Here is a 113387-nt window from a genome sequence, read left to right on the forward strand (position 1 = left end):
TGTTCTGCATAGAAAAACTGTCTGTGTTAACATAATTGAGCATGTGTCATCACAGATGAAAAAGGAACTTCTAAAAAAGATAATAGAGACCAAGAGCAAAATCACAGTATTGGCTGATGAGTCAACCAGTGTTGGGCACAAATCAACACTAATTGTGTTCCTGAAGGCTCGTGTTGATGGAGACATGGAGCCCATTGCCTTTCCATTGGACCTGGTTGAGCTGGATGTCTGCTGCTCATATCAAGGAACAGATTATGGGTTGCTTGCTTAAAAATGGCTTCACTGTTGAGTTGCTGAGAGAAATCCTCATTGGATGTTGCAGTGATGGGGCCAGTGTCATGCTGGGAGTGAAGTCAGGTGTTGGGAAGTTGCTCCAGGATGACTTGCAGGCATCATACTATGGCACTGCCTTAATCACAGACTGGAGCTTGCTGTTGACCAGGCACTGGATGTGACAGGGGGAACAAAGGACTTCCAGGCATTCATGGACAGCCTATATTCATTATATAGCCAGTCACCAAAAAACATGAGGCAGCTGAGGGAATGTGCTCACAACCTGGACATCGCCCTCAGGAGGATTGGAAAAGTGTTCAGTGTTCGCTGGGTAGCTTCTTCGTGGAGGGCAGTCTCTGCAGTTTGGCAGTCTTATCCAGCCTTGGCACAACATTTCCGTGAGGCATCAGAGGATGATACAAGGGACAGCAGAGAGAGGGCCAAATTCAAAGGTCTGCTTTCTAAGTTGTGCTCCATCAACTTCCTGAAAAGTCTCGCACTGATGGCAGATGTTCTGACTGAACTTAAGAACTTGTCAGAAATTCTTCAGAACAGGAAGACCACACTCCCAAAGGCCCATGACATCATGACGACGTATGTCAAACGTATAGAAAGTTTCAATCGCTACCCAGGACAACATGCAGTTGATGCCAGTCAGGCAGAGGAAGTGATGGAATTCAAGGGAGAGGAGTTAAGAGTTGGCAGGTCTCCCATCATTGACTCTGCTCAGTTCATCCGAGCAGTGGCAGACAATATGAAAGAAAGACTCTTCACAACCACAGCAAACAGAGCACAGGCCAGTGTTGCAGCCAACCGAAAAGAGGCTTATAACAGCCTTATCAATCAAATGGCAGTCCTCAACCCTGACAACTGGGACCATGACAATCCTCGATTTGGAGATAATGAGGTGAGGGCTTTGTGTGATGTCCTACATGTGAACCAACAAGAGGCCCATCTTGGATTCACAGAATACAAGGCCAGTGGAGGAAGAAACATTCCCAACAAAATGAAGAAGTTGCTCATGGCAGTGGACACACTGTCTCCAAGCAATGCTGACTGTGAACGGGGGTTCAGCACAATGAACAACATCATAACTGAGTATAGGAGCAAACTTACAACAAAAAATGCAGCAAATCTCCTCTTCATCAGCTCTGTGGGACCACCATGCAGACAGTGGGATCCACTGCCTTACGTGAAGACCTGGCTGGGCAAAGGAAGAAGAGCAGCCCACTCAACAAGCTGCATGGCTCGCCGGTACACAGAAGAGGAGAGCTACTTCAGCCCTCTGTGGAAAATGTGGAAAAGTGTGTAGTTTACCTCCCTCAACATGCCTTGCTAATGGTCTGTTAAGTTTTGACACAAGTTGTATGCACAATTGAAAATAAATAATTTACTATAATGTCAAGTGTTTCTAATTTCTACCCCATAAAGGAATTACAAATGTGAAGTTTGTGTTCAGGGATGCATGAAGCTGGGGGCGGGAGGAGAACAATATGAACCAATGAAGGTCGGGGTAGCATTATAGTACCTGCAAGAAATTCAAACCACTTTCACCCCTGATGTATGTTAGTTATTACAGTACTTCACCGTGATGCCACTAAAACACAACCTAACATATCACGAATTGCTAATACTCAGTCTTTGGAGAAATACTCAAATCCTTTACTTAAGTAAAATAACACATAGGTTACTACTGTCTTAAAATGTGTTAAATGACTTAAATTGTCTTGTAAAAGTATGAAAGTATTAGCATATAATGTACTCCTACTGCAAAATGGCCCATTTCAGAATAATTTAAAGCAAAATTAAGGAAGAATTATCAGCTAAATGTACTTCAAGCATCAACAGTAAAAGTACCTGTTATGCAGGATGGATAATTTCATTATGGTATATTATTATAGTTATTATAATATCCTTTTTGTAAAATGTAAGAGCATTTTAGAATTGTACTTCGTCAATGAGGAGTACATTTAGATACTTAAAATACTGTGTAGATTAGTAATACAGTACTGCATTTTAGTAGGCTATAAGTATGTAGTTTTAAATGTATCAAACAATGTAACTGTGACTATTAAATAAATCTTGTGGAGTAAAAAGCAAAATATGTGTCTATGATATGTAGATGAGTTGAAGTATAAAGTAGCAATATATAAGTAAAGTACAAATATATCCCAAAAAAGTACTTAAGTATCATACTGGAGTTAATCTACACACATCATTCACCTCCATACACTGCCTGACTTTTAGAAATTAGATGAAACAATCAGTTTCCTTACGATATTTTCCAAAAACTACCTGTTCTTCAAATCTGCATGAAAATCTTTCCAAATATAACACAGAAAGTTTTCACCGAAGCCAGTTAGATAACTGTGGGACAAAATCAGCAATGTACATAATACAATTAATGATGGCTTAATTTAATTTGGCTGCTATTGGTTCAGGTATTGTTCAGGTATTGTACTGTCATGGCAATGATATACAAATTAAATTAAATGAACGGAAAAATGTCCCGTATTGGTAATATATTGTCTTCATGGACAGCAGTACTATGACCTCCTCCAGGCTGACTCTGAATTCAACAATTGGTAAGGATCATTTTGAAGTGCAGACTTGTATTATTTTACTTGATGTTAAACATCTATGTGTCTTTCATGACATGTTGAGCCTAGCATGGCAACCAACATATTGGGAGTGGAGCTAGCCTACAGCGAAACACAAATAAAAACACCTTCAATAAACTCAAATAATATAATCTTTCCGTGTTATGTATGTTATGTATTTATTACTTTAGCAAGCTATAGCCACAATGCTATACGGTGTCTAGCTAGTGGTAGCTTCAACTCTTAGTAATGAAAAGTTATTTGTTTGTATTTATACATAAGAACGAAAATCAAGATGGAATCAGCTTTAAAAGAGTTGGAAAGTGTAGTTTTCAAATTGTATTGGAGCTAAGCTAGTTACTAGCTTCATATGTGAGCTAAGCTAGGCTAAACAAACATAGCCTAAGATGACAAACAATATGAAAGTGTTTATTTTAATAACATTTTAAAGGACGCATTGGAGTGTATTTCTATATATAGGTAATTTAGATTTCTTTAGGCAGATAATTGGGGATTTACAGTATCACATTACATTTCTATTCACACACCATGTATATGTAATTACATGCTTGTAGAGCATTCAGTTTGGGCTATACATATACATCTATTCTTGTATTGTTGAGATATCTTCTTTTTTTGCTGTAATATGGAATTTGACATTTTTTGTGAATTTTTGTATGGGTGAGACCGAGCATTCTATTGTGTTTGTTGTGTTCTAGAATATTTAAATGACGGAATGTGTCTTGATCTATGGCCTTGATACATCATCATCATTCTTACATTCTAGAACTATATTTCCCCTGTGTCCAGGTAACATAGTGAAAATTCAGTTCAGAAACCGATCGGTAACAGACAGTTGAGTCCAACTTCTGGTTAAAAAAAAAAGAATTGGAAAAATAACCAAGATGTTTAGCGTAGATTGGTTCCGTGGTTCTTTTTCTTTCCTTTGTTCGAACAAGGGAAAGCAAAAACATGCCACAGATGATGTGGCTGTTGACAGCACAACCTGTCTCAGCTCATGTTGGAGGTAAGAACATTGTTAAAAGTTCATTTAATTGTGTCCTAACTAATCATGTATACACTCAGTTTAATTAGCTAACATTTTTAGTGTTTTGATGGATTACATTTGTTGTATTTAATCATTTAACTTTCATAAAAATAATACTTGCATATGGATAATGCTTTATAACTGGCTAAACATTTCCATCTGTGTTTCTCAGTAGAAAAAGTGCTGCTGCTTCTCCAGTCTCAGCAAATACAGTGAAGGCTAGTAAGAAGAAGTCAAAGGAGAGTAGGTGTAGCGAGGTATGTTTGACAGAAAGTGTCAGAGCTTCATGTCCTTTAAGTCGACTCTACCATTATTATTTAGATTAGTTTATATGTAAGTAACCACAATAACCAATATGTCTGACATTGTTTACTTATTATTGTTGGTCTTTTCCCTCTACAGAAGAAAGGAAATGTTGGAAGAAACGAAAGGTACGAATTTTCATCCTGTATATTTTTTGTTCAGTTTTTAAATCATATTTTGTCTTAACTCATTTATTTTAGTAAATGATTTTACTCAGAAATCCCTGAGAGAAATGGTTATAACATCTGGGCATCAGGAATCCTCACATGTTTCTCCATCCTATTTTGTGACTATTGTGAACAAGTATTTCGTTTTACAATGACATAACCAATACTTTTTCTCTCTAGATCTGTGACCACCTTAACGGCCTCATCTACCGACACAAATGGGACAGCCAAGAAGACACGTTGGTGGAATAAGCTTTTTAAACGGGGCAAGGTATGTTTCACAAACACAGCCAGAACTCAACACTAACCAGATAGTTACTAGTCACGACTAAATGAGTAAAATCTGATACTGAAGTTTGTTTTTCCTCCAACAGGGAAAATGTCAGGTCTCACCGGCTACAGATACCAGCGCAGAACAGAGGAAGTAAGTACAATTATTTTATACAGCTTTCACTGTCTGTCAGGAACAAAGAAAGCCAGTCTTCAGCTCCCACACATAAAGTAGTGCTGAAAAGATGTGTCGTAAAATCCAGCAATTAGTCAGCACTTTTTGATCTTCCTGTTCTCTAATCGTGAAGTTAATTCGTGTTTTTGTTAATGGATATTTAGTTTGATGGCTGAAAAAAGGTCTGCATTTTACACAAGCTTAAAAGATATTCAAGTTTTGTTTTGAGACGTGAAATACGTACACTTGTGAATCTGTAATCTTTCTCACTTGGACATATGATCAATTGTACAGTACTTGGGTACACATGACGTCCATCTCACCTGGTTTAGATTTATTCTGGAAGGGATTCAATGTAACAAAGGACATTTCGAATGTTGTCACTGATTGTGCCAATAACGAATAAAACCTAACATTCTTCTTCCAGCAGCAGTCCAAAAGCACCAAAAGAGTCCAGCTCGTTTTCTCACCAGGATGAGGTGATGCCGTTTGTTCTGGATGAGGAGTTTTATGATGAACTATTTGATAGGGGCCTGTTGCCTGAGCCGCCATCCAAAAGCAAGACCAGCAGCAGACCTGCAACCCCTCAAGAGACAGACAAACAGGAGTCAATCTTAGAGTCTCACCAGGATGATGTGGTGCAGTTTGAAGACGACCCTTCTGAGCTTTCCGACAACCTTTCGGAGCTTCCCCACAACTCCCAGACAGACCTTTCCTGTGGCAGTCCTGGAAAACCAAAAGAGACCAAACAGCAGCAGAAGTCTCACCAGGATGAAGTGGTGCCGGACATCCCAGAGCCGGAGGAAGACTTGTATGAAGACGACTGGAATGAGCATTCTGACGACTCCCAGGAAGAGCTTCCCATCAAAGAGGACGCCATCAAGACAGAATTTATCAGGTAGGTTAAAAATACCTCCACATTTACTGATGACACTTTTACTCAATATCTTAGATTGCAAAACGTCCACAATTTAGCGATTTTTTTTAGCAAATAAGCTGTCTGACTATAATGATATCATAATATGTGAGGGCCTATTTGTCATCTTTATCACATACTTTAAATGTCAATCTGTTTTTTTTCCTTCAGCAGTCCTGGTACTCCAAAAAAGACGAACAAGCAGAATGGAGTGGTTCCGATCGCCCCAGCTCTCTCCCTCTATGGTGGACAACCAGAATTCACGGATGATACGTTTTTGCTGGAGACGTGCATTATGGAAGAGTTTAACAAGTGAGCTAAGAACTGATACACTCCAAATTAAGATATTAGATTCCTAAAGCTTTACGTTATAGGACCATTGACTAATCGTTCCTTCTTTAAAGGTCCCATGTCATGCTTTTCTGGTTATTACCCGTCCCCTTGTGTGTTATGAAGCTTTTTATGCATGTAAACGGTCTGCCCCAGAACACCTCGTTGGAGATGTATCTTTGTCCATTGTTTTCTTCCTGGGTACAGTGACGTGCCCATACCCAAATGGACCAATCCGTGGAGCCGTTATATTTTTCTCAGCTGCAGCTCCGCCGATTTCTCCGCCAGAGATGGCGGGACGCGGCGAGGCTGTGAGTCTGTGAATCTGTGAGTCACACAAACTCCCAGCCAGGCTGCGGATGTGTGTGTGTGCTCGGGCTGGTTTCGAGCTGGTTTCGGGCTGGGTTTTGCTGTGTCTCGCTGTCTCGCAGACGGCCACTGGGCTCACAGGGAGGGGGGACAGGAGCTCCAACAAGCCGTTTAGGACAGAGAGTGAATACACATACTATACAGAGATGCTGTATGAGAAACCAATGGGATTTTGGAATATTGCACAATATACATTTATTTTAGTAGACCTCAACAATGGAATTATGATCAGTAGAAATGGCCATGACATGGGACCTTTAAGAGGCAAGATGTTTTTACTTATTCTTCTCCCTGATGGTTGATTTGCTTCAACATTATTCAGTGTGTGTTGTGTTGATAAAGACACTTTTCAAAGCGCCTTGTCATATTTATTGACCGTGTGGTTGTCTTTTTCCCTTCCAAGAACCCCAAGAACTCCAGATGGCATCGGTGATGCTGTGAAGGCTAAACCCACCAACATCAAGTGCTTGGGGTAAGTAACAATTCCGTCAAAAATGGGCTTTAGTTTATGATTTTTCAGAGAATAAGAGATGATATTGACTGCTCATGTTGCGTTTTCAGACTTCCAAACCTCTCAAACACGTGCTATATGAACTCCAGCCTTCAGGGCCTCCTGACACTGGAGAACTTCGTCCAGGACTTACAGCGCCAGAAGGAGGTCTGGGATCCATTATCTGATGCCCAACTGTTAAGGTACAACACACACACACACACACACGCACGCACGCACGCACGCACGCACGCACACACCTGTCCCCTTCAGGTTTACCCAAATCCTGTGGAAGAAAATGGAATACCAGATCCAACCCTTCTATTTTTCCTACTGCAGAGAATTCCTAGCGATCAAAGACGCCCACACCTCCAGCGACATCAACAGTAAAAGGGGCCTCCTGTACTCATTCAAGAACGTGGTCTCTGTTCAGGCTCCAGAATTCCGCGACTACGAGCAAAAGGTGAGTCAGCTGGTTTCATGTTTGATTATATCACCTCCTCCTGATAGTTTCTTCTCTGTGTATTAACCCCTCTGTGTGTGTTCCGTGTTTTTACAGGACGCTCACGAGTTCATCATATCAGTCCTGAACCAGATGAGGAATCTGTCCCCACTTCTGCAGGACATGGCAACCTGCATGGGACAAACATACACCTGCCCTGTGGAACGCAACATGGTGTTCCAGATGGAGAACATCAGGACATGCAAGAGGTAAAACCATACAGACAAATATCACAAAGACGTTTTCCCCCTAAGACACGCCCTGGTCCGGTTAAGCAGGTGGTTGTGTCTTGACCTCTGTGGCTGTATTTTTACACAAGTTGTTCCTTTAATATGCAGATGCGGAAATCAGTCGAGAAGAGACGAAGTGTTCACAAACCTGTCCCTGGATCTGTTTCCTGGAGTCTCGGTGGAAGAGATGCTTCAGGAATACCAAAAGGTAAGACTCGCCTGTCAAATCCTCACAGCCTGAACACACACGTTGCGTTATTTTGTAATGTGTAACACTGTTGTGTTGTGCCTATCCTGTAGGAGACCAAGTTGGAATACAAGTGCGAGTGCGGAGGAAGAACATCTGGCCAGAGATCAACTTTTAAGACCATGCCAAAGTGAGTGACAACTGCGCCACACTAACCCAAAGAAATGATTTAAGTTCATGATAGAAAACCGATTAAAAAACATAGTGATCGATCCTTAACCATCTTTTTTTTTCTTCTGCAGAGTGCTCATCTTGCACCTGAAGCGTTTCTGGTTCACTTCCGACTACAGGATGGAGAAGTTACACTACGCCATCAAGCTGCAGAATAACCTGCAGGTGTCTGGCAACGAGGTAAAAAAACAAAAGTCACCTGAACACAAACAGAAGCATCAGGCCAACTGGGAAGTGAATACATGTGTTTTGCTGCTGTTATGTGTGTGTGAAACTAACGCTGTGTTTCTTTCCCAGGTTGACACTTGCTACAGTCTGGTCAGCACCGTCAGTCATCTAGGCGACAGTGGAGAAGGAGGTAAAATAATCAAACACTGTAGGCTGAATGGGACCTTCAGTTTAGTCATTAGAAACAAGAATTTCTGTACAACTTGGGAAATACAAAAGCAAATACTGTATTTAATGTCTGGTATCACTTAAAGCGGCAACTCAATGTTTGAACAAAGATCTCTCTCTTTCTCTCTATCTCTTTAGGACACTACATCTGTGACAGCGTTCATCCCGACGACAGTCCAGACAAGCCAACCGACAGGTGGCTCACCTTCAACGACTTGGAAGTCTTTAAAACAACAGGAGTATCTGTGTGTAAGCAGCAGAAGGAGTCGGCCTACATCCTGTTTTACAAAAAACAGGTAAGAAGACAGCACTGATCACAACCTACACTAAGGTCCAGGAGATAGAACCCACCAGTGTATTTACTCTGAGTGTTTCTGTATTCTCAGGAATAGGAGGTGGTCCAGCAGGAGTGCCAGCGCCCACAGATCTAACGTGGGGCGGCAGAACAGGTGCAGACAGATCGGCGTCTTATGGATGTCCACCGAAGGGGGTTTGCAGTACCTCGTGGATTGGGAGGGATATGGTCCTGAGGAGCGTTCAGCCTGCCCCGTCGTCAGATTCTGGAATAAATTAAAAAATATATAAAATATATTTTAAGATCATGTTTAATCATCTGATTCGTCTGTACATTGCTGTTTTAGTATGTGTTCTTCTAATTAGTGTCTACAGTGTGCCTATTGAGCTGTTTAGAGCCATGTGGGACAAAACCTGATCCTGCCCTCCCTCTGACTGTCTAAAGTGAACGGTGACTGCAAAAACTACACTACTTTAATGTGTGTGGCAAAAAATAATGACCATAGGGGCAAAGTGCTGTCATCCCCACCATACGTCATCTCACATAATTCAGAGCTGATTGGCTGTAAGTACGTGTGCCGCAAAAAGTGTGGTGTGTGAAGAGGAGGAGAGAGAGCTGCAGTGAGGCGTCCTAAAACCAGGAAGTAAGCTGCGCATGGCTTCCCTCCACAAAAAAGCAACGAGATTTCTCCATAGGATTTTAGAAAATAGCTCAAAAATAAGATCTGTGGGAAACGTAGCTGTTAGATAGATGTACGTTTTGTTCAGCCGGATAATATCCACATGTCTACCCTACTTTTATAATTTTCGAATCAAAAATCTATTGATTAGATTAGATTTATGATAGACTTTTGAAACTACAAGAAGATAAGGAGGACTTTTACAAAAAAGTAATAGAGATTTTTGTCCAGAAGGATAGGCAAATGGACATAATCTTCAAGTCAAGGTAAGACTGCAATTTTATTGAAAATGGGATCTTACTAAGAGAGAACAATTCAATATTTAAATGATAAAATTAATTTTTTTTGGGTATCCTTCTGTTGAACTGTCTGTTTAAAAGTAATTGAAGCATCAGACAAAAAAAGCTTTTGAAAATAATATTATATTTTGATTTAATATATTTGTAAACCTGAAGAGTCAGTGCCAGTGCCTCACCAGCCATGAACCTCTCTGCAGAAGCTTATATATAGACATCTGAGTCCACTCTCAGGACAGTTCCGGTGCAGACCTCCACTCTCAGGACAGTTCCGATGCAGACCTCCACTCTCAGGACACCTCCACCATAGATATATATAAACACTAGATGACTCACCCGCGCTGCTGGCCAATTGAGACCGACGTTGCCACTTGGCCGCCATCTTGCTACAGGCAGTTCTCTCATTCATAACATTATGGTTTACTATTTAAATAACCATAGCTTGCTCAATTTTTAACCAATTTTCAAACGGTTTGGTTTTTTATAAACATCAAATATGTAGTTATGATACTGCATACTTATAATCATGGACTTTCATATGAAAATAACATTAATCAGATAAAGCAATAGCTATACACACACACACACACAAGGTATTTATATTAAATATTTGCCGGTGTATATATTTCCATTTATTTTATTATATTGTTAATATTTCAAATAAATTATAAAATTAAAATACATTTATATTTTATATATAAAAATCGGTCTCATGTTACCACTCTGTAAGCCAAGAGTTGTTAATTTAGCAATGCCTTAGCTTTAAGAACAGGGACACAACTAATGACAATAGCATATGTTGGTATATTATTTAGATATTCACACCTTTATCAGAAGAACCAAACCAACATAAAATGTGCTCACAGACAGGCCAGTTCTGTCTAATTTATCACAATTATTTTTGACATGAGATCTTCATATCATCCTAGTTTTGTATTTAGTTTCTAGATTTGTAAACAAATCCAGAACCTTTGAAATATGTTATTGAAAAAAGACCAAGAATAATATAAACTGTACCATGTGTCCTTTTGTGTCCTTCTGTAGTCCATTTGTGGTTTGTCTTGTCTCACCCCGGCTGATATATCACAAAATCCACTGTTTAAATTGTTCCCTATATTGCCCCTATGCAATATAGGGAACAATTTAAACATAAACTATCCTATGTGTCCTTGGGTGTTATGAAAGGCGGCCCCCCAAAATAAATGTATTATTATTATTAAGAAGAACACATGGCACACCAACAATCAATCACCGTCCAGCCTCAGCTTTGGTATTCTTTCACAACCATGTTATGGGTTTATTAGACTGAGCAAACATAAACATATGTGGGGAACATAGTGCTGCGTCTCCTGCCAACTCCTCACTCCTGAAGTGCTCACTGCAGAGCAGTGTCCTGTCACAGGAAACAAAACCGTCCCTTCTTTGGGCGAGTTTCCACTGCCTCCTCCTCTCTTTGGTTTTGGGAAACCTTAAAAACATGAGAAAGGTAGCCAGATATATAAATTATTGTCAACATGTTCCTCCCTTCTTTCCTTTAACATTAAGGGTAGGACAAAAATACACACCGAAATTATCATATTTTTGGTATGTATGCATGTATGTATAGCCTACTTTAAGAATAAGACAACCACACTAAGAGTAATACAAAAGGTGTCCAATAGAAACATTAAATAATTGTGTAAAGAAATGGTAACAACATATTCTAAAGAGGCTGGGTCAACAACAATCTTGCAATACTATTATCTCACATAGCCCCACTGATCCTGTGTAGCAGGACTTGTAATGTACATACATCCACTAAGTAATTAACGATTATCCTAATTGTAGTCATAATATTGTCATATCTTACACGTGAAAGGTGATCCCACGGGTTCTTGTTTCCAGACTGTGGTGATTAGAGCATCCGTAGGCTGCACAAAAGTCCGGCATAGTCAGGTACTTCTGTAAACACAAAGCCAGCAAATTCCTGTATCATAATGCAAGATGTTTTTAACAAGCCAAACCACTTGGAAGAAATCATGTGTAACTTAAGTTGTGTTGAAAGAAAGAGCAGTTCTGCCTCTCCCACTGGTGGAGTTGTGGGTCAACTTTGTAATACTAGGTCTCACTGACAGCCTCTTGTTATTAGCCAGCTAATAAATACAACCACATACACAAAGAAAAGCTGCAATTTCAACATGTCCAAGCATCCTGTATCATAGCCATGCTAATCATGTTTATAATAAACCAAACCGTTTGTAAATCAGTCAAGATTTCAGTGAGTTAAGAGTATTTTCGTGCAGATCACTCACCTGACAACAGCTACCATAACGCGAATCAGAGTAACTGTTGACTGTAGCAAGATGGCGGCCGGTCAGCTACGCTGGAAAATCTCCCATGAGCCATCTAGTGTTTATATATATCTATGACCTCCACTGTCAGTACAGGAAGTGCACGCTAAGAATTCCAAAATAAAATCACCACTATCAGTACAGTGCCACTTTCCAAACAGGAAATGCACGCAAATATAAAATAAAATCGGATCGTGACACTTAATATAATACATATGTATATATGTATATATAGATATATATATCTATATATATAGATATAACAGGAAATGCACGCTAATACAACATAAAATAGCACTGACACTTATTATCTATATATATAGATATATATATATATATATATATAGATAGATATATTTATTTATATATATAAATACGACATCTTGTATTTTAGTTACACCCGCTAGACAACAGTGGAAGGTTCGAGAAACAACCGTGTTTGCCGGGTGCACCGCGGCGGAGGTGGAGAGGTTCCAGCTCTCCTCCACCCCGCTGCTGGACCCGTGGGACCCGTGGGACCCGTGGGACCCCTGGACGGTGCGTCTTGGTCACGCTTCATATCGGCCGGCGCGGAGGCCCTCCGACAGTGGGTCGCGTTTGCCATTCGATCAGTGAGAGGAGAAAAATGCAACAACAATTGTCAAAATCCGTTAATATATGGATGAGTGTGAGGGGGGGGGCTGGACACAGGCCGTGGGGGGACACCCGAGACCGGGCAATGTCCCCGGTAGAAACCGGGTGAAATAACCTAAAAAATTATAAAACCGGGGGAAAGTGGAAAAAAGTGCCCGAAAATAGGCACTCGTGAGGCGGACAGAGTCCCCTGTCAACTCCCGTTACATATCTCCGTGGTGTCATTTGAGCGAAAAACTTTTACGAGAACCAGGCTGGGGGGGTCAAAAGGGCTTGACCAAGGCCGACCCAAAGTGCACGGTGGTCGGACTCATCACCTCCGTGATGAGTCTCCATTGTGATTTGAAAACTTCCATCAAACGAGTCCTTCGGTGGGCGGGAAAAAAACGCGTCAGAATCGTCACTTCCTGTACTGACAGTGGAGGTGTCCTGAGAGTGGAGGTCTGCACCGGAACTGTCCTGAGAGTGGAGGTCTGCAGGCAGGCTCCCATGTTAACTCCTGCCTATGTCAGGCTGATCAGGTCCGAGCTCTTTTACTCTCAGCTTTCCCTCCAGTGTCCTCCTCTCAAAGGGTGTTTCTTTAAGTGATTAAACATAATTTTCCTTCTCCATATTCACTATCTAGTTTTGTTTACTCCGTCTCCGTCTAACTCTCTCTCATTCAAACGTCAATCACTCACTCTGGGCTCCTGCTGCCCCCTAGTTGTTGGCGGTGTCAACAGCTGCTTTGGGCGCAGCCTTCGTGCACTCCTTTAATGTGATAACAGAGGTGTAACGTTTTGCCTGTCAATCAATCAATCAATCAATCAATCAATCAATGTTTATTTATACAGCCCAATATCACAAATGTTACATTTGTCTCAGTAGTCTTCACAGTTTGTACGACACCCTCTGTCCTTAGACCCTCACATCGTACAAGGAAAAACTTCCGGAGAAAACCCACAGTTTAAAGAAAAAAAAAAAACATTCCAAGGATGTGTTTTGGACGTTGTTGGGGTGGTAACACATTAAAGATTTTCTTTATAAAACGTTCCCTCAATGTTACATGATAACAACATTTGGAACATTCTCCAAGAAACATTCTGAAAATGTTTTCAGGATGTTATTCTTTTTTTATAAAACGTTCCTGTGATTAACACGGTCATGGTCAATGTCAGATTTATTTCTAGAGTGCTTTAAAAACAAACGTGTTGCTTTTGTTTGAAAAGGATGCTTAAAAAAAATCACCATATTTTGCTTTTGAAAAAAAGAAACAAGCACGTAATTCATGATAAGCTGTAAGCAGATATTGCATGTTTGCGGTGTCATGAGTTCCCAGCTAGACATTTTTGTTACCATTCATTGTTCTAGGAATGTTTTCAGCGGGACGTTTTATTTTGGTTCCCGGAATGTTCTTCTGAAAGGTAGGATAACGTTCGTTAAAAACATTCTTGACATTTTTGGTTATAACTTTCTTAAGATGTATGAGCACATTGAGACAATGAATAGGACGTATAAAAACGAATTTGCATGGCAATATTCACTCACACAGACGTGGATTCTAAAAGTACAATATACACTTCTCGCTAGAAATGTAATCAAAAAGCATTTTAATGGCAAACTATCCTGCAATTTAGGACTTTACAGAGGGTTATTTGTGAATATATGACCCGGCCACCGGAGCATTTGCAATCAACGGGAGCATCAGCCCATATGCCGCAAATTGTTGTTTCTTACACGACCACTAGAGGTGCTAAACGTTAAAACGGGACTATAGGTCGTAATAAGCTGCTGAACAATCGACCAATTTGGTAGTTTTTTGGAGGACAAGCTGTTATTTTTGCATCAGTGGTAAAATCAATTTAGGAAAGGCTTTGGTTGTCTTGCTGACATGACTAAATGCAATCAAAGGTTTATTTTGTAACATAAATAAATTCAGTTTTTTTCAAGCAGAACACTTCCATTTAAAAATGAACATATATCAGAGCCTGAGTTTTATCAGAAACATAACGGATTCTGTGATTAATTTCTGATAACAATTAACTGTTGCATTGTTTGTCCTTTTGCTCAACTGTGAGCGAACGCACATCTATAGAGATCTTTTTGTCTCTGCTCTCTATTTTCCTTCCTTTAGTTTCTTCCTGCTAGTGTAGCAGACTTTGGCTGGTATCTTGTATTTGTGAATCAACACAAAAGAGCTGCATTTAGAACATTGAACAGCTGAGTGTAACAGAGCAGAGAAGAACAGAGCGAAAAACAGAACACCACATGATGCAACACAAGGTTATGTAAGAATCCTTATCTAATACTACAACACATACACACACCCGGGGTATTGTCTCATAACATACGTAACAGAGTGCAGCACAAGGACAATGCCATAGAGAAAAAGGGAGCAAAAGGGGAGAGGAGATTCCAGGGTGCACTGGCCCAGAATCAAACGTCTCTCTGGCCAGCTCACAGGACATCACTGCCGACTGAACTCCGACTGTGTGCTCTCTCAATCTCCCATATGTGCATATGAGAGAATATACAATTGCACATAAACGTTTGTGAGTGAACAGCTGAGATTGTCCTGCTGCATGACTGGGGATGAAATGTCGGAAGTGGGAATGGTAATAAAAAAAGCTCTTAATCAACACAGGCCATATAAGTTTGTCTTATTTTACAACCAAAGCTTCTAATAAAGTTTGTGAATGAAGCTTTGAATGTCTGTCATCATATTATGATGTTGTCATCACTCCATGTAAATAAAACACAAAATCTTCTATTTGAATGTGACATTTTATTTATTTTTAGTTTTTTAAAGGCTAAACTCCAACAACGTCTGATGTCTGATTTGTTAGATACAAACATTATTTGCATTTTGGAAATTATTACTTCTATCTCTTTTCAATAAATAGTATATGTGGAGGAAACTTGTGTGTAGCAATGCAGTGGGAGTCACCGACTCATGAAGGAGACACGGGCCGAGCAGGAGTTCTGATGTCAAACACTGAGATTTAATACAAGCATCGGCCGGAGAAATTCACATCACAAGTCACAGTCAAAGGTTCTGACTGCACGGGTGGGTTGCCATGTCAAATCCGATCAGCCTCGCTTCTTGGTAGACCTTTTAACTAGTTTACAGAGAGTCAAGTCCACATATTGGGGATGGGCGTAAACCATGGCGTAAACACATCTGCAGGCACAGGAGATGTCTCTCCCATCTCTGGAGCTTAGAAACTAGCGTTCTCACACTCGCAAACCCTCCCTATGCCCTGTAGGTCAAGCTGTCAAACCTAGTATCAACATACGACTGCATCAACACATTCCTTACGGGAGATTAGGAGCAGGGATGGTCGTACATGTCAACACACAAAATAAAGTTAAATGTCTAAGGACAAAATTAATCCCTAACAGTATATACATTTTGGATTTCAGAACTCTTTGGAGTTTTTGGAAATGCTGCAACTACTGGAATCTAGACCTATAAATAGGAGGATAATATTCGTTTAGCCTAATATTCATCTGCAATTGTGAAGAAATTCAGGGTTCAAACCGAATAATCAGACATGCACAATTGAATGCATTTAAATGTTAAATGATGTCAACGAAATAAGCTTTGAAGCTTCAAAATATTTGTCGCAGCCCTATAGAAAAGACATTTGCTTACTCATCTTGATTTATTATTTTCGTTCCTCTGCAATTATTAACAAAATGATTAGCCATAGGCTACAGCTCTAGAAATGGGCAATCAAACATTCGGGTCCATACGGAAATAATTCAACATATTATTATCAATATATCAACTCTTGTCATGTATTGTCATACCATTTATGCCAGATATTCATGGTCCCCAGAGAATGACTTTGTTGATCCCTTGACTTTAGCTTTAGTGCCACCAGTGATCATAGTGTCAATGTACAAACTGTAGAGCTCCATATCCACTAATCCACGAATAGGCACTACATTTATAACAGATGTATCGCACCCCAATGATGACTGTTTTTTGCCATTTTTGTTTGAGTCTGAATAGATTGCCATTAAATTGGCACGCACATTAAGGAACCCCTCAGGATCAAGTTTAACAACTTCCTGCAAAGCAGAACCCACCAGCTTATCAGCACTCTGTGATTTAATTGAATGTTAGCATGCCAAGACTCTTAACCACTGAAGTATGTGAAGAAATGGACGCAGCGTTTCAGGCAGAGATCCATTTATTCCTATTCAAGTTTCTCCGTGGTGCATGAAGCCAAGAAGGTTTTACTGCCGAGTATCTTCTCCATCCATATGGGGCCAGGGAAATAAGTTCTCTGAATCAGAGCTATTTTAGTGTTCATAGTGCCAAGTTAATTCATCTATAAAAACATGTGCTGCTGGCATCATAAGCATCTCTTTCTGACGTTAAGCATATAGTACATAACGTAATTGACACTAAAGTTGAAATTCTAATGTCTTCCCACCCTTTAATGCACCTCATTGCTTGCGGGTACACATTGAACCCGCTAAACAAGTGTGGTAGAATTGTCATTGTAAGAATATTAGTACGATAACATTTGGCTAAAAACAATAAGAAGTGGATCTACATGGTAACAGTACGGGCTGGAATCCAATCCGCCTATACCCTGTACTTAAAGTGCCAGTGAAGTGCATGTTTTTGCGCCAAAATGAAATGGCAGTTTCATTCCTTACATATCATTGTGCCTGTTCATGGCTAAAATAATTTTAATTATTGATTAATTAATTATGAAAAATAATTTTTAATAATAACGGCCTTCTGAGCCTACCGGAAGTTGCAGACGATAGCGGCGGTGACGTCACAAGATGGGCCCAGTTGTGATTGTAAACATGGCGGAGACTTTGGAAAGTGATACAAGTGTAAGAGAAATGATTGATTTTGACAGTTTTTCTCGATTTAATTCAATTTCCTGCCTTTCTACAAATATATTAGGGACTATAGTGTTAACAAATCCAAGAAAAATGTGTAATGTACATAATGAGTGTGCACACTTATCTAGTATCCTATCCATGTGAACCTGTTTTATTTGTGATGACCTCACACCCTCACCCGGGAAGATGTTTTTCTTTAAATTGAAGTTAAAGGCATCAATCTGGTGCACTTTGAGGGCAACATTAAGAGATTTATGGATACAGCTCTCAACACTCATATCAAACATATATTTCAATAATCAAAAAACATTGGAAGGATTTCTTAACCTATTTTATACAACTAACATAGATGGAAATATTTGTTTACATAGATGACCAAACCAACTGAGATAACTTAGGCTACAGTTTACAATCTAATCACTCAGAGTCCTTTACCTCCCTGAGCTGACATTATCTCTCTCAGTCCAACAGGAGAGGACTCTCCCTCTTGAAACAGCTAATCTCTGTTAACTCCGAGCTAGCACTAGATGCTAACAACAACCCTGTAACTCTCTCAGTCTCTCTTTCTCTCTCTCTCGAATCGACCAGTGGCCTTTATTTGTCATGAACAATCAACGAATCTACGAAACAATGACACCAGCCAGACTCACCTTCATTTTTTGGGAACAGAAACATCGCCACTTCGGCAGACTTGACATTACTACAGCCAGCGGCAATGCATCGCTTCCCATGTGTTTTTCCTCCCTTTTTCTTCACCGTCGCCTCCATTGTCAGGTTTTCTCGATTGGCAATCACTTCCAGTCGACTCCGACACACTTTCCAGTAAAATACTCGCTCAAAAACTTTGATAAATTCGACTTTGAAACAGAGAAACAATACACTGTGATGAATGTAAACACTTCGGAGGCGACCATCTTGTGACGTCACGCAGTAGCTCGCAAGCCACGCCCACGAAGGCGGAGGTCAACTGCGGATTTCACGGCAGCAAATTCAAAACTCATCAAATTAGTTGCTATTCCAACATCTTTTGATATGGGTTTCAATGGACAATTTTGGTCATTACTATATGTATTAGCATAACAGATCATGCACAGGCGCACACTTCACGGGGTCTTTAAGAAGTATGCTCTGTGTTTTGTTTGCTAAACAATATATATATATATATATATATATGGTTCTGAGGAGCGTTGGACGTGGGCGCCATGAGGCTAATAATAACTGGCTTGATGTATAGACCGACGAGCAGGTTCTACGATATGGGGGTAGGAGGCTGGTAGGAGGCTGCTCTGACTCCAGCACATCTGCAGAGAACCAAAGATAGGGAGAACCACTCAAGGAGTGGCATTGATAACCCAGGGTAGTGAGTCAAAAGTAGGTCAACAGAGTGGATGTAACAGTTTCCCCCCGCTCTATAATAATAATAATAATAATAATACATTATATTTCTATAGCGCTTTTCTTGAACCCAAAGACGCTTTACATTTGGGAGGGAGGGAGACAAACAAAACAAAAACAAAACAAAAAAGAAACAAAGAAATAAAACAAAACAGAAAAGCAGTCAGGAGGAAGTTGGTTGAGAGGGGGGGGGGCTTATGGATATACAGAGTTGAAGAGATGGGTTTTGAGGCGGGACTGGAACAGGGTGAGGGACTCAGACTCACGGAGGTCTTGGGGAGGGGAGTTCCAGAGCTTCGGGGCTGCCACAGAGAAGGCTCTATCCCCGAAGCTCCGGAGTTTGGCCTTGGGGATGGAAAGCAAACCGGCTGAGGTGGATCTGAGGGACCGGGGTGGTTGGTAGAGGATGAGGAGGTCAGTGAGGTAGGGGGGCCAGATGGTGGAGGGCTTTGTAAGTGAGGACCAGGACTTTGTAATGGATGCGGTGTGAAACGGGGAGCCAGTGGAGTTCTTTGAGGCCCGGGGTGATGTGATGCCATGATTTGGTGTGGGTGAGGAGTCTGGCGGCTGCGTTCTGGACATGCTGGAGTCGCTTGAGGGATAGTGCTGATGCCGTAGAGGAGTGAGTTGCAATAATCAAGGTGGGAGGAGATGAAGGCGTGAATGAGTCACTCAGCTGTAGGGCGGGTGAGAGAGGGACGGAGTTTGGCAATATTGCGGAGGTGGAAAAATTAGATGTTTACAACTTGACGGATGTGGGGCTCAAGGGAGAGGGTGGGGTCAAATATAACGCCAAGGTTGCGTGCCTGGGTGGAGGGGGAAACAGGGGTGCCATCAATGGTGACTGTCAGGTTGGCGGTTTTACTGAGGGTGGATTTGGAGCCGATGAGGAGGAGTTCAGTTTTATTGCTGTTGAGTTTGAGGAATTTGTGTTGCATCCAGGATTTTATTGCAATCAGACAGGATTCGATGTGGGTGAGGGGGAGGGGGGGTTTGTGGGGGGATTTCGTGCTGAGGTAAATCTGTGTGTCGTCAGCGTAACAGTGAAAGTCCAGGTTGTATTGGCGGAGAATCTGACCAAGGGGGAGGATGTAGATGATGAAGAGGAGGGGGCCGAGTACTGAACATTGGGGAACACCTTGGGTGACTGAAGCTGTGGCAGAGGTGTGGTTGTTGAGGGAGATGAAGTGGGATCTGTCAGAGAGGTAGGACTGGAGCCACCTGAGTGCAGTACCTTCAATACCAATATCCTGGAGTCGGGATTTGATTTGATGTGTTTGTGAATGTTAGTACCCACCATCTGTGTCGGATAGGAGTGTGTTTGTGAGTATTAGTTACCGCCACCTGTGAAGATCTTCCTCTGAATACCTGCGGGAGATAGGTATGTGTTTGTGAATGGTACCCGCCATCTGTGTCGGAAAAAGGTTTGGAATTTATGTGAATTGATTTGGTGAATGAAAGGTTGAATGTGCTTTTTATTATCACCGGTCTTTTATGAGGAAATACCTCTAAATTATATCGGGAGATTTTAAATGTCACAACTGAATTGGGCAGTTGAAGTTACAAATTATGGTAATAAATGTAAAACTGTGGATTAAAGTTTCATATTAGAACATGATCACAGCATGATTGATGATGGTTTAGTATGATTATAATGTTGTAAAGAGAGAGAAGGTAAAAACCCTGTATTAGTTTGGACCTATTTTTCTTCAAATAAACTGATCCCACCTTTTGGATTGGGACAACTTAAAAGACATCTGCGCTCTCCTCTCCTGCTTCAAAGGTAAGATTGCACCCTGCCACACTCACACTTAGGTAGGGCCACACCTCATTTACTGATATCAAAATCCTTCGGGATCGCTTAAACAGATTTAAGAGAGTTGTCTGAATTGAAACAGCAGTTCATTGAACCTGGTTCTTCGGGGAGTTAATAGAGGTGAGTGTAGTAATAAGGATACCGCTTAATTTACATTATTATGCATACAAAGTGGCAGGTGGTTCCGCCCCCAATTATGCTAATGAGCTATGTCCCGCCTCCCTTCATTCGAGGTGTTATCACATGTAAGTGTGATATCACAGGTAGGTGTGATATCCTTTGATGTGAGGGGTGAGGTGTTAGTAGTCCCCCTGTAGTAGCGCCTTTGTTGTCTAATCTAATTAGCCTTAGATGTCTGTCTTTTGCCCCTTGTAGTAGCACCTTTGATGTTAATCTATGTGTTAATTAAGGCAGTCTCTTTGAAGTTGTGTGTGAGACTGTCTAAAAAAAAAAAGGGCGGATCCAGTGGGGTTGATCAGAGCAGACATCAAATGCATAGAATTAACACTAGAACCGCCAGAGGTCGCTGTATACCTATATCCGCCAACGGGTAAAGTTTACCAGCTATTGATTTCCAAGGTACAATGCAGAACGGTGAGTTTTGATCGCACAGGGATGACATGTATACCAATATAATCTGTGGACTCTCAGCTTTTCATATTATGTGACCCGCTCTATCAAAATCAGTCGGAAGTCGCAACGGCTCATTTCAGAGTAAACGTGGATTTACGTAAACAACTATTTTTTTCAGGGTTCGGGTGTTTTGTTTGATTTTAAACAAACAAAGTCTTGGCTTTCAGAATATGAAACTTTTATTTCCAAAATCACACGATAAATACATTTTTGAAGCTTGTAAAGGGACGAAGACAGGCACCTCTCACTCGCAATCTGCTCTTCCAGCAGCGCCGCCCCCCTCCCTCCGGCTGAAATTATGAACGTAAGAGTAAAGTAATCATAGATAACACGGCAGGGTCCGTTACAGTTTGTTTTCATCTGATTTAAATTAAACAAAGTCTTGGCTTTCAGAATATTAAACTTGTTTCGGCAAATTCAGATGATAAATATAACTTTGAAGCTTCGGCATAATTACAAGCGGAGAACGGAGTAACTTGACAGCAGGCAGCAGCAGGCACAACAACAGCCGGTGTTTCTCGTGAGGGTTTTCTCTGGGAAACAAACACAATAGGCCTACACACAAACGCAAAAATACACAAACACACACACGTATACACACACACACACACTCGCGAGCTTCCCCTCCAAATGAAAATATCTTCCCTCCGTAGTATTTTGATGATTTTGATCGCAAAATCAATAGCGCGAGGAGCGCGAGGAGTGAGGTAAATATTACCCGCTGGCGGAAATAGGTATAAATATCCATTCATATTGACCATTTTTAACAACACAGGGTGTTACATAACACACTTTCAGGAAAAGTCACGGACTGGGAGACGTTAATATTTTATTGAAAAAAAGTTACATACAATAAAAAAACAGCTGCGGGTAAAATTTACCCGTTGGCGGTTCTAGTGTTAAGAGTGTGGGAGGAAATGAAATTATTCATTTCTATAGGCATACAAGGCTTCGTCTACTGAAGATCAATGCAAGGGCTGAGTTTCACTCTGTGGGGGGACAAAAGAAGCATCCTAACGACTCCTAATGCAAGGGCTGAGTATCACCTGGACATGGACAAAAGGACTCTTTAAAGCAGAGATACCACATGCTGACATACACCTGAACATCATCAGGAGAGGACTCTTTAAAGTAAATACACCATAAGGTTAAAATAAGATATATATGTTTAGTTGTTTATGATGAACAGGGTTCAAGGACTTTTGGTGCACAGCCCCACCTAGTGTCAGCAGAAAGTATTAAAAATAATGATTACAAAAAAATGCAAACAATTAATTAAAAAATATATTAAATATATTTTAAGATCATAATCATCTGATTCGTCTGTACATTGCTGTTTTAGTCTGTGTTCTTCGAATTAGTGTCTACAGTGTGTGCCTATTGAGCTGTTGAGAGCCATGTGGGACGCCCTGTCTAAGTCAATGGTGACTGGAAAAACTACACTGCGCATGCTCAGAGTATCCCTATTTAAAGTGTGTGGCAAAAAAATAATGACCCTAGGGGCATAGTGCTGTCATCCCCACCATACGTCATCTCACATCATTCAGAGCTGATTGGCTGTAAGTACGTGTGCCGCGAAAAGTGTGGTGTGTGAAGAGGAGACGAGAGAGCTGCAGTGAGCGTCCTAAAACCAGGAAGTAAACTGCGCATGGCTTCCCTCGACAAAAAAGCAATGATATTTCTCCATAGTATTTTAGAAAATAGCTCCAAATAAGGTCTGTGGGAAACAAACCTGTTAGATAAATGAACGTTTTGTTCAGCCGGATAATATCCACATGTCTACCCTACTTTTATAATTTTCGAATCATAAATCTATTGATTAGATTAGATTTATGATAGACTTTTGAAACTACAAGAACATAAGGAGGACTTTTACAAAAAAGTAATAGCGATTTTTGTCCAGAAGGATAGGCAAATTGACTTAATCTTCAAGTCAAGGTAAGACCGCAATTTTATTGAAAATGGGATCTTACTAAGAGAGAACAATTCAATATTTAAATGATAAAATTACATTTTTTGGGTATCCTTCTGTTGAACTGTCTGTTTAAAATTAATTGAAGCATCAGACAAAAAAAGCTTTTGAAAATAATATTATATTATGATTTAGGTCAAAATATAATATGTGTAAACCTGAAGAGTCAGTGCCAGTGTGTCACTAGCCATGAACCTCACTGCAGAAGCTTATATATAGACATCTAAGTTTTTTGTGCCCCACCACTTTTGTACATATAGAAACGCCACTGCGTATGCACATATGTATAAAGTGTATACATGCTACTAGTACCCTCAGTAAACCATCCCAACGACAGATCTGTACATTCGCAACACATCCTCACTCCCAGGTCGGCCTATGTTGACGTTATGTCAAGTCCCCTGTGTCGGCTTTTTCCAAGAGTCCATTTTCAACGCAAAGGGGAGGCCCTTAGCGTCCATTTTCAGCTTTCCGGGATGTCCATATGCTTCTATGGACGCTCATGGAAGCACGGCATTCGTTTGTGTCGACTGCCCTTAAAGGCAATGTGAGCGTCCATTCTCATTGGATAACGGAGAATTGTACACCCGGAAGTAAGTATTCCCCTTACTGTCGATTGATTTTACAGTGATATCTGCACTACTCATCGACTAAAAAACACCAGATTATCCTTGTTAATTACACAACATTGATTGGTTTAAATTGTGTACAATGCTTTTGTGTTTTTCCCCTTCGATTCGGAGAAACAAATATTTTTTCGGAGTAAAGGATGGCAGAAGACACTACACTACCCAGAATACCCAGCTATCGTTTGGACTACACCATGTGCTCTGTTTGACAAACCCCGTGATAGTCCGCAAGCTCTGTGATTGGATAGTGTGCTCCGAGGGTTACCCCGAGCCTCGAACAGCACTTGAAATGGGATGGAACCTCGGCAGACTGTCCAAAAGTGGATTTGAACGGGTCCACCGCATCCCGGAAAGCTGAAAATGGACGCTAAGGGCACCCCCTTGCGTTGAAAATGGACGCTAAGGCCCCCCCCCTTGCGTTGGAAAAAGCCGACACAGGGGACTTGACATAACGTCAACATAGGCCGACCTGGGAGTGAGGATGTGTTGACCTTCGCCACTCTATGGAGAGTTTCACACAAACAAATGTGTTAGGCCTACTTCACAGTTTTACGACACATTTAAAAAAATTTGATTTGCAAAATTATCTTTTATATTGACTAACATCGTAATTCGTGGCACAATTCAAACGGGATCGAAAGATAATCTTTCTCTCTCCATTGACTTCAATACATAATTTTTCCGAAATAAGGTCCCATGGAGGTCTACCGGAAGGGGAGGGACTTCGCCACTCTATAAAGGTGATTTAACAAAATACACCTGTAGAGCCTCAAGAGCCTTTCTTGTGCTGGCAGACACATAGAAACATATTGGCGGGGCACACTTCACACGCGCACACACAAAAACATTCCACGCGCTCCATGCGCACATTTAGCTGGGCCTTACGGACCGTCCACACAGCGGCGTGCGTTGAAGCTTCCAACGCTTCTGCCCATTCACTTTGAATGGGGTGACGTCACTTTTAGCTGAACTGCATTTTGGGAAGTGACGTGGAGCGTTGCTGGCGTAGCCGGCGTCAAAAGTTGAGCAATGTTCAACTTTTGACGCCTCGACGGAGGCGTCAGCCAATGAAATCCCGTTTATACAAATCTGCCAGTACAAGCGCTAGCCAATCAAACCGCGTGTATGCTGGGAGAGACTACGCAGGTCTTTTCCTCATATTCAAAAAAATGGAGGAGAAATTAATTATTGCGGTAGTGAATCACCCGGTGCTGTATGATCAGTCTCTGTTCATTTACCAGGATACAAACCGGAGGAGCCAGGCATGGAGGGAGGTGGCAGAGACAGTGGGTGGAACTGGTAGGTTTTCGCCAGTTTGGGGAGTTTATATTATATATGATATTCTGAACAAACTGTGCTGTTGTATTAGCTGTAACGTGTCTCTACTGTAGGCTAGTTTTATTATATGTACAGCACTTTGGCTCGACCAAAAATAGTTTATAAATGTTTATAAATGTGCTATATAAATAAAACTTGATTTGTACTTAATTTTAACATTGAATGGACAGCTTGCAGGCATAGACAGTATATTTAGCCAGCATGGAATGTAGCATAAAATAGCACCATAGACATTAATGTCATAAATGTTCATCATATAAAGTGTGAATGTAAAACCTTTTATGCAAATGACAGTGATAAAGGGATTTGCTTTTCATTAATGTAGGAATAATTTAGTCAATTCTTCAAGTAGTTCAACAAATTAACTTTATTATTTCATTTCATTAGAGGAATTGTGCAGGACAAGGTGGAAGTCTCTGAGGGACAGGTTCCGGAAGGAGAAAGCTAGGGAGAAGGAGGCAAAAAGAAGCGGGGCACCCCCCTGTACTACTCCTGACCCCAGCCAGGTGCCAGAGGATGAGAGCCAAAGCCAGCTAGATGAAAGCCTTGGTGAGACTCAGCCAGCCAGCCAGCCAGCAGCCAGCAAGCTGAGGCAGGGCAGACAGGAGAGGAGGAGGATAATGTTGAGGGCCGGGGAAAAAGGAGAAGGGGAAGGGAGATGTCCGCCTTTGAGAAAGGGTTGCTGTCAGCCATCGCTCCTGTTCTCTCCATGCCACTACCTCAACCTCGTCCAGTGGTGGAGGAGGACGAGGACGAGTTGTTTCTCCGGGGCCTCTTGCCTTCATTGTGAAGGATGTCCATGGCAAAGAAGATAAGGCTGCAATTTGCCATTCATAAGGCATTTTTTGAAGCAGAGCAGGAGAAAGACTGAGTAATCCCTTTTTTTTTGTTATTTACAGCCATACTGATCCACACTACATGTTTTACACTCATCACTGCACACACTTCACTCACAATATTACATATACATTATTAAAAGTTATTTAAAGTATGTTATGGCTATACTGTGTCTTCACTTGTTCATGTCGTGTGTCAGTTACAACATACGGAAGATATCAGTGTTGGGAAAGTTCACTTTCTACATGAACTAGTTCAGTTCACAGTTCACACATTTTAAAATGAACTAGTTCAGTTCATAGTTCATAATTCAAAATGTTGAACTAAAGTTCATGGTTTCAAAAATGAACTAATTTATAGTTCATAGTTCTTTTTTCAATACGTTGCTGCGAGCTATTATTTGTCTCCTGTACGATGTTAATGGGCCATTTCAATTTTTACAATATCCTCAGAGGGCCGTACAAGTTATTGACCTCTGCTTAAAAAAACTAAAATCACAGCCCATTCATTTCATTCTGTGCAAAGAAAAAGCAACCTCCTAATCCAGATATCTCACCATGACTCGCGTATGCATGCACGTGCACGGTGTGGCGTGACCACCAAAACAAAAAGATATGGACACAAGATGTGTGCAAATGTATTTAGTTTCCCATGTGAACATGATTTAAGTGGGGGGGGGACCTAACCTCCTCTAGAGGGGTCCGGGGGGCATGCTCCCCTGGGAAGATTTGTTGCACTTTGAGAGCAACATTAGGAGATCTATGGACACATCTCTCAACACCCAAACACAGCTGTAAGCAGATTTTCTTTTAATTTATAGATATTTGACAAATCACTACCCTTTCAAACTGTATTCTTCTTTATTAATAACTGTCATATAGTATTTTATACCTGTTTACTTTATTCTCTTATTTTTTTTATAACTATAATGATCATATAAAGATGTGCCTTTACCTCACTGGTTGTAGACAAAGCTTCTTATATTCGTTAGCATAGCTAGCTAACCAGATGCTAATGATAACAACACAGTTATTGACTGTCTGATCAGTGTGACAGATGAGCAGATCGCCACTGGGCTTTCAACTAAAGACACAGACACGCAGAAACTGCGGCATGTGTATGGACTTATCGGTACTGCAATTTCTGAAGTGCTGGAGTGGCGTTCTGGGGCTCTCCGTCAGAACTGCACCCCTGTCAGTCGAGACATATACCACGTGATGACACGTTTAGGCTCGTGTTGTGTTCAAGGACCCTGACCTTGGCCAGGAAAAACAGGCACTCGCTTGTTTAATTTTTTTGCGGTCTAGATTTCTTTCATTTTTTTAATTTTTTGCGTGTGTTTATAAATTACCTCGAAGGCCGTACCAAATTGTCTCGCGGGCTGTATACGGCCGCAGGCCGGAGGTTCCCCACCCCTGCCGTCTCACTCTGAGCGAGTGCTGCTGCAGAGCTCTGCTCTCGGCTTCGTCCATACTAATTCATTCATTCATTCAATGCTCGCCGGTTCCGCGGTTCCACATTGTTTGTTGTGAGGAGTCTGATATATTTAGTATATTTATATTTTAGTGCGACAGCCAGGGGTGACAGGCGCGTACGCGTCACAGGCAGCTTGCTGTTGCCAGATTGGGTGGTTTTCCGCATTATTTTGAAGCCTGTTTACGGTGTGTTTTAACTGGGTTTTCGGCTGAAAGGCATATGAAATCTGGCACACTTTTGAACGCCGTTATAATACAGTGCTAAGAATGAACGCACTTTTGAACGCCGTTATACAGCGCTGAGAATGAACGCGTTCTCAATTACGTTCATCTAGCGGAAATACAGTACGTTCAGTTCACGTTCGCCCAAAATATGAACGCGTTCATGAACGATCGTTCATTGAACGCGTTCAGGTACATCACTGGAAGATATAGAAGCTTCATGTATGTCGATGTATAATGTGCTGTCTTCTGTATAATTGTTCATGTGAAAACCTGTTGAAATCACGAGTGGTTTATCAGTAAAAACAGGGCTGAAGGAAAAAGGTTGTTAGCAATGCATAATATCAATTTAAGAAACATGTTTATTAGAAAAGTTTGTTTTTAAAATGGCTCATATGGAATATTTGCTTTTTAAAGAAAATATGGGTAGCTCTTAAAAGAGCTTTTGGTTTGGAGGCTCTTAAAAGAGCCATGGTGACCCTACACCACGTTATACTGCCATGGCAATGCACCCTCCTCTTTGAAATAGCTGCAGAAGGTGTCCCGCAGTTGGATGGATCTGTGTGTGGCATTGTTGGAGCCCATCCTCGGTGCATCACGCAGGGTTGGAGTAGCTGGAGCTTCATCCGTGGACAGGTTCACACACAACTCTGCTACCTCCGGGCTGGTGGTGACGACACATCGGAACATTCTCCACTGGAATGAGAGGATGCCAAACGCACATTCAACCACCAACCTGGCCCGGCTGAGGCGGTAGTTGAACATCCTCTTTTCGCGTGTGAGGTGACGTCCAGGGAACGGACGCAGCAGGTTGTCCATCAGCGGAAAAGCCTCATCTCCAACAAACACATGGGGAAGAAGGCCGAGCCGCTCTGCTCCTGGGATGACGGTGTCAGGTGGGAGCTGCAGACTGCCATCTCTGAGGCTCTCTCCAAATGCAGAATTCCGCAGGCTCCCACCGTCGCTGCTTCTTCCAAAGCCTCCGACATCCACTACCCTGAAGAGGTACTGGGCATCCACGACAGCCAGCAGTACCAAGGAGTGGGTGGACTTATAGTTGAAGTACAGGGACCCAGAATTAGCCGGAGCCTGGATCACCACGTGCTTCCCATCAATGGCACCAACGCAATTCGGAAAGTTCCAGCGCTCCTGGAACCCAGCAGCGATGGCTCTCCAGTCCTCGGTCTGTGGTACCGGCATGGTCTCCTCAACTAGGGCGGTCCAGATGGCATCCGCAACCTCCTTCACAATGACAGCCACGGTTGCATGCCCGACCCGATAGCTGAATGCTATGGTCCTGTCTGAGTCACTGGTTGCCAGGTACAGGTACAAATGTACATGATTAAAAAAAAGTATATGTCCCCACACACAGCCCACACACACACACCCACCCACACCCACACACACACACACACACACACACACACACACACACACACACACACACACACACACACACACACACACACACACACACACACACACACACACACACACACACACACACACACACACAGACCCCCCCAGACCACCCCCCAACACACACAGACCCACACACACATGCCATGTACACAGGGGAGCAATACTGTATTTACCTAGCTATCTTAATTAATGTCATCCATCTGAACTAAATCACAGACTTCATTCATCATTCATCCATGGCATGCATTGTCTCTCTTTATATACAGAGTCAGGTTACAGAAGTAGAAATACACAAAACGTACCGTAGGCAGATGGCGAGTCGCTCGGCGGGTCCGATTGACAAACGGATATGGGTGTCTGCCTTTGAAATCAGTGGACCCACTTTTCCGAGCAACTCGTCGAACACGTCTTTGCTCATCCTGAAGTACTGCTGAAACAGTACATCATCCAGGCGGAGCTCTTGGACCAGAACGTGGTATTCCCCCCATTGCAGACGTTTTCTGAGTATCGGATGTACACAACAGCGACGCACACTACATAACCTCCTGCGAGACATTGCATACACTAAAGCCACCCTTGCTACTACACTTGCCCGTGCTACCCTTGCTGCAAAACCGGCATCCATTTTGGCAATAGTGGAGAAGAACCAGGCTTTTCCTTTTTTGCTATGTCGGGTGCGGGAGATTCATGTGATTGGTTGTTGGTCACGTTGACTCCCCAAGCTTCAGACACGCCCACCGCCAAGTGTCAACGCACACCGCTGTGTGGACGGTCCGAAAGCATTCAATACATTCAATCTATCACATTATGTTCCCACCTTTACATTCATTCAATAGTGATGTTGTGCTAAAAAGGGATTTTAAGGACAGATAACATATTTTGGAAACAGAGATAATTAGTCGATCAACTAAATTGCAAGTTGGCTCCCCCTAGTGGTGTGATTTAGCTGTGGACTTGTTGAATGATTGCATTGGAAGATTGCCAAATATTAATTGTACTTCTCCAAATAATGAAAACACATTATTTGGAGATGGGACAGTCCTCAGTCGCTGAAATAATGACTGAGGACTATACTAATGAAATAAATACAAGAAGATTCTTTTGACTAGTTGGGACATTTCTTTCCTGAACAATAAAGGATTTACCTTTTTTAATCAAATATGTATAGCACAAATGTGGCATATATAGTAAGGATTAATATTGAATATATTTCACATTCACTCAAGAAGGCAATTAAAGCTTTAGTGTTCATACATAATACATTAGGGAGGATATATTTCTTAAGGGCCAGTGATACATTATTTGGAATTTGTTTTACTTTTCTCAATATTATTGTAAATATTATTTACTATATACCCTTGGTATGGACAGTTTATGTTACATACTATTAATGTCCATGTTTTCTTGAATAAATACATTACAAATTAAAAACGGCTGTTACTAATATAAATTCACTATGCACTATAGTACACCAACATTGTGCACCGATTTTTTGATTATTTAATTAGATAAACATTTGTGGTATTAATATCTCTGATAACGTCGAGTTAAAATCAATGTATATCTCCTATCTGATGTTGCGTTCAGGAGCTTTAATCTGCTTCTGTAAAATTGATATATGATACATTTTAGCTGGGACTAGCCTGGTCAAACTATTGATCTGCACTATCAGGATCAGAGTCATACTTTCATTTGTCAGGACCTCTGGCTTGGGGAAATAAATGTTATTTTTTGTTAGCTAAGGGTTCTAAGTGTACGGTTTACTGTGTGAGTTATTACATTTCCTATTTAATTTGGTGATGGTGAGACGGGAACAACAATGACACATCCGGGTCAAGGATGAAGATAGGGGGAAAAAACGTTGGGCGTTGTCAGCACGTGCATGGTGTTAAGCTAAGCTGGCAGTTGCTAACATCGGTTTGCTGTGGAGTCAGTTTAATTTGAGGTTCCGCTTTAACAAATCCTAAACGTCTGAACGGCTCGTCAGTCACAACAGTGTACATCAGTAGAAAAACACCGGGACTGGACAAATGTTGGCTCGCTAGCTTGATTTTATAAAGTGAAGGCGGTGGGAATAGGTTAGCGCCAACGTGGCTGTGTGGATCTGCGAGGTCAACGTGGTAAACCTGTGCTACCACCATCGTCGTGAGACTAGACAGGCTCTTCTGAAATACATCGGGTAAGTAATGTTTTGCTTACTGCTAGCTATTTACCGCCAATTAACTGTATATCCGTAATCTTGTTTATCTGCTAACAGTTTTATACTCTAATAAACCTACAGTGCCGAATTATGCTAACGGGAGATGCTAATTTAGAGAACGTTATCTTTTTACATTTGAACATGAAGGTAGCTAGCAGAGGTGGAAGAAGTACTCTTATACTTACGTAAAAGTAGTAATATCAACATGTAGGAATACTCTTTTACAAGTAAAAGTCCGTTATTCAAAGTGTCACTCAAGTCAAAGTACAAAAGTATTGAAGTTTTAATATACTTAAAGTACAAACGGTAACATACTCATTATTCAGAATAATATATATTATAATAATTATTGATGCATTCATGTGTTATCAAAGCTGGTAAATGTGAAGCTAGTTTTAATGACTTTGTATGCTGCAGGGTAGCTTGTGAATTTTACTCCAGGTTTAAATAAAGTCTTATTAGGGATGATCCGATCGAAATCGGCCGATACTCACTCTCTACCGATCGATCGGTGCTCTCTAAACATGCCGATCGCATGACGTAAAATATGACACTTTTCTCTGTGTGCGGCAAAACAAGCTCGCCAAAATGGCTTCACCGGTCTGGCATTTTTTAAGGTGTCCGAAAAAGACCGTAAAATGGTGGTATGCAACGTGTGTGAAGCAGAAATCCTGCACCTCCGCCCGCCGGACCGGTAAGCGCAGCGAAACACACACAGGGAGAACCAGACCGCAGTTAATTTCCTCGTATTCCAAACGAGAAATTACGGTAGCAAATCACCCGGTTCTTTACGACCAGAACTATTAACGGGATACAAACCGGAGGGAGGTGGCAGAGACAGTGGGTGAAACTGGTAGGTTTTCGCCTGTTTGGGGAGTTTATATAATATATATTGCTCGCATAAAATTCCTGTTTTTTTTTGCTTTGTATGTCGGAGGCGGGAGATTCATGTGATTGGTTGTTGGTCGCGTTGCTCGCAAAAAATCAAGATGGGTCTGGCTCAAGCCCCCAGGAAGTACGCCGGACTCAGATAAAAAATAAATAAATAAAAAAGTTTTAACAACATGTTTATTTATTGACTTTTCATTCCTGTATAATCATTTTGCGCAAAGATGGCACTGTTTGTCAGAGCACTTCATCCTTCTGGGATTTCATGAAGAACAGCTCCAACGCCTGTGTGTATGGGAACACCTCTGGTGCTGGTCCATTAACTGCCAGTGTTTCCCACAGATCTGTTTCCCACATATCTGAAATAGGTAGTGGTGGTAGGGGGGGGGGGGGGTCACGTGAGGTGACGTGCAACAACATTAACCTTTCTGTTGGTCGCTTGTTAGCAGACCCTTCACGCAATGGCAGAGCGAACAGGTACAGGCAGGGCCCATAATAACTGTAAATGAAGAAATGTGCTTTGAGGGAGGAAAGTTGCTCAGAGAGACACAGCATGTGATGTTGTTCTCCGAGGTTAATTAGATCGTGTGTGTGTGTGTGTGTGAGAAGCCTTTGCAGCCCTCAGCAGAGCACTGCCATGACCCCCACTTCTTCAGGGTCACTTCCTGAAGTGACCGCTATTGTGAGGTGAGGAATCGTGTCTGCAGCATACAGAGCTTGTTGTGTGGTTTTGAGCCTCAGGGGCAATGCGCACCCCTGGGGTCCTAAAAATAGAAACTGTTCACATTCCAACTGATCTGAGCTGTTGCAAAAACCTCTTACTGATAGTGCATAGTCATCTGATGGGTTAAAAGCAGCTGTGCAGTGACAATTCAATACAGGCCGCATAAGGGACATTAAAGAAGCACACACAGGGGAAATGCTAGCAATTTTCGGAATTCCTGTTGTTGAGAAAACAGAAATCATGTTGAAATCTGGAAATGACCAACAATAAAGGTTGTCCTGAGATGATTGAATGAATTGGACAGCTTGATAGACTTTGCTGTCAGGAATAGTCAAAAACAATCCGTCCGGAGTGCAATGTATTGTTGCTTGTAATTTACAAAGCAAATCTCTTCCCATTAGATTAATAGGACTTCCATCTGAAATAATGAAAGAGTGTTGGACATGTGATCCTTCAATTGAAATATTAGTTCTCTCTGATAACTACCCACACATGAACATATGGAAATGGGTTACTATTTAAAAAAATAAATGTATTTATAAATGTATTTAGGAACCTGTCCATGTGATTTTTAGTGGGGGTCGACCTCAAATCCTCTATGGGGGTCCAGGGGCATGCCCCCCCGGTAAGATTTTATTTTTTTATTTTGGAGTTAAATGCATCAATCTGGTGCATTTTGAGGGGAAAATATAGAGACTAGATCTATGGAAACACCTATATTAAACAGAACTGTATACATTTCAATAATCATAAAATCATGGCCATAACAAATAACATACCATTTCCAATATGAAAAAAACACTGAAACTTGTTTATTAATTTATTTTTGGTTCATTTATAGTTGTGAGTGTGTCTGTGCTCCTGAACCAGCCTCTCCTGTCTCCCTCCTCTCCCCCTGCTCCTCTTTGAGGCAGCAGCAAAGACTAGTTTTCTCTCAACAAGTTTTAAAAGTGTATCTTACCTTTTTTCACCATAATATGTGTTTACATAAATGGTGACCACACCGTTTGAGACCCACTGAGAACTTAGACTAAGTTAACTATCTAAACACTCAGAGAGTCCTTTACCTCACCTGAGCTGAGCTTATCCCGAGCTTGAATGACACACAGAGACCAATCAAGGGCTTTGATTTATGATCTGTATGACAGTGGCCATGTCGGCAGGCCACATCATGTGGACAGCCAGTCACCCTGTGTGAGGCAAGCCACTTAACAGGCCAGAAGGAGGCGAGATCAGTGCAAGGGAGCGAGGGATCATTGTCCACAAGTTAATCGATCGCAGATGGCGTCGTGGTCACTAGTGCTGGAGCGACGCGTGGACTTCAAAATATCGTCGACGACATATTTCCGCCTCGACGCGTCGCTACACACACGTGGGTGTGTAAACAAAGCAACAAGCAGTTCGCAATCGCACTTCAAACACAATGGAGACTGAAACGGCTACCACCTCCTCACAGGATTGCGCACGAAGCCCTCAAACGAAAACATCTCGCCCTAGGTCTTCAAAAGCATGGGAATATTTTAAAGTTAGTCCAAAACGCAAAGATATTGTCATTTGCAGTCTTTGCCAAATGGAGTTGGCATATCACACAAGCACAACGGCTATGTTGGAACATTTAAAGCGGCAGCTAGCTGTGGTGGCTACCATTAGCAGCTAGCATTTGCTCTCCGATTTTTACATAAAAATGGAATTATGGATTATAAATTCAATCATTTTTTATACATAGACGTTAAAAACCTATGGATTAACCGATTCAGCCGCGTTTTTCTCATTTTAATGCCATTGAACACGTATTTTGATCAAATTGACAGCTACGGTGGTGAGACGATCTCCCTAGAAGCTCTGTAAAGGTACGTGTTGTGATGACTGTATTTGCTTCCCCTGTCGCGAGTCCGGATCACTCAGTGATGATACTATATACCTACATAATCTGTGGAGTCTCAGCTTTAATCGGATATCTTGTATGTGCAGCTACGATGAGTAATAAGGGTACTTTTATCTTGAGTTCTGTGCCAATGTCCGTTAGCATTTTTCGCTCATGGGTCATTTAGATGCTTCTTATGAGACTTGTGTTTTGTTTTGGTAAACATGGTTTGTATCGGCAGTTAGCTGAGATTATTACCGTTAATCTGGTATAACACATTAATAGTTTGTTAAATATTAAAATCCCCTGAGACACAGTATTGTGAATTTTTTTTTTTTTACATTACGTTTTTTATGAATTGAACAACAGACAAATAATCGTTAGATTAGTCGACTAATCGATCAAAAAATCGCCCGATTAATCGTTTTCGAAATAATCGTTTCCCCCCCAGCACTAGTGGTCACGGACGAATAACAAAAAAAATTATTAAAAAAAAAATTATTACATTTAAAAAAAACAAAACCTAAATGGGTCGCGAAATATACTTGGGCGGCCGTTAATATACCTGGGCGGCCCGCCCAAGTATAGTCTGTGTGGGAAACCCTGTATATTATATATATATATATATATATATATATATATATATATATATATATATATATATATATATATATATATACTAGGGTAGCCAGAAACTGACCATGAACAAAATCGATTATTCGGCAGCCCTGGCGAATAATCCCCCCCCCCCCCCGCGCGGGACAAAAAGAAAAAGGAATTCCGTTGTTTTCTTTACTGTAACATGTTTAACAGTACAAACAACAAACAAGCATGTCATCACAACGACGTGGCCTTGAAGTGAACCTCTGTAACCTCTTTGGCGTGCTTCGCACTCAAATGCGAACGCATTGTTGAGGTTGAGCTGTGATAGACCAACGTCTTTTCGCAGAGCTTGCATTTAACTTCCTTTGGACTTGTAAGTTCGAAGTAGTTCCACGAGGAACTCTTTTTACCTGCCGCTTTTTTCATCTTTAGGCGCACGGGAGAGGGGGAGTGGGGTCGGTGTGTAGCGTGCTGCAGCAGCAGTCTGCTCTGCACGCAGGCTTCCTCCAAGTTTACAGTAAAACAAACTGGTGGTGTGACCAATGACCATTTACAATTATTATTACTATTATTAGCATATATATATTTATATATATTTTGGTTGAAACTAAGCCAGAAAAAAAAAAAAACATAAAAAATAAATAAATAAAATAAAATCGATTTTTAAAAATAATATTTGATTATGGAGACTGTAGCGAATATTCGAATAATCGCTGGCATTCCTAATATATACACATATATATATATATATATATATATATATACAGTGCAATCATTCTTTCATGCTAAATGAAGCTCTGTTGCTTGGATATCACTAGATCCTGTTACAGCGTAATATAAGTACATAACGATTTATGTTGCATTAGCATAATTACTAGCTAGCTGCTAACTGCCGCCTCGTTAATATCAAACCATTATAATAACAAATCATTATCATGCTGTCATGAACGTGCGGTGCTGTTACGTGTACGCAAATTGACGTGCTTGATGTGAACGAGCATTATGGTTAAAGATGCGCTATGAGCGCACATACGGGTACTTCTCAGGCATGCCGGGTAATCTGTGACGTTTCGCTCTCTCAAAAGTTGGGCCATTTTATCATGCGCTAATGAGCAACTCTCATAGGAATGAATGAGGCCCCGCCTCCCGCACTGTATCCAGTTCTTATTATACATCCATGGTCTGGCTGCAGACCGCAGCAAAGAGGCGTATCGTATAGGGGCGGATCGTATAGGGGCGTTTCCTAACTTTTTTTTATCCAATAGAATAATGACACTCAGCAGAAATACATACTGTAGGTGGCAGTAATGCAACTTAAAGGGATAGTGGAAATTGAACCCCAAATAGTTTCGTTTTAACTTATATACAAGCATAATTATGTACCAAAACAATCACACCTGATTAAAAAAATATAATAATTGCCTTACGCATGTTAGAAGCACTTTATTGCAGCTTCCCCGAACTTGTTTAGAAACGATATTATCGATTCAGCCAAACCGGAAGTGAGGAAAACTCAGGAAGACGAAACGATAACAAACAATGGCGTCTATGCAGAATGAACGTGGAAGGGCAAATATACCAGACAAAAAAGAAGGATTGTACGAGGTATCCAGTGATGATGGCGAGTCAGAAACATCCTCTCGGCTTTCCTACGAAAATGTAGTTTTAGGAACTGAATCTGAATCCGGTTCAGTAAGCGACGATGGTGAGAATATTGAGCCAGACGATGGACCATTACGTCCTTATTTGTTCGAGCCCGAGGTGATGGAGTTAGTTCACGGCATGGGCAATGGCGAGGATGACCAGGACCAGGCGCCAGATGATGCACCCCTACGCACAAATAATCTTGACTGGTAGGTCCCTAAGCATAGCTCACGCTAGGCGCTATATTATATATTGCAAAAGTTGGCATGCATGTACTGTAGGCCTATGGCTATGCCCGAGGATGACTGCATGTAGGATACATTTCATAACATACCAGGGTCAGGTTCACATAAATTATCTTTATTATTGTATATGTAACAGCCTTATGGGCATTAATTACATGAATACATTGAAATGAATTGTATACTAGCATGATATACAGCTAGAGCCAATCGGTCTTTTGACGTAGTAGGGTCCTAATCCTAGGCTAGCCAGGCTGCCTGTCAAGTGTAGGCTGTACTCACAGTACTGTTAGTCTATCATGTCTATATGATGACTGTAGTGTACACATTCGACACTGTACCGGATTATCGGATGACGAGGCCTCCGGTCGCCTAATCGACAGGCAATAAATGGCGTTGTACACAATGGTACAGGCTAATGATGCATTAAATCAGCCAGAAAACATAATAAAATACTCACTTCTTATGTATTCCACTTAGGGCTGGGCGATTTGGCCTAAAAATAAAATCTGGATTTTTTTTTTTCTAACTAATGGACAATTTTCGATTTAAACCTCGATTTTTTTTTCCTGTTTTTTTCTAAACAAACCAGACCAAGGCAACATTTCAATACATATTTTCTTTAATAACACAATAAAAATAAATGAGATTACCAAGTAGTCTAGGCCTATGTGAACAAATCAGTTGTTGAAGAATAAAAAAAATAAAATAAAAACAGCACCACGGCACTTGGCTGTCATTAATGTGCAAAGATTTTTTTTAAATCAAACTGGAAAAAAAATCTCTTGTAGGCCATCCCTGAAAAAACTTGTAAAATGAAATACAACAAATAATAAATAATGATAATGAAATTAATAATACAAAAATACCCTCAAACAAAATAACATCCCTTTAACTTTGTAGGAAGTTGTCTTTCCACAGACCTTACACAGAACAGTTGTTTGTTCTATGTATGACAGCTTGTACCCGAACCACTTCCATACAACTGAAGTAGCACCTTTTTTAGGAATGAGTTCTTCATCTGTGTTCGTGGACATTTTTATGGTACGTCTGGCGGTGAATGTGATTGTAGTAGGCTATGTGACTACCCAATCTGCAGCTCTGCACATGCGCACAGTGTTATCAATTAAAATCAATGTTTTTGATGGCATAAAATACCTTAAACATACCGTCAGTTTAAATGCTGTTTTATACTGAAAAACCAGAAGTTCTCGTACGCAGTTGTTAAGCTTTTATTCTGAAAATCCTTCATCTCCGGTTAGCATTTAACATGTGGCTAATATACCATTTACTATAGAGGTGAATTTAATAGCGATATGACACGGAGTGTTGCACACCGAAACCTACTGGTTTCAACACTACAACTACTGTATAGACGTCGAGATATTATTATTGCTGAATATTAAATGAAGGTACAGTTTATTTGAATACGTTTGTTTACAGACGTGGGTAGCATGAGACAACATCCGGAACTACCAGAAATGAAACCAGCCGTGAAGTTTTTCCTGTCTTGAGTATTGATTACAGCGTTCAAAACCATATTAAATGAAAAGTCATGAAAGAGATAAGGAGGAGAAAAGGCGTGTTTAGTTATATATGTAATGTACAAAGTATGAGTCCTCTGTTATGCTCAACAACGAACACAGCATAACAACAGCAGATCGGGCAGCGCTGCAGATCGGGTAGTCACAGGCAATGTGGCTGAGTTTTGTGCGCGTTCTGGAAAGTGAGAGAGTAAGCTACTACGGAGTCCCTTAAAGCAAAACAAATCTGCGGAGTCTAGAAATGTTTTAAAATCGCGATTTTTCGATTCAGCCATTTCACAAACCGTAGGAAAGTAAAAATGCAAATTAATCGTGAAAACTGAAAAAAATCGCCCAGCCCTAATTCCACTTTCAATTTGAGCTAGAGACAGAGGAATCTCGAAACAATCGTCAGTAAAATGACGGGAGCACACGACTGCCGAAGTACTCGTCAGCTTCGGCTCCGTGAAGTTTGCCCGTGTTATCTGAACAAATTTCACCCACTCACCCCGCATGCGTCGAAACGCCATTCTCTGCATTTGCTGTCGCACTACAGCCATACAAAACACATCTATTCACCATAATAAAGGTCGGCTATTCACATGAACATTCTATTGAATGTCCGCCATTGTCCTTTGTTTTCGTTATCACCCGAAGATTCCCGACGATTCCCGAAGTATTTCGTTTCATTGAGAGGGCGTGGTCGGGAGCAGTAAAATTGAAAATAAAATGAAACTAGGCGCATGAAATTAAAAAAAATTGTTTATTATGCTTATTTTGAATAAAAATACATAAGTTAAACCCAAAATTCGCGGATTTCCACTATCCCTTTAAGGCAGGGGTGGGGAACCTTTTTCTTCTCAAGGGCCATTTCAATTTTTACAACATCCTCCGAGGGCCGTACACATTATTGAACTCAACCTCTGCTTAAAAAACTAAAATCACAGCCCATTCATTTCGCCTTTCTTTCATGCTGTGCAAAGAAAAAGCAACCTCTTAATCCAGATATTTGACCATGACCCGCGCATGCATGCACCGTGGCATAAGAACCAAAACAGAAGTATATGGACATGATTTAAGTGGGGGAGATCTAACCTCATCGAGGGGGGTCCGGGAGGGGCATGCTCCGGGAAGTTAAAAGCATCAATCTGGTGCACTTTGAGAGTAAAATTAATAGATCTATGGACACATCTCTCAACACCCACATGAAACGGAACTGGAAGCAGATTTTTTTCTTTATGGATATTTTACAAATCACTCCCTTTTTAAACTGTATTCTTGTTTATTAATAATAACTTTTTTTTACTATCATATAGTATTTTATTCCTGTTTACTTTATTCTCTTATTTTTGTATAACTATAATGATCATATAAAGATGTGCCTTTACCTCACTGGTTGGAGAAAAAGCTTCTTATACTCGTTAGCATAGCTAGCTAACCAGATGCTAATAACAACAAAGTTATTGACTGTATGATCAGTGTGACAGATTAACAGATTGGCCACTGGGCTCTCAGCTAAAGACACAGCCACGCAGAAACTGCGGCATGTGTACGGCTCCTTGTCGGTATTGCAATTTGTGAAGTCCCGGCCTGGAGCTGTGTTCTGGTGCTCTCCGTCAGAACTGCACCCCTGTCAGACGAGACATATACCACATGATGACACGTTAGGCTCGTGTTGTGTTCAAGGACCCTGACCGTGGCCAGGAAAAACAGGCACTCGCTTGTTTAATTATTTTGCGGTCTAGATAATTTGAATTTTTTTCTTTTTTGCATGTGTTTATAAATGACCTCGAGGGCCGTACCAAATGGTCTCGCGGGCCGTATACGGCCCGAGGGCCGGAGGTTCCCCACCCCTGCTTTAAGGGATTCCAGCTGCTTTTATAAATCCTCGCAGAAGAAGTAATTCGTTCTAGTGATGGGAATTCCCGGATCATTTGGCTCGGCTCACCAAGAAGAGCCGGCTCTTTCGGCTCCCAAAGGGCTCTTCAGTTTACCACATATTATACATTTTAATTAAATCAAATGTAGCCCTGTTTTGACTAATGATTTATATGTGTACACATATATCACTTAAATTATTCAATACATCCTTTGTACTGAAGTATTCAAAAGTAAAAATTACATGTTTAATATAAATTATTTGCTGTGGCCAATTGTTTTCATTGCATTTACAGACCCGTGTAACTCTCTGATACCACCCAATGAATGCATTGACTTGCTTGTAGAACCACGCTACACAAAACAGATAGCAACACCTATAAAAACTATTTAAAAAAAAAAAGGGGCTACTGTAATATAAATATAGCTTTTCTCCCTGCAGGAGAGGGGAGCGTGCTTTGAGATCAGCTGCTAGGCTGCAGCGGGGAGAAGAGGGGGACAAAAAGAGATCTCCGTCCTCTGTGTTTTATTCTTATAGAAGTAAGAAGAGAAGTAATGGGTCAGAAACCCTCCTTTTTACGCAGCGGTCCAGACATAGACATCAAACGGCGACACATATTCAGTTGCCAGTTACTTTGGCATTAGGGCAGGGATATCTAGCTTTTAGCTTGAGGTTGTTTTAGGCAAGCAGAAACTAACAATGAAGACACTAAAGATGAATACTTGATTCAAAAATACATATATTATTAAATTAACTAAACGCATTTTGAACAAAATTAACATTGCTTTTTATTTAAATTAAATAGGCTACATAATATTTCACATCAAAAGAAACAACCGTGTTTTAACAAATCGTATTAAATAATGTGATGACAGAACTTTAAACAGAATAGCTACAAAATAAATAACCCAGTTACCTCTAATCATTAACCCATGTTTGTATAATTGAGTTAACTCCGTGTGTTGCTGCTAGCATACATAACACCTGACGTGGAAACGTTTCTCGTGGATGGGGCTACAGCGCTACTAGAAAGACAGTGGAACCCGGTGCATTCTTCCGTCTGAATGTGGTGCACTTTTGCTAAATATTTAGACAAATTGCTCGTGTTACCGCCCTTACATGCTAAACTGTGCTCCGAGCGGTCGCCCACTGGCTCGCTGCTTCGAGGAGCTGACAGTGTGAGCTGGCTTACTGGTGTAGTTTCCTGCTTGCTGCAAGACATCGCGAATGGACGCGGGAAGGGTGGGGGGGGTGCTGCAGCCTCATCTGCAGCAGCCCCATCTGCGAGGCTCCACTATCACGAAAAAGTCATGGAAATGTAACTAAAGTTGCGTCATATATAATTTACTGTTTATCTAATCGCCGAAATAATCTGCGGTCGCGAGTTGTTCTGTGCCATCATGACGCGCATGGTGTTGTTTTTTAATATATGAAGCGCGAGCTGTGTGCTTGAGTCTTCCTGCCTGTCGGCTGAACTCTGCTGCTCCGGGATGAGGGTCAGCTACATTATCTACGGTGCGTTCGTTAACTGTGCGGAGTCACTGTGGCACAGACTGAGCCGCTGGTGAACAGCTGTTAGAACGGGCCGTTCAGGTGTTCAGAGCAGAGCGGCAGAGCGTGATGTGAACTGAAAAGTCTTTCTGTCGCAATATTATTTAAGCAATCGTTGAGCTAGCTAGCTAGCATACATTGTCACTATCTGCTAACGTTAGCTTTAGCCTTCGTTTTCTAATAGTTTTTTTCATAGGCTATAAAGAGAGGTGGCATAAGTATAGATATTGTTCTAGAGTAAAAGTAGAAGTACTTAATAAAAGTATAGTACTCAGATCTTCTACTTGAGTAAAAGTAGAAGTACTCAGGTCTTGTACTTTAGTAGATATACTCAGATCTTGTACTTAATAAAAGTAGAAGTACTAGAGTGTAGGAATACTCTATCACAGTAAAAGTCCTGCATTCAAAATGTTCCTCAAGTAAAAGTAGAAAAGTATTCTCATCAAAATATAGTGAAAGTAGCGACAGTAAAAGTAGTCGTGCAGATTGGTCCATTTCAGAATAATATATATGATATTTTTTATAATGATTGATCATGAAAGTGTTCTCAAAGCTGGTGAAGGTGCAGCTAGTTTGAATGACTTTGTATTCTGCAGGGTAGCTTGTGGATTTACTCCAGGTGGAACTAAAGTCTGATCTAACACTTGATTATATTTCACATCATTCATCCACATCTGTAAAGTAACTAAAGGTATTAAATGCATGTAGTGGAGAAAAAGTACACCATGTACCTCTGAACTGTAGAGGAGTAGAAGTACAAAGTAGCAAAACATTGAAATACTTAAATAAAGTACAAGTATCTCAAAATTGTACCCAGGTATAGTACTTGAGTTTATGAACTTAGTTACTTTACACCAGTGGCTATAAAGATAAAAAGACTAAGCCTTGCACAGAGGCATGAAAATACATTTTCAAAATGCTCAACAGTGCTGCCAGAATTATAAACTGACTGCTACACAATTCAAATAAATGCTTTTATATATTTCTATTAGATGTGACTCTTTGGCGTTTCTGTTATTATTACCTGCTGCTTTAGTTGTTCTGACGGCTAACATCCTGTTATTCCTCATTTTAAAGCCGATATTCCGGGGGGTCGGGGGGCTCGGATCCTTGTCATCTTTTTCATACCTGATGAGTTTGCATCCCTGACTACAGTTGCTTCAGCGTGTAGAAGCTAGTAAGCCTACTATTTGATTTGTTTTAGATAGGCACAACATGTTTCATATGCAGACCTTATTTTCCTGTTCCATGTTAAAATAAACCATTTTTAGTGGTAATTTTTTTTGGTCATGGAAAATGAGGTAAAGGTCATTGAGAAGTCATGGAAAAGTCATTGAAAATCATTGGTGAAAAAGTGTATGAACCCTGAAGTATAGATCTTGTATTTGAGTAAAAGTAGAAGCACTCAGATATTATACTAGAGTAAAAGTAGAAGTACTAAGATCTTGTACTTGATTAAAAGCAGAAATACTCAGATCTTGTACTTGAGTAAAAGTAGAAGTACTCAGATCTTGTACTTGATTAAAAGTAGAAGTACTCAGATCTTGTACTTGATTAAAAGCAGAAATACTCAGATCTTGTACTTGAGTAAAAGTAGAAGAACTCAGGTCTTGTACCTGAGTAAAAGTAGAAGTACCAGAGTGTAGGAATAGGAATACTCTGTTAGTAAAAGTACTGCATTCAAAATGTTCCTCAAGTAAAAGTAGAAAAGTATTCTCATCAAAATATAGTGAAAGTAGCGACAGTAAAAGTAGTCGTTGTGCAGATTGGTCCATTTCAGAATAATATATATGATATGTTTTATAATGATTGATCATGAAAGTGTTCTCAATGCTGGTGAAGGTGCAGCTAGTTTGAATGAATTTGTATACTGCAGGGTAGCTTGTGGATTTACTCCAGGTGGAACTAAAGTCTGATTCAACACTTAATTAGATTTCACATCATTCATCCAGATCTGTGAAGTAACTAAAGGTATTAAATACATGTAGTGGAGTAAAAGTCCACCATTTACCTATGAACTGTAGAGGAGAAGAAGAACAAAGTAGCAAAACATTGAAATACTTAAATAAAGTACAAGGGCGGTGGTGGCGAAGTCCATAGGGACTTGGCTTGGCAACTGGAAGGTCACCAGTTCAAGTCCGGGAAAGACCAAGTGCTACCGAGGTGTCCCTGAGCAAGGCACCGCTCCCTACACGGCTCCCCGGGCGCCGTACATACAGTAATGGCAGCCCACTGCTCCTAACACTAGGATGGGTCAAATGCAGAGAAACCATTTCGTTACATAGAACCTGTACTACGTAATGACAATATGTTGAATCTTCTTCTTCTTCAAGTATCTCAAAATTGTACCCAAGTATAGTACTTGAGTTTATGAATTTAGTTACTTTACACCAGATGCTATAAAGATAGAAAGACGCAGCCTTGCACAGAGGCATGACAATAGATTTTCAAAATGCTCAACAGTGCTGCCAAAATCATAAACTGACTGCTACACAATTAAAATAAATGCTTTTATATATTTCTATTAGATGTGACTCTTTACCATTTATGTTATTATTAACACTGCTGCTTTAGTTGTTCTGACTGCTAAAATCCTCTGTTATTCCTCATTTTAAAGCCGATATTCCGTGGGGTCGGGGGGCTCGGGTCCTTGTCACCTTTTCCATATCTGATGAGTTTGCATCCCTGATAATACTTACTAAGGAGGTCATAATATTTTTGACTCATGGCTGAAGTTAAGTTTCTCCAGCTCTCCCCAGGTTGGCAAAACATGCATCTCAAAATGCATCAGATTGATGCTTTAAAATATGGAATATTCAAAATGTTCTTCCGGATGAGCATGCCCCCGGACCCCCCTAGAGGGATAATATCCTTCTCACCTTTTTCACCCCTGACCCGTTTTTATGCCTGGTTTGTACACTAGGGCTGTACCCGAATATTCGTTCGTTGGAGTACTATTCGGGTTTCAATTTAGTTATTCGGATATTATTTTTTATTTATTGAAATCTCCAATATCAACGTAAGAGCTTGTGTCTCTTCGGGGGGTGCTAACACTTAACCATAAACGTTATCGTTTACTTTCTCCGTCTTTATATGTAGATATTACTTTTTCTTCATTAATCTCCGTCACGTTGTTTCCATAGCAACAACAACTTCCTGTCAACTGCGCTAACTCCTTCAAAAATAAAAGCATGTCCATACAAAATAGAAAGCCAAGCCAAATTACACCAAGCCTGTTTTTCAGGTTTCAGGCTCGAAAATGACATTCCCTGAACAAATGACCATATCTTCCCTTCTAAAAGGGTTAAATTAATAATCTTTTTTCTCAAAGTAATGATAAACCGGTGAGTTGGATGTAGGAAAGTCAGAATCCATATTAATATTTTTATTTTAAAGAATATTCAAATTGAACATGGTAAAAAAACTGTAAATTAGTGTCCTTCCAAAAATCATTTTGTACTTATAGTGAAAACTAACCTTGGATGATGGGTTAGTAGACTAAAAGCTTTAGGAATCCAAAGTACAACATATAATAAGTACCCTGTATCAAGATTGATGCAAAACAAGTGATATTTGACCTTTTTAGACAGATTTAGCAAAACAAACCTCTTCTGGGACCATTTGGGTGGGTTTTCCATATCTCTGGCCCCCCTTGTTCGATTTTGACATGTGACATCTCTTTCTGACCGTTAGAGCCAATAGAATCCAAGGGAAATCGTCCCGCACACACTCATGCTAAAAAAAAAAGGTAGCCTCTCTGCGCATGTTAGCTTGCAGCAGAGGGGAGAAATATATAAATATATAATATCAAGCAACGGAAAAGCTGTTTTATTGCTTATGGATTATCAGAACATTTCAAAGGGGACGCAGTCACATTGGATTAACCTATGGATTAACTACACCATCGTTTTTATCGTTTTAATGTCATTGAAGACCAGTTTAGACCAGACAAAGACGAAGGTAAGCCATGTTAGCGTTGTGGGCTACCTAGCGCCACGTGTTTTGATGTGCGTTTTTGTTGATAACGTCGCGAGTTTGTGTCTTTCAGTGTTGAGGTGGGCACCGTTAGATTCTGTGTCTCCTTGCGATCATAAACAATGTGTTGGATGTGCACCTAGGATAAGTAATAAGGGAGCTACGAGTGATTATCGGTGCAGTAATAGGTTAGCATTTTTCGCTCGGGGCTAATTCAGAGGCTCACTGTTAGCATTGTGTGGTTTTGTTTTTGAAAAAGAAAATGAAAAAGTGTGTTATCAACGGGGGAGTAGGCTACTTCAGGAAAGTCGACAGAGGGGGAGGGCTAGTGGAGTACTTCGTGACCACAGAGTGTGAACGTTGTGATCAGCTGTTTTAGCGCAGTTCCCCAGTGAAGGGGGGGGGGAAAGAGTCTCCTTCCGCAGCCGGTTGGCGTAGTCTCCCTCCGCAGCCGGTTGGCGTAGTTTTGGCACAATTCCGTTGTACAGACAAACGTTAACAGCAGCCCTGTCTGTGCACACGGAGACCGACTCTGTCGTCCGGTGATCTAACCACCTTCTGGAAAAGCTTCACAAGTACGTCGGTACGCAAATGTGCTTTGTGACACAAGTGACGGTACGCATTTCAGATTACATAACCTGTGTACCAGTTATGTGCACCCCTGTACTACAGCAAAAGTATTCTCCGTCGGGACTTCCTGCAAAAACACCACGCCGTTATCAAAGATGTTCTATTGAGAAGACGATCACTACGTGACAAGTTTTCAAAACCGTGGCTGCTGAAATCAATCTGTGTGTAGCATGCTGCAGCAGCAGTCTGTTCTGCACGCAGGCTTCCTCCAAGTTTACAGTAAAACAAACTGGTGGTGTGACCATTTACAATTATTAATACTATTACTATTATTAGCATATATATATTTATATATATTTTTGGTTGAAACTAAGCCATAAAAAAAAATATATATATATAAATAAAATCGACTGTAGCGAATAATCGAATAATCGCTGGCATCCCGAATATGTACTAAGTAAATACATTGGTTCCTGCTCAAGATTAGATTCAACTTTATTGTTATTGCACATATTACAGGTACTGAGACAACGAAATGCAATTTAGCTTCCAACCAGGAGTGCAAAGTAATGTGCACAATCTACAAAATAAAATATAGAATGAATTGAATGATGAATAAACAGTGAGGAGTATGAATCCACTAGATATACACAGCAGCCTGTGAGCAGTATGAACAGTGTGTATACAATATGCTACGATATATAACGTATGAAAACAGTAAGCAGTATAGTATACAAATATATAGATATTAATTTCATGATGATAAACATTGTGGAACAATGATGAAAAATATGAATGGAAGTGGCGACGTAAAACTGACAAAAACAAAAACAAACTTTTGCCGAGCCAATGGAGAATTTCATCACCAGCACGGGGTAAAAACCACCAATGAGCGCTCAGCTCGAGATACCAGCGAGTCGTTTCCCTATCAAGCATTTCGCTTCCACAGCCCGCGGAGAGAAACTGCGCCGCTCCCGCGAGATTTCAACGTCTCATGTAGGTGAGCCTCCAGAGCAAGTCGGACAAAATGACTAACCATCATGCAACGCACTAGCAAGAGGGTGATCGCAATTGCGCAGGTCTGCGGCGGTCTCGCTCGTCTCAAATTGCGTCGGTCTCGTTCGTCTCAAACAATTTGGAGCCAATATACAGATCTGTTTTGGAAAAAAACAATGTTCTTAAGATTTGTTCACTTACATTGTCAAAAACGAGAATGTTTTGCGTCTATCCCATACGTAATTGTATACAGTGATATAATACCGTCAGCACAAAAAAGGATACCTTGTTGTGGTAAGACTTGAAAAATAGTCCAGTTATAGACTAGAAGATTAACAGAAAAATATTGGCAAGTGTTATACCAAGTATAACAATTTGTTTTCCTTCTTACACTTCCATTTTAAGGATTGCTGCTTGTATTTTCTTTTGTGAAATAACTAAATATCTTTAGTGTTGATTGGGTAAAACTCACTCGTTGCTATTATTTAGTGTTTTAGAATGTATTATTTAGAATTATTCATTGATAATTGTTAGTTGCTTTCCCGAATCTGATCTCTATTTCAAAATACAGGGGAACAATAATTATAGGATTGAGTTTCAATGTTGTGTTTAATGTGTTCTTTTGTTTTCTGTTTGTATGTTTCCCAGATAACATCCAGTGCTTACGCGGCTGTGTTAATGAGAAGTGACAAATCATGGGCAGCTGGGATTCATGAAAATGCCAACATGTCTTCAATCCTTGGACTCCCTGCACGAGGGTCTGATGTAACTGTTCTCATAACCAAGGTTCACTTGAATCCCTTTTGTGCTCTTGTGGAATTATGGGGAACATTTGACCAAGAGAAGACAGCAGATTACGAGTGCCTTTTCAAAGAAATCCAATGCCCTGGTAACTCATTTCAAGAGTTTGAAGGAAATCCTAGTGACCAGTGCTTGGTTCAGATAGATGCTACTTGGTACAGATCCCGCATTGTCTCAAGGAATGGGTCAATCTACAGTGTGTTTCTCATTGACGAAGGGATGACATTTAACACCACCAGAAACAAGCTGGCATGGGGTAGGAAGAAGCACTACCAGCTGCCACCCAAAGTGGCATTTTGTGTACTAGCTAATGTGTTACCACTCTCACTTCAGAACAGATGGTCTCCTGTGGCTCTGGAATTTCTGGAATCTCTTTCCGGTAAGTCACTGAAAGCGCATGTGCAAGATGTACTTGTGCCACACAGAACATTACTCCTGCACATTCCATGCATCTCCAAACAAATGTATGAGATGGGGATTGCCAGGAAGCTGTCTCCAGATGTCTTTCAGGACTTTGTTCTCACGTCACTGCAGTCCCAAAATGCAGATGAAGTGTCTCCGGTGACTCAAATACCGATTGAAGCAGGTGAGCGACTGCATAAGAAAGAGGTCTTCCTGTATCCAGAGTTGCCGAATGGAACTGTGGAGACCGTCATAGTCACAGAAGTCACAAATCCGCAGAGGATATTTTGCCAGTTAAAGGTTTTCTCACAAGAGTTAAAGAAACTCTCAGGGCAGATCACACAGTGCTGTGAGGGCAGAACAACCAATTGCATTGTAGGTCCAGAAATGATTGGGTTTCCATGTGCTGCACGAGGAAATGATGGCAGGTGGTACCGCTCTGTTTTACAACAGGTCTTCCCGTCCAACCAAATGGTAGAAGTGTTGAATGTTGACTATGGAACAAAACAGTTTGTTAAAGTGGAGAATGTTAGACCTCTGGGTGCAGAGTTCTTCAGGATGCCCGTTGTGACTTACATCTGTTCCCTCCATGGAATCATTGACGAAGGGGGTGGATGGACAACCAGCCAGATTGACTATCTCAGGACCCTTCTTTTGCACAAAACAGTGATTGCCAAATTTGAGTACCAAAGCATCTCCGAGGGCGTTCACTATGTCACACTGTATGGGGATGAAAACACAAACATTAACAACTTGTTTGGTTCCAATAAGAGCTGTTTTCTGGAGAGTGAGAAAACACTTGGAGATTATGCCATCAGCACTGCACACAGCCGCAAGCATACAGCTCAGCAAGAAACAAATCAAAGAAAGATGCTAACTCCTGGACAGGATGTAGAGCACAAAGATGGGAAAGGAATCATACAAAAGTTGCCAGCTGAAGACCTTTCTCTCAACTCCTCCCATGTGGCTTTTGTTCAGCACGTATCTGACCCATCAGAGTTTTGGATCCAAACACAGAACTATGCAATTGAGTTGGATGAATTGATGGATGGTATCTACCATCTGTACAAAGATTCAGTGAATAAAAATGTGGTGACAAATCCAACTGTTGGGCTGTTCTGTGCTGCCAAGTCAGAAGATGGTGACTTCTATAGAGCAACTGTGGCTGAAGTTGGCGAAATACAGGTCAAGGTGTTCTTTGTTGATTATGGAAACACTGAAATGGTTGACAGGAGGAACATCAGGACCCTTCCTGATGATTTCAAAAAGCTGCCATGTCTTTCTCTGAAATGCACTCTGGATGGTGTCAGGCCAAAAGATGGAAGATGGAGTCAAAGTGCTTGTGAGCTTTTCATAAAAGCAGTCACAGATATAGAGCTGACTGTACATGTGACATCAAGGTACGATGATGGCTATGTTGTTCAACTAACAAATCCTGACGCACAGGGAGAAAGAGATCTGAGCGCACTGATGTGTTGTTCTGGCCATGCTGAAAAGGCTGAAACACAGACACAGCCCAAAGCCCAAATGACCTCGCAACCTGCCATCCTACCACAACTTACAGATGCTAGCCTCTCGGGTGTAGGGTCCAGGAGCAAAGAAATGCTTTTTCAGTCCGAAAACACAGTTCTCCCTGCTGTGTATGAAAGAAGAATTTCTAAATTTAAGGAGCACATGTTTGCCATTGGAAGTGTCCTTGATGTCAGTGTGCTCTACATTGAAAGCCCAAACGACTTCTGGTGCCAACTGGTTCAAAATGCAGGGCATTTGAAAGTGCTCATGCGTGACCTACAGGCTCATTATGCAGACACTGAGTTTCAGCCCCTTGTGGAAGCAGCTTGTGTAGCTCGCCATCCTAAAAATGGAATGTGGTACAGGGCCCTTGTAATTCACAAACATAAAACGTCTAATGTGGATGTGTTGTTTGTTGACTTTGGCCCAAGAGAGACAGTCCCCCTCCATGACCTAAGGAGGATTAGCCCACAATTTCTTGTTCTGAAAGGCCAAGCTTTCCGATGCAGTCTGTTAAACCCTGTTGACCCTACGTCTGCCATAAATGACTGGAACGAAGAAGCAGTAGCAAGGTTCCACAGCTTTGTGGAAACTTCAGCATCCGACTTTGTGACTTTGAAGTGCACAATATATGCTGTCATGTACAGTGAGCAGAAGGTTCTTTTCAACATTGTGGATCTAGAAACTCCCTTTGAGAGCATCTGCACAAGTATGGTAAATCTTGTCAAAAGTGCCCCTCCAAAAAAAGTAGCTTCGCCCTCTTTCCGTCTGGACACATACTACTACTCGACGCACAATGTCAAAACTGGAACAGAGGAACAGGTCACAGTGACATCTGTAAACAATGTCAGTCAGTTCTACTGCCAGCTCGAGAGAAACGCTGATGTGATGAAAGATCTCAAGATCAAAGTGAACAATCTCTGTTTTCAGCTTGAGAAGGTAAAGCTACCAACAGTCTTTGGAACATTGTGCTTTGCAAGGTACACTGATGGACAATGGTACAGGGGACAGATCAAGGCCACTCAGCCGGCAATTCTGGTTCAGTTTGTGGACTATGGTGACACTATTGAGGTGGACCAATCAGACTTGCTTCCTGTTCCCAGAGAAGCTATTGACATCATGTCTGTTCCTGTGCAAGCAGTTGTGTGTAGTCTCTCCGATGTCCCTGCCGATGTTCCCAGTGAGGCAAACAGCTGGTTTGAAACAAGTTCGACAGAATGCACATTTCGAGCATTAGTGGTGGCCCGAGAACCAGATGGAAAACTGCTGATTGAGCTGTATCAAGGAAACACTCAAGTTAATTCAAAGATAAAGAAGATGTTTCAGATTGAGATGCAAACAGAAGGGGTGGTTGTCTGCCAGGGTTGGAGAGCACCTGAGGCTTCAGCAAATTATAACCAAAAGACTGCAAATATTTTCCCAAAACAAGAAAAAATGGAAGATCACACTCCAACCATCAAAAATATGTCTGCCCCAAAACCAGCCCGCCAAATCAGGGATGCTGACATAAATCTTCAGTCTTTACCAAAAACTGGTCAAAAGATCAAAGGTCTCTACATACTTCCACACCTAAGACAAACTAGACAGGTCATCAAGTCCAAATCCCCTGACCCTGAGAAGAAAAGCAAAACTGAAACATTCCCTAAACTTGCAGACCTGCCGACAAAATCTATCACATCAGGTATGGAAGCGGATGTTTATGTCTCACACTGCAACAGCCCTTTGAGTTTCTATGTCCAACTTGTCAGTGAGGAGGATGACATATTCTCCATTGTGGAAAAGCTAAATGATCCCAAATCCAACCCCCAAACTGACAACCTCAAAGACATGAGTCCAGGTGACCTTGTGCAAGCGGAATTTGCAGATGATTCCTCATGGTATCGAGCAGTTGTGAGGGAGATCCATGGCAATACAATGGCTCTTGTCGAGTTTGTTGACTTTGGAAATACAGCAATGGTTCCACTTTCAAAAATGGGCAGACTCCATAAGTCCTTCTTGCAGCTTCCCATGTACAGCACACAATGTTTGCTGAGAGAGACTACAGGTCTTGGAAAAGAGGATGTGCTTGCCCCAGAAGTGGTGTCAGCTTTCAAAGAAGACATCGGTGCTAATGGAGAAAAGACGCTCAAGTGCCAGTTCTTCAGGCAGTCAGGGTCTGTTTGGGAAGTCGGTCTTGAAGACAGTGGCGTAAATGTAATTTGTAAAGTACCTACAAAAGGTTCAGCGGAAATCCCCTCAGAGAAACTTGAAGTCAAGGAAAAACCTTCCAAGGATTCCGACCTTCGGAACATGCCAGAAAACTCTGAGAAATTGCTGAACTCCTGCTCTCTAAGCTACCACCAACAAGATTTTTCAAAAGGACAAAAGTTAGAGGTCTACGTCACCGCTATAGATGATGTTCAAACCTTTTGGTGTCAGCCTGCAGACTCAGAAGAGCTTGATCAGATAACATCAAGAGTCTCTGAAGTGGGGGATGCGGCCGATCACAAACCTATTGACACAAGCTCTCTTTCCCCTGGCAACCCATGTATTGCTCTATTTTCAGACGATGGTTTTTGGTACCGTGCACAGGTCATTGACAAAGATGGGGATGAGCTGTCTGTTGTCTTTGTAGACTATGGAAACAAGTCCCAAATCAACAACGCTGATGTAAGGGAAATGCCCTGTGAGCTGATGGAAACTCCTCCACAGGCGTTTAGGTGCGAGCTGGAAGGCTTTGATGCCTTACACGGGTCCTGGAACAGTAATGCAGTTGATGAGTTCTCTGCACTAACAACAGACAAAGTGCTACAGCTGACTGTCACCAGAGTAACTAGAGAAGGAGAAAACGTGAAATGCCTTGTGCGGATGGAATGTGAGGGCCGGGTGCTAAACGAGGCGTTGAAAATCTGGTGGAAGAGCTCAACGACAGGAAACCAACCTGCAGTTGGACTAACAACTACATACAGTACACCACTTCTTAGTGACTCCACAGTGAAAGAGACTGCACCACCTGAGGATCAACTACCCGAGGATGAACTAGGCGAAGAAATCGATGCTACTCATGCATGCATCGACCTTCAGAGAGACCACTCTGAAACGCAGAGCACTGGCAATCTCATTGACTTCCACGCAGATGTTTTGGCATCTGGTAGTCGCTCAGCTGAAACAATGTTATGTCTATTAGATAACGAAGGGGATCAAGATTTGTTTAGCTGTGACACAAGTGTGGTTGAAGCTGACAAAGACAAAGAAGAGGGTTTTTCAATGACTGGGCTATCGGATGAGAACCCTACGGAGTCCATAGATGAGTCAGAGAATACCACTACCGACTTGGAGTCTCTCTCAGGAGAGATTAATAACAACACTGGTTCTGGTAAGTAAGAAATTAATATCTCCTCACATATTTTTTTCACCTGTTGATTGTTATTGTGTGAAGGTAATAATGTCCCTTTTTTAATGTATTTCCAGGTCCAACTGAAGGAGATGGGGGCAAGGTTACAAAGGAAAGGGGAAATTATTCTACCAGTACAACAAAAGTGAAAATGGTAAATGATGTGAATTTTTTTTTAGCAAATAGTATGTATGAAGGTGCTTTTATTTATATATATATATATATATATATATATATATTAGGGCTGTCAAGTTAACGCGTTAATAATAACGTTATTTTAACGCATGTGTATTTTTTTTCCTCGGCCGCACCGTAGTTTCAGAGCGCATCGAGTTTAAAATACCATTTATAAGCTGATGCTGACAGCCCCGCTCCTGCCGCCCGCTTGTGGCAGTCCACGCTCACCGGCAGGCACTGACTGGCTATTGGGAGGACCGGGAGGGTGTGTGTATGTGTGGCCCGAGCGAGCGAGAGACCTTACGTGCATTGTTGTTGTTGTTAGCATCTGTTGCTAGCTAGCTGCGCTAACGGATATAAGGAGCCGTTTAAAAGAAAACAGAGGAGCGCTCTATCCACACAACTGCGCCGAGCACTTGACTTTATGCAGGCAGCCAGGCAGTGGGACATTGTACGAAAAGTCAGCAAGGATAGTGCGCAACATGATTGCAGCGTCCAGGCAGCTCCCGTTCGAGCATATGCCTTGAGTTGCACATAGCTCCAACGATCCAACACACACACACACACACACACACACACACACACACACACACACACACACACACACACACACACACACACACACACACACACACACACCATTTGTATTGGTTGAATTGAGGCGAATATTTGTAATGTTCAGAGGTTGTTGTGTTTAATATTCATGAGAATATTTGTCATTGTTCAAATGATGATAAACATTAGCATAAAGCATATTTGTCCACTCATATGTTGATAAGAGTATTAAAAACTTGAAAAATATTCCTCTAAGGTACATTTAGCACAGGTGCGATTAACTATGGACAATCATGCGATTAATCGCGATTAAATATTTTAATCGACTAACAATTACAATTTTTAATCAGATTAATCACAGCTTAAAAATTAATTAATCATGATTAATCACCATTCGAACTATGTCCAAAATATGCCATTTATTTATGTATATTGTTGTGGGAATGGAAAGATAAATGAAAGATATATCAATTTAACATACAGTATCTATGTTTATTATAACATTTTTCTGCATGTCAAAATGAAAGACAACCCACACACCTATCAATCATCAAACCGTGGGGTCTTAATTCATTACGTGTTGATTTCTATCAACGGGGGAGTACTTCAGGAAAGTCGACAGAGGGGGGGGGCTAGTGGAGTACTTCGTGACCACAGAGTGTGAACGTTGTGATCAGCTGTTTTAGCGCAGTTCTCCAGTGAAGAGGGGAGTCTCCCTCCGCAGCCGGTTGGCGTAATTTTGGCACAGTTCCGTTGTACAGACCGACGTTAACAGCAGCCCTGTCTGTGCACACGGAGACCGACTCTGTCGTCCGGTGATCTAACCGCCTTCTGGAAAAGCTTCACAAGTACGTCGGTACGCAAATGCGCTTTGTGACACAAGTGACGGTACGCATTTCAGATTACGCACATACCTGCGTACCAGTTATGTGCACCCCTGTACCAGAGCCATATTATTACTATTATATGGCTTTGCCCTGTACTCCAGCAAAAGTATTCTCCGTCGGGACTTCCTGCAACAACACCACGCCGTTATCAAAGATGTTCTATTGAGAAGACGATCACTACGTGACAAAAGTTTTCAAAACCGTGGCTACTGAAATCAATCTGACTAACTGCTGTCTGTGCAATTTACTCCGCGAGTTGGCAGACTTTATTTTGCTTACTTTAACATCATTGTTCATGGTCGGGCTAAGCCATTTCTTGGTATGGGTGTAGCCTACCCCAGCCATACCCTGGCGCTGCCACTGGTGGCACGTATGGGGCGGGCCATTCTGCACATGCGTTAAATGCGTTAAATATTTTAACGCAATTAATTCAAAAAATGTATTGCCGCCGTTAACGCGATAATTTTGACAGCACTAATATATATATATATATATATAGCACTGACATGAGTACACTTGACTTGAGTACATAGACTTGATTACATCTAATGCAGTGTTGTGTTCTTCTAAAGGTTTCTCGTGAAGCTGTTAGTCGCAAGGAAAACGTTGACCTGCTTGAGACATATATTGACATTTCTGAATATGTGAAGCAGGTACATCACGTGACGGCATAAAAGGACCCAAGATAAAAAATCTCCTTTATCCTCTTCTGTTGTTCCTAATTGTTCTCTGCTTTTTAACTTTTTGGATTTTGTAGATTGAGGCTGAACTGATGCTGCCCTCCTGTGTGCTTCCAGCATTTGGTGAGGGATTCCTTATTCTGACATGATTGTAGCTTTAGGTTATTAAAAAGAAAATTGCTTTACAGATTATGAATTAAAAGTAGTCAGAAAATATCACAATAATATTAAAAATATTAAATGAAATAAGAAAGAACCCTGCTTCTTCCTGTTGTAATATCTTTTGAGCTTTTGACTGACATAACCTGGTCTTGCGAATCTGCGGTAGACTTTTTATATACACAAAACAAATAATTAATGAAATATTTGTCAGATTAATGGATAAATAAATAATTGCGGATTCAGCCCTTCCTTCCTAATCAAGGTTGTGCCTGTGAGAATGAGTTTTTATAGCTGAAACAAGTTTAATTTGTGATACTAAATGCACTGAAACAACATTATCTTGAAAACCCCATAGATGCTCCCTCAGGGCGGGAGATTGACACTGTGGCAGACGGTGTCTCAGAGGAAGAGCTGCCATGTGTTGCCACACATGTTGAGGTAATGTTGTGAAAATACAGTATTTTGGATGATGTTTTTCTCTTTCTTGTGCAGAGTATATAATCAAAGTCTGCACAAATAACTACACTGAACAAAAATATAAATGCAACACTTTTGTTTTTGCTCCCATTTTTCATGAGATGAACTCAAAGATCTAAAACATTTTCTATTTACACAAAATAACCATTTCTCTCAAATATTGTTCACAAATCTGAAAAAAATCTGTGATAGTGAGCACTTCTCTTTTGCCGAGATAATCCATCCCACCTCACAGGTGTGGCATATCAAGATGCTGATTCGACAGCATTATTGCACAGGTGTGCCTTAGGCTGGCCACAATAAAAGGCCACTCTGAAATGTTCAGTTTTATCACACAGCACAATGCCACAGATGTCGCAAGTTTTGAGGGAGCGTGCAATTGGCATGCTGACAGCAGGAATGTCCACCAGAGCTGTTGCCCGTGAATTGAATGTTCATTTCTCTACCATAAGCCATCTCCAAAGGCGTTTCAGAGAATTTGGCAGTACATCCAACCGGCCTCACAACCGCAGACCACGTGTAACCACACCAGCCCAGGATCTCCACATCCAGCATGTTCACCTCCAAGATCGTCTGAGACCAGCCACTCGGACAGCTGCTGCAACAATCGGTTTGCATAACCAAAGAACTTCTGCACAAACTGTCAGAAACCGTCTCAGGGAAGCTCATCTGCATGCTCGTCGTCCTCATCGGGGTCTCGACCTGACTCCGGTTCGTCGTCGTAACCGACTTGAGTGTACAAATGCTCACATTCGATGGCGCCTGGCACGTTGGAGAGGTGTTCTCTTCACGGATGAATCCCGGTGTTCACTGTTCAGGGCAGATGGCAGACGGCGTGTGTGGCGTCGTGTGGGTGAGCGGTTTTCTGATGTCAATGTTGTGAATCGAGTGGCCCATGGTGGTGGTGGGGTTATGGTATGGGCAGGCGTATGTTATGGACGACGAACACAGGTGCATTTTATTGATGGCATTGTGAATGCACAGAGATACCGTGACGAGATCCTGAAGCCCATTGTTGTGCCATTCATCCACGACCATCACCTCATGTTGCAGCATGATAATGCACGGCCCCATGTTGCAAGGATCTGTACACAATTCCTGGAGGCTGAAAACATCCCAGTTCTTGCATGGCCAGCATACTCACCGGACATGTCACCCATTGAGCGTGTTTGGGATGCTCTGGATCGGCGTATACGACGGCGTATTCCAGTTCCTGCCAATATCCAGCAACTTTGCACAGCCATTGAAGAGGAGTGGACCAACATTCCACAGGCCACAATCAACAACCTGATCAACTCTATGCGAAGGAGATGTGTTGCACTGCGTGAGGCAAATGGTGGTCACACCAGATACTGACTGGTTTTCGGACCCCCCCAATAAAGCAAAACTGCACGTTTCAGAGTGGCCTTTTATTGTGGCCGGCCTAAGGCACACCTGTGCAATAATCATGCGGTCTAATCAGAATCTTGATATGCCACACCTGTGAGGTGGGATGGATTATCTCGGCAAAGGAGAAGTGCTCACTATCACAGATTTGTGAACAATATTTGAGAGAAATGGTTATTTTGTGTATATAGAAAATGTTTTAGATCTTTGAGTTCATCTCATGAAAAATGGGAGCAAAAACAAAAGTGTTGCATTTATATTTTTGTTCAGTGTAAATTGAGTGTGACATCAGTGACAGTGTGTGCTGGTCAGTGATGGATAATCTGTTCTCTTGTAGGATGACTTGATGACTGGAGAAGAGACTCTGGCTCTTCATGAAGACAAATGTTCAGGTTTGACATCCCAAAATATTTTGTTTGCTAAATTTGATTGTTGTTTTTTTTAGGCTTCGCCCGTTCATTTTGGCATTAGTGTTTACATATTGTATATGCAATATGAGCCCAACTTCAAACATTTGGTTTGGTAAGTGCTATGAACTAGGGCTGCTCGATTATGGCTAAAATCATAACCACGATTATTTAGGTCAATATTGATATCACGATTATTAAATACAATTATTCATTGACTTTGAAAACATCAATTTATAGAACTTAAAAAATATATATATATATTAACTATCTTTTTAACAGTTGATTACCCTGAACTTTAAGTATAACTCAACTTAAAAGTATACAGCTGAAGCCATATCTTTTTCAACTTCCCCACTGCATTTGTCATATAGGGCAGGCAGTGCAGATCTGGTGAAATGATTCCGAGATGGCATCGCGTAACGCTTGTCCATAGTGTTAACCAGTTGCTTAAACCCCTGGTTGCTAACCGTGCTAACTGGGCACATGTCTTTAGCTATGTAGAACGTGATGGCATCCGTTATATCTTTGTGTCTTTGCAAGCTGGTTGAGTAGGCCGTTGCACTGTAAAGCGCGTCCTTAATTGATGACTGATGTGGTGGATGAAGTCGAGGGGGCACGCTCTTGAACTGTCAAAAAAGGAAGCCAGACGTCTGTGATTCTCCAGAACACACAGATGGTCAGTCCGCCCCTGTTGCACTGTACTTTTTTTTTGTTCCACGTCGGACTCCGTAAACCCAAGTATTTCCAAACGGGAATTAGTTTTACCTTTCTTGTTCACGAGTTGCTCTTGTTCTGCCATATTCGCTCGCGCTGAACTCACACAACTATTGTCACTCACAACCTGGCAGAGAGGGCTTTTCGGGAGGGGCGAAAACGCACGCAGCAAAATAATCATTTTATTTCGATTACGTTTTCGTAATCGTTGCAAGCAAAAATCGTAACCAAGATTAAAATACGATTAATTGCACAGACCTACTATAAACACCATAGTAGGAAGGGTATTTCTTAATCTAATAAAACCATGAAAATCATCGTTATCTCACCCTGAAATAGTGGCTTTTTGAACTTCTTTCCTAAGCACAAATAGTCTGTCCAAATAATTTCTCTTTGTATGTGCAGCCCTGCCTCTCTCTGGATCAACAGACAGTGAGCAACGGACCAGCACAGCTCCCTCTCAAGATTTGGTAAATGATTTAAATCCACACAATTCTCAAATCAAACAACAACATTTGTGACTTTTAATATTTAATTTAAGCTTTAATCGTTATTTCTCAGGGTGACGAGGATGAAGAGGGGACCTGTTCTGAGGAAGAGACTTCGTTGACAGATGTCAGCACAGGTACCAGACTTCACTGAATGAACGAACAGCAAACAAAAACTGACAGTATTTGGCATGGAGGCAGCAGCTTTCCATGTTCTGTAGTATCAGTGACTTATTTTCTTTGCACCGCAGATCTAAATGAGCCAAGTGATGACTCCAAAGTGTCCACCGATAAAGAGGATTGTCTCGGCAGTATGACAGCAGAGGAAACGGTAGTTAACATTAAAATATATTTCCCTCATACAGTGGGGCAAAAAAGTATTTAGTCAGCCACCAATTGTGCAAGTTCTCCCACTTAAAATGATGAGAGAGGCTTGTAATTTTCATCCTAGGTATACCTCGACTATGAGACAAAATGAGAAAAGAAAATCACACTGTCTGATTTTTAAAGAATTTATTTGCAAATTATGGTGGAAAATAAGTATTTGGTCAATAACAAAATTTCATCTCAATACTTTGTTATATACCCTTTGTTGGCAATGACAGAGGTCAAACGTTTTCTGTAAGTCTTCACAATGTTGCTGGTATCTCCTCTAGAGCAGTAATGTTTTGGGGCTGTCGCTGGGCAACACGGACTTTCAACTCCCTCCAAAGATTTTCTATGGGGTTGAGATCTGGAGGCTGGCTAGGCCACTCCAGGACCTTGAAATGCTTCTTACGAAGCCACTCCTTCGTTGCCCGGGCGGTGTGTTTGGGATCATGGTCATGCTGAAAGACCCAGCCACGTTTCATCTTCAATGCCCTTGCTGATGGAAGGAGGTTGTCACTCAAAATCTCACGATACATGGCCCCATTCATTCTTTCCTTTACACGGATCAGTAGTCCTGGTCTCTTTGCAGAAAAACAGCCCCAAAGCATGATGTTTCCACCCCCATGTTTCACAGTAGGTATGGTGTTCTTTGGATGCAACTCAGCATTATTTCTCCTCCAAAACACGTCTAGTTGAGTTTTTACCAAAAAGTTCTATTTTGGTTTCATCTGACCATATGACATTCTCCCAATCCTCTTCTGGATCATCTAAATGCTCTCTAGCAAACTTCAGACAGGACTGGACATGTACTGGCTTAAGCAGGGGGACACGTCTGGCACTGCAGGATTTGAGTCCCTGGCGGCGTAGTGTGTTACTGATGGTAGCCTTCGTTACTTTAGTCCCAGCTCTTTAGTCCCAGCTTTAGTCCCAGCTCTCTGCAGCTAGGTCCCCCCCCCCCCCATGTGGTTCTTGTGATCATTTTGACCCCACGGGGTGAGATCTTGCGTGGAGCCCCAGATCGAGAGAGATTATCAGTGGTCTTGTATGTCTTCCATTTTCTAATAATTGCTCCCACAGTTGATTTCTTCACACCAAGCTGCTTACCTATTGCAGATTCAGTCTTCCCAGCCTGGTGCAGGTCTACAATTTTGTTTCTGGTGTCCTTTGACAGCTCTTTGGTCTTGGCCATAGTGGAGTTTGGAGTGTGACTGTTTGAGGTTATGGACAGGTGTCTTTTATACTGATAACGAGTTCAAACAAGTGTCATTAATACAGTTAACAAGTGGAGGACAGAGGAGGCTCTTAAAGAAGAAGTTACAGGTCTGTGAGAGCCAGAAATCTTGTTTGTTTGTAGGTGACCAAATACTTATTTTACCGAGGAATCTACCAATTAATTCATTAAAAATCCTACAATGTGATTTCCTGGATTCTTTCCCCCCATTCTGTCTCTCATAGTTGAAGTGTACCTAGGATGAAAAGTACAGGCCTCTCATCTTTTTAAGTGGGAGAACTTGCACAATTGGTAGCTGACTAAATACTTTTTTGCCCCACTGTATATGTGAGGTATATGCACCTGCAGTGTTTTTTAACAGTTACTTTTTAAGATTTGAAGGGCAGCTTGAGCTCAGGCTGGGTATAATAAAGACAAAAAAATTACTTGATTGGCTATTCAGAGGAAAATGGATAAAAGCCTTGTCACAAATACAGGCAAGGTAAGAAAAAAAACGATGAATGGTGGTTGATGCTAAAAAAGTGAAAATACTGACCACTTTGCTGTTCTCAGTTTCTCACGTTTCTAATAATTGGAAGGCTTAAAATATGAATGTGAAAAATCTGCACAGGTGGAAAAAACATGCCTTACTGAATTTATCAAAACAACAGGTTAACTTAGAGGAGGTTAACTGGGAAGCGTCTCATACAGTACTGTTAAACTGATGTCTAAAGTTGTTTTTGTTCAAATTGTGTGATTTCTTACATTTTAGGTCCAAAGTGAATCACAGCCTCTGTATAAAGAGCTTCTTTGTGAACTATTTACAGGTGAGTCATTTCTAACAAATATATTGTATCTTATTAAAATAAGCTTTGTGGCCAACATGAAACTTACATGTTTTGCTTAACAGGATAAACTCAACATATTAACACCATTTTTATGATTTTAGAAGCGTAAATGCAATCGCCTGAAGTAAAAAGCTAACATTAGGCCATAAACATCACGCTCACATTGCTGCGCAATGCTAAATGCGGCTAATGTTTGGCGTGATGGTGTTTAGTCGTCTGGTTTAGTGACTTTATAGCAATCGCTGTTTTTACAACACATTAAAGCTTCGGACATTCACCAGTGGATTATTTACTGATGTATAACAACACGTGAAAATCTCTTTAGCTTGTGTTAATGGCAGATCTTATTTCAGGCGTCTAACCAAAAACACGTTCAAAAAAACTCAGACAAGGGAGAAGTGGTCAAATGTCAACTCGCTTCCTGGTTTTAAGGACTCCTTCCTGCATCACTAAAGCTTCACTTACTACCTCTAACTCTAAGGCTACAGATCAGTCTACAAAGCTCCTGTGTTCCAGAATGATGTACAGAACATGATTGTGGAATATTCTTTTTTCACAGAAGCTCCGTCAGAGCCTGAAATATTCTTCTCCCTACAGGATGAGGCCATGCATAAAGAGGTAAGGTAGAACCCACTTTCTGGGGAAAAGAACACATTTTCGAAGCAGTTTGATCATAATAAATCTGATTTGCTTTGAAAGTTGCTTTCATTCGGCTGTCTCTGCTATTTGTGATCGGTTCTGTTTTCAGAATAACTCGGATGAAGACGAGACTTCAACTCTTCATGAAGATGAGCTTTCTGGTTTGTTATCTTGATTATTGTAGTGAACATTCATTTCCTCTTTTAGCTTTTATTTTGGGTAACAGTTAATTGAAATGCATTGTAATTTAGGATATTTGTGTCTGTTTGCAGCTCTTTCCTCTGACTCTGAGCCACAAGCCTCCGCAGCTTCCTGTCCAGATTTGGTAACTGAGATTTTTCAACACAATTCTAAATGTAATCTTTAAAACATCACTAAGAAGCAAATGTCTTTATTGTTTTTCAGAAGAACCTGGTTGAGGAGGTGACCTGTCTTGTAGGAGGGATCCATCTGACAGAAGTCTGCACAGGTATCACAATTACTGAACAAAATGTGCCTGTCATTTATATGATAATACATTTCTAAATCAATATTAAAATGGCAGAATAAGTGCACCATTTTTTTGTTTCTTGATTTATGAAAGGGATTTAAAAAGTTTAAAATGTCATCAGTAATGTAATACGAGTATCACAAAAGTAATGTAACTGATTACATTTGGATACCTTGATATCAAATGCAATGCAAATAAAAAGAAAAAGAAATAACAAAAATATGTTTTTATATCGGACAACTGATCATATAAACTTAAAAAAGATTATAACATGTTATTAAGCCTAGTCTATTGACCAACAATATAAATGCACAATACATGAGAATTTACTACAGTTTAGAATAATATTTGAACAACAGAAACGATGACCTGGAGGATAAGCTATGGTTTCACTCAAGAAAATGTATTTTAACCCTGCTGGTTATCCTGATCATGTAATCTGTAACGTGACTGCAGACACAGATATTCTGCTGGGTTGTAATACAGATTTCTTTATTTCAGATCAACTACAAGAAGCTGAGGAGGAGGAGGAGGAGAGAGAGCAGCCGGTGGGTTCTCCCCCCGAGGAAACGGAGGTAATGGTTCAGGGGGAAAGATGAAGGTGGTCTAACGGCATTTTAATCCACAATCGATGTCTAAATGTGTTTCGATAGACTTTAAATCTAAGTGTCAAACGGAAACCTTTATGACCAGTGGTGGAAAAAGTATTCAATATCCTTTCTTGAGTAAAAGTACTAAAACTACACTGTAAAATTACTCAATTTCAAGTACATAGAGTATTTAAAGAATTAGGAGTTAAAGGTGGGGTAGGTAAGTTTCAGAAACCGGCTCGAGATACACTTTTTGTTATATTCCATGGAATGCTCTTAACATCCCGATAGCAATGAATATCTGAAGTGCTTTGACAAAAAATCCATTAAAAAAAACGTCATCTGTAGAAGCCGTAATACTGTAAAAAGTACAACCAATCCGTTTAGCCGGCCTGGATTGGTTGGCCTACCTGCCTGTCAGCCTTCCATCGGGGCACAAACTTATCTCGTGCCCTCATTGGTCATGTGCGCGTTCGTGTGTGTTGGAGGAGGGGCTCTATAAGGAAGTGGCAGATTTTCTCCGGTTGTGTATTTTCAAATTCTAGCGATCTCGAGTCGGTTTCTCAAACTTACCTACCCCACCTTTAAAGTACTGGATGCAGAAAAAACTCAAAAGATCTGTAAATATTTTAAAGAAAAGCAGCAAATCTTCACATAAAAGAAGCTGGAACTAAAACTTGCTGCCAATACATTTTTGTTCACCGACTCATAGTTTAAGTTACTTAACCCTCCGGTATCATTCGATTAGATTACGTAAATTAGTCATTCGAGACAAAAATATCCACTGCAAAAGACTTTGATAAAAACATTATATTAAAAGGTTTTTTTCACAACTTTTTTTGGGTTCAATCTTTAAAGCAACTTCCGCCCTAATAGAAAATACCAAAAATGTAATCATTTTCAGGATTTTAACCCTTTAAATGCCATTTGGAATACATGAAACCGCTTTTTTTTTTTCATAATTAAAACAGAGAAAATTAGTTATTTTCCAAAAAATACATATCTGGCTCTTTTTTTTTATAACAGTCTTGGATATGTCAAAGATTAGCAACAAAATGGATTTTTTTTGCATTATTAGTTTTTGCACAAAATCAGATTAAACAAAAAAGTTACAAATTAGTCATTCGGGACAAAAATGTCCACTTCCAAAAACTGCTCTAAAATGACAACAGATTTATATATTTTTTTATTTTTTGGGGTTAAATCTTTCAATCAACTTCAGTCCTGATCAAAAATACCAAATGTTAAAGGAGAGAGAGGTGTCATGGCCATTTCCACTGATCATAATTCCATTGTTGAGGTATACTAAAATAGAAAAATACTGTGCAATTTTCCAAACTCACATTGGTTTCGCATACAGCATCTCTTTAAAGTATGTGTATTCAGCAGTATTCACTTTCTCCACTAAACGGCTCGCTGCAGCTCTTGCCCCCCCCTCCCTGTGAGCCCAGTGTGCTCCGATTGGTCGGGACCAGTCGGGACGTTGTGAATCGCGCTGAGCTCCGTGGAGGTGTGATTTCCTTGTTTAGCGATACACAGCCAAACTCACCCTGAGCACACACAAAGTCACAGCCGAAGTAAAAACAATAAGTGTGGCTTGATATTTAGTAAGAAAAAGGTTGATAAACGCTGTGAGAATGGGTCTGCAGAGAGAATTTCGCCGCGATCCCAACTGTCTGTTATCAGCCTGCAGCCAGGGAGGAGAACTCAGCAGAGCTGCCTGCACTGAGTGTGTGAGGAAGTCGTGGATTGGTCAATTTGGACCAATCAGAGGGGGCTTAACGTAACAGCTCCGCGGACGTAAGGTAACGTCATTTGGTTCCAGGTACCGCATGACCGTATTGAGTCATAGTTCTGGGCGTGGCTACTGGGTGCTTCTACGACACAGCACCCAGGAAGTAAAAAATGGACAATGACGTTTCACCAACAGGCGTTTTGGGGAGGTATTTTCTGTTTTAGAGTTTTACTTGCTACAGGGTGTACTTTGAGGGTTTTGACTATGCACACCGTTTACATGCATAAAAACCTTCATAACACACAAGAGGACGAGTGATAACCGGAAAAGCATGACATGTCTCGTCTCCTAAATTATGTTCAGGATTTTAACCCTTGAACTGCCAGTTTGAAAACATGTATTTGAGTTTTCTATGAAAAACATGCACAAAAAGGCAGTTATTTTCCATATAATAAATGTTGGGGGGGTCGGCTTTTTTTTGTTTGTTATCACAGTCTTGGATATGTCAAAGATTAGCAACAACATTGATTTTGGTGGATAATTAGTTTTTGCACAGAATCAGATTAAACAAAAAAGTCACACATTAGCCACTCGCGGACAAAAATGTCCCATCCACTCCCATTATAACCACATCTTTTGATCTCTCCGCCATACCGGTATAAAATCATGCATTTTGCACGGTCAGAGTTTTATATATGAGGAAAATAGTTAAATTTGTCCTTTTTACTGTAAAAACCAGATGTGACATTTTACCATTGAATTACATGCTTGTCATTTCTTGGTTTCTTTGCCTGTTGTATAATGGGGCCCTGACAGCCATTGGAATACATGTATGCAACTAATATGATGTAGGTGTGTTGGTATGGATGTGGAAAAGTGGTATCAGCTGAGAAGTGTGTGTGTGTGTGTGTGTGTGTGTGTGTGTGTGTGTGTGTGTGTGTGTGTGTGTGTGTGTGTGTGTGTGTGTGTGTGTGTGTGTGTGTGTGTGTGTGTGTGTGTGTGTGTGTGTGTGTGTGTGTGTGTGTGTGTGTGTGTGTGTGTGTGTGTGTGTGTGTGTGTGTGTGTGTGTGTGTGTGTGTGTGTGTGTGTGTGTGTGGATTTGGGTGGATTTGACCTATCACTGGCCCCCCTTGTTCGATTTTGCTGATTGACATCTCTTTCTAACTGTCAGAGCCAATGGAATCGAGGGGAACTCCCACATACTCCGTGTGTGTAGTGTGTGTGCCGCATAGCCAAGACCGGAAGCAGCAGCCACTCTGGTGGCTACCATTAGCAGCTAACTTTTACCCTCCGATTTCAACATAAAAATTGAATTATGGATTATAAATTAAAAAAAGTATTACCCAGAAATATTATCAACCTATGGATTAACTGATTCAGCCGCGTTTTTTCTCGTTGTAATGCCATTGAACAAGTCTTTTGACTTCTGCGTGTCTTCTGCTCCACACTTGTTACTGTAACACTCAGGGATGCAAACTTGTCACCTTTCGGCGAAATTTGCCGTTTTGAATCCTAAATAGGTCGTTTGTGTGATTCATGTAGATCTGCAATAAAAATATTTTTGGCATGTGACACGATGGTGTTCTTTTTTTATATATTATAATGAAGTGCGAGCTATGTGCTCGAGTCTTCCTGCCTGTTGGCTCTGCTCATGGATGTATAATAAGGCTCTGCTGCTCCGCGGTGATGGTCTAGCTTCAGCAGCTACATTACCTACGGGTGCGTTCGTTAATATTAACTGTGTGGTCCGGACTGGATCGCTGGTGAACAGCTGTTAGAACGGGACGTTCAGGTGTTAAGAGCAGAGCTCCCTGTCGCAGCAGCAGAGCGTGATGTGCACTGAAAAGTTTTTCTGTCGCAATCGTTGAGCTGGCTAACTAGCATACATTGTCACCATCTGCTAACGTTAGCTTTAGCCTTCGTTTTCAAATCGGTTTTTTCATGGGCTATAAACGGAGGTGGTATAAGTATGGATCTTGTACTAGAGTAAGAGTAGAAGTACTCAGATCTTGTACAAGAGTAAAAGTAGAATTACCAGAGTGTAGGAATACTCTGTTACTGTAAAAGTACTGCATTCAAAATGTTCCTCTAGTAAAAGTATTATCATCAAAATATAGTTAAAGTAGTGATAGTAAAAGTAGTCGTTGTGCAGATTGGTCCATTTCAGAATAATATATATGATATGTTTTATGATGATTGATCATGAAAGTGTTCTCAAAGCTGGTAAAGGTGCAGCTAGTTTGAATGACTTTGTATACTGCAGGGTAGCTTGTGGATTTAGTCCATTGGAACTAAAGTCTGATTTAAGAGTTAATTACATTTCACATCATTCATCCACATCTGTAAAGCAACTAAAGGTATTAAATACATGTAGTGGAGTAAAAGTACACCTTTTACTTCTGAACTGTAGAGCAGAAGAAGAACAACTTAGCAAAACATTGAAATACTTAAATAAAGTAAAAGTATCTCAAAATTGTACCCAAGTATAGTACTTGAGTTTATGAACTTAGTTACTTTACACCAGTGGCTATAAAGATAGAAAGACTAAGCGTTGAACAGAGGCATGAAAATGCATTTTCAAAATGCTAAACAGTGCTGCCAGAATTATAAACTGACTGCTACACGATTAAAATAAATGCTTTTATATATTTCTATTAGATGTGACTCTTTGACGTTTCTGTTATTATTACCTGCTGCTTTAGTTGTTCTGACTGCTAAAATCCTCTGTTATTCCTCATTTTAAAGCCGATATTCCGTGGGGTCGGGGGGCTAGGATCCTTGTCACCTTTATCATACCTGATGAGTTTGCATCCCTGAACACTGTAATCCATTTAAACGTTCAGAAATACAAAAAAATAGCAATACTTTATCAGGGTGTCCGCGGGGTCTAAAAAAGTATTAAAAGTTGATAAATCAATTTAGCGAAAATTAAGGCTATTAAAAAGTATTAAACGGCATTTTCCAAGGTATTAAGAAGGTCCACAGCAACGACAACATGAAACACCCTTTAATTTACTGAAACAACATGTCGGGAAACCCCCTCAAGGTGTCCCCATGCATAGCGTGCCATAAAATGCTGGTTCTTATTTTAAGTTTCATTGCCTTGCTCCGCTCTGTGGGGGGGGGGGCGGGTTTGCTGGTGGACTACCTGAGAGATATACAGCAGGAGAACACGCCATCCACCGCGGAGAATAAACAGAAGGGCAACCATGACAACCATGCTCCGGGGTCTTCTTCCCTGCTTTTGGTGTATTTTGTGGCGGCAGCAGCGCCACTTACAGGCCTGGCATATGTACTACAGCATTTCCAGCGGTCTAGTGTGAACGGACACGTTAATGAATCGAATGCGTGTGAACGGACACGTTAATGAATCGAATGCGTGTGAACGGAAGACTGTTTTGCGTTTGCGTTTTACTGTATGCGTCCTCGTGGGCCGGGAGTCTAAGCCAAACTATATCCGGTCACAGAGATCTGCTATTTTAAAGTAAGGTATCGACCCTAAATATAGTCTATATTAAAAACGAGAAAAGTCTTAACATATATATCGAAGAGTACAGAAGCAACAAAGCAGCATTCTGCATTAAACCTGACCTTCACAGAGAGGTTGAAGTTCATGTGGAGAGGAGGCTTCAGTAGTCTGTCTGCACTCTGTTTAGTTGTGCTATCTTACAATCAATATAATAAAAGTGAGGTAAAGTGTGTCGCCAATGTAACCGGTTAGAACTCGAAGTTGCGATGAGGTCTTAAAATGTATGGAAAGGGTCTTAAAAAAGGTCTTAAAAGGTATTAAATTTGACTTCAGGATTCCTGCATATACCCTGTTTATTAATACACCTGCTCAACAAGCATAATGAGATAGAAAAGTGACATTTCTGTATTCTCAATGAGTTTGTCCAGTGAGATATTATTGACTTTATACAGTGACTGCTGTTGTAAAGGTTACTGTTGATGCTGCAGAAACAACATGTAGTTAAAATATGATTACATTCTAATAATAATTTTTCAAAATAACATAAATTGTTCATTCTGCACTTTTCTTAAATCTTTGATACGGTCAATAATAAAAATGTGTAATAGTCGCTATGATGTTCTGGGTATGCGTTGCAATGAGCCCCATTTCCTGGTTGAGGTTAAGAGTTTGTGGATTATTTTCCAGGATGTAAGGAGCAGTGAGGTCGAGGAACAACAGTCTTCTTCTGCTGATGACAGTTTTGGTAAGTGATATTAATAATAATTCAAAAGTTGGGTTGAAATCAAAGTCATTATAGAATGTAACTTTAGCGGGATACACCAGTGAAAGTTGTGTAGATTTAACCATGGGACCACACTAAGGACGTTTCTGACTTTTAAATGTTTTGATACTTCTGGCTGTATTAATTGTTGGGCAGAAATGATGTGGAACAATGTACGTTATTCAACATTAAAACAAATGTAAATGTTCGCAAGTTAGCTTAAAGGCTGGTTTTTTATCGGCACCCCTTACGTCAGATGTTGTTAGGCATCCTAGAATAATCTAAAAGAATACATTTATAATGTGCAATAGTTCAAAACATATACAATAAAAGTAAAAAAATAAATCATATTTTGATTAAACCAAAATACTAACCTAAGTACAGTTAATAAAAAAAGTAACGTGGTGAAATTTGAATATAATATTAGTGTAATATATATATATATATATATAATTTTTATAGCGGTTTTAAGGTGGAAGGTAACAATTTGGAATATTTTTAATTTATTAAATCCACTAGAGGTTTATTTAAAGGTCACATGTCATGGCCATTTCCACTGATCATAATTCCATTGTTGAGGTCTACTAGAATAGATTTATACTGTGCAATTTTTCAAACTCACATTGGTTTCGCATCCAGCATCTCTGTAAAGTATGTGTATTCACTCTCCACTAAACGGCTCGCTGCAGCTCTTGCCCCCACCTCCCTGTGAGCCCAGTGTGCTCCGATTGGTCGGGACCAGTCGGGACTGAATCGCGCTGAGCTCCGTGGAGGTGTGAATTCCTTGTTTAGCGAAACACAGCCAAACTCACCCTGAGCACACACAAAGTCACAGCCGAAGTAAAAACAATAAGTGTGGCTTGATATTGAGTAAGAAAAAGGTTGATAAACGCTGTGAGAATGGGTCTGCGGAGAGAATTTCGCTGCGATCCCAACTGTCTGTTATCAGCCTGCAGCCAGGGAGGAGAAATCAGCAGAGCTGCATACACTGAGTGTGTGAGGAAGTCCGTGGATTGGTCAATTTGGACCAATCAGCGGGGGCTTAACGTAACGGCTCCGCGGACGTAACGTAACGGCTCCACGGATTGGTCCATTTCGTTCCGGGGACGACATGACATCATGATGTACCCGGAAGAATCAAATGGACAGTGACGTATCTCCAACGAGGCGTTTTGGGGAGGTATTTTCTGTGTTAGAGTTTTACTCCCTACATGGTGTACTTTGAGGGTTTTGACTCTGCACACCGTTTACATGCATACAAACCTTCATAACACACAAGGGAACGGGTGATAACCGGAAAAGCATGACATGTGACCTTTCCATTTCCATTTATTTTTCCAAATAAACTAGCATTTAAAAGGTTCAAATATATTTTTTTAAATATATTTGGTGATGATGAATAAGGACCTGTGTTGGAAAAAGTAGAAGTGGCAACAAATATTAATATATAGTATTCTCTTTGTTGAAATATGTTGACATGCAGTATGTGCCCTCTTAGGATGCATTTCAAAATAAAAGGGTTAAAACGTCCCTATAAATCTAAAGCCCATCTTTATGTTCACCATTGATGGTTAAATACCTTCATTAAAATTATCAGCCATCTTGAGTTGTGTGTCCTCTGTGATGTTGCATGTGATGAATAACCTCCGTCTGTTGTTTCAGAGGCCCAGCTGTCGATGATCACTCATCTCTCTCTGATCATAAACGACAGTCCTGCTGACCCTTGTCTCACAATGCCTGAGGAGTAACCACTTTATTTACTTATCAGTTACTTTTATTTAATATATGCTTTAAAAAGACAAGTTCAGTCTCTTTGGCCATTTTGAGTTGTTACATTAACCAGGGATCTTCATCCTTCATCACTGCAGCAATGTTGTTACAGTATCTGTTCTGATAAACGGCCACACAATTCTTGAGAAAGTTTTAAATCTTTTGTTGAAAAAGATATAAAAAAAGCTGCTTTATATGTTTGGGAAACGCAGCGTTTCAAGTGTTTTCTGTTTTGCATGCATGTGTTGAATTTAATGTTGACAAAATAAATATATTTTCAGATCTACAGTGATGAGTCCTGGTATTCATTCATCTTGTTTGCTGCATCTTAACTATAACTTAATGTGTGTAAAATGTCTGTAAATCTGTGTTTTTCCTTGTTGGCAGCCCAGAGTTTAGTTTAAAGGGGACCAATCATGCAACATGCACTTTTGTATGTCTTTTTAACATGAATAACGTGTGTCAGGGAACTCACCAAGTGTCAGAAAACACAACCCTCTCTCTTTTCCTCCATACCCAAATCTTTAAAAACGAGGCTGCAACGGATCTGATACAGATGAATCTTTTTTGAATTTGTCTGACGTCAGAAAAGGGGTGCTCCGCCTATATGGGCAACTCTCCACCTATATGGTCAACTCTCCACCTATCAGGGGAATGAGACCGCTCGAAAGCGCTGGAGACACTGTAGTACAGGGCTATTCAATTGGCGGTGATATTTACTGGCCCTTTGAGTATAATGTTCAAAAGTAAAAACAACAAATTAAAGTTTAATTAATAAAAAAAAATCATTTAACCTTTTTTTTTTTGGGCCAGAGTGCATTTATTCCTGAGAGGGTGTTACATTGAGAAATAGAGGGGAAGACATTGCCTGAAAACTTTGGCGGGCTCGGGTTTCGAACCCACCTACTAGCAACTCCTGTCATTTATTGCGTCCTCGCGGCTCGCGCTGCCCTTCACTACAAGCTCGCGCACCTTCGACGGTTTCGCGCCAATGGTACGATTAATCCAGGCCCGGTTCCAGAACAAAATGACTAAGGGTGCATCTGAGATTAGAGAGGGTGCAGTGGTAAAGTGATATTTTTATAAGTGGGGAGTGTACCTAACACCCTCTATGGGGGACCTCACCTCCTCTGGGGGGGTCCGGGGGCATGCTCCGCCGGGAAGATTTTTTTTTTTTAAATATTGAAGTTAAAAGCATCAATCTGGTGCACTTTGAGAGCAACATGAAGAGATCTATGGATCTATGTGCTTGTTGCTTGATTATGCCTTCCCAGTCCCTTATCACGTAGCCTATAAGAGCATGGTGCCAGTTGTTGTAGCCAGTTGTGGTGAAGGCATCTGACTTACTTGAACCGAAATGTCTACATGCATAGCAGAAGATGGCATCTTTTGTACATGAATATTCCAGCCAATCTCTGTTTTGAAACCATGAGCTGCAAAATGAGCGCCTCCCCCCCACTGTACAGGCGAGTTGGGTACTTTTTTAAATATACCTGGGCAGGCTCTGTTTTGCAGAGGTCCTCTGGCACTTGCGGGCCGCCAAGAGGTGGCGGTGTTTGGGGTAACGAAGACGGCTGTGGCTGCTCCGCCTCTGTGGGCGAGGCGGGCATAGCCGGCGAGTCGGGCGTTAGTGTCCACGACAGTAACGTAATGTCCCCATGATCTGAACTGTTATTACCTGCAGTAGATGCAGTGTATGCTGGCGATAAGGGCTGGTTGTTTTAACCATTTTCTGATGTCCATCATTGACTGCTGTGTAAGCACCTTGCAGATGATGAATGTGCAGCGGCACAGGTCATGCGCACCTGACATAACGTTACTTACCATTTAAATTGATCAAATAAATGCAGCAGACAATGCTATTCAACCACAATTACAATTTATTTTATTTCAACTATATTCTCCTTCTTCTTATTATTACTACTATTGTTAGTAATAGTAGGCAAAATGTAATATGTTTCACTTTTAATTTTTTTTACTTTTCATTTTTCAACTGAGGGTGCATAACGACTCAACTGAGGGTGCAATGCACCCTTATGCACCCCCGTAGAACCGGGCCTGGATTAATCAAACCTGGTCAGCATAGTTGGATATCAAAATGTCTCTTTCTACGTTAAAAAAACGAAAGGTTGACACCGAAAACCGGCAATTCAACAGCGAGTGGAAAGAGAAGTACTTGTGTGTAAATCAGTGGGAGGCCCGGGTGTTTAATCTGCAAGTGTTTATCGGTGTGTAAAGAGTACAACTTGAGAAGGCATTTTAAGACAGCTCGTCAACTTTGACGCCACTTTGCCAGCGGGCCCTGATGCTCGCCGCCAGAAGATTTTGGGGCTAACTTCGTGCTATGACCAAAGACGTAGCTCCCTGTTTCGGGCTTGCACTGACCAAGAGAGAGCTTCCGCAGCGTCCCTACGAGTGGCCTGGATATTAGGCAAAAATAAAAGGCTTTTTACGGATGCATAGACAGTCAAAGAGTGTATGCTTGCATCAATTGAGGAAGAGGTTGCAGATGAGAAAATCAGAAAAAGCGTTATTGACTCAATTAAGAACATTCCGATTTCTGACACGTCAACATCAAGGAGAGAGGATACCCTTGCATCGGACGTTTTTGAGATTCTCTTGGACAAACTGAGAAAGGCGGAAGTTATGTCGCTAGCTATTGATGAATCCACTGACAGCAGCGATGTTGCACAGCTGCAGGTTTACAAATCACCAAGGTGATGACTGGATTTATGGACGCATTGAAAACCAACTTTGCCGCGAGGTTTGAACATTTCAGTCTCCCGACTGAAGTGATGAGATTTGTGAAGGACCCTTTCTCTGTGACTGTAGAGGGGGAGTTTGCAATGAAAGCGAAGGAGCTGATTGTGACATTAAATGAGGCATCTTTACAACTCGAACTCATTGACATTCAGTCATCAGAGGACCTGCGACAGTCAGTTCAGCTGGCAGGTTCTGAAAAGTTCTGGACTCATGAAGTCAGCCACGAGAAATTCCCTGATTCAAGGGGTCTTGCACTTTTTGTCCTCACAATGTTTGGCTCGACTTACACGTGCGAATCGGCATTCTCACACATGAATGCCATAAAAACTAATAATCGAGCATCCCTCACTGACCAGCATCTGCGTCACTGTATGCGTATTGCCATGACAACGTATACTCCCGACTTCCCTGGTCTTGCTAAATTGAAAAAATGTCACATTAGATGGCACATATCTGCCAAGTTGGTTGCATACTGTATGTCAGTTATCACTATGTTAATCAAAAAAGGTTTGAGTTTTAAAAGGCTGTGTGTTGTGGTTTGGTAATTAATACGTCTTTTGATAATTTTTTAATTAAGCAATTGATGTGGTATGGCTCACTTGTCTTTATTGTTATTATACCATAATATGCACTGTTGTTTATGTATGGCCCTAAATTGCTATTTTGTGTGAATCATTAGATCATTTAATCTAAATCTAATGATGTTGATGGTTATATTAGCTTCACATGTACTGAGTTCTGAACTTGCCATTTATAAAGGCCTTGGGGCTATGTTTGATTCAATTTAACAAAATATATGCACTCCACTATGCTGTTGTAGTCATTTCATTTCAAACCTTTATTTATGCAGGTGAATCCCATTGAGATCATTGATCTCTCTTTTTCAAGGGTGACCTGCTGTAGTATTTACTGTATCTGAAGCTCTTAATATGATTGCTCATATTTCAAGCCATTCTTTTCCCGGCCCCTTGCTTTGGATCATTTTCATCAACCGGCCCCCATTCCAAACTAATTGAATAGCCCTGCTGTAGTACATATGCCAGGCCTGTAAGTGGCGGTGTAGTCTGCCACAAAAGCAGCGAAGAAGACTTCCCACGCATGGTTGCCCTTCTGTTTATTCTCCGCTGTTGACGCTCTGGCTCTTTTTCTCCCTCCCCGAGGCAAGCATTTGCTCCTGCTGCTGTAATTAGTGCGAATGCTGTTTACAGCATTCCACTATAGTTCTTCAAATCTTTATTCTTCCCCTTATTTCAGCCAATACTTCGGCTTATTTTCAGCTACAGAAACCATTCAAATACAACCATTCAAATACAACTATTCAGCCTCTTCAGGAATCGATGGGAAACCTTCAACTTTTTCAAAATATGTTATACTTTTTGAAATATTCAGCTTTTTAAACTCTTTTTTTAACATTGAAGTCAATGGGAGATGCCTTCAAATCCTGTTTTCCTACACTTTGCGCCAAATGCTTCTCCTTCCACATAATTTCAGCCATTTCAGACTTCATTCCAACTTTCAAATGATCACAATACCTTCAGCTATAAAACTTTTTTTGATATCTTTTCAACTTTTTGAGATATTGAATTTAGTTTGGAGCTTGGTAGAGAGGCATTTTTCAGATTTTAACATTAGAGTGGATGGAGCAGCTCGTTAACTCTAGAGTGCTATGATCTCAAAACAGAGTGCAGGACAGCTCAACATTCTCCCCCAAAAATGTTTTAAACTTGCCATAATTCCCAAACCCTACACTCACATATTTTTTCATGGAAAACATAGGAAAACCTCTCCTAGGTTGGAAAATAAAATAAAAATAGGAAAAAATATTAAACAAAATGCCTCTTCAGGGCATGAAGTGACAAAAAGTCAAGCTAGCTCCCAATTGATTTCCATGTTAAATTGTTCTGGATATTTCTTCAGAGCAGAGAGAAGTACACTTTAGATAAACTGCTCCCATCTCCACATATTTCAGTTCATTGGGGTTCCCTGATGCTCACGGTCTGCTCATTTTTTTTATAAGAGCCATAGTTTTTGAACAGGTAGTAAAATTGTCAGATATAATCCTCAATGCATTCTTATGGGACTCAGTGCTGCAGTTGGTTGTCATGATGTTGCTGGGCAGATTGAAGCCACACACACACACACACACACACACACACACACACACACACACACACACACACACACACACACACACACACACACACACACACACACACACACACACACACACACACACACACACACACACACACACGTGAGTGACATCATCAGAGCAGACACCATGGAAACCTTTGATCTCTGGGTTTACACACACAGGTGTTTGTAAACATTCAATCACTACTACTTACATTTAATATCTTTATTTAACTCCTTCAGCCTAATTTCAGCTGCAGGAACCATTCAAATATCAAACTATTCAACCTTTTCAACACATGATGGGAAACTTTCAACTTTTTCAAAATATGTTATACTTTTTAAAATATTCAGCTTTTTAACATGGATGTTATTGCAATGCATTTGAGCTGTAACAATTATCACACTCTCTCTCACACACACACACACACTCACTCACTCACTCACTCACAGACAGGCACACAGGCGCGCGCACACAGGCGCGCGCACACAGGCGCGCGCACACAGGCGCGCGCACACAGGCGCGCGCACACAGGCACGCGCACACAGGCGCGCGCACACAGCCGCGCGCACACAGGCACATGCGCACACAGGCACACGCGCACAGGCACACACACACAGGCACGCACACACACACACACACACACACACACACACACACACACACAACACACACACACACACACACACACTCTCTCTCAAACACACACTCAAACACACACTCTCTCTCAAACACACACACACACACACACACACACACACACACACACACACACACACACACACACACACACACACACACACACACACACATACTCTCTCTCACACACACACACACACACACACACACACACACTCATACACACTCACACACACACACACACACACACACACACACACACTCTCTCTCAAACATCAAACGCAGACAACTCTGAACGGGTGGCAAAATGGTCATATACAACTCAATGCATTCTTATGGGACGCAGTGCTGCAGTTGGTTGTCTTTGATCTCTGGACACACACAGGTGTTATGATTGGGTGTTCTGAGTAGGTGCTCAGGAATAGAAACAAACACTGACAGGCTGGACTTTAACAGACTGTCTCAGCCTATTATTTTCTGTCTGATGGAGACTTCATACTGACTTCAACAGGTTCCACATATTTTATACATTATTGGGGACGTATGGTTTTAGTCGAAAAGTTTGCAGTCAAAATATTCTTCTGCTTTCCCAAGCCTTTTTACTTTCTTTTCTCATCTTAATACAAATTCATTCACTACTACTTACATCTGATATGTAACTCCTTCAGCCTATTTTCAGCTGCAGAAACCATTCAACTATTACATTATTCAGCTATTTCAGGACATCAAGGCTATACATGTTGTTGTTTATACCTTTTTTTAAACCTTTTCTTTGAAATATTAAGCTTTTTCTGCATTTTTTTTGTGCTAAAAGCAGCTACCATTCAGCTAATAACACATTCAGCTTTTTCTGCATTTTCAGCTAAATTCAGCCATAAATGTTCACAGTTTACAGCATTCGCATTCGTAGAATTGTAAGTTACTTTTCACAACAAGTCAGTATCCCTCCGCGCCTGAGAAAAACAGTATACAGTTGGACCAGAGCCATATAATAGAAGAGTTACGACAACGGAAGTCCAAAAACGGTTATCGTCACGTGGTTCATGTAGACGAGGATCGTTCCCCGGAAGTTCATGGCGGGCAATGTGAATGCATTGATAACTATAGGTTACTTACGTAACCCCAGGGCTCAGAGTAACATGAAGTGAGATGTCTCACTATGGGATGCGCCTCATCGCGGAGCAAACGGAAGCATCAATCTCATTACGCCAATCCTGATTGGCCGGTGATTCTTGACGTCAACGTCAGGGGAAATCACCCCCTATAAGTAGCCTGCGCCACGACGCATGCGTCATTCAAAATAAGCACCTCTTCTCGCTTCACCATAGCAAGGAGGGCCGCCTGGTGAGACATCTCACTTCATGTTACTCGAGAACTGGGGTTACGTAAGTAACCTATAGTTCTCATTCATAACACTCCGTTCGATGTCTCACTATGGGATATTGTAGCTCCCGTATTGTCAGACGAGCTTATCTCGAAGATCACCGATCAACCAGAAATTAACAGGTGGAGTCCCGACTCAACAAGGTGCCCAGCACTGCTCGGGCCACGCTTGGAGCGGAGACGTCCAGCCTGTAAAAGCAGACAAAAGTGAGCGGCGAAGACCAGCTTGCCGCTGCACAGATATCCTGGATGGAAACACCCTTGAACAAAGCCCAGGATGTAGCCAGGCCCCGAGTCGAGTGAGCCCGCAGACCCGAAGGTGCTTGCAGATTCTGACTCGTATAGGCCAAAGCAATCGCCTCCACAATCCAGTGGGATAGTCGTTGCTTAGTAACAGGCTTACCCTTGTGAGGTTTAGCCCAGGACACGAAGAGTTGGTCATTAAGACGAAGCTCTTTTGATCTGTCCATATATGTGTGCAAAGCCCGGACTGGACACAATAGATCCCGCTGCTGCTCCCCGGAGGAAACCAGCTGCGGAGGAAATGCCTCAATGTCAATCGGGGTACACAAACCAACCACCTTTGGTGTAAAGGCAGGGTTGGGTTTCAACAACACTCTTGTTTGCCCTGGGGCGAACTGAGTGCATGAGGGATGTACAGACAGTGCATGGATATCACTGACCCGTTTAGCGGATGCCAGGGCCAGTAACAGCACTGTCTTGAGTGACAGATGTTTCATGTCAGCTCCCTCCAGGGGTTCAAATGGGGTCATTCTGAGCCCATTCAAAACCACTGCCAGGTCCCATAAGGGCACCAGCGACCTGGAGACAGGGAGGAGCCTGCGCGCTCCCTTCATAAAACGGCAAACCAAAGGATGTTGGCTAGCCGTTTTACCCTCAAAGCCCACGTGGCATGCAGCAATAGCAGCCAGGTACACCTTGATCGTGGAAAAAGCTCTGTTTATCGATCAAGTCCTGTAGGAATGATAAAATCACCCCGACAGGACATTGAAAAGAGATGTGTCCTTCTTGAAGGCACCACTCCTCAAACACCCTCCACTTACAGTCGTAAAGAGACCTGGTGGAGGAAGCTCTCGCACTCTGAATAGTGTTTATCACCTTCTGAGGGAGTCCCACTGTATTCAGATTGTACCACTCACGGGTCAGGCCCATAGTGCCCCGTGCTCTGGGCGTGGGTGAAGGATCGCCCTCCCCGCCTGAGACAAACTGTCCCTGCGTGGTGGGGGCTGCCACGGCTGCCCGCACAACAGCTGATATATCCCCGCCAGCCCGTATATTGCGGGCTAGGGCGGAAACATCAGAGTAAGTGTGTGGCGTTGCTCCTTCACTCTGGCCGGAGTTAAGGGGAACAGAACCAGGGGTGGGAGCGAGTACAGAGGACCCGGAGGTCAATCGTGTACGAGTGCGTCCCCGCCTAACGGTGCGTTTAAATCGTGCATTAAAGAGAACAGCTGTCATTGAGCATTTTCTCCCCTTCCGAACAGACTTAACGCGGCTCCGCCGTAATGCACCCACAGCGGACTCCCGATCCTTGGATGAGGAGTCCAGTCTGCATAGAGTGGTGCACCTTTTGACAGTAATTCTGTCCCGAGGTGCATAACACCCGGTACTTGTGTCGTTCTCAGAGAGAGGAGACGTCTGCCGCTCCAAGGGATCAGTTTGTGTGCCAGTGTGTGTGACTGGAGACAACGCAACCTCCCCTGGCGGTTCATACACGATATCGTGTTGTCTATCCTCACGAGGACATGGTGTCCTCTGAGAGAAGGCAGGAAGCATTTTTGGGTGTGGAACACCGCTAAAAGCTCCGGGTAATTTACGCGTGCCCGCTGGAAGTCTCTGTTCTAGAGATCTCTCACCGGGCGACCTTTGTAAGTCCCCTGTCAGCCCGTCTGACCTGCGTCCGTGGTGACCACCTTCCGTGAAAGGACTGCACGCGTAGGCGCGTCCCGCACTGGAAAAGTCGGGTGTAGTGCCACTACGCATTTCATAATCACCAAAACTCTCCGTAAGCCGTGGCGTTCGGGGTTTTGTTTTATTATGAGGCCCATGTTGAGCGGGTGCTTTACGAGGACATTTTCCTCCGTAATCTGACTCCGCTCGGTGGGTTTTATAGATAAAACCCTTCTTTCTAGGAGAGAGAGAACCTTTCTCTCCAGAATGTGGGTTAACTCTCTCTGGGTTTGTGAAAACAGATAAATTATAACTGTTTTGAGAAGCCCAGGCAGACATTGTGAGTATCTCCTGCTGTATGCTCCTTAGAGCCAGCTGGGATGTCACTCTTATGGCTCCGACCGGCACTGCGCATGTGTGTGCCGGTGGTGCCCTCACGGCTCCAGTCGGCACTGCGCCTGCGCTGCCCTTAAAGCCCTGGCCGGCACTGCGCATGTGTGTGGCGGTGGCTTCACGGACCCGTCAATAATCCGTCCTTTGAGAGATGCCGTAGCTGCTCTTGAAAGGGGAAGGATTGACGGGCCGTTCTTTGCAGCTCTAGCCGGCACTGCGTACGCACGTGGCGGTAGTGCCCTTAAAGCCCCAACCGGCACTGCGCATGCGCGTGGCGGTGGTGCCTTCACAGACCCGTTTATTATCCGCCTTTTGAGAGAGGCCGTAGCTGCTCTCAGAAGGGGTTTATGGTTAACGGACTGTTTATTGTCTTTCTTTTAATTTCTTTGAGCTGCGCCCTTGGCCGGAGCCTGGATGCGTCAGCGGAAAATGGTTTATTCAGACAATAACGATGTGACATGTGTTTTGTGCGGACTTGAGGATGGCTTTGAGGCATCTCTCGAGGCGGCGGGGACACATTTAGAGCCGGGGAAGGAACTTCCAGCTCCGTCACGGAGGGGAGAAGGAGGGGCTGTCAGGCCGCTCGCTTCTTCTTCCTCGCCTGCTGGCCGAAATTCTGGGTCGGCTGTGCCTGGGCTGCAGCCGGAACCGGAGATTTTCTAGACCAACTCGCCCTCGTCTCCTGCCTGGGCTGGGGACTCGGGGCGGGCTGCGCCCTCTGCTGTCCTGGTACTTTGAACCCAGCAGAGCGCGGTGCAGCGTGGGCGAAGGGCAGCCGTTGCAAAGGCCGCGGCTGGACCCTTCGAGGGAGACAAAGGTGGAGAGCCTCGTCTTCCTTCTTTTTCGACTCGCACTTCCTCTGCATGGAAGCGAGAGCAGAGCCGAAAATCCCCTCGGGAACGATGGGCATGTCAAGCACATCTTCCTTTTCCCGGTCTGGGAGGTTGGTGAGGTTGAGCCATCTAGCTCTTTCCTGCACCACCATGATCCCCATTACCTTGCCCGTGGCCTGGACGGCGCAGCGTTGGACACAGAGACAAATGTCTGTGGCCGCGGCTATCTCGTCCAGAGTGGCCGGTCCAGGATTGCTCGACATATCCTCACAGAGCTCCGCTTGGTACGCGGTTAGCATCGAGGAAACGTTCAGAGCCCTGGCGGACAATGCTGCGGCTCTGTAGGCCCGTTCCGTCATGGTAGACTGGAATCGGTCCGTTTTCGCTGGCAGCGTGGGGTTCCTGCTTGGCGGCTGGCCCATCCTCGGTAGGAGGTGGGCTGCCACCAGCGGTTCCATAGGTGGTATGTGGAGCAGGCCAAGCCTCTCCATACCGTCACAGTCAAGGGAGTGGGCACCCTGGATTGGGGCCTTGTTGCTAAAGGGCCGGTCTCTCCACGAGACCGACACCTCATCCAACATCTCCGGGAAGACCGGGAGGAGTTTCCTCTTTGCCCTCGTTGTTTGGGAAAAAAGTTTTCCCTCGTAACGGGACCTGGAGGTCTCCTTGGCCACTTCGGGCCATGGGATGTCTAGTTTGGCCGCAGCGCGCTGACACACGGCTTGTAGGTCCATACTGAGACAGGGCGAAGCTGGTGTGCTGTCGCCCGGGGGAGCAGCCATCGCTCCCGGCTTTGCAGCCTGAGTCGATGACATGAAGATGTCGTCTTCCTGCTCATCCGAGTCAGACAGGAGGAACTCAGAGGTGTACTCTTCGTCCTCCATGCAGTCTAACTCCAGGACATCTTCCGCCGGTGAAACCGTGGTGAGGTCCAGTCGGGAGCCCCAGCTTGGTATAGCGTGGGGCCCCGTTCCCGCGTTTCTTGCCGCCACCGGATCTCGGCCTGATATGGCGCGGGATTCCGGTTCTGCGGGTGCCGCTGTCGGTGAGCCCCAGACCGCAGTGAGGGGCTCCACCTCTGCGGCAGACGTCCCCGTGTCTTGATGGCCGGTCGGCGGATCAGTGGACATGAGGGGGTCCCGTCCCGACAGGTTAACTTGTTGCGCTAACCTTCGGTGGAGGCTCTTCACGGTGAGGCGGGCACAATGTCCGCACGAGCCGGGGTTGTCGATGGCCTCCTGGGCGTGTTCCAGCCCGAGGCAGGACGAACAGATCTGGTGTGAGTCTGTGCCTGACACTTTCAACCCGCAATCGCAGCGCCGAGCCTCCGAGTTCCTGACTCTGGTGTGAGGGGGAGAGGCATCCATCTCGTTCGCCGTGAGGCGTGGAGAGGGTCCGCTCATGACAGGTACGTTCGAGAAAAAAATGTTTACCGATCTGTCTTTAATCCGGGGGAAAAAAGGACAGCGTGGGTCTTTTTTCTCTCAAGGATATTACCCGGTATGGTAATATTCCTGTAATCCTTTTCTCCTCCGTGGAAGAGAGAAGAAAAAAGTGTCCTCGCTACCGTGGTGTCGGTAGTGAGGGAAAAAACACAAGTTAGCAACTGGTGTGTTGCTAACTTGAAGTCAAAACCTTACCTTACTCCAGAGGAAGAACGGCGAGGTTGACTATAATACTCTTCTGTGAGAGAATCGGGTAGCCGGCTAACGCCCGTCGACCGAAAATTTGCTTTGGGTTCAGTCTGTGGACTGTTAAGCTAGCCCGGCTACCGTTCGAGATGTGCTCTGAAGCGAGAAGAGGTGTTTGAATGACGCATGCGTCGTGGCGCAGGCTACTTATAGGGGGTGATTCCCCCTGACGTTGACGTCAAGAATCACCGGCCAATCAGGATTGGCGTCAGGGGTGGACTGGCCATCTGGCATACCGGGCATTTTCCCGGTGGGCCGACGTGCCTTTTGGGCCGACACGTCATTTTTTTTTTTTTTCTAAAGTCCCGGCCCATAAGACGTGTAGATTGGCCCTCTGTTTAAATGTTTTTAGTAATTTACACTGGGCCGGCCCAATCAAATCTTTAATCATCTCCCCCTTTGGGCCGCTCGGTGTGCATCATTAAATCACGCCCCCAGGCGGTGAGCCGGCCGTTGAAGCCAAACTGCCTTTTTTTTCGAGAAAAAAAAAAGTTCGAGTTAGAAATGGCGAAGGCCAAGCGAAAAGGGGGAGCAGAACAATTGCGGGCAAGAAAAAAGCAGGCCCTTCGTGCTGATGCTGCCGCTTGTGTCAACATAACCGACATGTTTAGTACAGGTGCAGGTCCATCTTCTTCTAACCCGTGGCCGATATTGGTGGTGAGGAAGATGATGAGAGGGAGAGAGATCAGCGCGAGTGGGGAGAGCGAGGAGAACTGGCGGTAAGCAGAAGCTAAGACAATTAGGAAAATATTATTATTAAGGTTATGATACTCTGTAGTTCTGGAACCCATTAATATCCCTTTGATGAAGCACTAATAAGACAAATATTATAAGAGAAACATTCGTTAGCCTACAAGCTAGTAAGCTTGCTTTTTTAGGTTTTCCCTGGCAAGTTAAAATATAGCTTAATGGGACTCTGATACGTTGTCTCATTGAAAGTTAACCAACATTCATGAACAATTACTGTCAGCTGGCAGCTTGTTTTGTTTAGTGTATTTACTTATTTGGTTATAAGGGCAACAGTGGTCTTTTGGGACCTGAAGAAAATGTTTATAGTCAGCTTGTTGTGGTAGTTTTGATGGACAATATATAGAATGAATAATATAGAAATAGATAAAAAAAGGAGGCACACATGTAGTTTGACCATTAACTGTGTGGTATTGTTATGTCAATGCCTATTTGTATGGACCTCTATCCATTCATTCTGTATCATTGTGTTGAGCCAGGTAGCATCCCCAGAGGAGGAGAGTGAGGAGAGCAAAGAGCAGGAGGACATAGATTACTTTGCCCGCCCCGAGCCATCTATGTTACAGATGTTTTTAGAACAGCACCCACAATAACATACCAGAAATCCAGTTGTGCAGACGGTATTTACCTGTAAAGATCACACCAGCAGAAAGTGGCGTCATATTGCAAGGGACGTCATATGTTGTTTTGTTTTGTATGTCTGGCATTTGGGAAGAGGACTGACACTGGCACATTTATAACTGGAATGTCAGATTGGAGGCATGCACACCAGCGCACAGAGGAGCTCGAAAAGAGCATTACACATTCAACCTGTGCTGAAGCTTTTTTCTTACGGTGCTCTAAAGCAGACATCGAAAGCATGTTTGTTGCCAGTCAGATGTCTGCTCATAGGGAACAAGTCTGAAAGAGACGTCAGGTTTTGGAGCGTGTGGTGGATGTGGTGAAAGTGCAGGCAGGTGGAGAATGAGGGAGCATATAGGCTAGCTGACAACACCGTGGACCACGGTAACATTTTGGAGCTCATCCCTTTATTAGGAAAGTATTATGTCTGCTTAAAAGAGCATCTGGATGATTGCGTAGAGAAGAGCAAGAAATTGCACCAATCCAGTGGAAGAAAAGGTAGAGGGTCTCTCATCACCCTACTCTCCAAAACTACTGTTAACTCCATCATAGAAACTGTTGGTAGTCTAATCAAAGAAAGTATCTCCAGTGATGTCCAGAAGGCCGGAATGTCTTCTGTTCAGCTGGACACAACACAAGACATAACTTCTCAGGATCAGTGTTCAGTAATCTTAAAATATGTCAATGAGACTGTGCAAGAGAGGCTTGTGGCTTTAGTGAAGTGCCATGCATCCACCGGACAATACTTCATGCATCTGAAACTGGACAAGGGCATGTGTGTGTATAGGTAATGCAACAGATGGAGCATCCAATATGCAAGGCCGGTACAAAGGATTCTCTGCACTGATGACCTCCCAGTCACCCACTCATGTCCATGTGTGGTGCTATGCTCATGTTCTTAATCTTGTCCTGGCTGAAACCTCCCAAACTGTCATCGAATGTGGAGCACTTTTCAACCTAATCAATGACATAGCAGTGTTTATCAGGGAGTCATATCAGAGCGTCAAGCTGTGGGAGAAACGAGCCCAAGAAAAGATGCCGTCGACTCATCCTGTAGACTCATCTGGTCCTATCTCTATTGTGTTGTCATAGAAAGGGGAGGCAGGGCACTATAGGGTCGTCCCCCCCCCCTAAATTAACTAGAAGTCATCATTTAAGGGGTTATTTTTAAAACTTTTCTTCTAGGGGGGGGGGCATACCCCCCCAGACATTACATTACATTGCATTTAGCTGACGCTTTTATCCAAAGCGACTTACAATAAGTGCGTTCCACCAGGAAGACATACACTTGAAAAAAACAGAATCATATAAGTATATCAGGTTTCATAGAGCCAAACATTTCAAGTGCTACTCAACTGGCTTTAGATAAGCCAGCCCTTTATTAGTATATAAGTGCTTTGTTAATAATTCTATCGCTCGAAGTGGAGTCGAAAGAGATGAGTTTTCAGTCTGGAAGATGTGTAGGCTTTCTGCTGTCCTGATTTCAATGGGGAGCTCATTCCACCATTTTGGAGCCAGGATAGCAAACCCACGTGTTTTTGCTGATGGGAACTTGGGATGGCCTGCCTGCCTGTCAGCCTTCCATCTGGTCACAAACTTATCTCGTGCCCTCATTGGTCATGTGCGCGTTCGTGTTGGAGGAGGGGGGTCTGTAAGGAAGTCTGAAGTTGGTGCATCATGGCATGTGGCTCATTAAAAAATAAGTACAGCTATTGTCTCCCTCTTGTATAACTGGTCGGTCCCACCTGCCGCAGGTAAACTAGGGTTGCCAACTCTCATGCATCTGGCGTGTGACACACGCTTTCACTCTCAATCTCACGCTCTCACGCTGCCCAAACTATTCTCAAGCCAAAAACAAGATGAACCGGTGATCGTCTTTTGTTGGTTATTTACAATGTTGAGTTGACAGCTGCTCAAGCTGTCGATCCGCTCCCTCCCCGCCTCCACCACCATCAGACCCCCCTATTAGTGCTCGGTCACTGTTCGCTTTGTGAGAGGGTTTGAAGGTCTAATTTCTAATGATTGATAGTTACACATACTTGTTGTATGTATTAGTTTAGTTTGCCCCTGGTACGTAAAAAGGATAATAATAGCGTTTTTTTTAATTATACTGAGTTATTCTTCTTGTCAATAACCGCTACTATTCGTTTGTTTTATGGATTTGGGCCGGTCTGGGTCTAAATGCCAGGGCCGATTTGCTGTCCCAGTCCAGCCCTGATTGGCGTAATGAGATTGATGCTTCTGTTTGCTCCGCGATGAGGCGCATCCCATAGTGAGACATCGAACGGAGTGTTATGAATGAGAACAGGAGATAGAACTACGATTTTTGGTAATTATTAGTGAATAAAGGTTTTGATTTGCAATATTTACAACAAATCGATATGTGTATGTATTTACATCAATATGTTTTAAAAAATAAAATAGAATTTGCTAATATTAAGTGATAATATTAGGATTAGTGTGAACAACTAGTTTACATGTTAGGCTAACAGTGCCTTGGTTAAAGAGCCTGTTGCTGTTTATTTATAGCTTTGAATTCTTTCAAACCAATATTATCTTCTTAAACTTGTATGGTAGTCAGGAGCATCACTTTCTAATGTTTATTGATATATTTCGAGGGAGGGGATCTAAAGTAATGCTTTAAAAGACGGACAAAGCATAGCACAGAGAAGGCCCTCCTCAGAATCACTAACGACCTCCTCCTCTCCTCAGACTCCGGCAATCTCAACATCCTCATCCTCCTCGACCTCACAGCAGCGTTCGACACCATCGACCACACCATCCTGCTGTCCCGCCTGGAATCATCCCTCAACATCACTGACACTGCACTCTCCTGGTTGAAATCATACCTCACCGACAGACACCAGTTCATCCACATCAATAACTGCACTTCCTCCACTGCCCCTCTGAACCAAGGCGTCCCCCAGGGTTCGGTGCTTGGTCCCCTCCTCTTCATCCTCTACATACTCCCCCTTGGAAAAATCATCCGTCGCCACAACCTCCAGTATCACTGCTACGCTGATGACATCCAACTCTACATCTCCACAAAAACCATCACTGCCACAACTCACTCCACACTCACCAACTGTCTCTCAGAAATTAAATCCTGGATGCAAACAAACTACCTTCAACTGAACAGCGACAAATCTGACATCATCATAATCGGACCCCCATCCCGCACCAACACCACTCAGAACTTCAACCTCACCCTTGACAGCACCACTCTAACCCCCTCTCCTCACATTCGCAACCTTGGAGTAATCTTTGACAGCCAGCTCAAATTTGACAAACACACAAACCACATCACCAGGACCGCCTTCTTCCATCTGAAAAACATTGCCCGCCTCCGTCCCTCACTCACCTTCCCGGCTGCTGAAACCCTCATCCACGCATTTGTCACTTCAAGACTGGACTACTGCAACAGCATCCTGTATGGTTCATCATCCAAAATCCTAAATAAACTACAATACATCCAGAACTGCGCTGCCCGCCTCCTCACCCACACCCGCTCCAGAGACCACATCACCCCCGTCCTTCAAAACCTGCACTGGCTCCCTGTCCGTCAACGAATACACTTCAAAATCCTTCTGTTAACACACAAAGCTCTCAATAACCAGGCCCCCCCCCTACCTCTCCGACCTGATCCACCACTACACCCCCTCCCGCAGCCTTCGCTCATCAGAAGCGAACCTCCTCTCTATCCCCACACGAACCAAGCTCCGAACCTGGGGCGACAGAGCCTTCTCCATCGCTGCCCCCACCCTCTGGAACTCCCTCCCCCAACACATCAGAGACTGCACTGACCCCCCCACTTTCAAAACACTGACCAAGACACACCTCTTCAGACTGGCTTTTAATCTGTGAATTATGCTGTGTTGCTGTTTTAATAACTTTTAAATGTTATTTTATCATGTTCTTATACATTTTTAAATTCTATTTTATCATGTTTTATCACCACTGTAAAGCGTCTTTGAGCACCTGGAAAAGCGCTTCGAAATGAAATGTATTATTATTATTATTTAAAATTCAGATTAGATTCATGTCTACCATTTTCTTAAATTCATGGTAGTTTCAGTAATCCCATGGTAATTGAGGACACAAGTTATCTAAATGACTAATGTCATCTTTATGGCTTTCAGAAAGGACAGGAGACCGACAGGTGACTATCACAGGACTAGCAGCAGCATGATGATGATGTTAAATGTGTTGTTTTAGGAACATCCATTGCAAATACATAGAATTAATAAACATTGAATCGCATATCATGCAGTTTGTCGGTGCATTTCCCTCCGTGTTGTCCTGGTTTGCTGTGCTGCCTCCTAGTCGCCACCATGGTTTGCTGTGCTGCCTGGGGATGATCAAATCGCTCCGAGAAAGGAATACAAATGTACGGCTTCCCCACTGACACAGAGTGGAGGAAAAAATGTCTGGCTCAAGTCAGCAGGAGCAATTTCACGACCAACAGCAAAAAAATATGTGATGTAATTATATACAAACACTGCATTTGCACTTTTTCACAAAACGAAAACCACACCATTGGGAAAGCTTCATGTTTTGTTTAATACAAAAAAAAGGGAAAGGCTTGAAAAACACAGAGTTGAGACTCAGGGTGCAGGGTGAGGGTCTCAGTGCAGGTATTCAGGCTCCATTGAATCCCCCTCTGGTTCTTGTGCTGAAAGAGGGAGTAACAGACAGGAGAAAGGGGTATACACACCTATATAGCACACCTATTGGATGGGAAATTGCCTTGGGGAGATAAGGTGTGGTCTCTGTTCCCAACTGAAGTTATGGCACTTTATTATTTGTGAGTTTAACAAAGTATGACAAATGGCATCAGTAACAGATGTGATATGAATTTCTATAAAGTTGTCTCACATTCTTGGTCACATTTTATATACAGTATGTAATGAGTATAACATGTCCAGTAAGTATAAAGTGTTTCCTAATACGGTGTATTCAACCACTATGGAATATGTATGTGGGCAGACAAAACTGAGTTGTTCTGTGTGTGAAGTAACCTCAAGTCACTCCGCAGGCACATTTTGATGCAGACCAGTTTGTCAAGACAAAAAAGGGCAAGACTAGGCTGAGAGCAGAGGCTATACCCACCATCTTCGTGCATCGCCCTGTGGTCAAAAAGAGAAGGGCCCCTGCACCACGATTCACCCCGGGACCTGTATCTACAAAGCCCATAGCTCATGATCACAGCTATAGTGTGAAAGGTGACACAGGTATAATAAGTATGAACTCTTGGTAACAAAATTAATATTTCTTATTTTTAAGTGGTATAATATTTAAAATGTTCGAAGATGTACAGTGCCATGTCTTCTACTTACATTAGTCTCAAAGATTGAGGGAAGAAGGGATGAGGAGACTGAGAGAAAGGAAAGTGAGGGTGAAGAAAGAGAGGACATGGCTAGTGAGGAGAGACAGGGAGGGCGGACACCACCCACTCAGCCAGCAGCCAGTCAGCATACGAGAGAACCAGCAGCCAGTCAGCATACGAGGGAACCAGCAGCTAGTCAGCATACGAGGGAACCAGCAGCCAGTCAGCATACGAGGGAACCAGCAGCCAGTCAGCATACGAGGGAACCAGCAGCCAGTCAAACAGATCTATTAAAACAATTAAAGAGCCAAGAGGGAATCACCAAAAAAGCAAAGGCTGCACTAAGAAAAATCAGGAAGGAAAATGCAGCTCTCAAGACAACAATGAAAATTAGGGACAAGAAATATAAGAAAACGTTTTCAAAAGACCAACTTAAGGCATTAGGCAGACTCACCACAAAGGGGATGAAATGGAGCAATGTGGCAATTAAGAAGGCTTTAAAAATTTGCTTTGGGTGCGGACCAACGGGTTACAAAACTCTGCAGGAATTGAAGATTCCCCTTCCAGGAATAAGGACACTGCAAAGAAGGATGCAATGTGTTAAGTTTGACCCTGGTGTGTTGACAGAGGTCTTTGATTTCCTAAAATTGAAGGCAGATTAATTGACAGACCTTGAAAGGGAGTGTGTGTTGACCTTGGATGAAATGGCAATCACACCAAGTGTGGAGTTAGTCATGATTACAGGCAAACTGTACGGTGATGTGACTTTACCAGGCCACACAGCGGTGGCAACACATGCTTGTGTGTTTATTTTGGCTGGTAACACAACACGGTGGAAGCAAGTAGTGGCATATCATTACACTGGCAATTCTACCAATGGAGCAGAGTACAGGCCAATCATTATTGATATAATACAGAGGGCAGCATCCATAGGGCTACATATGCTTGATGTCACCACCGACATGGGTAGCCCTAACCGAGCCATGTGGAAATCCTTTGGGGTGGACCAAAATAAAACATCGGTGCCACATCCAGCAACACCAGACAGGCAGCTTTATTTCATGCCCGATGTCCCACATCTGGTACTAATGGAGTAAGAGAGGGACTTGGAAAACCTTGGTGGCTCTCTACTCATGTTGTTACAGTTGTCTTGGTTACAGCTCTCAAGTTTTTTCTTTTGCCATTTCCACGTCTTTAGAAAATATGAAATAAAAAATTGAAGTGAAATCAACCTCTTCTCTGGAGAACAAACTTTGATTTCTCTGTCTTGTGAGTTTGCAGTCTTGCAGTTTTGCTCCTCCACCTGTAACATCACTGCCCCTCCACCTGCCATACAGTAGGTTACTAACAAGATTACTTATATAATACAGTGATAGAATACATGTTTAGTATGCTTACTGATATAAAACAGTAGTATTAAACTTACCTTGTGTTTTCACTCACTTAAGTCCCTCTCCCTTTGCCATCAATCCAAAAACAGCTGAGCTGCAACATTATACAGACAGGTAATAATCAACATAATCACAAGGACACAATATGGCTGCTAAAAACACTCAATCTTACACGCACCAAAGTTATATTTATCTAATATTTAACTCCCTCCACCCCCGCATACAATCCCGTTTAGAAGCCCCTCTTCTCTAACTCAACAACGTTGGACCAAATAGACATTAAGAGAACGGAATTTGTAAATATTTGTAAATTACGTTAAAATATGCATAACTAAGTCCACAAAGTATATTTGGTTTGATACATATGACTAGATTAATTGTTCTCTCATTAAACGTATGCGGTCTTAACTCCAATCTAAAGATTACAAAATGTCTTGATGTCTTGAGTCGAAAAAAGGCTGATATTGCATTTCTTCAGGAAACTCACTTATTAGCAGAAGATATACATACAATTGGGAATAATACTTATAAAGTGGTGGCTTACTCATCTTCAAACAGTAAAACTAAAGGAGTAATCATTTTAATTCGCAATAACTTCAAATTAGATATTGTTAACAAAGGTCAAGATCAAGATGGAAGAATTGCTTATCTTCAAGGAGTCATATGCAATAGAAAGATAGCTTTGATCGCATGCTATGCACCTAACTCATATGAACCTACGTTCTTTGAATCACTTTCAAAAGTAATTTCCGAAATGACCAATTATGACATTATTATTGGTGGTGATATGAATGCTGTAATTAATCCATTGTTAGATAGATCAAGGAATACCCAAAGCAATTCATCAGCTAACCTAGCATTAAGTACCATTAAAAATAACTATGCGTTGGTAGATATATGGAGAGTAAGGCATCCTATATCAAAAGAGTTTACTTTCTTTTCTAAGAGGCATCTTACATTTTCAAGTATAGACTATATTTTAATCTCCTCTAAACTTGTAGATTTAGTTCAAAATACTGAAATATCACATATGTCAATATCAGACCACCACGCCAATGTATGCACCTTTTTTCTCTCTAAGGAGAACAATCGAGCTGCAAGATGGAGATTCAATTTAACATTATTACAAGATTCACAATACTGTCAACAGCTTAAAATCGGCTTAAAAGTGTTGATGTTGTTTAATTATAATTCAGTTAAAGATGTTAGGCATGTATGGAACGCTGTAAAAGGTTATGTTCGAGGCAACGCCATAGCGTACTCCTCCTAGAATGTACATTATCATCACTGATTAGAGAACTACAGGAACATTCTAATTCAGATAAAGAGATAGCAGTATGCAAAGTTAAAGCTGAACTGAATGCGCTACTTACCAAGAGAGCTACATTTCTGATTCATAGGGTAAGAGACACAGAATATCTAGATGGAAGTAGACCGAGCTCCCTGCTGGCAAGTAAACTCCGAAATAACGAGCAGCTGGCCCAAATATCCTCAATTATGAATAATGATGGCATTGTCCTTTATGATCCAGTTCGTATTAATCATGAATTTGAACAGTTCTATAAACATTTATATACATCTCAAGTACAGACATCAAAGGCAGAGTTAGAACATTTCTTTGTGGATCTGAATTTACCACATCTATCCCCTGAGGACATTGATCGCTTAGATTGTGAAATAACACTTAAAGAATTATCTGAAGCATTGGAAGACATGAACCTTGGCAAATCCCCTGGTATAGATGGTATCCCTCCGGAATTATATTCCCAGTTTTGGCCTGATTTAGGACCAATACTATTGGAAATGATTCAGGTAGCACTTAAAGGACATTTCCAAAAGGACATCAATACAGCTATAATTTCTCTCATACACAAGAAGGGGAAAGACCCAAACTTCTGCACAAGTTTTAGACCAATATCCCTTATAAATTCAGAAATCAAACTTTATGCAAAAGTAATAGCTCGACGATTGGAGAAAGTCCTTAGACATTAGTTCATTATGACCAAACAGGCTTTAGGAAAAACCTATTCTCATCAGACAATATCAGGAGACTACTGCATGTTATTCATTTTGCAGCAGACATAACGCCTTGCGCCGTATTATCAGTTGATGCTGAAAAAGCTTTTGATAGGCTAGAATGGCCATTTTTGTGGCATACAATGCAAATAATGGGTTTTGGGACAAAATGTATGATTATGGTGAAGATCCTATATAATAATCCAAGTGCTATGGTTCTGACAGGAAATCAGTGGTCACCTAGATTTCCAATTCTACGTGGCACACGGCAAGGCTGTCCTGTCTCCGCGCTTCTGTTTGCAATTTCTCTAGAACCGCTTGCACAGAAAATAAGACTATCCAAAGAAGTAAAACAGATAGTTGTAAAAGACACAGACCACAACATTTCGTTATATGCGGATGATCTACTACTGTACTTGGACGAGGTACCAACTACGCTTCCTAAGCTGTTAAATATTTTTACCCAATTTAGTTCAATATCTGGTTACAAGATCAATTTGAATAAATCATGTATTTTACCCCTCAATAGTGCCATGGTTGAACTAAACTTAAATACAGAATTGCAGATATATATATGCCTCATTAGACACAATAGTAGCAAAAAACTACAAAAGAATGTATACAACAATTAAAGATGACCTAAATAAGTGGATTAATATAACAATTTCTTTAGCAGGACGAATTTCAATCATAAAGATGAATGTTCTACCAAGAGTCAATTTCTTAGCTAGTATGTTGCCTTTATCTCCACCAGACGGTTTTTGGGACAAACTTCAGAATAGGATTTCAAAATATATTTGGAAAAACCAATACCCAAGAATCAGATACAAAGTTTTACAATATGACAAAAACAGTGGAGGCCTTAATGTTCCCAATCTCGAGCTCTATTATTATTCCTTCACGCTTCGAGCCTTAAAAAACTGGATTGATGAAAGCACCAATGTACCTTGGATTAAAATTGAAAGAAGTATAGTCTATCCCCTTAAACTTGGTGATGTCTTATTTTCTGCCATGTCGCCATATGACTGTATGCAAACATTTAGACCAATTATTGGGCAAGCCGTGAAAGTGTGGAAACATGTGGAGAAATTGTGCAATTGGTCTGTAGATTGGCATAGTAACATACCCATCTTTCATAACCTGTTGCTACGTATTGGGAAAAAAGCAATCCAATTCCCACAATGGCAAACCCGAGGAATACATTATCTTTCTGACATAACCAACGACAACGGCTTGTTGTCCTTCCAAGAATTGAAAGATACGTATAATGTACCTGGCTCTTCCTTCTTTTTCTATTTACAACTACGTACTGCCATGCGCACATATGGAGTTCCTTGGAATCAACCTCTGCCAACACATCAATTGGTTAAGGTCATATTAAGTCCAAACAGTGTGAGCGGCACTACTTCATATATATATATAATAAACTGCAAGATAAATTAACCGGATATATTGGCATCTCTGCAGTATGGAACGCAGATCTAAAAAATTATACGCAGACTATTGATTGGAAGAGAATATGGAATAATATCTCCTTAACATCGCGTAACCACAATCACCAATTGATACAGTATAAAATGATACACAGATATTACCTGTCAATTAAGGATGATTCCAAGCCCCATATGCCTTCTCTGTAACCAAAAGACTATTGGCACATATATACACATGGTTTATGAATGTACTGCAGTAAGAACGTTCTGGAAACAGGTTATTGACATTGTATCTGAGATTATTGGAGTTCACATACCCTGTCTCCCAAATATTGTATTGTTGAATGATGATTCTTCTCTTGATCTACAGAAACATCAGAAAAGGGTGCTTTTCGCTGGTCTAACAGCAGCCAAACAAATAATAGTAATACGATGGAAACCCCCACATACTTTATTTATTAAGCAATGGATATCATCCTTCCATGACCTACTAATTTCAGAGCTGTCAATCGCTTCTGCTAATAAGGCTAAGGGGGAAACATTAGAGGCTATTCAAAGAGCTGCTGATCGGGTAATATCATTCATGTAAATGATGATTGTACATATACGCACACCTTGGTGCAATTGTGCTTTATTAGGAGTTAATCGCAATTCAGCTTAAACAGATGAAATGTTATGTGAAAAAAAAAGGAATGAATGTATTTTATGTGGATAAATTGTTATGCTATAAATTGTTATGCTATAATATATATATAATATATAGATGAACTCAGACGATTGCTAAAAAACATCAGGTAGGATTTTCTGTGAAATGGCAAGATGGGTGGGAAGAGGGGGGGACGGGGTGGCATGGGAAAGGGATTCCCTATATATATATATATTTTTTCTTTTGTATTGTCTATATCATTTGTATCTGTATAAGTCCCTTTTGTGAGGGCAAAAAAAAAAACATTAAAAAGTTGGTCACAAAAAAAAAAGAGAACGGAATTTACAATTAAAACGCTGTTCAACGGGTGTTGCTAACTTGCTTCGGTATCCTAGCTTAATCGGTTATCTGTAAACGTTCCCTAAATCTACTAATTTAGGGATAATCCACTGACATTCTTTAATACACATGATAATTTGAATCAGATGTACTGATAATATCCGCAATATAAATCTTTAAACTTCTTTTTACCTTTAAAAGTCCGTCACGAACGGTCTATTATGCTGCAACTCTACAGCTCTGCTAGCCTTGGCGCTAACTTCCGGGGAACGATTGAGAGGCTCCACGATCTGCCATTGCTGTAAAAAAGTGGTCCATTGGAGTGAACGGAGATGTCGTAACTCTTCTATTATATGGCTCTGAGTTGGGCTGAAGGCAGTTTGCTTTTCAAACTGGAACAAGAAAGCAGCGGAGAAGTAACGGGGCAGAAACCCTCCTTTTTACACAGCGGTCCAGACATAGACATCAAACGGCAAAACATATTCAGTGTGCAGTTCCTTTGGCATTAGGGCAGGGATATCTAGATACTTTCCAAGGTTTGACATAATGAATTGTGCTACTTTTAAAGCAAGCAACAGTGTTTTCAAATCTGTAATCAAAGAGGTCCGCAAAAATGCTATCGACCAATCAGATTGCTTGATTTGACTTGTCAGTTTTATAAATATATTTACATTTCTTCCGTTACGAAACAAACTTACAAAGCATAAGATGGAAACATTTAAGATTAACTCCGGGGGGGGTCTTACTATGGAGGAGTGGATTGAGGAGTGCCTATCTCCAGAAAAAAAAGCAACGAAACGACGACATGCAGAGCTACGTGAAGAGCAGGTAGACCAACTGGAGAAGTACCACCATTCAAAAGCTTTCTGATGTGGGTCTTGAAACAAAGCAGAGAAATTGACCGTTAGTGGCCACAGGTGCGAAAGCTCTCTCCAGAGCTACGGGAAGCCCAATCTCGGGGACCGGAGAAAGTGGAGCAATATTCTCGCCACGCCAAACAACAGCCTAGAACAGGGGTGTCGCGAGATGTGTCTAAAAATAGAACAACAATATTCTGTTTTAATTATTATTATTTGATTAATGTCCTATAACATAATCTTCCTGTGCCAGAATAATGCACTTGAACGCATCAAAGCTTTGTGATTGGCCGGCGTGACCCCATGTGTCGGGGCGTGGCTGGTGGGCAGTGGGCAGTGTTTAATGAAAACATTACCCACTGTAGTATGTGACGTGTGAATAAACTCCAACTCTGTATCATCAACAACACTGTTGTGTAACTTCAGTTACATACTTGTATGTGTGTAGATTAGAAAGAGGTAAGATAAAGGATCTGCAGTATTTTATGAGGTATTAATCGTACAAAGGTCAGTTTTATACAAGTAGAAGTGTGTCGGGACGAACCACGGCCCTTAGCTGTGATATAATGAGCATATACCACGGCCTGTCGTGAGCTATTGCTTGAGCTATCTCCTTCTTCCCCTAAACCTGCCCAGATGATGTCCCACTGCACCTCCAGGCAGGGGCGGACTGGCCATCGGGAATACCGGGAGTTTCCCCGGTGGGCTGGTGCTGTGTGTGGGCCGGAGGGCCAAAAAAAAAAAATCTGATTACAGTTACTTTCGTAAACCTGAAGTGAATACATTTTGGATTACTTATTGGAATTATTGGTGGAAAGATTTCCTCACAACATGTAATATTCATTACTAAAGGTACAGCCTTGTCTGGTTTCTTGCTCAAGGGCACCACGGCAGGGCAGGAGGTGAATTTGGACCTCTCCAAGTAGAAGTCCACACTCCAAATAGGTCTGGTCGGGGACTTGAACCGGCGACCCTACGGCTCACAGTCCAAGCCCCTACTGACTGACATAGATTTAGTCCCTAATTTTGCTCTCAAAATGGACCAGATTGATGCATTGAACTTCGACATTTAAAAAAAAATCTTCCCGGGGGAGCTTGCCCCCGGACCCCCCTAGAGAAGGTGAGGTCCATCACCTGCCCACACCCCCTGTTAAATTGTCTCACCCACATTGAGGATGCTTCGTACGTCGCCCATGTTTTATTCCATGTGTCAAGTCAGGCAAATTGGGTCAAAATGTTATTGCATCAATGATCTGTTAACATTAAAATCACTAAATATATGCCGTAACTATTTTTGCTCTAGGCAACTCAAGGGCTCAATGTGATTACTATATGAATAATTGTCCAAAATAACATTAAAGGCATAGGGTTTTTTGTTAAGTAACATACTTTCGTCGCCGGCCGGCCGATACATGCCGCGCATTAAATGGGCCTGTCTGTCAATTAATCCCCGGGCCACTTTTTCCCCCCAGTCCGCCCCTGACTCCAGGTCCAGCAGCACCATGCCCCCCGCTCTGCTGAAATACACAATTAAACATTTTCTATAGGGATGCTCCGATCGATCACCGATCGAGATCGGCCGATACTCACTCTCTAGTCTCTACCGATCGATCGGTGCTCTCTAAACATGCCGATCGCGAGAGCCGATCGCATGACACTTTTCTCTGTGTGTGGCAAAACAAGCTCGCCAAAATGGCTTCACCGGTCTAGCATTATTTTAAGGTGTCCGAAAAAGACAGTAAAATAGCGGTATGCAACGTGTGAAGCAGAAATCCTGCAGCTCCGCCCGCCGTACCGGTAAGCGCAGCGAAACACACACAGGGAGAACCAGATCGCAGTTAATTTCCTCATATTCCAAACGAGAAATTACGGTAGTAAATCACACGGTTCTTTACGACCAGAACTATTAACGGGATACAAACCGGAGGAACCAGGCATGGAGGGAGGTGGCAGAGACAGTGGGTGAAACTGGTAGGTTTTCGCCTGTTTGGGGAGTTTATGTAGATATGGCGGCGCGTGCACAACGCGAGGCTCAGCGTCTCTCCAGAATTAGCAAAATAGTATTTATTTGTCTACTTTTATTAAGTTTGTTCACTCGGAACAGCCTTTCACTAACTTCATACAGCCGACAACAACTCCTGGACATTGGACTATGCCATTCCAACTCTTTAATAGATGATCTCCGTATCATTCCGGAGATCGTCAGATCACCGGAGCCTGCTCAGTCTACTCTGCTGAGCAGAAGTTCCCACAGGCGGCGTAGAGACCGAAAACAAAGGCGGGGGAAGCGAGGAGGGCTAAGAGCTAGGCTGAAGCTAACACCGCATCGGCTCGCACTACCCAGCATTTTCCTTGCCAATCTGCGGTCTATAATAAACAAAATGGATGAGATACGACTACGCATCGTCAACCACAAACGGATGATGAACTGCAACATCATGTTCTTCACGGAAACATGGCTAAACAGCGGCGTTCCCAATAGCGCCGTTGAGCTAACAGGGCGTAACCTCTTCAGAGCTAACAGATCAGCTGACGACTCCGGTAAGACCAGGGGAGGGGGGCTGTGCATGTATGTAAACAAAGCATGGTGTACAGACTCTGCTATTGTCAGCAGTCACTGCTCAGCTCATCTGGAATATATTTGTATTAAATGCAGACCCTTCTATCGACCCAGAGAGTTCACAGCAATCCTAGTAATAGCCGTATATGTAGCCCCGGATGCTAATGCTAAAATTGCAATGAAAGAACTGCACACAGCCATTAGCCAACAACAAACTGCACACCCTGAGGCAGCTTTCATTGTTGCGGGTGATTTCAATCACTCCAGTTTGAAGACTGTACTCCCCAAATTCCGACAACATGTCTCCTGCCCCACGAGAGGCAACAAAACATTGGATCATGTTTACACCAACATGGCCAATGCATCTGACCACCTCTCACTGTTCCTTTACCCCACATACATACCACTCATCAAACGTGTGAAACCCACAGTGAGGACTGTCAAGGTATGGCCTGAGGAGGCAGACTCTATGCTACAGGACAAGTTTCAACATACAGCCTGGAGTGTGTTTGCCACCCAGGCCACCTTGGATTCCCATACAGACATTGACCACTACGCCTCCTCCGTACTGGACTACATCAGCACTACCATCAACAGTGTCACCACTCTGAAGCAGATAACAACGTACCCAAACCAGAAGCCGTGGATGAATAAAGAAGTTCGCCAACTACTGAAAGCACGAAACATCGCCTTCAGATCAGGTGACGAACGGGCTTACAGTTCATCCAGGGCTCACCTAAAGAAGGGCATTAGGAAGGCCAAGCACTGCTACAAACTGAGGATTGAGGAGCACTTCAATAACTCCGACCCCCGAAGAATGTGGCAGGGCATTCAGGCCATCACTGACTACAAACCTACCACCCCCTCTCTCCCGTCAAACGACGTCTCCTTCCTCAACAAGCTGAATGATTTCTATGCTCGCTTCGACAGGGACAACCAGGAGACAGCCACTAAGGCTGTTCCCCCTGCAGACCACCAGCCTCTCACACTCTCACCTTCTGACGTCTTCACCACACTGAGCAGGATTAATGCACGCAAGGCTGCTGGACCCGATGGCATCCCAGGCCACGTTCTCAGAGCCTGTGCTGGGCAACTGACTGAGGTCATGACGGACATTTTCAACCTGTCCCTGGCCCAAACTGTTGTCCCCACGTGCTTTAAAACCACCGCCATAGTGCCAGTGCCCAAACACTCTGCTGCAGCAGGCCCATTCTCATGAAGTGCTTCGAGAAGTTGGTCCTAGCACAGCTTAAATCCCGCCTATCACCAACACTGGACCCCCAACAATTTGCATACCGGACTAATAGGAGCACGGAAGATGCCGTTTCCTTAACACTTCACACCGTCCTCTCACATCTGGATAAAAACCAACTCCTATGCAAGACTGCTGTTCATCGACTTCAGTTCAGCCTTCAACACCGTCATCCCCTCCAAACTAATCACAAAACTCAACGACCTGGGCATCGACACCCCCATCTGTAATTGGATTTTAGACTTTCTAACCAACAGACCCCAGCATGTCAGGTTGGATAATCTCACTTCCATGTCCCTCAGCCTAAATACCGGTGTCCCACAAGGCTGTGTGCTGAGCCCCCTCCTCTACTCCATCTTCACCCACGACTGTACACCTGTACATGGTTCAAACACCATCATCAAGTATGCAGACGATACAACGGTCCTACTAGTTATAAATATATGTATTCTTTGCTGTCGGGTCACTTATTACAGGTTCAGCGAGCTGCACGAGCCTGACGAGCTGTCAGGAGAGGGAGAGGAAAAGAGAGCACCCTGTTTATTTTTCCCATTTTATTATCCAGAATTACTGTAGACCTTTGAATAAAGTAGTTAATCTACTATTAGTAGTTTGTTTAAATGCATTACTTATGTTTTTTTTCATTAACATAAAATAAATCTCACGTACCCCCTGCAGTACTCCAACGTACCCCTAGGGGTCCACGTACCCCCATTTGAGAACCACTGAGCTAAAGGATGCTGTCTATTTTTGATTGTCTTATTATTATTATGGGATCAGGATAAATTAAATACACTTTAACCTAAATAAAAGATGATCAAATCTGGTGGAAATATTGAAAATAGGCTTTTTTTTTGCACTACCTCAAAGCAGCATGAACTGAATATAAAGGTTGTAATGTTGTCCCAAAGTTCAATAAACGGTACAACATTGGAACATGTCATAAAAATAAATAAAGCTAACAGCAGCTACACGTCGTCAGGGTAGCGTTTTATAAATCCCACTGCACTGTAGGCTATACCGGTCTACATTTTTTCACTTTGGTCTATTTATGTAATATAAAGTATAACTTATCTATAACAGAGCCAAGATCTCTGTATGACTTTAGTAAACTTCTGAATTGAATAAAAAATAAGTGTAAACAACAGTGCAGTACGTCCAGCTATAGTTAGCGTTAGGGGTGGGCGATATTGAAAAATATGTTATCACGATATTTTCAGGCAGTATCACGATAGACGATATATATCACGATATTTTTTCATGTCGGTTATTATGGTTATTTTTCAAGTTACTTAACAGTACAAGCACCTACAAGGTAACAGAAACTAAAACAAAAAGGAGTAACAGATCAAAATAGCATTTCAATGATGTTCACTGCTCACTTGTTCATTCAGGGTTTCATTTCTGAAATAAAACCCTGAATGAACAAGTGAGCAGTGAACATCAATAAACATGAAAAGGAGGGTAAAACATAACTAAGTAAAACATCAATGAGGAAAAGTCAGTGCCAAACAATTAAAATGTAAACTTTAGAGTAGACTTGAAGTGTAATAAAAGACTTTAGCATAAATGAAGGGAAAAACATAAAACGCCACAGCGTCAGTTATGTCTTTCCACCGTTTGCTAGTCTTTTCATAAGGAGCCCCTTTATGAAATGCCTGCCCTATGGTTGCTCGCTGCAAAGAAAGGGGGCGGGGACTTTGGGAGCGTGTCAAACAACTCGGACTGAGCGAAAGCAGAGGTGCGCTGACATTGTGAAATCGATTGGGCTTGATATATGGTGAAATTAAAATCAGTAGGTGAGGCTGGGGGAGCGGGAGGGCAAGAGGCTCTCCGTCCGCTGTCATAGCCCCCTGCGCCGCGCACGGAGAGCCTCTTCCCCTCCCGCTATTTTTTTTTTATCACGATAGGACGATATCTCTGAAAAAGCATATCGTGGGACCTAATATCGTCACGACGATATATATCGTCATATCGCCCACCCCTAGTTAGCGTCACATATTTATCCGTATTATTTAACGAAAATGTAAGTTTTAATGCCCCTTGGGTTTGACGTGTGTGATGTTAGTTAATTTAAAGTAAGTTAAAACCCAATACTCCCATTTATTAGTGATTCCTCCATTCGCTGCTGCTTTTAAATCCACTCTGCTGGGAAAACCGGAAGACATTTCATTTGAAAAAAACTCCCTCTTCCCTGCGCGCATTGCACCCTGGGATATGGTAGGCCGCGGAGTGTACATCAGATGTATCCTTCAAATTGGGGAAAAGTAGGCTGCATTCGTGGGCCGCATTCGGAGGAGTCTTTTTTTAAAATTGGGACAGTCTTCTTTCGGCGGAAGTGACGTAAGCGGTCTACGAATGCACCCTTCGAAGGATGCAACCCCTGAATTGAGACACGGGCCAGTTTCAGTTTTTTTCGCCGGTCAACATGTCTGTTAAAGTTTAAATCTTCCAGACAAAATTAGAGAAGTGCCGGTCAAAGGTCTTCTTTGTTATTTATTGAGCTTTAAAACAAATGAATAACGACTCTATATAATAATATAAGAATAATACACGGAGGACGGAGCCTCTCTTTTCCTCCCCCTCTTCTGAGAGCCCAGCAGCTGATCTTTGAGCACACTCCCCTCTACTGCAGGGGGGCGTGGTCAACTGCATCTCATTTGCATTAAAGCTACGTCACAGAATCAGCCCTTGCAAAAATAGGGCTGTGCCAAACTTTAAACTGAACCCCAAACATTACAGAATACTAATCACAATAACATATTTTGCCAAGAAATGTATACTTTTACTCTGGAAGAATGAACGTCCTCCAACATTTAAACTTTTCATTGATCAGATAACACATTGTTTACCTCTGGAGAAAATGACATTGGAAAATATAATCGTGGACATATCTTTCAAGCTCTGTGGTTGCCATTGTTTTCTTATTTGGAAAATATATCTGAGATATGACCAGTGATGGAATGGTGCGGTGTGGTGTGGTTATTTTTCCTGACGGCCGGAAATACTAGTTGTGTTGTCATTGTCTATATTGTCGCTGTATTGTATAATTATTTGTTTGTTTTACTTTGATTAGGGTTTATTTATTTATTTGTTACCTTGCTTCCGGATGCCCTATCATCTCCTCCCTTCGAGCCCCTGGCCCAGGTGGGGCTTAGGTGGCTGCCCACGAAGGCAGCATTTCTGCTTGCCATAGCCTCAGGGAAGCGAGTCGGGGAGGTGCATGTCCTCTCCATAAACAATACATGCCCGAGGTGAGACTCTCAGGCGTTGCCCTTTGGGCCCCTGCCGGGGTCCTTCCACAAACCCACTTCAATCAGCCTGCCCAGCTGGCACGCTTTGACATTCAGGAGTACGGCACGTCGAAGTTTCTGTGCCCTGGGGGTGCCCAAAGGGCGTATATCAAGGCTACTGCCTGTATACGGCAGGAGGAGCAACTCTTGATTTTGCCCTGGCGGCACTAAAGGAGGTTAGGCCCACTAACCAGTGGCTGCCCCACTGGGTTGTCGATACCATCTCACAGGCTTACGGGGCCAGTGGCCGCCCCCTGCCATCAGGCTGAGATGCTTCTCTACAAGGAGCATCTCAACATATTGGGCTGCCCTGAGAGGGGTGCCCCTGGAGACCATCTGCGCCGCGGCGTCGTGGGCGTCTTCTGGCACATTCTCCAGTTGTCATCAGGTCAATGTCGCCACTCCCCATTCTTTGGGCGTGGTCCTTTTGCCGAGCTCCGCTGCTTCCAGTGGTGAGCAAGGGCTTGGATTCTTCATGACATTGTTGGTATAAGTCATCCAGTGCTAAAGCACCGCCTCTGGCGGTCAGTAGGGACGAAATAGAACGATAGTTACGGCTGTAACTACGGTTCTATGAGTCCCGGATGACCACCAGAGTTCCCTGTCACTCAGAATTCTTGTGTGCTCGCGAGAAGATTCGGGGAACAGATCCTCTGACGACACCGGCTGATATAGCCGGTGTCACGTGGGTCACAGGTGACTTTGTTGTTATTGGTACTCGAGCTGCGCATGCGTGCGATGGACATATCCAGTGCTAAAGCACTGCCTCTGCCGGTCATCCGGGACTCATAGACCGTAGTTACAGCCGTAACTATCGATCTTCCAGCTCGGTGGCAGCAGGCTCCGCCTCTTTGCGCTTATTTGGAGCAGGCTGGAGTTGAACTCTGACGTCACTGTCGAGCCGTTAGTGGCCGACTCCGCCTACTAAGGTCTTCTCGGCAACTCTGCAGAATCCTATGGGTGACGTCACGGACCCTACGTCCATTTATATATACAGTCTATGGACAAACCCCATGATTTGTCCTAAAGCTCTGTGATTGGATGTTGGAGTGGCAGTGCGCGAAGTTTATGGCAAGCGTCAAACAGCATTTTGAAATGGAATGAAACCCATCGACGGCACACTATTCAAAACAGGAATCGAACGTCTCCTACCCCCCCTGGCTGCTACTTAGAAAATAATTTCTAAGTAGCAGCTAGATGAATGTTATGGATGTTGTTTCAAAGTTCAGGTGTTTAATAGTCTTATGGCCTGTGGAATGAAACTGTCCCTGAGTCTGGTGGTTTTAGTCCGGATGTAAGATAAGATAAGATAAGATGGTACTTTATTGATCCCAATTTGGCAAATAGTTTTTGTTGCAGCAGCATAAAAGACAAGGCATTTTACAATAAAACAAAACTACAAATAAACAGTAATAGAAAGAAAAGAAAATAGAAAATAAACGTGTTGAAATAGAAAATATACATGTAGATATTATATATATAATATATTATAAAAATATATGACATATGGAATATTACACATTGAACAGATTATATATGTGTAAAATGTACAGCAAGGTTTTATTCCAAGAGAAACTATGGAGCAGAGAGTTCTCTTCCAGCCAGAGGTGATTTATTGTACAGAGTTATGGCAGTGGGCAGGAATGTGTTCCTGTATCGGTCCTTGTGACAGCGGAGCTGCAGCAGTCTGTTGGAGAAGGAGCTCCGTTGACTGTCCAGCTGCAGGTGGAGAGGATGGGTGGGTTATCCATCATGGACAACAGCCTGTTCAGTGTCCTCCTCTCCACCACAGCTTCAAAGGGGTCCAGCTTGATGCTTGATGCCGATGACAGACCCAGCTTTCCTGATCAGTTTATTGTACACATGTTGTACCGCAGCAGACCGTAGCCAAGAAGAGTGCACTGGCCACAACAGACTGGTAGAAGACCTCCAGCATCTTGCTGCACACGTGGAAGGATCTCAGCTTCCTCAGAAAATAGAGTCTGCTCATCCCCTTCTTGTACACAGCGTCAGTGTTGATCCTCCAGTTCAGCCCATTGTTTAAGTGCACTCCCAGGTACTTGTAGTCCTCCACAACAGCCACATCCTCTCCTAGAATGCGGCTGTTGTGCCAGACGGCAGCAGACAGAACACTTTGTGGCTGGGGTGATGGGGGGTCTTTTATAATCCTGAGGGCTTTCTTTAAGGTTAACCTGGTATTTGACCCGGAAGTCCCTCAGTGGCAGCCATGATAAGTGCCGTTCCAAGGTTGCGTTCCAATCATAGATATATATATATATAAACACTAATAGGGTTTTATATCTATGGTTCCAATAGTCCATTTAGCTTAGGAGCCTTCCTAACCAAGTGAAATGACCCGGAAGTCCCTCAGTGGCAGCCATGATAAGTGCCGTTCCAATTCTCCAAATGAAAGGAAAGGAGGTTTCAAACTTCCTTTATAACCTCCTTTAGCTTAGGAACCACTGGACCTCCCTTGACGAAAGGAGAGAAGAAAATGCTGCCCCACAATGCATTGCAGCCGCAGCATTTGCCGTCACTCAACAGTCGGCCGTTCACGGAAACAACCGATTATGACCGAGAAATTATATCATGAAGCATTTTAAAACGTATGTGGTAAGTTGCCAAAGTGCTTTGTTTTGAACGTTCATCAGTATTATAATCAAAAAGAGAAATATGAACATTAGTTTTTACTGAAATTATCAAATAAAGTCAACATCTCAGTCTTTACTGAGCTGTGTGGGGTTTGTTCAACTTTTAAAAGATGTTTGAATGGTGATATACACACTGATAGATGTTAAGGACTAACGTTTATAATAAATACATCTGTATTGATTTTAAGATCTTTTCATAGTTCATACAATCATACGTATTGGGATCATTTGTATTAATGTGGACCGGAGGGAGAGGGTGACGAGCATAAGTTTCACTTTCCTTTTTTATTTCAATTCCAACTTTGGTCATGAAGAATATGTTTCTCTGTTGTCCACGTTCATAAAGCATAAAGCAACAGCATCAGAGCACGGTGCAGAGTCTCTAGATGAGTTTACAGTAGTCCGCTATAGAAAACTGTAGTTTCCATAGTTCCCCCACAGCAGCAGACGCACATTCATGACGTCCGCTGGCGCATCATAAACACGTCGGATAGTGAAAGTGCATTCGGATTCTCTAAAGTACCGCAGTCTCTTCTCGTAAATCCTTTTGAATTCTCCTATCCACTATCCCTTAACCCCGTGACGTTTCACTCAGAGGTCAAGGAATAGGAGATAGGGTTAGAATTTAGGAGCTGATTTTTGGATTATCGGAACGCAACCCAATTCCCCAAATGAAAGGAAAGGAGGTCTCAAACTTCCTTGATAACCTCCTTTAGCTTAGGAACCACTGGACCTCCCTAACCGAAAGGAGAGGAGAAAATTCTGCCCCACAATGCATTGCAGCCGCAGCATTTGCCGTCACTCAACAGTCGGCCGTTCACGGAAACAACCGATTATGACCGAGAAATTATATCATGAAAGTTACGGTGCTTATTAAGCTTTTTATAAACGTATGTGGTGACTTGCCAAAGTGCTTTGTTCTGAACGTTCATCAGTATTATAATCAAAAAGAGAAATATGAACGTTAGTTTTTACTGAAATGATCAAATAAAGTCAACATTTCACAGTCTTTACTGAGCTGTGTGGGGTTTGTTCAACTTTTAAAAGATGTTTGAATGGTGATATACACACTGATAGGTGTTAAGGACTAACGTTTATAATAAATACATTTGTATTGATTTGAAGATATGTTCATACAATCATACGTATTGGGATCATTTGTATTAATGTGGACCGGAGGGAGAGGAGTATAAGTTTCACTTTCCTTTTTTATTTCAATTCCAACTTTGGTCATGAAGAATATGTTTCTCTGTTGTCCACGTTCATAAAGCATAAAACAACAGCATCAGAGCACGGTGCAGATTCTCTAGATGAGTTTACAGTAGTCCCTCGTTCTTATTATACATCCATGTTGTAGTCCGCTGTATAGAAAACTGTAGTTTCCCCCCAGCAGCAGATGCACATTCATGACGTCCGCTGGCGCATCATAAACACGTCGGATAGTGAAAGTGCATTCGGATTCTCTAAAGTACCGCAGTCTCTTCTTCTAAATCCTTTTGAATTCTCCTATCCACTATCCCTTAACTCCGTGATGTTTCACTCAGAGGTCAAGGAATAGGAGATAGGGTTAGAATTTAGGAGCTGATTTTTGTATTATCGGAACGCAACCCAGGGTTGCGGTCGGATAGTTTAAAAATCAGCTGGTGAGATCAGGCAACCTTTTTGATATGAAGTGCCATTTAGTGCCATTTAAAAAAAATAAAATAAAAATGTATCAGCGTGCCGACGATCGTGAACTGTCAACAGGAGGGCGGGGGAGCCTTGCTGCGGGGAAGCAGTGTGTGGACCTGTCAGCGCAACTTACATGATTCCGAATTTAATAATCAAATTTAAATAATTGGTTTAAACGGCATAATAATAAGGACGATCGTCCGTTCTGTGATTCTCCAGAACACACAGATGGCCAGTCCGCCCCTTTGTAGCATATTATTTTGATGAGATGAGCAGATCCCCACTGGGCGTTCAATTAAAGACTGACACAGCCACGCACAAACTGCGGCATTCGTACAGCTCCTTATGGGTACTGCAATTTGTGAAGTGCTTTCCTCTGTGGTGAAACGATCAGCACAGCACCACGGAGGAAAGCGGCAGAAAGTCGCCTGGAGTTAAAGAGAGCGGGCTGTGTTGCGTGCATGGCTTCCTTCTGCAGGTAACGGGGAGACGCACTCTGGCGGCGGTCTCGTTCAGGATCCGAAAATAAAATTTAAATATTTTGCACAACTATTCCACTTATTCCTAGTGTGCCACATGGTTACGGTGGCACACGTGCCAGGGGTTGCCGAGCCGACCCCTGTGCTAGACAAAGGGACTGATTTAACTAGGGCAAGGGCTTGTGTTTAGTTTGCTTTTGTTTCATTGAAAACAAGTGCCGGTATCACATCTGTTTTCCTCTGGTTTTCTATTTATAATTTGGTGGGTTAGGACGAAATTGATGGGGTTTGTGAAAATGTCTCCTAAATGAAGAGATTTTCAATAAACTGCAGGTTTCCAGCTCCAACACTAACACTGCTCTAACGATTCTCATTCAGCTTTACCCCGTTTCTCTCAGCAGTTACATTGTAAGATTAGGCTAGTCTAGGAAAAAAGGGCACCTAAACTTGTCCATGGATTATGTTTACTAATACGCATCTCCATTTGGACTTCAGAACATCACTTTGATTATTTCCCATCAGATGTAGTCCATTGGCCAGACGAAATATCGGTGCCACCCGAGGTGGCAAAACATTTGTGGTACCATTTTGTTCATAGGGTCCATATAAGTACATTAAGCCATGATAGACTTTCCAACTGAGTAGCTTAGCGGAGTTACATGCTACCCCATTATTGATCAAATAACGCATTATGTCACTTACAAAGTTTGGCGGTATGTTCTGTGTTTGTCCCTGCTATGTGGAAAATGGTAATGAAACTTGCCTGAATGAATATTATATAAGCTTTGTATGTTTTATTTGGAATATATTTTCAGATTTTTGGAGAAGAAGCTCATTTTGTTGCTTTTCAGATAATGTTATTGGAGCCGCATGTTATTGCCATTTTACATGTTATCGGACACTGCGCCTGATGTACCGGTATGTAGACATACATTTTTAGTTAAGATGTATAGTTAAGATTAAGTTAATATTTCAAAGTGATGAAACTTTCTGCCTTCTTATAGAGCAAGAATGCAGACTCGTGCTCCGGAGTGATCACATGAGAAATGAATCATGTAATGAAACTATTATCAGCAGAGACGTACTACAAACAGAATGTATATTTTATTGCATTACTTAAGTGTAAAGACTCTATATATATATATATAAGATAATACATGAACAATCATAACCTCCCCACGTTGCTTTGGTGTATTTGCAGGTTCCATACACTGCTACTGTCAGGGGCGGACTGGGGGGAAAAAGTGGCCCGGGGATTAATTGACAGGCCACTTAATGTGCGGCATGTATCGGCCGGCCGGCGACGAAAGTATGTTACTTAACAAAAAACCCTATGCCTTTAATGTTATTTTGGACAATTATTCATATAGTAATCACATTACCTGAGCCCTTGAGTTGCCTAGAGCAAAAATAGTTACGGCATATATTTAGTGATTTTAATGTTAACAGATCATTGATGCAATAACATTTTGACCCAATTTGCCTGACTTGACACATGGAATAAAACATGGGCGACGTACGAAGCATCCTCAATGTGGGTGAGACAATTTAACAGGGGGTGTGGGCAGGTGATGGACCTCACCTTCTCTAGGGGGGTCCGAGGGCAAGCTCCCCCGGGAAGATTTTTTTTTAAATGTCGAAGTTCAATGCATCAATCTGGTCCATTTTGAGAGCAAAATTAGGGACTAAATCTATGTCAGTCAGTAGGGGCTTGGACTGTGAGCCGTAGGGTCGCCGGTTCAAGTCCCCGACCAGACCTATTTGGAGTGTGGACTTCTACTTGGAGAGGTCCAAATTCACCTCCTGCCCTGCCGTGGTGCCCTTGAGCAAGAAACCAGACAAGGCTGTACCTTTAGTAATGAATATTACATGTTGTGAGGAAATCTTTCCACCAATAATTCCAATAAGTAATCCAAAATGTATTCACTTCAGGTTTACGAGAGTAACTGTAATCAGATTACTCGTTTTTCAAATGTAACACGAGCTGAATACAGTTACTTGATTTTTGTATTCTGATTACGTAACGCCGTTACATGTATTCCGTTACAACCCAACCCTGGCCACACCCCACTGGGCTGGGCTGGGCCGGAACACTTACAAATGTGGGCCGGTAGGATTTAGGTAAGCAAAAAAAAAAAGGGAGTGGCCGGAACACTTACAAATGTGGGCCGGTAGGATTTAGGCAAAAAAAAAAAAATCTACATTTTTTTTTAGAAACTCTTTTTTTTTTTGGCCCTCCGGCCCACACACAGCACCGGCCCACCGGGGAAACTCCCGGTATTCCCGATGGCCAGTCCACCCCTGGCTACTGTCACTAGCAACTAACTGAAAATGGACTCAGTCCCAGAGGCAGGAACCAGCGGCACGGCACCAAAGCGGCCACGCCTGGAGTGCCTCATCCATTGCACATCTCAAGATGAAGACTCAACCCTGGTATCACCAAAATACATTGGTTCCTGGAAAACCCTGCTGAGAGCAGCAGAAATCAGACAGCATGCACTGATCTTAGACATCGCAAAGGACTTGCCAGATGATGTCATACCACCTGTCACCTACCATAGGAAGTGCAGAAGCATCTTTACTATGAAAAAGGACCTTGATGCTATTATCACCAAGAAAGACAATAACCCTACATCAGAAGGTTCAAGAAAGTCAGCCAGACAAATGCCACACCAATCAAGGGTATATAAGGAAGAATGCATCTTCTGTGAGAAAACCAACAAGTACTTGAAAGGCCTAAAGACAAGAGAGCCTTTGACCCGGTGTACTGAGCTCTGTGCAGAGGATACAATCAGGACAGCTGCAACGAGGAAACTGGACAACAGAATCCTTGCCATTGTCAGCAGAGAACTGGTGGCTGCTGAAGGCCACTACCACAGGTCTTGCTACCGCCTGTACACCAAGGATGCAGCTCCTGTAGCAGCTAGCAGTGCGCCAGATGGAGAGGACATTAACGAGACCAATGACGATGGTGTGCAGTATGATGCCGCAGAGAAACAGTCAAACAGTGAACTATTCTCATTCATCTATTTTTATCATTTGTCGTGGAAAGTTAAGTGCACTGAAGCATCTGAAGGAGAATGAGACCTACCAGGAGGCCTTCAAGCGTCTTGGTGAAGCATGGGATGTATCTGCTGACCTATTTGATAAGATGCAGGACTTTGTTTGCCGGTTGTATGCATCCTCATCCACCACCTCTGATGTCAACGAACTCCGCTACCAACTCTTCTGTGCACAACGGGGAGAGGTGGAATCCAGCCAAGTGCCACCATGCAAGGATTGCTTGCACATGCACGTCCTTTGTGAGTGAACCTGTTGTGAACCTGTTGTGCTTGACCCCAAGGGCTGTGGCTGGACTACAGGTGACGATGGCAGTCTGGAAATAGAATGGATGCAGGGATCACCGGCACCTGATGCAGTATTGCAGCTGATGTCCTGCAAGTGTGCACGTATCTGCAAACTTCCAGCCTGTGTGTGCCTGGAGAACCAACTGAAGTGCACGGACATGTGCAAACTGCAGACATGCACCAATCAGAGAAGTGAAGATGAGGATGAAGTCGCAGTGGAACTGGACGAGTCTGACACTGATGATGAAGAGAACTGACAATGTTTTGTTTAGTCAATGGTCTGGACTTTATAGTCATACCGGTACAACTTCAGATGAATGTATAGTACCCATGAAGTGCATGGCAAGTCACTGTCGATGAGTATAAACTGATGTATACTCAAGTACTGGGTAAATATGTAAGTAAATCAAACTAAACTTGCCCCCATGAATATTTATTGACCTTGTGAAGGAGTTCTACATGTAAAACTGGTAGTATAGTTGGCTGGTCAAAGCTAGACACTACAGACATGTACAACTATGTTATGCAGTTCCATGTTTTTTTTTTTCAAGTAATAATAACTTTATTTGGCTAAAATATTGTCCAAGTTACTTTAGAATGACCTGTCTAACTAAACAACACCATACGAACAATGCATTAGCCATTAAATGGTTGACTTTATGTATTTGAGTTATATGAATTTCAAGCCACATTTTACGCCTTCGAATTTGGCGCTTCGGGTCATTGTATTCAATAGCTGATTTCTATGACTAAGCTACCACTCTGGAATGTCTACCAAAATATCATCTATAGATATATGCCACTTGAAAACAAATTTGCCGATAAGTGGCTATGCGCTCGCTCGCGAGAGAGACAGCCCTCTTGCTCCCTCGCGGGAGTGTCAGCCTCACTCGCTCGCGGAGTCTGTCTACGCGCGCGTGAAAAGTTTCTGACACTTTGGGGCGGAGCCACTGGACTTTGATTGACAGCTGCCAGGAACCCCGGAGTTGCCAGGTTTGATAAATGCCTGAACTACCAAGAGCCGAGGAGTGACAGCTGCAAGATCAGTTGGACGAGATTGAATGGTAAAGTTGTCCATAAAAAACTATTATATTCGTAAAGTGTACAGCTAATATATATATATATATATATCTCA

At 42.2% G+C, this 113387-nt stretch overlaps 3 protein-coding genes and 1 long non-coding RNA gene across 7 annotated transcripts; 3 read left to right on the top strand and 1 right to left on the bottom strand.

Annotated features, from left to right (window-relative positions):
• The first annotated feature begins 321 nt into the window (after nucleotides 1–321).
• On the top strand, nucleotides 322–1640 carry LOC139433103 (E3 SUMO-protein ligase KIAA1586-like). Its single transcript, XM_071201986.1, has one exon. The coding sequence runs from the start codon at nucleotides 485–487 to the stop codon at nucleotides 1583–1585; it is 1101 nt and encodes a 366-aa protein (XP_071058087.1). The 5' UTR covers nucleotides 322–484; the 3' UTR covers nucleotides 1586–1640.
• Nucleotides 1641–3698: 2058 nt separating this feature from the next.
• Nucleotides 3699–9089, top strand: LOC117440281 (uncharacterized). 3 transcript variants are annotated; one of them, XM_034076584.2, is made up of 17 exons: nucleotides 3699–3900; nucleotides 4094–4178; nucleotides 4324–4352; nucleotides 4572–4662; nucleotides 4766–4815; nucleotides 5264–5734; nucleotides 5924–6064; nucleotides 6855–6923; nucleotides 7013–7144; nucleotides 7281–7404; nucleotides 7501–7652; nucleotides 7782–7881; nucleotides 7974–8050; nucleotides 8163–8271; nucleotides 8389–8449; nucleotides 8626–8783; nucleotides 8874–9089. In XM_034076584.2, the coding sequence occupies exons 1-17, from the start codon at nucleotides 3779–3781 to the stop codon at nucleotides 8877–8879; spliced, it is 1977 nt and encodes a 658-aa protein (XP_033932475.2). In that variant the 5' UTR covers nucleotides 3699–3778; the 3' UTR covers nucleotides 8880–9089. The 3 variants fall into 3 exon arrangements, with proteins under 3 accessions (XP_033932475.2, XP_071058074.1, XP_071058075.1); XM_071201973.1 differs by having other exon boundaries at nucleotides 5927–6064; XM_071201974.1 differs by having other exon boundaries at nucleotides 5267–5734.
• A 1934-nt stretch (nucleotides 9090–11023) lies between these two features.
• LOC139433090 (uncharacterized) lies at nucleotides 11024–12192 on the bottom strand. The gene is made up of 3 exons (XR_011642653.1): nucleotides 12049–12192; nucleotides 11607–11698; nucleotides 11024–11225 (listed from the first exon to the last, which is right to left on the bottom strand). It is a non-coding gene; the product is annotated as an uncharacterized lncRNA (long non-coding RNA).
• Nucleotides 12193–31171: 18979 nt separating this feature from the next.
• Nucleotides 31172–72164, top strand: tdrd6a (tudor domain containing 6a). 2 transcript variants are annotated; one of them, XM_034076682.1, is made up of 18 exons: nucleotides 31172–31489; nucleotides 48618–54039; nucleotides 54135–54211; nucleotides 56249–56329; nucleotides 56434–56479; nucleotides 56874–56956; nucleotides 58719–58773; nucleotides 59911–59975; nucleotides 60067–60130; nucleotides 60245–60324; nucleotides 62345–62399; nucleotides 62980–63038; nucleotides 63169–63220; nucleotides 63332–63384; nucleotides 63465–63528; nucleotides 64051–64124; nucleotides 70031–70088; nucleotides 71769–72164. In XM_034076682.1, exons 2-18 carry the CDS (start codon nucleotides 48648–48650, stop codon nucleotides 71852–71854), a joined length of 6444 nt encoding a protein of 2147 aa, XP_033932573.1. In that variant the 5' UTR covers nucleotides 31172–31489; nucleotides 48618–48647; the 3' UTR covers nucleotides 71855–72164. The 2 variants fall into 2 exon arrangements, with proteins under 2 accessions (XP_033932573.1, XP_033932574.1); XM_034076683.1 differs by lacking the exon at nucleotides 56249–56329.
• The last annotated feature ends 41223 nt before the right edge of the window (nucleotides 72165–113387 follow it).

The sequence above is a fragment of the Pseudochaenichthys georgianus genome, chromosome 24 (assembly GCF_902827115.2).
Source record: "Pseudochaenichthys georgianus chromosome 24, fPseGeo1.2, whole genome shotgun sequence".
In the NCBI taxonomy this organism is placed as follows: Eukaryota; Metazoa; Chordata; class Actinopteri; order Perciformes; family Channichthyidae; genus Pseudochaenichthys; species Pseudochaenichthys georgianus.

Coding starts and splice junctions, on each gene's coding strand:
- LOC117440281 (XM_034076584.2), top strand. CDS start 3,779: ATGTTTAGCGTAGATTGGTTCCGTGGTTCTTTTTCTTTCCTTTGTTCG. Junction 4,663..4,765: donor AGCTTTTTAAACGGGGCAAG/GTATGTTTCACA, acceptor TTCCTCCAACAG/GGAAAATGTCAGGTCTCACC. Junction 8,051..8,162: donor ACTTTTAAGACCATGCCAAA/GTGAGTGACAAC, acceptor TTTCTTCTGCAG/AGTGCTCATCTTGCACCTGA.
- tdrd6a (XM_034076682.1), top strand. CDS start 48,648: ATGAGAAGTGACAAATCATGGGCAGCTGGGATTCATGAAAATGCCAAC. Junction 54,040..54,134: donor TAATAACAACACTGGTTCTG/GTAAGTAAGAAA, acceptor ATGTATTTCCAG/GTCCAACTGAAGGAGATGGG. Junction 56,330..56,433: donor TTTCTGAATATGTGAAGCAG/GTACATCACGTG, acceptor TGGATTTTGTAG/ATTGAGGCTGAACTGATGCT.
- LOC139433103 (XM_071201986.1), top strand. CDS start 485: ATGGACAGCCTATATTCATTATATAGCCAGTCACCAAAAAACATGAGG.